The 144,179-nt window shown below is 33.3% G+C and overlaps 11 protein-coding genes, 1 non-coding gene and 4 pseudogenes across 15 annotated transcripts; 9 read left to right on the forward strand and 7 right to left on the reverse strand.

Moving 5' to 3' along the window:
- Window positions 1-10,688: 10,688 nt before the first annotated feature.
- On the reverse strand, window positions 10,689-13,079 carry LOC120132053. The gene is made up of 3 exons (XM_039148900.1): window positions 13,063-13,079; window positions 12,362-12,896; window positions 10,689-12,275 (listed from the first exon to the last, which is right to left on the reverse strand). Exons 1-3 carry the CDS (start codon window positions 13,077-13,079, stop codon window positions 10,689-10,691), a joined length of 2,139 nt encoding a protein of 712 aa, XP_039004831.1.
- Window positions 13,080-13,126: 47 nt separating this feature from the next.
- LOC120131992 (gibberellin 2-beta-dioxygenase 6-like) lies at window positions 13,127-15,096 on the forward strand. The gene is made up of 3 exons (XM_039148847.1): window positions 13,127-13,690; window positions 14,455-14,776; window positions 14,843-15,096. The coding sequence occupies exons 1-3, from the start codon at window positions 13,242-13,244 to the stop codon at window positions 15,071-15,073; spliced, it is 1,002 nt and encodes a 333-aa protein (XP_039004778.1). The 5' UTR covers window positions 13,127-13,241; the 3' UTR covers window positions 15,074-15,096.
- Window positions 15,097-27,901: 12,805 nt separating this feature from the next.
- Window positions 27,902-36,010, reverse strand: LOC120131946 (50S ribosomal protein L9, chloroplastic-like). Its single transcript, XM_039148804.1, has 7 exons — window positions 35,754-36,010; window positions 35,548-35,675; window positions 35,348-35,393; window positions 34,804-34,901; window positions 34,667-34,714; window positions 33,994-34,148; window positions 27,902-27,913 (listed from the first exon to the last, which is right to left on the reverse strand). Exons 1-6 carry the CDS (start codon window positions 35,895-35,897, stop codon window positions 34,028-34,030), a joined length of 585 nt encoding a protein of 194 aa, XP_039004735.1. The 5' UTR covers window positions 35,898-36,010; the 3' UTR covers window positions 27,902-27,913; window positions 33,994-34,027.
- LOC120131947 (zinc finger protein ZAT5-like) lies at window positions 28,590-29,623 on the forward strand. Its single transcript, XM_039148806.1, has one exon. It carries the CDS (start codon window positions 28,741-28,743, stop codon window positions 29,587-29,589), a length of 849 nt encoding a protein of 282 aa, XP_039004737.1. The 5' UTR covers window positions 28,590-28,740; the 3' UTR covers window positions 29,590-29,623.
- TRNAV-UAC lies at window positions 33,230-33,302 on the forward strand. The gene has a single exon. It is a non-coding gene; the product is annotated as a tRNA-Val (tRNA).
- An 805-nt stretch (window positions 36,011-36,815) lies between the features above and the next one.
- LOC120132015 lies at window positions 36,816-38,924 on the reverse strand. The gene is made up of 5 exons (XM_039148866.1): window positions 38,469-38,924; window positions 38,243-38,392; window positions 37,877-38,137; window positions 37,588-37,782; window positions 36,816-37,477 (listed from the first exon to the last, which is right to left on the reverse strand). Exons 2-5 carry the CDS (start codon window positions 38,366-38,368, stop codon window positions 36,848-36,850), a joined length of 1,212 nt encoding a protein of 403 aa, XP_039004797.1. The 5' UTR covers window positions 38,369-38,392; window positions 38,469-38,924; the 3' UTR covers window positions 36,816-36,847.
- Window positions 38,925-40,671: 1,747 nt separating this feature from the next.
- On the forward strand, window positions 40,672-66,642 carry LOC120132160. Its single transcript, XM_039148978.1, has 9 exons — window positions 40,672-40,688; window positions 49,902-49,907; window positions 60,929-61,799; window positions 62,776-62,894; window positions 64,086-64,931; window positions 65,019-65,331; window positions 65,875-66,040; window positions 66,286-66,391; window positions 66,481-66,642. Exons 3-9 carry the CDS (start codon window positions 60,990-60,992, stop codon window positions 66,596-66,598), a joined length of 2,478 nt encoding a protein of 825 aa, XP_039004909.1. The 5' UTR covers window positions 40,672-40,688; window positions 49,902-49,907; window positions 60,929-60,989; the 3' UTR covers window positions 66,599-66,642.
- On the reverse strand, window positions 48,399-49,804 carry LOC120132163 (annotated as a pseudogene).
- LOC120132162 (uncharacterized protein At1g08160-like) lies at window positions 53,212-53,858 on the forward strand. Its single transcript, XM_039148980.1, has one exon. The coding sequence runs from the start codon at window positions 53,216-53,218 to the stop codon at window positions 53,828-53,830; it is 615 nt and encodes a 204-aa protein (XP_039004911.1). The 5' UTR covers window positions 53,212-53,215; the 3' UTR covers window positions 53,831-53,858.
- A 254-nt stretch (window positions 66,643-66,896) lies between the features above and the next one.
- Window positions 66,897-68,000, reverse strand: LOC120132161 (RING-H2 finger protein ATL57-like). The gene has a single exon (XM_039148979.1). It carries the CDS (start codon window positions 67,911-67,913, stop codon window positions 67,155-67,157), a length of 759 nt encoding a protein of 252 aa, XP_039004910.1. The 5' UTR covers window positions 67,914-68,000; the 3' UTR covers window positions 66,897-67,154.
- A 12,737-nt stretch (window positions 68,001-80,737) lies between these two features.
- Window positions 80,738-100,802, reverse strand: LOC120132167 (syndetin-like). Of its 3 annotated transcripts, XM_039148982.1 has the most exons (26): window positions 100,410-100,800; window positions 99,121-99,288; window positions 98,536-98,610; window positions 97,526-97,604; window positions 90,102-90,166; window positions 89,832-89,921; window positions 89,620-89,709; window positions 89,415-89,501; window positions 89,101-89,184; window positions 87,663-87,785; window positions 87,157-87,185; window positions 86,928-87,060; window positions 86,477-86,516; window positions 85,944-86,371; window positions 84,928-85,466; window positions 84,755-84,818; window positions 84,533-84,635; window positions 84,260-84,423; window positions 83,753-83,881; window positions 82,704-82,774; window positions 82,397-82,459; window positions 82,154-82,226; window positions 81,514-81,635; window positions 81,340-81,415; window positions 81,199-81,249; window positions 80,738-81,099 (listed from the first exon to the last, which is right to left on the reverse strand). In XM_039148982.1, exons 1-26 carry the CDS (start codon window positions 100,653-100,655, stop codon window positions 80,998-81,000), a joined length of 3,294 nt encoding a protein of 1,097 aa, XP_039004913.1. In that variant the 5' UTR covers window positions 100,656-100,800; the 3' UTR covers window positions 80,738-80,997. The 3 variants fall into 3 exon arrangements, 1 of the variants encoding a protein (XP_039004913.1); XR_005516978.1 differs by lacking the exons at window positions 80,738-81,099; window positions 81,199-81,249; window positions 81,340-81,415; window positions 81,514-81,635 and having other exon boundaries at window positions 82,159-82,226; window positions 83,757-83,881; window positions 100,410-100,802; XR_005516977.1 differs by lacking the exons at window positions 80,738-81,099; window positions 81,199-81,249; window positions 81,340-81,415; window positions 81,514-81,635 and having other exon boundaries at window positions 82,159-82,226; window positions 83,757-83,881; window positions 85,944-86,380; window positions 100,410-100,802.
- A 7,235-nt stretch (window positions 100,803-108,037) lies between these two features.
- Window positions 108,038-110,392, forward strand: LOC120132054 (uncharacterized protein At2g29880-like). Its single transcript, XM_039148901.1, has 3 exons — window positions 108,038-108,223; window positions 108,320-108,829; window positions 110,366-110,392. Exons 1-3 carry the CDS (start codon window positions 108,038-108,040, stop codon window positions 110,390-110,392), a joined length of 723 nt encoding a protein of 240 aa, XP_039004832.1.
- Window positions 110,393-121,386: 10,994 nt separating this feature from the next.
- On the forward strand, window positions 121,387-123,631 carry LOC120131941 (histone deacetylase HDT1-like). Of its 2 annotated transcripts, none has more exons than XM_039148799.1 (9): window positions 121,387-121,478; window positions 121,954-122,024; window positions 122,103-122,314; window positions 122,446-122,456; window positions 122,542-122,607; window positions 122,703-122,860; window positions 123,009-123,059; window positions 123,133-123,232; window positions 123,352-123,631. In XM_039148799.1, exons 1-9 carry the CDS (start codon window positions 121,466-121,468, stop codon window positions 123,477-123,479), a joined length of 810 nt encoding a protein of 269 aa, XP_039004730.1. In that variant the 5' UTR covers window positions 121,387-121,465; the 3' UTR covers window positions 123,480-123,631. The 2 variants fall into 2 exon arrangements, with proteins under 2 accessions (XP_039004730.1, XP_039004731.1); XM_039148800.1 differs by having other exon boundaries at window positions 121,388-121,478; window positions 123,133-123,217; window positions 123,355-123,631.
- A 4,585-nt stretch (window positions 123,632-128,216) lies between these two features.
- On the forward strand, window positions 128,217-129,378 carry LOC120132055 (annotated as a pseudogene).
- A 5,505-nt stretch (window positions 129,379-134,883) lies between these two features.
- On the reverse strand, window positions 134,884-135,658 carry LOC120131980 (annotated as a pseudogene).
- A 5,591-nt stretch (window positions 135,659-141,249) lies between these two features.
- The window catches only part of LOC120131943, a 3,102-nt pseudogene continuing 172 nt past the window's right edge, over window positions 141,250-144,179 (forward strand).

Genomic DNA, 144,179 nt, shown 5'->3' on the forward strand with positions numbered 1-144,179 from the left:
GTCATCCTCGTCATCATCAGAATGTACGTTAAACTGTGGTGAGTCAGGTTCAACGAATAATCCCGTTTTAGCACCATCTGCACCTGGCTCCCGAAGAGGTTCTTCTGGTGAAGATGAGAGTTCCTCCGATAATCCAATGTTGAGGTCAAATAAGTTCCCGCTTGCGTGTCCTCCCCTTGAACTTGAGGCCATTGTATCATATGGGATGTGAATAGACTGTCGTCTCGTTGGCATTTCCACATGTAAGTCGAAAACATTGGCAGATGAATGTCTGCCCCTTAAAGTAGAAGAGATGTTGCCATATGGATTATTGGTGAAGCCACGTGGGTTGAGATCATAAGCATTGCAGATGAATGCCTTCCTATTGAACTTGATGGCATGGTATATGGCGTTGGATCCGCCATTAATGATGTGAAATCATTACAGATCAGTTGTGTCGGGCTATCAACTTGATCAGTTTGATATGCAATGCCAAAGTGAGAGGAATATGAGAGACCACGAGTTGCACGAACCTCAATAAAAGTGGCATACATTTCAATAAGAGATTGTGAACTCCCCATATGAGCATCAACCATCATAGAAACATCATCATCGTTTGAAAGCTGAAATGATGTATACGTGAGCGGAAAAAGTTCAGTAGGAAATCTGTACTGAAGTGAAGATAGTCTTCTCTGGTCTGCTACATGAATCTTTAACGAAATTTTTGTGATTAACTCCTCAATTGTGATGTTTCTCTTCAAGGTTAAGGGGATATAATGATCTGACTCAAAACAACCCCTCTTCAGCTTCCTTAATTTCTCCATCATACAAAACAACAGCAGAAAGATGACTCATTTTCAGAGAATTTGAGAATTTAGAGTTTGGGAATTTGAGAATTTGAAAGATTGTGAACTGAAGTTTGTTTGAAAGTTTATGATACGTTGCATATAATAGTGTCTATAATCGGAGTACTATTCACATGAAGGCGCGTTCCTGGGGGCGCGCCTTCCATTATTTCATCAGAGAATATGTTATCATTGCCCTATTATGTCACTCATGTCCCTTGGGGACACTAGATATATTAGTACCTATTATTTCACTATTCACATGAAGGCGCATTCCCAGGGGTGCGCCTTCCATTATTTCATCAGAGAATATGTTATCATTGCCCTATTATGTCACTCATGTCCCTCGGGGACACTAGATATATCAGTACCTATTATTTCACTATTCACATGAAGGCGCGTTCCCGGGGGGCCTTCCATATTTCGTCAGAGAATATGTTATCGTTGCCCTATTATGTCACTCATGTCCCTCGGGGACACTAGATATATCAGTACCTATTATTTCACTATTCACATGAAGGCGCGTTCCCGGGGGCGCGCCTTCCATTATTTCGTCAGAGAATATGTTATCATTGCCCTATTATGTCACTCATGTCCCTTGGTGACACTAGATATATCAGTACCTATTATTGCACTATTCACATGAAGGTGCGTTCCGGGGGGCGCCTTCCATTATTTCATCAGAGAATATGTTATCATTGCCCTATTATGTCACTCATGTCCCTCGGGGACACTAGATATATCAGTAAATCAGGTAAATTATAACCAAATTTAACTTCTTTTGAAAGTTCAGCAAGTTAAGAATACTTAAATTAAAACGTTATGTGAAGTTTTAATAAATTAGATAAAATGTTATGGATAAATTGAATAAATGTGAAGTGATAAGTTGATTGTGACATTGAAATTGTATGGAATGAGCATTGAAATGTGACATTGAATAAATTGCCAATTCACCCCCCTCTTGGCTGATTCCGTCGATCGATGAACTCAACATAAGTTGATTTTAATGTATACGTTTTAATATATATGTTAATGATAAAATCATGTATGGATAAATTTAATTTCAATTTAAGTATTGTGTACTATAATTGGAATATAACTTTTAATTTCGAATACAATTGGAATATTAAGTTGAAATTTAATGTTAAATTTTGAATACTATAATTTATTTTAAATTTAAATTTGAATAATATTATTTTTATTTTAAATTTCGAATAATATAATTTGTATTTTAAAAACATTTATCAAACATTTAATGTTAAATGTGATAAAAAATAACATTAAAAAATATGTATGTAACAACCATGAAACATTTAAAAACATAACCAAATTACATAAAATTCTGAAATATAATTATTTAAATAACTTAAATATAACTGGATCACCGATGTCGTCTTCTCGAATGAGTTCCACATGGCGGTGGTTGTCTATTTCGTGGAGGATTTTCGTGGAACTTGTTCTTCAGTCTCCTCATCTTCACTATCATCATCAGCATCATTTTCTTCATTTGGTGTAGATGACGCTGAAGGGGCTGAAGGGCCTGTATAAAATAACGACCCTGGAGGAGTGCTAGTAACAATCCCACCGCTCCCCGGGAACTGTGAAAACTGTGGAACATTGGCATCGATGTATGTGATCCAGATGGAGATTGAGGTGTCTGCGGATAAGCACCACCAACCAAATAAGATGCATATGAACCATATGTTGGATCATTAAACATAGTCGTATATGCACCTCCATATGGTATAAAACCCTGCGGGCTAGGCATGTAACCTGGCGGGCTAGGCATGTAACCTGGCGGGCTAGGAATGTAACCCTGCGGGCTCGGAATGTAACCCTGCGGAGATGGCATATAAACTGGTGGGCTTGGCATATGAAGTGGAGGGCTGGGCATGTACCCTGCGGCATCGACGAATAAGGATGTTGTGGTGGGACTGATGCAGAACCGGTAGCGCCTTCTCTCCGTCCACGCGTCGGGGGACGATGATATTGAGACGGTTGACGTCTTTCTCGGTGCCTAGGAATGTTAACCCCTTGTGCTTCCGCCGAAAGTAGAAACGACTTCCCATTTTCATTAAACCAGTCCATATAGTTATCCGTAACCATATGACCAGTTTCAGCGTAATATTGTCGAGGGGCCAACAGTGTATATCGGTTCTCCCAAAGTGCAATCCAATCTCTGTGTCTCACCACCCAGTTAACATCTTTCTTTCCTCGTCTATCTATGTTATGCACGTCGTCTAAATTCCTAGGAGCTCCAGGAATATATTGCGTACAACCATACTGACGGAGCACGCGATCAACTGGATGCCACTCAATAATAGCATAACATATAAGAGGTATAACCGATATCCATACCTCTAATGACCCACTAAGGTGGGGTGGGATGCAAGCTTTCACTTCATCGCTCGCATAAGGTATCCACTGAAACTGAAATATAAATATACAATTCAAATAAATAAAATATTCTAATTTTATCTAACATTTTAAATTAAAATATTAATAATTAAACAAATTTAAAAACATACCTCGGACCCAGCTTTCGTATCAATAAGTAAACGAATTTCCTCTAACCCAGTAAGTATACTTTTATGGTCCTTTCTTTTCATCGACCACCTATGAAATATAATATAAACTAAATATCACCCTATTTAATTGAAAATATTTAAATCAAAATTTAGTTCAAAAATTACCTCAACAATAAGGGGAATACGTATGGTTCATTCACGATCGGGCATAAGAAAGGCATGCGGAACCACGCCCATGATTGTAGAAGTAGAAGACATCCACCGATAGCAGTTTTCTTATAATTCGTCGCCCGACACATTTCTCTAAAGAGAAATGCCAAAACTGCAGCACCCCAACTATATCTTCCAGCTTCATCAAAATCGATCAGATGCCGCAACCACATACAATGCACCTGGTTGCGAGATTTGTCGGGCATCAATATTCCTCCAATTATTCGTAGAATATATGCCCGAGCACATGCCTTTGCTTGATCCTCTGAAGCATTTTCATTTAAAACCTCAAAATTAGCTTTCAACCAAGATAAAGCTATTCTACCTCCATTAAACTCTTGCGGAGCAGCTCCAAGATAATCAATGCACATTGATTGCCAATCACCATCCGCCATACCACACATCATATTTCCGTCGACGGGAAGCCCTAGATGCATAGAGACATCCTCCAATGTAATTGTCGCCTCTCCACATGGAAGGTGAAAAGTGTGTGTCTCGGGCCTCCACCTCTCAATCAGTGCAGAAATTAGGACATGTTCGAGTTTGCAACCGCCTATAATTGTTGCAATATACCCGAACCCGGCAGAAGCCAAATATGGCAAAATACGTTCCGGTGTCGGTATACGTGGATTTTTAATAAAAGTCTCTAAAATACGATCAGCATCCTAAATAATATACATTATAAAAAATAAAAATTAATATAAATTCATAATAACTTTAAAATAAAAATAAATTTAAATATTAACATTAATTAAAAAATATTACCATATCGCTAAAATGTCTGGAGATATGATCAATATCCAATCGCAACAGCATTTCGTTTTCCATTATAACTGTAGACAAAACAATATATTAGCAAAAAAAATTAATAATTCTAATAAGTAATAATTATATAAATATTATTTTAATAAAAAAAATATTTACATAAATATATTAATATAAAAAATAATAATTATTTAAAAAAATACTAACATAAAAATAAATTTCTTACCACTAATAACAAATTTAAAACTCAAATAGTTGGAGAATTTGAGTTATATAAGAGAGGAGAATATGATTTTGGTGTGAAGAATGAGGGAGGGTTGAGGGGGTTTATATAGGGGAGGAGGAGGGGTAATTAGGAAAAATGAATGGGGCATTTATGACATTTAATGGAAGGCGCGTCCCGGGGATGCGCTTTCCACACGTGTCTGCTGATATGGCAAAGGCGCGTCCCCGGGGACGTGCCTTCCACACGTAGCATCCAACTCAGCGAAAACACGGGTAAAGCGCGTCCCCGAGGATGCGCCTTTGCCAACTCAACAGAAAGGGTGCTACTTCTGAAAATATTGGTCAAACGGTGTTAGAAAAGAAAAATAAAAAAAAAATGGTGTTTTAGCCGCGTTTTCCCCCGGGATGGAGAAACAGGTCAGCCACTACCATTTCTTTTTTATCGCGATTGATGCCCACATTTTGCCCCACGTGATATATATGCGGTTTATTTTATTTAAGAATTAAATTATCTGTTTTCATAGAATGTAATTAATTTTCTTAAAAATAATTTAAGTAAAATGAATTACTTGAAAGTTATTTTTAGTAACATGAAAATTGTTTTATGTCAAAATTACTTAAAACTGTTTTACGTAAAATAAATTAAATTTTCTGAAAATAGTTTTCAGAAAATTTTATAGTGTTTTGATGATTTGTGTAAACCATTTTCACTAATTGATTAATACATTATAATTAATTTTATAGAAATAATTTACACAAAATGAATAAAGTTTGATTCGGTTAATATTTAGAAAAAATCGATTTGATTAACTATTAAAGAAAAGGTTCAGTTAATTTAATTGATAATTCAATTCAATATGTGACCGAATTAACTGTTTGGATACTCTTAATTTTAGTTATTAGTATTTTATTATATAATACTAATTATTAACATTATATATTATTATAATATATTTGAGTACATATTAATTTAATATTAAAAATATAATATTATTAAAATTATAATAATATAAATATTTTAATAATTAATATTTTATTATTAAAATTATAATAAGATATTAAATTAATATTTAATAAATAAATAACATATTTTTAGTGTTTATATTCTGAAGTAAAAAGTCAAGAAAATGTTTTATAGAAATCATATGGTAAAATATTTTACAGAAAATACAAAGAAACTAGAAAAATGAATTACATTAGAAAAATCAATTACAATTATCAAATATTGAAAAATATTTTCCGTAAAACAAATTACGAATATCAACACCGAAAATATTTCCGAAAAATATTTTTTAAGTATCAAACACAAAAAATGAGGAAAAAAATTTCGAAAAATGTTTTCCAGATATCAAACACACCTTCTAAATAAAATTTATTTTATTTAAGAATTAAATTACTTAAAATAGATAATTTAATTCCTTGAAATAAAAGTTGGAAGATTAAGTTCCAAATAAAAATTAGAGACATCATTTTTATTTGTGTTTTGTTTATGGTTTTAAGTAGGTCATGACAATTTCAAATATTTTTGAAGAATTGGAAGAGAAGACGATCAATTATGACATATGAAAGAAAATTCTGTTTAGCTTATAAACAATCCCGAAAGTGGATCAATTTTGTTCATAAAAATTATTTGCAAACATTAATTATAATTTTTTTAAAAAATTTAAAAATAATTTATGTTATCATTAGAACTCGAGTCTAGTTTAGGATTTTTTTTAGGATCATATCATTAAAAACCTTTATTCGATATAGTCGAGTCGAGTCAAAAATTTTAAGTTATTCGTGTTGACAAGTCGTATTTTACAACTTGAACTTAACTTGAAACTTTTTCGAGTCGAGTTATTCGAGTTTTTATACTAATTTATTATAATTATTTATAATATTATGACAATAATTTGTTTCAATTTTTTTATTTTATCTAACCATAATATATATATATATATATCATAATTTTAGATTGTATTTGATATATTAAATAACCATTATAATATATATATATATATATATATATATATATAATATATATATATATATATATATATTATATATATATATTATGATGTTATTTAATATATCAAATACAATCTAAAATTATTAAATATAATCATAATATTATATTTAAAAAAATATTTTGAGATAAAATATTGATGAGAGTATAAATGAGATAAGGAATTGGTGAGAAGAAAGAATTTGCAAACAGTTGTAGTCAAAAGACCAAATCGAGTAAAATGCAAAGTTAAGGGACTAAATAAAAAAGAGAGTGCATCTTTAGTTAAAAAAATAACATTTGAAGCTACATAGGTATTCTATTGTGGTATATGAGTATGAGGTTCAAATTTGATAAAAAATGTACTTAAAATAAATCACAAATTGAAGGAATAAAAGATTATGAAAAATTGAAAGACTGAATTGAAAAATAAAAATTTGTTATCAAAAAGAGGAATTGAAAGTACACTTGTATTCTACTATGGTTTATGAGCATGTGACTCAAACTCGACTCAAACTCGAAAATCGAATTTATAATTCCAGTTGACTCGAATAACTCAAAATTGAAAAAAAATGATTATTCGAGTCGAGTCGTGGTTTACTCACCCCTATCTTTAACAACTTAGATAGATTTATAAATTCAAGTTCACCTACCCTAAGTATTTTTAGATTTTCTATGTATTTTTTTTTGAAAATTTATTTTCGCTTCCTAGAATTTTATAAATTCAAGATCGCCCATTAACATAAAATCTTGCATCCAGGGAGGGGCGAACTAGAATCTATAAAATTCTAGGGAGGGGCAAAATTCAATAGAAAATATATAAAAAATCTAAAATTTATGGTAATTTTTAATTTTATGGGAGCGTTTGCCCTCACCCGCTCCTGTCTCATTACAAAGGAAGCTAGAGGAAAACCTCTAACAACACTATTTTATAAATTATTATATATTTTAGATTTTTATATGTATTTTTTATTTAAATATTTTTTCGTTCCTAGAATTTTATAAATTTACGTTCACCCCCTAACATAAAATCCTGTGTCCAGGGAGGGGGCGAACTAAAATTTATAAAATTTAGGGATGGGCGAAATTCAATAAAAAAATACATAAATAATCTAAAATTTATGATAATTTTAATTTTTTTAAGGGAGTGCCCTCACCCACGCCTATCTGAGTACAGAGAACGCTAGAGGAAAAAACTCTAATAATACTATTTTTATTAGTTTAAAAAAATTAAAAGTTTATCTTTTATAAATACTCCAGATTAATAAAATAATAAAAAATTCGGCGTAATTAAAGCATATGCACAGACACATGGAATATTCGATGAGTATTGAGTAGTTTTAAATAAAAATTAAAAACTTATCATAAATTACTTTTTTTTTGATAATTCCATTTCATTACCCAATAAAGCAGGTAAACCCGCTACAAACATAACGTTACATAAACAAAAATAACACAACTAGAAATAGAACAGAACAATGGAAAGAAAGCTAAATCTAAATACCCCAGCTCGTGCAAAGGGCAACATTTCTCGTGTTTGCCCTGCTGTTAGACCATCTTTGGAATCGAACTTGAATGATCTCTTGGATGTCATTCAACAGCTCACCCACACTTCGACCCCTTCCTCCAAACAGTCTGGCGTTTCGCTCCCTCCAAATACAATACACATGACTTGCAAAAGCAAGCTTCATCACTTGAACAATAAGGGACTTCCCTCTAAGAAGCTGAACAGCCCAAGTAAACTCCCTATCCCAGTTGCTCACGTCGCGAACAATGCCACATAGAGAAAGAATTTTGCCCCATAAGCCCTTCGCAAAGCAGCAACCAAAGAACAGGTGACATCTAGTCTCAGTGACCAAGCCACAAAATAAGCAGTTAACATTTTCAAGATTCACTCCCAATCGAGATAATCTAGTACGAGTTGGAAGCCTATCTAAAATGGCCATCCACAAGATGATGCTTTGCTTGGGTATACGACCTGGGAACCAAACAAGCTTGTGCCAGGCGACCTTGGGGCTTGGAATACGCAGCTCCTCCCAAATTTTCCGAGTGTTGAGATCAGCAACAGAACCAGGTAATAGTTGAGACACAGCAGGTCTCATTCTCAAGATTTTCTTAAAGCTCCAACTGGCGTTAACAGGGACACGCATTTGCCAAAAATCCATGTTCTTAATCACATAAGAGAGGACCCAAGGCACCCATAGAGATCCATCATTGGCCAATAATTTCCTGATCAAGAGCCCTGAACATGCCTTATTCCAGTCTTCTAAGCCAACGATACCCAAACCCCCTTCTGATTTCATTAAACAAACATGTTTCCAACTCACTCGAGCACCTCTAGCTGACATATTAGCCCGTTTCCAGAAAAAACGGGAGCATAGCTGTTCAATTTTCTTAATTATAGCTTGGGGAAGAAACACATGCCTACACCAATAATTTGCTATACTGAAAATGACAGACCTAACAAGTTGCAATCTACCAGCAAAACTTAAATGTCTGTTAGCCCATGTGTTAAGCCTGGCTCTTATCTTGTCAATTAAACCTTGGCATTCATTTATTGAAATTTTCTTTGTCACGAGGGGAACTCCAAGATATCTCATGGGGAGGATCCCTTACTTAAATCCCATAATCTCCTGAATAATATCACACTGAACAGGGGAAATTCCAACAGTGAACAACTCACATTTATTAGCATTCAGTTTCAATCCAGATAAATAATAGAACAAATCAAGGACAAACTGCACACCAGCAATGGAATCAATGGTGCCCTTACAGAATATGAGGAGGTCGTCAGTAAAGCACAAGTGAGTAAGTTTTATCTTCCTGCATCTAGGATGAAACTGGAAAATCCCATTCATGGCAGCCAAGTTCAACAAGCTAGATAAGACATTCATAGCTAGGACAAAGAGATAGGGAGAGAGAGGATCTCCCTATCTAACACCTCTAGCCCCCTTAAAGTATCCCACAAGACTTTCATTAAGCACGATTGAGTATGTTAGGATTTTCGGAAGCTCGAATCGACAACCGAAACGGTTTGCAAAGAGGGGTCGGAACGGTTTTGTGTTTAGGGAGTAAGGAGATTGAAAGATAGAGAATTGCACAACGATTTATAGTGGTTCGACTTTCTTAATCAAAGTCTACATCCACTACCTTAGCTCCTCACCAAGGATTTTCCAACAAATTCACTAATTTGTTCTTTCTTTTGATGATAAAGAGTAACCTTACAAACTCCCTAGTTTTTCCGGGATAAACTAGAACCTTTCCCTAGCTTTTACACGAGATTAGCTAGAACCTTTCCCCTTTACAAAAGGATAAGAAATGTAAACAAGAAAACCTCTCTAAGGTAGGTGTTTACAAGATTGAGCTCACAAGAACAAAATATATACAAGAGAAATATGAAATAAGAATGAAAAACTCTTCTCTTGTGTTTGATTGCTTGGATAGTTGTTCTCTTACTTCTTCAAGTGTCCTTAGCTTGTATTTATAGCTTGGAATGTGTTTGAAGTCATATCTAGCCGTTGGGGATGTTTTGGAGCCGTTTGGGAATGATTTTTCTACAAAAATAGGCTGCCCAGAATGGGGGGAATCGGTACCCCTTCATAGGGAATCGATACCCCTTCATAATATTCAAATATTATGACCGTTGGGCTGATGAACAGTGAGGGAATCGGTACCCCTTTGGGGGGAATCGGTTCCCCTTTTACATACTGGAATTTTTGAGCCTCGGGTTACTGTTCAAGCAGTGATTTACTGTTCAAATAGTAAATTGCTATTCATAAAAACATTTTTGTGCTCAATTTTAAATTAAAAGAACTTTGAATTATTTTTGTAAATTTTGAATAAATTCAATTAAGTCCAAATACATTTTGTAAATTCAATTCAAGTCCAAAAACAATTTTGCCTTAAATTGTTATATCGAAACATAGTTCAACAGAGTAGTTGGGGCTAGTGAAGCATGCCCATATCCAATTTATAAATCTCTCTGGAAACCCCAAAACATAAAGAATAATGCCAACAAACTCCCAATTTAAATAATCAAATGCTTTTTGTAAATCGATTTTCAAGGCACATCTTGGGGAATTATTTTTCCTGGCATATCCCCTAACAATCTCCTTAGCTAGAAGGGTGTTATCAACTATATTCCTTCCCTTAATAAAAAGCAGTTTGATTAAATGAAACCATGCCAGAGAAAACAATAGATAACCGATTAACAAGGATTTTAGTCACTGTCTGATAGATAACCGAGCAGAGTGAAATAGGTCTAAAATCTGTGATAGAGCTGGGATTAGGGATCTTAGGCACAAGGACTATAGCAGTAGCATTAAAAGAAGGGAGAATAAAGGATTCATTGAAACAAAACCTAAATGCGTTCTTGAAGTCCTCACCAACAATTGACCATGCAGCCTTGAAGAAAAAAGGGTTGTAACCGTCAGGGCCAGGGGATTTATCATTCCCTTGCCCCCAAATAACATCTTTGATTTTCAAGTCAGAGACCTCACTGCAGAGAAAATCAACAGCCTCCAAAGGGAGTGAATAACCAAGCAGATTTCTAATGGTGCTGACACTTGAACCAATGACACCTGAGTCTGCCATACCCAGCTGATTTTTAAAAAACCTAACCACCTCATTAGCCATGTCCTCGAAAGTATCCAGTCTGGTTCTATTTTGATCATAACGCATTCTAATGGTGGTACTCTTCCTTCTAATAGACACCATGGAATGGAAGAATTTGGTTCCTTGGTCACCCTCCTTGAGCCAATTTACCTTTACTTTCTGTTTGTAAAAGAGCAATTCAGTAATTTCAAGGGCTTTCAATTCTTTTTCAATCTCCAATTCCAAACTAACATCCTGGCCAGAGGCACCAGGATCTAAATTGGCCAACTGAATTTTTTGGAGTTCTTCTCTCTTTTCCTTGATCAAACCATAAATGTCACTGAAATGAGATCTATTAAGGTCTTTGAGACATCGCTTCAATCTCTTGAGCTTCAAAAATAGAACCTGAGCTGGGTTTCCTGAAGAAGGAACCTGCCAAGATTCTTCAACAACATCCATAAACCGAGGGTGGAGAGTCCAAAAATTTAAAAACTTGAAGGGCTTCGGTCTAGAGACTGGTGCAAACTTATATAACCAGGCAAAGGCAGGGCAGTGGTCAGAGTCTCCAGGAGCTAGAAATTCAACCTCCGAGTCAGCAAAAGAACCAAACCAAACCGGATTGATAAGGACACGATCGAGATTCCGGGCTAAAAACGAACCCTGCTGCTTGTTAGACCATGTAAATAAGGGGCCAGAAAAAGGATGGTCAGAGAGGCCTAACACATCCACACAGTTTTGAAAATCGGAGATGTCTCCTCTCGTAGCTACATTAATAGGAATAGAGCTTTCATAGGAATTGAGAGTGACATTAAAGTCACCACCTATCAACCATGGCTCATTTCCAACTATACTTTCCATAAGCCTTAGATGATCCCATAGGTGCTTTCGAAGACTACCTTCATTGAAACCGTAAACTGCAGTAATGCAAAAGGACTTACCCCCAAAGGTTGACCTAATGGAAACACTATGATCATAACATGAAATGACAGAACAACTAATGCTTTTGTGCCATAGAACCCAAATACGACCATTGGTTGCATGGTTGTAGTTACAACAAAAATCCCAGTCTCCAAATTTTTTATTCAAGATGATCCCAGAATTATTCTCTTTAACTCTCGTTTCAAGGAGACACAAAATGCCAATCTGACTTTTAACATCCAAACACAGAATCTTACCTTGTTTTAGGGGATTATTTAAACCCCTAACATTCCAAAAGCAGACTAACATACAACAGGGGGAGAGGAAGAAACACCACCACATTCTTCCAATTTCTTAGCTTTACTCACATTTTCTTTTTTCTTAAGTTTCAGATCATGTAATAACTTCTCAACACCTAAGGATGCTTCTCTTTGCTTCCTACCAGAGTCCACAGAAGCCATTCTAAGCATAACATCAGGATCAATAGAACTAAGCACCTCATATTTGTTCTTTGAGCCACCCACATTGGTTTTACTCCTCTCTTTAGCAGGCCTACCTCTTCCTCTCTTCAGTTGAGGGTTACTACCCTGGCTAGGAGCAACATCAGAAGAAATTTGGGAATACTGCAAGGTCTCCACTTTACCAGCACCAGCTTGGGAAGGCTGGATGGTCTTCACTTTACCACCACCACCACCAATTTCAAACTTACCCCCATCCAGTTCAGTACCTTGAGGTGGCAGAGAATTCACCTGGAGATCCTTATTAACAGAATCAACTATAACAGGACCACTACTAGAACCACCCACTACTGGACAAGAAATATCAACACAAGGTAATTGAGCAGGGCTAATATCAACACCAAAAAAAATATAATTGTTTCTGAAACATTAATTAAAAATATAATTAGGAATTCTAAATATTTTGATCAGAAATGAAAAAAATATTAAATTAATTTTTATTTCAAACAAATTTCATATATATATTTGCTTTTATGCAATTAGTCATGCAGGACAGATAGGCCCGTTTCATTAAGAATCCAATCGGGCCCCTACGAACGTACCCAGAATAAATGAACTTGTTGAAGAAGACAAAATCTCCTCTCGTGTACCGATACAAAATCAGAATCAATTAAGCTGTCTCTCCCCTTCAGCCGCTGTTGAATGGAACAAAGCCAAAAAGAAAAAACTTGAAATGAGCAACCTTGAATCCTACCCTCCACTCTTTCGCCATCTCAGCGGTTCATCTGCTGATCTCACCAACTCCATGGAAGATTCATATTCATCATCATCGTCGTCCTCGTCAGTCCCTATTCCCGTGGTGGATCTTCAGTGCCTTAGCCACAAAAAGCTGGGAGAAGCTTGCAAAGAATGGGGTGTTTTTCGTTTGGTAAACCATGGGATTCCTCCCACCCTTTCGAGCAAGCTGGAGGAGCATGTGAGGATGTTGTTTTCTCTATCCTTCGAATCCAAGCAAGCCCTACTCACTAAACCTCTCTCTTACTTTTGGGGCACCCCTGTCCTAACCCCATCCGGGGCTGCCCTAAGGGGCGCCTTGAATATGAATTGGTTGGAAGGCATAAATGTTCCGCTCACTCAACTCCCACTGTTTCAGACTGAGGATCCCAGGCTTCAAGATTTCAGGTATATATTTGCTTCTTGTTTATTTGGTTTGGTGGGCATTTCTTCTGGGTGGACAATAATAACCCAATGAAGTGACCAACTGATTGGACTGTCCCAGATTTTTTTCTGCAAGGAAAGGAGATTTTAAGGTCAGCATCATTAACTTTTGGATCCCTTCCCTTGCAGTGTCATAAACCAATCCAATAAACTCTTTGATTTTCCATACCCCATTTTTTAGGAAAATTCTACCGCGGTCGCCTTGATATAAGATTAAGGTATGATGTTATTGAATTTGTTATTATTTTTTTAATAAAATTGATAAAAAGTTATTTAAAATATTATTATTTATATTTAAAATATTAATATTTTTTTATTTTCGGTAAAGTGTCTAATAATAATAAAGTCGGTAGAAAAAAATAATAAAATTAGTAGCTTTTTACCGGATATGTTAACAAAACCGGTAAAACGCTCTATATAATAAAATCGGTAGAAATAATAATATTTTAATAATTTTTTACTGATTTTGTTAAAATAATAATAATAATAAAACCGATAATATCTTACCTTAATCTTATATTAAAGTTGTAGTACGTGAGAGTTTCTCATTTTTTTTAATCTCGAAGCTTCATGTTAACAAATGTGGCAGAATATCCTAAAGGATGGGCTCTTTAAATAATTATTGCTCCCCGGTTTTAATTATCTTCTAAATGATGATTAAGTTTTGCTTACTGCTTTATTTGGATAATTGGGAAATATATATTTTTTGTCTAACTTTTTCTTTTCAGGCATTATCTGGAAGAATATGGAAGGCACCTTTGGAGAATTGCTACAACCTTGTTTGAAGCAATGGTGAAGAATCTGAATCTGTGTCCTGAACAGACTGAGTGTAGCTTAGATGAATCGACTGGATTCGTACGTCTTTACCGATACCCATTTAGGTCCTCGGTCGACAAGTCTTGGGGCATGATGGAACATACTGATAGCTCACTGCTCTCCATTGTGAACCAGGACCAAGTAGGGGGACTCGAGATTTTCAAGGACAATAAATGGCTCGTGGTTAACCCAATTTCAGACACTCTTCTAGTCCACATCGGTGACATGATGCAGGTGACCCCTAAACTCAATCTGCAATCTTATTTATTCAGTATTTACAACATAAATGTGTTCGTACAGGCTATAAGCGACGACCAATACATGAGTGTGAAACATAGAGTGAGAGTGAACAAGCAGGAGGAACGACTCTCCGTATGCTACTTTGTGTTCCCAGAAAAAGGCAGCGTCGTCCACAGCTCTAAATACAAACCTTTTACGTACACCGAGTTCCAGCAACAAGTGCAAAACGACACCAACACTTTAGGTTATAAAGTTGGTCTTCAAAGATTCAAGCTTAATGCACCTGTTTAATCACTTTGTTATCAACTAATTATGCCCACTAGCTCTTGGTTTGTTCTACTTGATTCCTTCTACTAATTACTTGCTTCGGGATACACTTGATTAATAGTACCCTATGCATCCTGGAATTTGAGATAGAAAAATAAATTAAAGGTTTTTCGAATTAAGTTACATTAAACCATAAATTCATATATTCCGTAAAAGCAAAATCGCAGGGCGTTTTTACCCAAAAATTATCCAAAGAATCAATAGTTATTTGTCATTGAACAAATTTCACCGAACAACCATTTGCTGATGGACAAAAGGCGCGGATCACCAAACGCGTCTTTCCTTGGTTTTCGCCTGAGCTGGCGTTACGTGGGTAAAACGCGACGTCTTCGCGGGGAAAACTGACATGCGGTGGAAGGCACGTATCACTATATGCTCTTTCTATTATTCACCTTAAATTATTAGGTACTCCATTATTACCCGAGTCTTAAAGTTCAACGACTCACTCATCCTCATCTCTTATAAATACCCCGAATGCAAACATAAAATAACACTAAAATTACTTTCACATTATTCATTCTATCAAGTTAAGTAGATTTTATTATAGTTCTTAGAAACTAAAATTATTTTTATAATTATTTTATATTTAATTATGTGACCAATTTTTTTACTAACTATTTAGTATTATCTTTTACGGTTGTAAAATAGAAGGTTGGATCAAATCTCGAGATATTTTGCCGATACAATAACAATATTAAATTGTGTTATTTAATTTACTGTGATTTTTTAGTATTAATTTATATTTTAATTCGTATATTATTTATTTAATTAAGTGTATTTCAGCTATTGTTTTTGCAGATATAAGACTCGATCTTTCAAACTCTCAAAATAAGACGTATTTCAGCTATTGTTTACTATGATGGAGAAATTCGGGAAGATGAAATCAACGTTTTTTATTCGCATCAAATCATTATGTCAGAATATCCTTCAAGAGAAACATCACTCTTGAGGAGCTGATCATTAAAATTTCAAGGAAGGTTCATGTTGAAAGTACTAGAAAACTGTTCTCACTTCAGTACAAATTTCCAACCGCATTATTTTCGTTAACTTATATTGCGTTCGAACTCTCCAATGATGACGATGTTGCTATGATGTTTGATTTTCAAAATAAAAATTTAGACGCTGATACAGAAATGTATGCGATATTTGTTGAAGTATATGCGGTTCGTGGTATGTCATTATGCTCTCACTATGGGATAGCTCAACAAGCTGATCAAGTTGACATCCCAACTCAAGTAATGTGTAATGATTTTAACTCGTTAATGGGAAGTCCACATCCTAGTATCATCCCATGAAGTTCAATTGGGAGACATTCATCAACAACTTGTTGCGATCTCTATCGAGGTGGCTCTACGATCAATCTGTATGACAACATCGCTTCCAGTTCAAGAGGAAGACATAATAAAATATAATAAAACAATACATTATTTAATAATTATAATATAATAAAAATAATTTTACCTTCTAAAAATAATAACAAGACCCACTTGAAGCTTGTTAGAATGAATGATAAAAGTAAGAAGGAGAGCATTTTTTTTTGTGTGGTTTGAGAGTTGTATGAGGTGGTATTTATTAGGGAGGAGTAGGTAGAGATAGGCATGGGTCGGGTTTTTGGTCGACCCGACCCAACTTGAGAACAAGGAGTCCTCCACCCGAGACCTGATCCGACCAAAACAAGATTTCACCCGACTCGAACCTGACTTGATATATAACTTACGAACCCGATCCGACTCTACCCGAAATAATAAAAAATATTATTTTTATTTAATAAAAACAGTGACTTAATTGAAAAAATAATATATAGAGGGGTATTATTGTAATTATTACTAAATATATAAAATTATATTTTTTTGGTTGGGTCGGGTATTTTTCACCATAAACCCGAACTCGACCCGACTTGAACATCACATTAAAAAAACTCGACTCGAACCCGATTTTTTTTTAAAAACCCGATCGGGTCGGGTCGGGTTCTGGTCCCATGCTCATCCCTAGGAGTAGGTGGTAATTAAGGTGGAGTAATGAACGATTGGAGTATTTATGGAAGGTGTGGATGGTGATCTGCGCCTTCTGCCACGTGTCAATTTTCCTCTCGAAGGCGAGGATGATGATCCGCGCTTTACCCGCATGGCGTCATCTCGAACAAAAATTCAGGGAAAAAACGTTTGATGATCTGCACTTTCCGTCTATGTCAATAAATGTGTGCTAAATCGATAAAGTTTAATCAATAAATACGTGACAAATAATTATTGATTCTTTAGGTGCTAAAAACGCCAAATGGCTTAGCTAATACAATTAGTGGAGGATATGGGTAAGCTGAAATCTAGGCGGCGAAAAACCCTAGGAGAAAATAGACAAAAGAACAGCTATTGATATATATTTTTTTAGTTTCAGGTAAAATACAAAAGATCTAAAACACAGTAGATGTCAAATCGCGAAAGAACAATGGGGGGATTGAACCATTGGATTCAACCCTATCATTCATTAGAGAGATGATGCTATCTATCGCGAGAAAACAATAGATACATTCTAGTAACTTTATTAATAATAAATTTTAAATAATATACTGAAGGTTTAAGGATGTATACAATCCTTCCCACTTTCCTAAAAAAATAATTAAATTATTTATTTTTATATTTAGTTAAATGTTTAAATTAAAATAAATCAATCAAATTAAGAAATTAAATCAATTAATCCGTTTGATTAATTTTGATAACTGAGTTATATCAATCTTTTAAATATTATTATCACATGACACATTGTGATTTTGAAACGTAAAAGTTACAACTTTTTAACAAAATATTCTAAAAAATTATTAAAATTCCAAAATTAATTTTTAAAATAATAAATTTAAAAATATCACTCTATAATAATATGACGTGACATCAAGTTATCCAAAAAAAAAGAATTAAATATAATGTTCAATGTTGGTCAAAGAAAAAACGATGAAGTTTTAAGAACTTAATTGACTTAAAAAAAATTTAATTACTTAATTGATTTGTTTCCAAAAGTGCAAAGGTTTTTGAAACACTTAAGCTTAGGGATGGGTCGAGGGGTCATCCCTTAAAATTTAAAATTATCATATGTTTTAGATTTTTTTTATGTATTTTTCATTGAAAATATGTTTTTGTTCCCTTAAATTTTTGTTCGCCCTCATAACACAAAATCTTACATCCTTCCTTGCTTAAGCCTCTGTTGAATTAAGGTCGGAACAATTTTTGCTAGTGAATAGTATACTAATAGCGACGGATGAAGAAATGAAATGAATAATATAGAATAGAGTTTTAGGAAGGAACATGTCCTTTTCCTCATTTGGATGCTAAACAATAAACTCTTTTTTGCATCGACAATGGTACATATTTTCCATTGTGGGATAGGACGGGGGGGTCCTAAAATGAGGAAATATGACCAACTATTTGTCGCTAAAACAAGTGTCCAAAACTTTGTTGCATTTTTTTAAAATTAATTTTGCAGACATATCGTATCCCAACTAGTTGTAGTGAGATTTGATTTGATAAAGTTTGGAGATGGCAAAAGTTGATTTTGATTTGATAATCCTCCATGTGAAATTTGTCTCTTATTTTTGTTCCATTTATGCCAATGATTTTAAACAAAATCCATTCCACGTGAACATAATATGCATTGTCATGCGGGAAGCCATCCGATACCGGTCGACAAATATGAAACTTGAAATAAACATATGTATTCAGCTTGGACAACTGAAATGTGAACCCTATCCTAAAGTACCAATCGTGAACAAAGAATATATATTGTTGCTTCAATTTCTTATATGTTTGGAGCTAGGTCATAATCATTTGTGGTCTTATCTTCTTGGTTCAAATTTACATATGTGGCCAATTAGAAAGGCCCATTATCTTTATATTCCAACTTCCATGGCTGCTAAGATGATCAATTACCTTGCGGCATGTTTCACGGTGAAATTCTTCCCTATTTGGTGCCTTGTCACTTGATCGGAAAGAACCATATTCACTCCCAGTGGCTTGATCTTCCGTGACATCAGAAACATAAGCGTGCTTGCCCTCGTTGTGGTAACATCAAAGGTTTCGATGTGGTAGATGACATCTTAGATCGCATCTATTCCATCCTGCCACATTAGAACAAAAATCATTGTTAGAGAGACAAAAATAAATTATCAATAAAAATATATTATCAATTCATTTACAAAGAACGAGGAGCTCTATACATTATGTTCCCCTGACTCCTACGATAATAGAGATATGTGTCATTCGAAAGCTATAAAATAAAATTTATTTTATTAAAAATATATAAAATGATAATGAAATTTTATCAAAAAATTGTAATTATTATAACGTCGCAGTTGTCATTTTGTAATAGTTCCATAATGTTAATGATCATTTTATAGTTTTTGAAAGTTAAATAGATAAAAAGGTCATTTGTGTATAGTTCAGTAACCTTGAGTGTACTTTTCCCTTTTTTTGACTTTCACGTTCATATACCACTGAGCATCCCAAATGCAGTTATTGGAAGATGTTGGTCAAGGCAGCCGGCTGCTAGGGGGCTGCTAATAAATTTTTTATTATTTTGTAATAGGTATAATTATAAAATTGAGTCATTAAATTTTAGGGTATTTTCAAAGATTAGTCCCTAAGTTTCAACTATAAATACCCTAGCTCATTTAGCTTCAAAATCATCCCAAAATCTTATAGTTCTCTCTCAAGTGTGTTGTGTAAACACCTGTAAATTTTCTCTTAGTAAAAGATCTGCAGCAGTCCGGAGACGTAAGCACAAATTGGCTGAACTCCGTTATCAAATTTCGGGTATTATTTTTCCGCTTTTATTTCGCATTCTCACTAATCTGGTTATAGGGAAATTACTTGTTACTCGGTTTATTTCCTAACAACTGGTATCATGAGCTTTTGGTTGTGAATTTTGCCAATTTTTCTGCGAGGTTACTATTCACGTGAATAGTGAATTTCGTGAATAATGAAATTTTGTCGGCGATACGAATTTGTCGACGGAGGTGTTCAAATACACGACGGTTCGCAGAAATTGTCAAAAACGATTCAAAGAAGCCAGATTCGAGTGGGAGCGATGGCTGCAGACGAAGGGAAGGTGAAAATTGAAAAGTTCGATGGTGCGGACTTTGGCTTTTGGAAGATGCAGATCGAAGATTTTCTGTGCCAGAAAAATCTATATCAACCCCTCTCAGGAAAGCAACCAGAGGGCATGAAGGATGAAGATTGGGCTCTTCTCGACAGACAAGCCCTCGGAGTTATCCGACTGACGTTATCTCGCAATGTTGCTTTCAACATAGCAACGGAAAAGACCACTGCGGGTCTTATTGCGGCTCTCTCCAAGTATGTATGAGAAGCCATCGGCCTCAAACAAAGTTCATTTGATGAGGCGATTATTCAATTTGCGGATGACGGAAGGGGCATCGGTGGCACAACACCTAAATGAACTCAACAAAATCACAACCCAGTTGAGTTCAGTGGAAATTGAGTTCGATGATGAAGTTCGAGCTTTAATTCTCTTATCATCTCTACCAGACAGTTGGAATGCTACTGTTACAGCAGTCAACAGCTCGTCGGGAAACAGCAAATTGAAATTCGACGATGTTCGGGATCTGGTATTGAGTGAAAAAATTCGACGGAGAGAATCGGGTGAAACATCAACCTCATCAGCCTTGCACACGAAGTCTAGAGGAAGAACTTCAGAAAGATATTCAAATCGTGGCAGATCAAAATCCAGACGGGAAAAATCCAGAACGGGAAAGAAATATTTTACCTGTTATAATTGTGGCAAGAAAGGTCACTTTAAAAGAGATTGTCGAGCACTGAAGAAAGATACCGGTGCACAGGAATCTGCCAACGTGACAGAGGAGACAGGTGATGCCATGATTCTAAGCGTCAACAGTCCGATTGAATCATGGATCTTGGATTCAGGGGGCATCTTTCCACTCCACCCCATGCCAAGAAATCATGGAGAACTATGTTAGTGGTGATTTTGGGAAGGTTCATCTTGCTGATGATGAAACCTTGAAGATCGTCGGAAAATGAGATATCCGACTAAAGCTACCAAATCATACCACCTGGAAGCTGACAGGAGTGAGACATATTCCTGGCCTCAAAAGAAATCTGATTTCTGTTGGACAGCTTGATGGAGAAGGATATAGTACAACCTTTTCAGGTTGTGAATGGAAGATTACCAAAGGAGCACTCGTCATTGCTCGTGGTAAGAAGACTGGTACTCTCTATGTAACCTCAAATTTAGAGAATATCATTGCAGTAGCAGATGTTGATGGAAAATCAAACCTATGACACAAAAGACTTGGCCATATGAGCAAGAAAGGGATGAAGACACTTTTGTCAAAAGGGAAGCTGCCGGATCTAAAGAATGTAGATGTCGGACTATGCGAGGATTGCATCTTTGGCAAACAAAAGAAAGTCAGTTTTGCAAAGATTGGCAAGACACCCAAGGCAGAAAGGTTAGAATTGGTTCATACTGATGTATGGGGATCATCCCCAGTTCCATCTCTTGCAGGCTCACTATATTATGTCACCTTCATCGATGATTCAACAAGGAAGGTGTGGGTTTATTTTCTGAAGAATGAATCAGAAGTCTTTGATACCTTTAGAAAATGGAAGGCCATGGTGGAAAATGAGACTGGTTTGAAAGTCAAGCGATTGAGGTCTGACAATGGATGAGAGTACAGAGACAGTAGATTCAGAGATTTCTGCGCAAACAATGGGATTAAGATGGAGAAAACAGTTCCCATAACACCGCAGCAGAATGGCATAGCAGAGCGCATGAACAGAACTCTGAATGAACGTGCTAGAAGCATGAGGATACATGACGGATTGCCCAAATTTCTATGGGCTGAAGCTATCAACACTGCAGCTTACCTGATCAACCGTGGGCCCTCTGTTCCTTTGGATGGAGGAATACCAGAGGAAGCTTGGAGCAAGAAAGAAATAAACCTTTCACACTTAAGAGTGTTTGGTTGTATTTCTTATGTACACATAGACTCTGCTGAAAGAAGTAAACTTGATGCTAAGTCCAACAAATGTGCCTTTGTTGGTTATGGCGGTGATGAGTTCGGTTACCGATTTTGGGACTACGAAAATCGAAAGATCATCAGAAGAAGAGACGTCATTTTCAATGAAAATGTGATGTACAAAGACAGGTCAACCGCAGAATCAAGTAATACCAAGGCTGAAACAAAGGAATTTGCTAAGTTCGAGGAGATTTCTGGAAATGATGTTCAGATCAGTCCTGAAGCAGTTCAAGAGGAAGAACCAGGCACACCAGAACTGAGACGCTCCTCCAGAATTCCTAAACCAACCCAACGGTATTCGCCTTCTTTGCACTACTTGTTGTTGACTGATAATGGTGAACCAGAGTGCTATGATGAAGCAATGCAAGTTGAGGATTCAGTCAAGTGGGAGTCTTCCATGAAAGATGAGATGGACTCGCTTATGTCAAATCAGACGTGGAAATTAGCTGAATTACCACCAGGCAAGAAAGCGCTCCATAACAAGTGGATTTACAGGATCAAAGAAGAGCACGATGGGAGCAAACACTATAAAGCAAGATTGGTTGTCAAAGGTTTTCAACAAAAAGAATGTATTGATTACAATGAAATTTTCTCTCCAGTCGTGATGCTATATACAATCAGACTGGTGTTGAAAATTGTAGCTGCAGAGAATTTACATCTTGAGCAGTTAGATGTAAAGACAGCTTTCCTTCATGGTGATTTGGAGGAAGAAATCTATATGAGGCAGCCAGAAGGCTTCATAGAGGCAGACAAGAAAAACCTGGTATGCAGGTTGAAGAAGAGCTTGTATGGTTTAAAACAAGCTCCTAGACAGTGGTACAAGAAGTTCGATAGTTTCATTAGTAGCAGTGGTTTTACCAGATGCCAAGCAGATCATTGTTGCTACATCAAGAGGTTCGACAATAGCTTCATTATTTTATTGTTGTACGTTGATGACATGCTCGTTGCAGGCTCAGACATACAAGAGATTATAAACTTGAAGCAAAAATTGTCAAAGCAGTTTGCTATGAAGGATCTGGGCGCTGCAAAGCAGATTCTTGGGATGAGGATCAAGAGAGACACAAAGTCAGGGACTTTGATATTATCACAGGCTGAGTACATCAACAAAGTACTCTCCAGGTTCAACATGCAAGATGCTAAACCAGTAAGTACACCTTTAGGTGTTCATTTCAGACTCTCCAAAGACCAATCACCAAAGACGAAGGAAGAACGTGCACACATGGTGAAGGTGACGTATGCCTCAGTAATTGGAAGTCTGATGTATGCCATGGTTTGTACCAGACCAGATATTGCTCATGCAGTGGGAGTTGTTAGCAGGTACATGAATAATCCGGGCAAGATACACTGGGAAGCAGTCAAATGGATCCTCAGATATCTGCGAGGTACCACAAACAAAGCACTTTGTTTCAAAGGTGGAGATACGATACTAACAGGCTATGTAGATGCTGACTTAGCAGGAAATGTCGACATCAGAAGAAGCACTACAGGGTATGTCTATACTCTAGGAGGAACCGCAGTGAGTTGGGTTTCTCAACTACAAAAGATAGTTGCTCTCTCCACAACTGAAGCAGAATATGTCGCTGTTACGGAAGCTAGCAAGGAGATGGTTTGGCTCCAAAGTTTCTTGGATGAGTTAGGTAAGAAACAAGAAAACAATGTCTTGTATTGCGACAGTCAAAGTGCTATCCATCTAGCGAAGAATCCGTCTTTTCATTCCAGGACGAAGCACATACAATTGCGATATCATTTTATCCGGTCTCTTCTGGAAGATGGGATTTTGAAACTTGAAAAGATCAGTGGAGCTCAAAATCCAGCAGACATGTTAACAAAGACGGTAACTACGGACAAACTGAGTTGTGTTCAGCTTCAGTTGGCATGCTAGAATAAAAGACCAGAAATACTGATGCATCGATCGAGGTGTGAAGACAGATTGAAATAAGTCTTCAAGTGGGAGATTGTTGGTCAAGGTAGCCGGCTGCTAAGGGGGGGCTGCTAATAAATTTTTTATTATTTGTAATAGGTATAATTACAAAATTGAGTCATTGAACTTTAGGGTATTTTCAAAGATTATTCCCTAAGTTTCAACTATAAATACCCTAGCTCATTTAGCTTCAAAATCATCCCAAAATCTTCTAGTTCTCTCTCAAGTGTGTTGTGTAAACACCTGTAAATTTTCTCTTAGTAAAAGATCTGCAGCAGTCCGGAGACGTAAGCACAAATTGGCTGAACTCCGTTATCAAATTTCGGGTATTATTTTTCCGCTTTTATTTCGCATTCTCACTAATCTGGTTATAAGAAAATTACTTGTTACTCGGTTTATTTCCTAACAGAAGAGCTTTTGTCGTTCATGAGCTTGGAGATGACCTTGAAAAGGGTAATTATTTATTTGGCTTACAATTCCCACCTTTGCATTGTGAGGAAACTTCCCCCGTATGTTGTTGATTCTTACTTTAATTTAGTCGGATAAGGGAGACTTATAGCGGCTAGTTATGATTAGGAAGGTGGATTTTGGTCGTACAAATAAATTTCTTTTGTTTTAAGTTCAAACGTGGCATCATAGATGTTGCAATTAGTCATGGACACATTTTGGTTTTGATTCGAAAACTTCGTATTTGCTTCTAACTTCAAGCACTTTATTGATACTTCATGAAAACCGGATGCTCTGAATCATTTGGTTTAAATTAAGGAACAAAGAATACCGGTAGGTAGGCCACTTTTCTTTTTTTTTGCTCAGCAATATTTGATTTTATTGATAATTTACAATAAAACAACATTAGGACTGTGGTCACCGCTCAACTCCTATGAAAGAAAAAACATAAAGACATGCACAACAGATTCTATAGAGCTATGAAACACCCTTAGTCGACAAGATGATGTTTGGTCTCCTGATCAGCAACTCCATGGCAGTCACCAAATCGGTACATGCATTGAGCCATCCTCGCTAAGTCCAATGCAATTTTGTAGATAGGCCATCTAAGCAATACTCGCAAGAACATGCACCGAACAAGCATGGAAAATGCTAATTGCATATTTCTTTTCCCATTTTCTAGATTGTCAATGTACATGTACGATGCTATGTGTATGGCTTTGCCTGTCATATCTTTCGTCCTTTAGAACCGAACAAACATTTTTGAGTTAGCCACAAATCACGAGGCAATTGTGAGACGCAGGCAAGGAAAGTGTAAAAGAGTTGTTGTAGTAGTAGTAGCAGCAGTAGCAGCGGCGTGAAGCCTAATCTAAGGGATTGAGCTGGCATGAAGTCATTGTTTTGAATGTAAAGGACTTTGATTTTGATAGCTACCGCTGCCCTTATTATTTTCTTCCGGCTTCACCCATTGGTCATGTCTTGCCCTCAAAAGCATCATATCTGCTACTACAAGTCATCCCTCAAATTACCACTGAGCTACCAAATATCTCAATTTATTTTGTTTTTAGCCTCGAGGAGAACAACATTACAGATTTTGACATTTAAACTCTTAAATTTATTGAACATGAACACTGCATGCAATTGGGGTTGTTTCTAAATATAGAAAAAGAGAAGGCATCGACTCCACCGCCTTCTGCATACGGTTTGGGTTTCTTCAGATAGAGGTATATATACGTAGTAATACTATCATATACCATTTAAGAACTTTGGGTCCAAAGTCGAGCCAAATCCTTACTCATATTCCACGCCTTAATTGGATCTGACTTCATCATATATAAAAGTAATAACACGTAAACTAAAACTCAGGCAACAAATCAATCTGAGAATGCTTTAGAGTCGAGTTTAAACTGAGATCTTAACAACCGGTTTAGACCAGGCTTCCTTTTATTTCCTATAAGCTACCACGAGCCGGATTAGTGCTTTGAGTGCTAAACAAAAAATGAGGTTTCTCTCTTTAACACAACATTAAGTAGAAGGGTTTTTGTTTTGTTACAATTCCTATTTGGTAACTATTAAAATCATTAACTTCATATTATGAAGTATTTAAAAATAATTAACACATTTATATTAAAAATTAACAAAGATATATTTATGAAGTAATATAGATTGATTACTAAATTAATAATAAATCTCTCCGCACACAAAAAACGAATAATAAATCAAGGTTTGGAAAGGATAATCAAAGAATTGCGGCTGTGCCTGTGCCATGCCTACCTTACTTTGCGTGGCTTGCGTTACACAACATCAGAAATCAGCCCGCTTTTGCTACATCATATACACTGAACCTTTCTTTTCTTCTACAAGAGAAACTATATTTTTAAGAATAAAATAAAATACATGTCGTAATTATGTTACGTTAATATATATATATATATATATATATATATATAAAACTCTCTTTTTTTTTATTTACAATGTATGTATGTCACTTTTATTGATCAATACACCAACTTTTTCTTCTTTAATTTTGTTTAACCGATGGTAACACCGGTTTTAATACTAGTTGCCGTCCGCTGATTATTTTTTTATTTTTTTTAATAAAAAGTTAAAAGATTCATAAATCCTATCGATTTAGATGTGTAATGCTTCCTCTAATGTGAATGAATAGAATAAGGGTTGAGAGATAATGAACAAAGCAACCAACTTAAAAAGAATGATATAAGAAATGTGGATATAATACTAAAAGTGAAACACTGTACAATAAAATTTAGATCCGAATGAGTGGCGCTCAGATTAGGGAAGGGGATACAAAAATAAAATTGAAGACAAAATGAGAGCAAATTACTAACGTGGTGCGAGAGCCATTAGAATTAGGCATTCCTCAAACATATGACACGTGATTTTACTAATTTTGCACTTCACACATGTTGTTCTCCTAACGTCGTTACTTAATCACATCAATGTTAGGATTTCCATTTGGTTTTACACCTAACTTACATTCATTTGGGATTAAAATTTTAATTCAATTACTTGAATAAAGATATCTATATGAATAGATTAATCTTATTTAAATAAAGATGTATTTATTTTTTAAAATTGTTTGATTTTTAATTTAGATGTAAATTAAATATCACCGACTTATTTGAGTGCAAATTGAACATTAAACCCAAATTAATTAAAAGATTATCACTCTCTATTAATAGATCGTGGTATCTTAAATCTATAACTTTAAATGTAAGCAAACCCCATTAGGAGTAAAGCTGGTATTTTAATTGTATATAGCTTGTGGATGTAATGGGGGCGAAAGTATTTTAATTGAAAATTAGTGAATATTTTTGAAAATTTGAATATATTTTTAAATTTAATATTTACAAATATTAACCTTGTGAGATTGAGACATACTATTAATCTTATATAAAATATCAACACTACATTTTTTTCTACTTTAATGTTTTGTTATATTTTCTTAACTAAAATATATTCAAGAATCTACAACTTAAAAATAGAATAATAAAATAAAATTTCTTTAAAATATATTAGGATGGAGGCTATTTCATTATATTAGTTTTTATGGCAGAAATGTAATTATATAAATTATAAGGTCAAATATATCATTTAATACCTTATTTTGCAATAAGCTCTCCTAAACCGATGAATTTTTTGGACGTTTTCATTTTTCAGCTTACTTGATACAATAAGTTTTTTAAAAAATGTGTTTATCAAACACTAAAAACAGAGTGTTTGACTATTAGTAAATTATTTATACTCAAATAAACTAATTTTTTTAAAAAAAAAAAGTGTTTACCAAACACTCGGCGTCAAACACCCCCACTGTCTTCGCTTATAATGGTTTTTATTTATTTATTTAAATTAATTTGGGATATGTAACATGGCTGCCAAACTGTGTGCCAGAAAGTTAACATCACCTGAATTCCTAACTCACGCCCTTTTTTCAGCACTGGCCCCCTATTTCTAAACTCCTCCCAAGCTTAAGATAATCTTAATTTTGATATGTGATTTAATCCTTATTATTTACTTCAATTTGACATCTGACTTTGATTCTAAACCACAAATTGATCTTGATTTTGGCATTGAAGTGCAATTTGACTATTGGCTGTTCTAGATACAATTTGACACTTAACTTTACTTTGAGATGTAGTTTGACCCTTGAATATACTTTTTATAATTTTAAAATTTAATGGTCAAATCATATATCAAAATCATTTTTATTTTTTTATATATAATTTGTGGGTTATATAATGATTTTTACTGTTTTTAATATCAGATTCCGTAACAACTTCAAATAATTTTTTTTATAATTGATAAAATAATCATTAAATCAAGGAATAAAAGAAGAATTAGTGGTGAAATTACTCAATTTGGTATGATTGGTCTATTAGTGATGAGGACTTTTAGAAAATTAAAAAAAGTGAAAATAAACTTCTTCTTCCTACTAGTAATAACACATTCGGAAGTTTGAAAGCTAAACAAATGGCGATGGTAACTATTCACGGGGGCGGCGTTCTTAATACTACAAAGATTTTCAATATATAAACCAAAATTTACCAACAACCCTTATCGCTATATATAAAAATCTCACTACTCTCTCCATCTTTGCTTCATTCATTTGTTTCCCGTAGCTCCTACTCTGTTACTTTGTTAGGTCACCTGGCTCATTTTGATTGCCTTCACCACAATTTTTCTTTGTTTTTTGAGGGTAGGGTGGATATGGAAGCTCAAGAGGAATTTGATCATCAAGCCTTGATCATCAAAGGCAAGCGTACGAAGCGTCAAAGATCATTGTCCTCGTTCGGTGTCACTGTCACCGTGACTTCTAGCTCGTCGAGTGCTTGCGGCGGTGGACCGGCGGAGGAGTACAATTCAATATCATCACCGGTTACTTCCGGTGAGAGAACAGAGGAGGAGGAAGACATGGCTAATTGCTTGATCATGTTAGCACAAAGTGATGGACCGAGGCGGAGCAATATTGGAGAGAGATTCCAGATGGTTACCGCGACTTCGAACAAGGGTGTAGCTTATGCGTACGAGTGTAAAACTTGTAACCGATCATTCCCATCGTTCCAAGCACTAGGAGGGCATAGGGCAAGCCACAAGAAGCCCAAGGGAGCCATGGCGGATGACAAAAAACCGCCTGTTCCGGCAGTCAAAGATCATGTTATCCAAGACGCTGATCAATTCAACGGAGAAAATCAAGCTGTTGTTGCTTTACAAGTAGGTAACAACAACAGCAAGGGTAATTGCCATGGGAACAAGGGTTATAAGATTCACGAGTGTTCAATCTGTGGCTCCGAATTCTCGTCCGGTCAAGCCCTCGGAGGCCACATGAGACGGCACAGGGCGGCGGCGGCAAGCAACCAAGCTGCCGTGAGTGTTGAAACTACTAGCAGTCCAATGGAGTCCAGAAATGGCGATGGAATCAAGCCTAGAAATATTCTACCACTGGATCTTAATCTTCCTGCACCAGAAGATGATCCACGTGATTCCAAGTTCCAATTTGGAGCAGCCCAACAAGCTATTGTTTTCTCCACACCAGCTTTGGTAGATTGCCATTACTAAATTACAAAAAAAAAAAACAATGAATCAATGTGAATCATATATAATTAAATCATTCCAATACAATATTATTTACAATTTTCAATTGTATTCTTTGGTTTTTACTTTTTGATGATCTACTCTGAATACTTTGAGCTAGTAAGTGGTTAGTATTCAAGGTTGCCCTCCATTCACGAAAAGTGAGTGATGGAACCATATTTTATTTTATGGGCCTTTCTTCCTTTAAAATTTTATCTGAAAATAAAAGATAAATTAATATTCGGATTATTTCATTTTTTAAAGTGAAAGAGAGAGTGATGTATCACACTAAAAAAGAGAATAAATACACACAAGAATTATGGGGGAATGGCTATCTAGGGTTTGCCACCACCACAAACTAAACTCGTGGATTAGGTTATCTTTACTTTGTGAGTCTCCTTTTTTTTCCCTTTTGGATTTTCATTAATAAAGCTAAAAATACTCTCATATATATATATATATATATATATATTCCTTCACACACACTCTCTCTCTCAGAGTACATGCCACAGTCTGTTTCATTAAATGGCAAGGAATAAATGGATAGCAAAGCTGAGTTGTTAACTGCCCAACTTATAGATCACTCCATTGTTTTCTAATTTTTTAATGGTCCACCCTGCTTTAAGCTCCCACCACATCTCTTCCTCCTTCACCCCGTTTATCATTACTGTTGAAATACGTAACATATTCATTAATTAACAGTAATAATCATAATTAGAGTAAAGTACCTTTCACCTAATTAACTAAGATATCCCTTAGTTTGCACGTCACTTAAATGACATTATCACCCATAGTCAATTTTATGATATGAAATTGAAAAGGCATGGCCTTATGACGAAATAAAGAAATGAGAGGGGTGAGTTGATAATTTACCCACTTCACTGTTATGCATAAATGGAGTTTGTTAACTGTAAGTTTGGGTGAGTGCTTGTAAGCAAATCGTGTGGACACGTTGCGTGAGACCATGTCCTAATTAGCTTTATTTTGTGTAGACGATTACATCAATAATGCTTTTCCTATAGGTTTATCATTTATACTTATTTATCATCCAAAACATTTCAGCCAAGTATAATTGTGCACGTGTCATTTTTAAAGACCACTCGAAATTTGAAACCTAAACTACTAAAAAAGGGTTCTAAATCTCATGCGAACAGACCGCATGGCCGATGTCAATAGTCTGTATGCATTACATAAAAGGGTATTTCTTTAAAGGGTATCGTCCAACAGAGTGACATGTGGTGCCTATGTATATCTTAAACTAGTGTGGCGTTCGACTTCACAGCTGGATGGCTATCCAAATCTCTTGGCTTTCAGCTTTTGTGCTTCTCTCTTGTCCTTGTGGGTCAAGTCATGAAAGTGACCAAAGTTTCAAGGCTTTTGCTACCTCTGACAACTACATAAGCAATAATATTATACAGTTACTATGGTCTGCTCTCTTGTCCTTTTGGGTCAAGTGTTAATTTTTTTTTTCTTTTACAATCGAGGGTTTCATTTGTATTTCATTATTAAGTAATGGGTAAATTACACGGAAAATCACTAAACTATGGTCATTAATTAATCTTGTCATCGAACTATTTTTTATCTCAATTAAACCACCAAACATTTTAATTGATTCAATCAGACCACTCTCCATTAAAAAAATAACGGCATGTCCGACGTGGCTGTTATAAACTAACGACGATGTTTTTATATTATTATTAATGCCAGCTGAGAAGACATAGGGTTTTTTTCACACAAAACCGATTAGGTTCCTTCCACCATCCTCGCCACCACCTTTGTTCCTTCCACCGCTTTCTCGGTGGCATAATGTGCCGCAATCTTCGTTTGTCCACCCATCTACGCTACATGCTGAGCAACTCGATGAACAGTATCCCTCGCTTGTCCACCCTTCTCCGCCGCATACTGAGCGCTTTGACGAGCTGTTTCCCTTGATTGTTGACCCTTATCTTTGGTGTATTCGGCTGCGGTGTTAAGCGCTTGGGCGACCGATTCCTTGGCCTTGTTATACCGTTCTTCGGCAGCGCGTAAAGTCTCCATTGAATTCTGTTGAGTTGTTTCTCTTAGCTTAGATATCTCTTCTAGAGATAGTTGCTATCGTTTCTCGCCACCCTCTTCTTTATCGATGTTCCTCAGTTCGTCGGTCGTTTCCATGCTATGCCTTGTCTCTTTATCGCTCTTGTGTTTGCCCATAGACTCCATTAAAGCACCTGCACTCTGCTCACGTTTGGCATTGAACTCCATTGAAGCACATCTCTCTTGTTTATTTCCACCGATCTTCTCGTGTTTGAAGCCCTGAGACTCCATTGAAGCACCTCTGATTTGTTGTCCAGGCCCACCGCTCACTTCAAATTTCCCTATGGCGTAATTAGGCTCTCTCGCCCTCTCTTCACCGTGTTTTCCTCTTCCGATTCCTTCGTCATCTCCCTTTCGGTGGTAGTACACGTTGCTGTCTAAACTTAGAGCCATTATCTCCCTTTCTTGGTTTCCATATTGATGTGCATCCATTGTTGCACTACCCAAAAAGTCCTCCAGTTTTGGGGAAGAAGTGGGCACAATCCCTTCAACAGAAAAAAATATGAGAGTATAAGTTTAACATAAGGAAAAAGCAAATAAGAGAAGCATGTGAAAAATGAAAACATAGAGAGTCATCTGATTTAAGAGGCATAACAAACAATGGAGCGTGAAAGCTTTCAGTTTCTCCAACTCCATAGCAGATTCCAGACCCGTTTAAGTAAGAAGGCAAGTAGAAGCTTGTAGGAACAACATTAGCAGTAGCTGGTGAAGCTTGACTATACTGATGGTAGTGATGATGACGGTGTTGGGGATCAGTAGGTACCTCCATTTTCATGTGGGGTGAAAGAGAGAAACCCAACCAGTTATTATTGTTGCCATTGTTACTACCGTCATTCACATTCTTCTTCTCTCTCTTGCTTTTCTTTTTAAGAAGTTTATATACCCAGATTGAAGGCAAACTCAATCATTGAAGCCAAAATAAACTAATCATATCGAATATGTTGCATGTTTCCCCATCTGAAAAATGTTGGATTTGTGTTGTGAGGTTGAAACGCCGATTGGAGCTTGAAATATAAGGAGAAAAGGTTGTGGAGAATATGGAGATACGTGCTTGAAATTATCTCTTCTTCTTCCTTCACTCTTTGAGTGCCATTTATTTATTTTTCTTATATTTTAATTGACGTGGCGTGGTGCATGTCCATGACGTGGCGTGGTGCATGTCCAACCTGGAAACAATACGCTTATTGAGTAGCCACATTATTTTTTTAACGGATAGTGGTCTGATTGAATCAATTAAAAAGTTTGATGGTTGAATTGAGATAAAAAATAGTTCGGTGGCAAGATTGATTAATGGCCATAGTTTGGTGGCCTCCCGTGTAGTTTACCCTTAAGTAATTTTGTATCAATATCATCTCCTTGTAAGTTTGACATGCATGTAATTAAATTATCTGTAATTTAAATTTTACTTTATTAAACAAGAATTCTCTAGAATCTCTACACATTGCATGAGAAACTTAAATTTTGTGATTCGTCTGGTCAACCCCCCCCCCCAAATTAACTTCTCTCCGAGCTATATAATTATTAATAAACAACATTGTTTAGAAGACAAGTAGTTGCTGTGGTGTAGTGGTTATCACGTTAGTCTTACACACTAAAGGTCCCCAGTTCGATCCTGGGCAGCAACATCTTTTTATTATTTTTCCACTGGATATTTTCCTATGCAGTTCAAATCAGGATCGTAAAATGAACCAGATAAAAAAATCCGTACAAATACCCCCCCACCCACCTAAATAGAGCGATGGAGAATAGCTGTTTCAGATAAAATTTAAACAATCTATAAGAACACTTTTCAATGTCTCAATACATTCTAAAAGAGAATAATGAACTGGAAATACAAATAAAATGTTCTACAAACACCCTTTTGAAGTTGCCCCGGATCTTGTACCTCCTGCAATCACAAAAATTCAAGAACTGGAAATACATTATCATATGATTGCTCAACCGTTTAAAGTATAATTAACAAGGTGTCGAGAGGAGGTGCCTTCTCTTTCTATGTTCCACTACTTTACAGATATACACTCGACACAGGTATGTTTAATTCTTTTCGAGTTTTATTTTCTTTTTCATGTATTCGTAGAATCTTCGAAAGAATCGGAGTAACGTAGCTGTCAACTTTTGATTAGAAAAAGTTCATATTCCTTGACGTCTCAGTCTAAATTCCTCGTCTGATAAAGGTAACAACTGGCAACTACTGACAGCAAAATTTCGTAAGAAACCAAAACCAACATGAGGAACGGTTTTCACTGACGAGATGCAAGAAAAAGGGACTCCTACTTTTACAGTCAATGTTATTATCAGTTTCAGATGCTTGCATACCCTGGCTTCCCCATTTCCAGAGAGGAACTTGTCTTCAGTTAGCAAAAACATTAACTCTGACTCGAGCAGTAACTTCAGGGTGGAGCTTCAGCTCTGCAATATATTCTCCTGTTTCCCTTATCTCTGGAAGAGAAACAATTCTCTTGTCTACATCCCTACAGATCAACACAAGAGTAGTTGAAAAATTAAGCAACCATAGCTAAGGATGAAGGTGGATCGGACATCTATAAATCTCGAATATCCATTGGATATTCGAACAACTAAACTGAATCCACTAAGGATGGTAAATAAAATATCCCAATCTGAAAAAAGTGGATATGGGAAACCATAATTGGAAGGCAGTTCATCCAGCTAAAATACATGTAGAAATCAAACTTAATATCATTACTAAAGGTGTGACACTGAAACTTTTATAATATCACAATTCACTAACAAAATGCAAATGATTCGTGTTTTTGTAACTATTGGCTGAACCAAACTAAATATATGTATCGGTCTGTCAGTTTCAATTGTTCTCTGTAACTGCAGATGCAATCAAGAACGGTAGTGGGTCATATTCATAAGCTAAGGCAAAAAGCTTGAATTCTTAGTTAATGCAAATTAATTTTGTGAACAAATTGCAGAGTTATGATGCTTATTAACAACTAAACCCCACAGATTTTAAGATCGATACCTTTGAAGCTGTGCCTTGATAATGTTTACAAGATCTTGAGCAGTAACACTGACAAAAACAAGTGAATATTAGGGTCAAATATAATAAGTGAAAACCTAAAATATGAACTGCTTAGTATGGATTCGGATCCTACTCACCTTCCAAAAATTTGCTTTCCTTTTCCACCTTTTCGCTTCACCTTAAAAGCTCCAATAGTTTCGAATATTACAGCAAGTTGTTGTGCCTCTTCTTTTACCTGGAGTAAAAACCAAGATCATCTAACAAGATTCAAGAGTCCACGGGCATGAATATAACATAATTACCCTGGTAAAGCCACAAACAACAAGCTAGGAAACAGCCATAAAACACCAGGTGGAAATGACATTAACATAATTTTTTCATTTTATACCGGCTTGGAGCAAACAAAATTAGTTTTCAATTAAACTGAACAATGAACACCTCAACACCATAAAGAAGCACTGTCCAATATTACTCCATACCATCGAAGCAAACACATTCAGAAAAACGAGCACGCTTTGACAAGTTTCACTCCAATCAGGGAAGACCCAATTTTGACGAAGCAAGCTTTCTTTCATTCTCAAATCATTAAGATCTTCAGTGGACCAATGGGGAATAGATGACCACAATGATATTTACAAATTGTTAACATAAAAAATTCAAAACATGTGTCACTGAACTTACCCTTTGCTTCTCTGCTTCAATTCTTTCCTCCTCCACTTTCATTTCCCTGAGGGGTAAACCCATTAATTATCCCAAATCAAATGTACATTAATACTTCAATTTCTTAATTGAATAGTGAATACTATTGTAAAAGCAAAGGCAATACAAATTTAAAATAAAATTAAAAATACAAAAGAACAGAGGTTCGGGTTAAAAATTACTTAAGCAAAGCAGGAGTGATAATCTGGGCTTTTCCCATAGGCAAAAGATAATTCCTGAAATACCCAGATTTCACGTCCAAAAGCTGCCCTTTTTTCCCAAGGTATTCTACATCCTCCTTCAACATTATCTGAAACCCATCATTATCAACAACCACTCAATCAAATTACTAAAAAAAATCAACTAGATAGGAAACAATTTGCTTAACCTTTCGAGTTTTTTTAGCTTTCTTCTGGGCAAAAACCACGAAGACCCTGTTTCTGTCTGCTGCTTTTGTGGCCTCGTTTTGGGCTCCTCCAAAGCTGTGAAGCCATGAGAGTGTGGATGCTGCTGTAACTGTAGCGGTTGCCATTGCCACTCCCCAGGAAAAAGCTCAGTCTGTTTTATCTTCGTTCTGTCCCTCCCTTTGTAATCTTATCTGCTATGCATTTGATTGTCACTCTTAGCGACCGTTTTATGTTTTGCAATCGGTCGTTTTGAAGCAATATGGTAAATGGTGGTTATATATATTTGGGTAAACTACAGTATAAGTGACCGACCAATTATATTTTAGTAATTATTTTTTTAGAAAAATATGATTAATGATATGCTTTTTTTCCTATTTAAGGACAATAAAACCTTTTTTATTTAAAAACCAATAAAAAAATTCTTTAAAATTAAAATGTATTTCTTTATTTTAAAACTAATAATTACATAAGATCATAATTTAATATTTAAATGTCAAAATTAAATCCAATTCAAATAGAATTTATGCAATTATGTACTATAACATATCATAAATCAAAACGGCTGGAAAACTGCTTGATTTAAAAATCATTTCGATCATAAATAATTATGATTTAATAAATTATTATCCATAATTAATAATGTCCTTTTTAAAACTAACCATTCGTAACTTAAACAAAAAAATATCTTAAACAGATTCGAATCAGAGCAAGCTAGAAACTTTTTTTAATATACATGTCACTACCGACGATTACGTCTCGGGATATTGAGACGGCTGTGAGGTTGGTTCTTCCCGGAGAGTTGGCTAAGCACGCTGTGTCTGAGGCCACTAAGGCTGTTACCAAGTTTACTAGTTCTTAGGTTTCGCTGTAAATTGTTTGCTTTTAAGGTTGTTTTGTCTATGGGTATTTATTGTATTGATCTTAAATTGGAATGCAAATATCTGCCTAATTAGTTATTCTATCCCCTTTTTTGCATTCTACTGTTCAAAATTTATGGGGGATTTTTTCAAGCACGTTTACAGACTCAGGATATAGATACAAGATGATAAATTTTGGGTTCTCTCCACACAATTATTTAGAAAATGCTAATAGTTTTACACATGATCTTATTAGCGTATTCTCGGCAAATCCTACACTTCTCCGACGCCAAACACCTCTGTTTTGTTTCCTTTTCCTTTATCTCTTGTGACTTCTTCTCAAGCTCCTGTATCAAAGCTTCTTCTTCGGCCCTTAAACATGCAACCGCCTGCTTCAGGTTATCGCAATCGCTGCGTGCTTTGAGACCGAAATAGCCTTGAGCGATTGTTTTCAAATATTCCATGGCAAATTCGACGTCAAATTCACTGCGTTTTGCATCCATGATGGGGTCTCTCAACTTCCATATAATCTCTTCCGTAACTAGTTCAAGCGACCGATCACTCATCTCCTTTATGGCAGCACAAAACAAAACGAATATGTTCTGAACAGCGTGGACACTGAATTTGCTTTTTCTGGTAATATCACCATACACGTTGAAGATATTTTGAGCAGTAGAGACCAGAGGCGTTGGGATTTTATACTTGCCAACGATTTCCCTGTCTCCATCCAACAAGTTATCAAAACTGTCAAGGTCGTCCGATTTGCTTGGAACATTGTCATCTGCAAGGCTTTGGATTAGTTGATCCACAACCACATCAGAATACTGCAACTCAATCATTGTCCCAATCTGAGAAATAATATATGTTAGTGAAAACAGAAAATCCAAACCATCTACTACGACACTGAAAAAGCCAAGTAGTGTAACGCAATGGGACAATTGGGGGAAGGGGGGGATACCTGGAGACTACCAGGTCCAGGAGATTCCTTTTGCAATTGCAATTGCTCCTCTCTTTGCTTACGGCTGCTTAGCTCGATCTCCATTTCAGGGAATTTATCCAACATGTACTCCATTTTGTCAATGCCACCAAACTTAGACATCAATTCCTCGAATCGTTTGAAATCTTCCACTTGTCCTTCATACATATCCTTTTGCTGTAACAAAACGTTGTTTTAGTACACCCAGAATGTTCCCTAAAAAGGCACTAACGCTCGGATGGGCATAGCTTGTAGGGGACGAGAAGTATACCTGTCGACTACCAGGAGATAGCGGAAAGGGAAAGGATTCCAGTTCCTTTTGATTATGTAATTTTTGCTTGAGGCCCTGTAACTCGACCTCCATTTCCTTGTATTTCTCCACTATGGATTCTGTTTCCTGAATTCCCAACTTTGATTTCATTTCATTTACTTTTCGAGATTCTGCCACCATATTCTTCAATTTAACCAACACTATGGAACCCATGTTCTCCATTCCTCCGTGCTTGTGGGACATGGCCTCCAATTCCTTGTCCTTTACATCATTTAAACTAGCATGAGGCGAGTGAATAATTCCATGGTTTATTTGATAGAATCAGATAAAATTGCAGCATATTGAATTTGAGGAATCCTAGTTTACCTGCTTTGGCTGCAGTCTAAGTAACTCAGAGTTGATGCGTATACTGTGGTTAATAAATGACTCCATTTGGACAATTCCCCCAAATCTGGACACTATTACCATCAGTTTATCATACTGCAGCTTCATCTTCCTCAGCTGACTTAACTCTATCTTTATTTGCCAGAAGAAAACAAATAAGTAACTCGTGTAGAAATTGGAGGTACATAATACAGAGATCTTAATTTACCTTAAGCTCTGCCCGATACTTTTTATCAGCTTCTCTCTTCTCTTCATTCTTTCAGTTTCAGCTTGTTTCCCTTGAGTGAGGATTATGGGTTCTCGAGACTTGCGCTTCTTTCCATTCCAGCCTTTGGATAATGTTTTCCCTGCTTTCCCCACCGACTCATTTAAAGCTTGACCAGCATGATCCATGTGGCTTGGGCCTGGTTCAAAGTACCACACTCCATCTTCAATGCCTAATAGCGAGTTTTCATGAGAATTGAACTCAGTGGCTCCATCTCCTAGTGTTGGATATGGTTCCCAATTCGGATCAGTCAACGCCATGGAAAACATGTCCTGGGGCATATCATTGGCATCCGGCGGCGTGACTAAAACATCAAACATCCAATTACAATCCGAAGCTTGACCGTTTGCCAGGGAACCGGTAATAGAGTTGAACTGTTGATCGGCAATTGAAAACTCTTCGGTGATTGAACTTACTGGCTGTGTGAACTCGTTCAGATTTTCTTGGCCCGGTAGAGTTGACATGGCTATTTCCAACTCAAAAATTATGGCTATCTCCCATAATATAAATTTTTTTGTTTGAATTGTAAATTTTGGGTTCGAGTCAGGTCGGGTTGAGTTTTTTAGAGAATATGTTCAGGTTGGGTCCGGTTCGGGTTTAGTGTAAACAATATTCGACCCGACCCGACTCGGGAAAAAAATATAATTTTACTTTATATATTTAGGGATAATTACAATAATACCATCGCATATTTTTTTCCACTTAAATCTCTATTTTTATCGAATAAAAATAATGTTTTTAATAAATATATTATTTCGGGTTGGATTAGGATTTTATCTAAAAAATCGAGTCGAGTGGAGAGTGTATACTTTTTGATTGGATGGAAGATTCATAATTCTCAAATCGAGTCAAATTGATTGAAATCCAACCTAAACCTGTCTCGTGACCATCCCTAATTAAATCTATAAGTATTTTAAAAAGAATATCGTTACTTTCTATTACTGAGTTCGCTAAATATAACAAAATATAATATTATTGTATATTTAAATGTTTCCATATATGTTCTTAAAGTTCTTTAAATAGAAAAAAAACTTTTTTAATATGTGCATAAATAAAAATCGTAGGTATTAATATATTTTATAAAGGTGTAAACTCATAATTTTTGGTTAAAAAATACGATCGTTCAAGTTGGATATTAACATGCTGACTGGACATAATAAAATTAGATCATAAAATCTCAAACGATTATATAATTTAAACGGTTTTAGGGTCATATTTTATCATATGTCAATTAATAAGGTAGTGTTTATTTTCGCAGAGGTAAAAGGTCTGCAGTTTGCAGACCACATCTGCAGGCATATGCAGCAGAATAGGTGGACCAAAAGTCTACAGTCTGCAAGAAGAAGACTGTTTGTTTTTAAACGTCTGCAGACTGCTAAAATAAATTGAAATATAAATAAACTGATCTTTTAATAAATTTAATAAGTATTTTATAATTTTTTAAACTTTATTGACGAAAATGATCATTTGTATATAACTCAACGATATCTAATATACTTTATTTAAAAAAATATATTAAATAAATATTATAGGAATTTTATTATTATAAAGTATTACATCTACGGACTATTAGATTTTGGTTTTAATATTATATATCATTTTAAAAATTATTATTAAATCAATCGATAATGAAATCAATTTGATTTTAATTCAATATGTTTGTTTCGGTTTAAGTAATTGTTAAAAAAATTATATTTTAATTCTCAATTAATATCGATTCAAAAATATATCAATACTCGATTTTATAATATCATTTAAATCATCTTAATTTATTCGAGTGGTACAATCCGATTCTAGTAACATCAAAAAATATATATAATATATACTCCATATAATATACATCAATTAGTATTTTTCTATTTAGAAAAAATATATTATTTGTTTTTATTTATTTATTATGTATAAAGAGACTTTCGTACTTTACCAGAATTAAATGATAAGAATCATATTTTTCAATAGTGTGAATATTTTTCTATTAAAACATTTATTTTATCTTTTAATGTTAATAATTGTATGTCACCGTTATTTTCCAAGTTTTTATATAAAAAAAAGTTTACTAAGTTTAATTGTATAATATTTTTTACTAAGTTTAATATATTTTTTCAAATAAAGTATATTAAATATCGTTGAGTTATATACAAATGATCATTTTTTGTCAATAAAGTTTAAAAAATTATAAAATACTTATTAAATTTATTAAAAGATTATAAAATTATTAATAAATTTATCCAAATACAATAAAATAATTATTATATTATCGAACTTCTATAATTTATTACAACATTATAGTGACTATTTTGTAATAATTCATTAAATTTAATGACATTTTATAATTTTTATAAAATTAATAGCAAAAATGGTTATTTGAAGAGGTTAGAAGACGTCTGCAGACATAAGGTCACGTCTACGCCGCGCAGACATTAGAATAGTTTTTGTCTTCTAAAAGATAAACGGTCTGCGCGGCGCAAACGTAAGAGCTTTGAAGACCTTAAACAGTGAAAACAAACACCAACTAAGTTAACTTTTAGCTCAGAAGATCGTCAGTTTTAAACAAAAAAATGACGTATTTGAAACATATGTTACCATTTTGTAACTTTTCATAGTTTAGAGATTATTTTGTAAATTTTAATAGTTGATGTACTTACAAAAGTAGCAACTTATAGTTGAGGGACCATTTATGTATCTTGCCCTAAATAAACTAATTTTTAATGTTAAGATTCCGCTTGGGTTGCCCAATGTTACTGTTACTGCTTGCGTTTATTTGCCGCGCGATGTTAAGAAGATTACTTTAGTAATGATTAATGGTTTAATTTCACTCAACGATATTCCGCGCGAAAAGGAAAAAGTAACGGCCGTGGATGAACAAAACAGATGTCTATATGTTTCAGTTTGAAGTACTCGCCAACACAAAAGCCTATAGTTCTAACAATTAAGGATATATAAAATTTCAATTAAAATTCATTTTCAAATTTATAGTTTAAATATTTATTTTCTTTTGATCAATGCTTTAAACTTTTATATTTTTTCTGTACTGATATAGTGCACTTATTCTATTATTTTTTTATCAGTAAAAGTTCTTAGTAATTTCAATTAATTTTTAAATCATTTGAAATTTCATGTCGATGTAAAGATTGACATTAATTTCCCCTTAATATATTAATCTTTCTTTTCATTATTTTTCTTTTTTTTACTTTTTATATGATCTAGTTCAGATATTTTTATCAGCATTTTTAAGTTTTCTTATTAAGATGATATATATATATTGTACAAATGGTCATATTAGACTCGTAATTGCACAAATTTTATTTAAAAAGGAATTTGTTTTCTTATGAAATGTTCGAGGTTGCATTACGTAAAAGTATCTTTAGTTGTCATACTGATATGATTTTGATCAAGTTTAAGAAATGTCTTTAACAACTCAAAATCATAAATTTTTTGTCATAGTATTCTCAAATCTCACATTATCTTATGCATGAGATTTTTTTAAAGTGTTTAAATATAGTTTTTTGAACATACAGTCACTGAATGATTGAAAATAATATCTATACATGTGCATTGCAATTATCATTCGACTCATGCTCATACAATTATTTGTCTTTGACACGTACAACACGTGTTATTTCTTTTTAATAAAATTCATGTAATTTTTAATTTAAATTTTTTATTTTAATTCTAGATAATATCAATGTTAGAACAATTGTTCAGATGACCTATCATGTAGACAAGACAAATGCTCTCTCTCCAAAATAATTTTTTCAAAAGAACACTTGTACATAGGTGTACCTTTATTAAAAGGATGATATTTTAATAAAACTGTTATTTAAGTTTCATTGTTTAAAAAAATGGAAAATATTATTTCGATAAATTTCCCTCCAATTCAACTAAAAAGTTGATTTTCGGCCTAAAAGATTGGAAAAAAAGGATTGGTCCGCGCGATTTTTGGTAAAAGGAAAAATGGAATCTCGCCATTTTTTGCCTACCTTGCTGGCTTGCTGCCTTGCTCCCGCTCCCGTAGATCTTTTAAAGGATAAATTGTAAACTGTCATTCAATTTTATTTTTATTCTTATTTTTGTCACTAAAATATTTTTAAAATTTAATCATTTCATTTCTAAATTATTTATATTTTAATCATTCTTCAATTAAGTAAAAATGGTATGATGATGTATTAAAATAATATAATTTTTATAGAGCTCGTTAGTTTTATTATAAGATTTGATACCTAGAATTACAATAAATATTTTTTTATTAAATTAAGGTGATTACAGAGTAATATCTAGGGATGGCAAATGGGCGGGCGGATGTAGATATCCCTTCCTCCGTCCCCATATTCACCTAATATTTTTGTATCCGCCACCTACCCACCACCCATGATGGGTGAAATTTTTAAATCCAAACCCGCCCACGCAGATGCATTCTCAAATTCATCCCCACACCCACTACCTAACTAGATACTCACCACCCATCACATACCCATCTGTATTCACCCATACCCGTCAATTTGAGATAGAAGGAATGACGATATTCAATTCTAAAATTTTTTATACCATATATTTGGTTAAATTACAAGTCATATCCAATAAAAATTTTAAGATTTATATAATAGTCTCTAAAATTACACCTAAATTCATAATGGTCCAAAATTTATATGGTGGGTAGTTGGTGGGTAGTTAGTGGGAAGGCGAATGTGGGGCGGGTGGATGCGGCATGGGCGAATGTGAGGTGGGTAAGATCTCAAACCCATCACCTACCTAATACCCACGGCAGGTATGACTTTTTTCATATATATCCGCCCACTACCCACTACCTATATCAATCCCCACCCCCATTGGAGAGGGTAAGGTACATAATCCACAAAATTGTACCCGTCTGCCATCCTTAGCAATATCTATTCTAAATACTCTTAACCATCTAATAATGAACGCTCGATCACGATGCTGCAGCAAATGGTGCTCAAACCCGTGTTCTCTGTTGGTTCATGCAAAATTACAATAAATGTTTATGTAACACCCGAATCACACAGATTCGAATGTCACACGGAATTTTAAAAGTGAAGACCTAAAACTTTTCCTCATAAATAATATTTTCTTCAAAGTATTTGTATAAAGTACAAATCGTAACAATTTATAAAAATATGACCTCAATTTAGAAACTAGATAAATAAAATAAATAACCCATGTATATACTATCTGACTATTTTCAAACCATGACCTCTATATTCCCATTAAGCCGACATCATCGCAATCTGGTACTCTGGTGAGACTCCTTCGATAATCTCGTTATCCCATCGCGATTTACGAAACCGTAAACCTGCGAACAGAAACACATTCAGAACGCTGAGCTCGCAAACCCCGCGTCACATAATACATCTACCATACTCAATGCATTCATCAAATGATCATGTTGACGAACGAAAATATGTGCATACAAATACACTCAAACATGCTGAGGTAAGTCTAGTGGTATGGTAGGAGGAATTTACGTGCATCTCAGGACGACAACCCTAGCTTACCTAACATCTCATGATTATGCAGAAACATATTAACAAACATGAGATAGGTCTAACAATGTGGTCAAAGGAATTTACGTGCATTTCAGACAACATACTAGCCTATCTAAAATGCAATAGCTTCGGGGTAAGAACCAGAATTTACGTGCATCGGAACTTGTAGCCCTTAGTCTACCACAGATCCTCGAGAGGTCGGAGTGAGGTTTGAAATTTACGTCCATCAGAACCTCACACATCTCGATCCCACATATACGGGCTTTCGAGCATAAGGTACGATTCCAGAATTTACGTGCAAATGAACTTTTACCGATACGACCCTTAATTTATGTGCATCATATACGTACCATCAAATAAAAGATATTCAAATATCAACATAAAATAACAGACAAACGTCATAATGCTAGAGTAACTCGGGTGTCCTAGCCGTTTTTTGATGATCAGACAAAGGCTAGTTTTATATCATTTTATTTCGTAGCATTATTAGTCGAGTTGATCATTATCGATGATATCCAGATTAAGGGTTTAAGTATTTAAGCAAATCAATTAATATAACAAATTGAACTTATTCAAACATGCTGAGGTCAAGACAATATTTCTCAATACTTCAGACCCCTAAAGAAGGTAATTTCACCATTTCCATCGAGCAACCCAGTGAAGAGATCGATTATTTCTTTCGAGGGATCGATCCTTTTGCTTGAGGGATCAATCATTTTGAAAAGTGATCGATCATATGCACAACAGAAAGTTTGGGATCGATAATTTTGCTCGAGGGATCGATTCTTTTGGTCAATGGATCAATCTTTTTTCTAAGAAGGAAACACCAAAAAATCACCCCCACAATTCCACTAAGTCTAGTAAACATGCTTAACGTCTTATTTAGTGTCTTAGAGGTCAAAAGGTACTATTTTTCATACTTGCAACACACAAATACGATTTTTTCCATGGAAATTACTCTAGCATGCCTCATGGACTGAACAAACCCCCACATGCTTTTCTTACCCTATACATGCAACCATATTAATTTAGATGACATTACTAGTGGTAAAGAAAATTTATAGTGTGTTACCTCATCTCTTAGCAACTCAAAATCGTCTATAGCTTACCCAAGGAGACACTTTTACTTGATCTAGCTCAAGGAGGTTCTTGCACCAATTTCTACCAACCTAAGCCACAAACCGATTGTAATATGAAAATGAAGAAGGCTAGAAGCTAGATGTCAAACAACGACTATAACAAATAAAAATCAAATGGAAACGTTGGAGGAAGCTCTTGGAGCTTAAATCCTCCATAGAACCTTCATGAAGATCAAAACCATCATTGGAGAAGATGATGAACTTTTCATGAAGCCTGAGGGCCCTAGGTTAAGAATCTTACCTCCAGATTTAGTATTGAAGAATGAGATGAAGAAAGGTACAAGCTTTCCCATTTATCTAGCTTGAAAGAATAAGAAAGAATGAGTAGAAAATAGGGAATGAAGAATGAGAAGTTTTGGGGAAGAGAAAGAGAAAAATGGTAAAATTAGCCATGTTTTTCTTCTATGGTAAAATTACACTCTAAGCCATTCCATCTTCTTCCTGAGCTTAAAAATCCCCTTTTTATCTTATACAAGGTTAATTTCTCACCCGATTAAACTCAATTTCGAACCAAAAGAACCTCATAATACAAATGATCTATTAAATAAATTATTGGGTCGACACAAAACTACTAGACCGATATTCGAGGCATTATAGTTTATAACCATAAACATAAATTAAACATATAATTATGATATTTTTCTACATAAAGCAATAAATTAGTAACCTAAGATCACATAAGGATCGTACAAGAAAAATGTTAAAAATCTAATTAAAAAAACTCTAACAAAATATGGATACAGATTTATCTGATCGCATCAACAAATGACCCACAAAAAAGGATAAAGTTATTGAAAGACCAATGACAAATCAAAAATCAGAGTCGAATGATGTGAAAAACTACCAATGGACTGAAATCACAAATTCAAATCCAATTCAAATGTCCAAAGTAGGTAATGCCAACATGATAACAAATAAGTGTCATCTTGATCAGCCATGACAATATCAAATTCAACCATGAGAAAAAATGATAAACTAAAACAATGACTAAATAACTTCGATGACCAGTCAAATTACGCCACATCACCTCTTAGTTTTAATTTTTTATTAGAATAAATAAAAATCAATTTAAAACATATAATATGTCAAAAATAACCCTCTTTTCCCCATCTCCACCGTCAACACCACCCTCCCTTTCACCACCCTCTTTTCCCCACCTTGCACCATAACTCAACGTTTCATCGGGAGTTCAAGCTGGAGTCCATGAGAGTGCACGGTGAGGAATTTTCGAACACCCCTCTCCTTCCTTCATCACCAATATATGTACGTCACAAAATTTTAGTTTTCCAGACCTTTTTTAACAAGTAATAATCTCAGATTTAAGTTCAATACTATCTTCCCATGATTCATTACTAGATCACAAATTCATCTTTGCTTTAATTCACGTGAAAGATTATATTTTTCAAAGAGATTCAAATTTCTAAGATCACACAATCTTTTTCAATTTAATCCTAAACTCCAAGCCTATTTCCTGGATTCACCCTTTTATCGACTCTAAAATCCTTACCCAAAACCCTTTTCATTCCACCAAACCCTACAACATTACAAAAAGCATCTTAGGACCCACGGTTCAATCAAGTTTTGCCTCAATCGACACTGGATGAACACCGTTCAACAGTTCAGAAAAAACTCATTGGCTCGGAGAGATTGATCTTATGTTTGGAATGATGGGTAGTGACTTTGTAGCCATAATATTCAAGGATTCGCCACTATCTTTTACATTCATAATCATTGATCTCATCTCAAAAACTTAGCTATGAAATTAAAGAAAACATAGGGATGAACGAGGTATACGACATTAATAGAGTTGGAAGGAAGGTGGATAGAGATTGAGGTACAAAATGGAGAAAGGGAAAACAGAAGTGTTGGGGTTAGAGGAAGGGAGGGTGATTTTACGGTGGAGGTTAAGGGCGGGGAAGAGAGGCGTTTTTGACATATTATCTATTTTATTTTTTAAAATTGATTTTCATTTTTTCAAATAAAAAGATTAAAATTAAGAGATGATGCAGAGTATATTGATTAGTCATCGAAGTTTTTTTAAAACGGAATTAATATTTTGAGGTAAACAATCTCATTTTTCATTTTCTTTCTTCCTCTCTAACTCAAATTTCAGTCACTGCATACTGTAATTAGCCTTCATTTCGGCCATCACCAATAATTGATGAGACACAACACTTTTTCATCATATTTTTAATATTTTTAAACACGAATTTAATGTGCATTTGACTTCAAATGTTTAAGTTTTACGAATTTAGAGTTGAATGTTTCAATTTTTTTTAATCTCTATCATATGCCATTAAATAAAACTCAAATGAAAATATATTGCTCTCTACTCCAACAATGGTATTTCCATCATTGGGATCTTCAAAAGGAGATTATCGCTGCCGGACTTCTTTCCTAAAATTCTGTTCAGATGTTCTGTTCTTATTGCAAAGGGGGATTATTTTCATAAGTTGTTATGATATTTATTGCAGAAAGATTAACAATAATATTTAAACTGGTCTGCCAATCACTTGTTTTTATCGGTAACTATTAACAATAAAAAAATTATAATTTACCTTTTTATAAAGTTTTCAGTTTCACTACAAATATTTTCAAATATGAATATTTAGATCACTCCATTCATGGAAAAATGACGTGATGCTTTTTCCGTTGGTTAGAGTAAAAAAAATCGAATCCTTGATTTTTACTATTTTTTTTAATAAATTTAATGACATCAATTAAGAAGACACCGAATCTTTCATACGATAGCCAAAAACTACAAACACAAAACACACACACCGAATTTTCATACGATAGACAACAAAACTTACTTCAAATACAAAACACATGCACACAAACTTTATTAGGATGCAAATTATCCACTCAGCAAAATTTATATCAACATATACTCTCTGTCCCACAATTTATGATGTATATGATCATACATATAGTTTAAGAGATATATTTGATAAAGGGAAATGACAAAATTATCCCTAAAAGGTGATGATAAATTTTACAGATTTGTTTTGATAGATATAAAAAATAAAACATATCAGGGTAAAAAGAAAAATATAAGGACTGTTGTTTGTTGATTTTTCTAATAAGAAATTTTGAATAAGACAATTTTAAAAATCGAAAGAGACATTTAGTGAGACAGAGGGAGTAATACTTAAGATTCACGATTCGGGTGGAAAAACCATCCATGCTAAAGAAAGTAAGAAGCAGGGTACCAATAACATTAGATAGCCAGATAAAGATGGCAACTAGCAGCAAGCATGACCTGGAATTCTCCAAAGTAGAGAACTAAAATACAAAACAATCCACGGATTCCACAACATACAAACTGTTTAATAAGAGAATAAACACTAACAAAGTCCCATCTTTGGATACTAAACACTTTTATAATTACTTGGCAAGCATGCTTGCTGGGACTGATTCTCCTGTTGCTGCTGATAGTTAGAGGCCTCCTAAAGAGCATGATGTGGTTCAGGGCGATGAATTGCGTAATGAACCCAACCACGACTCTGCTGTACTCCAATAGCACGCCATTCGTTCTACAAAAGGGCAGCGATATGAACCAAAATCAGAATCACTACAAATCTTGATAAACCCAAAAACACTAATGGACACGACATAACATCAATGATACTTTTAGCCACCAAAACAAAGGAAATAGGGAGTCCTAAGAATCAGATACAAACATATAATGTTTTGAAACCTTAGTTATTCGGTGAAATCATACTCCGGTACCAAGGCAATTTATACAAATCTATGTAGTCCACTCATCCAATTCATACTTCAAAAACCAATTGGTAAAAATCTACCATGTCCTATAGAACAAGAATCGTGAAAACAAGAACTCTGAAGTTACGCATTTTGACAAGAGCGGAAAGAAGTAAAAATTTAGTGACTTTACCACTGAAAAATTACAATTCAATATCGCTCCCCTAAAAAAAGGAATTCTGGCTTTGCCGCTGCCTACAAGGCAACGGTTTACATTCATAAAACAATTCGTATTCTTACTCAGGTACTTGGAAGATGGAAAATTGGTACAAAATACACGAGTAGTGAAGGCAATGAGTTGCTCAATTGCGAGACAGTTATTCACATTTGCACAAGTAATGTAATGAACACTGAAACTCAGAGATAACGGTTATAGATAATCAATTGCCTAAATGGATAGCCAACTACGCAAACTATTTCAGATAAGAATTTAAGGAATTATTAAACTAGAAAGACACTGGAATGATTTTTATAAGATAAAAAAATGTTTTAAAAAGTCGTGTAAAACCCTAAGAAAACATACTTCAGAGAGGAGGCGATCTTGGGGAGAAGTTTGGCCACTTCAGGAGGAAGAACAACATGCCTGTACAGCAAACACCACAAAAGGAGGAAGAAAAAAACAAAACAAAAACTTGACATTTTGAAATTTCGAGCAGAACGATGAAAAGGTTAAACCTAGCAAAAAATAAAGACGAATTTAAGCTCGACCTGTACTCATAAGAATCATCGAAGTATTTCTCAGAGTATTGAATCTGCCCCATTTTAAGGTTTTGCTGCAAAGGAAACAATAAAATAAATCACTTTATCTATTGACATTTTTTTTGAAATTCAGTGTCAAGCTCGGATCTGGAAAAACGAAACAACATGAGCAAATAAATAAATAAATAAATCAGGCGGCAAAGATCATACAATCTTTCATGACACTAAAACAGAAATGAAATTTATTTACTAAAAATAAAAGAAAAGGGAAGTGCAGCGTACCTTGGATGGAGGGAGAGCGAAAGGATGATTTCGAAGGAGAGAATTATTTGGGATTACAATTATGGTAAAGAGAGTGACAAAGGCGTAATATAGATATATTTATCAGAGGAAAGGGCAAAGGGTGCACCGTCCACCGAATTTTTCTATAATTATGCGAGTGTTTTAATTAGGGGTATTAAAAAATTCCCAACTGGAGTGATCCGGATATCTTGACATGCAGATAGGGCTGTAAATGAGACGAGACAGATCGTGAGTTATTCGAGATCGACTCGGTCAAGGCTCGATAAATACTCGGATCGAATGGACTCGATTCGAACTCGATCTCGACTCGAATTCTTAACGAGCCGAAACGAGCTACTTGATACTCGACTCGAAAAGCTCGTGAGTAGCTCGAAAATATAATATATTAAGATTTATTTTTAAAAAAATAAATTATTAATAATATTAACATTTAAAATTGATTTTTTTTTAAAAAAATACAATAAGACTTTTATATATTTAAGGTTCAGGTTCGAGTTTGAGGATTCAATCTTATTAAGTTTAAGATTTTTTTTCATTTCGAGCCTTTTCGAGCTGCTCACGAGCTTCAGTTCAGGATTTCGAGTTCGAGTCGAGCTCCATTTCAGAGTTTTCGAGTCAAGTCGAGCTCAACAATACTCGAGCTCGACTCGGCTCGTTTACACCCCTACCTGCAGACCCGATAAAAAAAAATTGGGTATTTTTTTAATAAAAAAATCAAGTTTTTGATTGGGTATCCGGCCCGGTATTTTCTGGGTTGGACCCGAGTCACAGAATTAATTTTTTTTTCAAATACAAGGTTACCCGAGTACTCGATTATATTTATTTTTTATATATAATAATATTACACATTTAATTATTAATAATTTTATATATTAAATTAAACTAATAAAATTTTAAAAAATCTCACGAAAAAAAACACTTTTAAATTCTATATTTGGATGTTGGAGTATGCAATTCAAACATTTAAATTTATTTTTTTTAAATTAATAATTTGAAAATAATATCAAACTTCTCACCTTGCATATTTATAGTCTGCCACCTCCCACCAACTTTTTTGGGTGAGGGTGGCACCTTGACTAGGTGAAACCGTTGGAGATATTCAAATAGCTAATCATGAGCATATTCTTCAATGGCTTCTATCTACCTTCGCTTACGATGATATATATAGATATATGCGCGTGAGAATAAACTGCTCGAATCTGAATCCAACATTCCCTTTATATACTACTATTTGAAATTTGGTTTTTACAAAAAGAAGAAGAAGAAGGAGGAAATGGAAGCATCTTCCAAGGGATATGCGGCGACCAACTCCATTGCCCCACATTTGGTCACCACAACCTTAGCCCATTTACGCCTTAATTCTTTTCCAACTTTTCCTTGCCTTGCCAATAAAATAGTACTACATGTGCTTCAGCTTCGACCCCCCAACACACACACCACGCGATGAAAGGCGTTGCTGGATCAAATTCATCTTGCAGCTGGGCGCGTCAGGCGCGTGTGGAGCGTGGGTTTTAGCAACACTTTGCCTGGAATTGGATTTTACTTTGTCTCCATTAGTTCTTTAGCTAAAGCATTCATGCATTGTTATTGGAAGAGAAGGGGAAAGGGAAGGTTGTTATTGGAAGAGAAGGGGAAAGGGAAGGTGATAAGTAGAAGTTCCATCTAATTAATGGCGCGATGCATTATTTTGAACTAAAATTAATTAGATTCTGACATGTAATGTGTGGATCACTATATAAATGAATGAACAAGAACATTGAGGTCCGATGAGATAGATCATGATACATAGCTACAATTTTATATTACAAATTAAACTACAAAAACTCTCCTGTCTCTTAAACTTAAACCCTAGTTTTGTAATCTTAAATGATCTTTAAATCTCTATAATTACAATCATTTCATCTATCTCAATTTGCCGCTTTCATTGGAAAAAATGTCTTTTGTTTGAATTGAACGTGGCATTTATAGTATGGAGTGTGTAAAAAGTTTTCATGCTTCATGAAACGAAAATTGTCCTCCTCTTCTATCCATACTCCATAATAAAGTTGCAGTGAAGATGGCTTAGGAATTACTTAGAGGTCAAGCAAGAATCATAGTGTAAAGTAAAAGTCTTAAATTTCCCTGAAAAACCATTTCAGATAAGGAAGAAAGTAAGCCAGCTTGACATGTTTTAAGATATGGGTACAAGTATAATTATTCAAGCGTTAGGTTATTGATCTATATTCAATATTTCATCTGAAATTTAGATTTTTTTTATAAAATCATACGTTTTTAATACCAGACACGTTTAAATATGGACCAGGCTCGAATATTAATATTTAAAGACTTGACCAATCAATTTATTTTTAAATTTTACTTAAAAGTCAAATTATAATAACATATATGTATACATTGAAAATTGTATTACATTGTACATGTTTGAAAGAGTAAAAATCAGGGTAGGAGAAAAAAAAGAATCCTCGAAATGAGTCTAGAACTCATAACCTAAGAGAATATGACGAAATAAAGATGAATTGTTTGACCAAACGACAAAATGTGCTCGCTCTACTTTAATAAAATTTAAAACATACATTTTATGTTTGTTTTTTTAATGTAAAAATATAATTGATTTAAGTAATTCATACAAGGATTAAGGAAACATTGACATGAACCTCGTTAAAACCCCTCCCTAGACGTAATTGGAAGAAAAAGAGTGTCCATGACAATGTCAATGAGTGTTAAAGTACTATGAAATTAAATATTAAAGATATTAATATCATATATAAATTTAGTAGGAATCCATTTTGATACATGAACATTTCTTGCATAAATTATATCCTCTTATTATTGGTCCAAAAATAGTAATCACGAGAAGTAAATATAGATTAGAGATGTTTATTGATCGAATCATATTGAAATTGAATAATTAAAGTCGAATCATTATGAAATACTCTTTGATTCTTACTTCCAACAGGATAAAAATCAGCCGACCTAAGTCCTACCTAGAAGTTGCAGGTTTGCAGCAATGAATCTTGCAACATTTGAAGCAGAAGAAAAGAACATGCCATGAATCTTTTAGATATCTTGAGTTTCGTCCAAGAAACCTTATAGTCCCTCAGAGAGATTTGAAAAAGGAAAAAGGAAAAATTGAAGAACAAAACACAAAAGCAATTCAACATTCTTTTGTTAGATATATATTTAAGTTCTTTAGCAAAGTATTCTCCAAACTTTTTACCCTGTATAAAACAGCAGTCGGCATTTCCCTGAGTTCAAAGTTCATATCCAGCTACTGTCCGCAAAAACAATGCAGGCAAGTAATACGGCTGTTCCGGCACCAGCTACACAACAACAGTCAAGAACACCTTTTAGCCTTGTACGATGTGTTGCCGCTTGCTTGCTAGCCCTTATTGTCATTCTTGGTCTAGCCGTGTTGATCACTTGGCTAGTCATTAACCCCAAAAAGTTGGTCTACACACTTGAAAACGGTTCAGTCCAGAATTTCAACCTAACCAACAACCATCTCAATGCCACATTCGATTTTGTTCTCAGGGCGCATAACCCTAACAGAAGACTCTCTGTCTACTACGACTACATCGAGTCTACGGTGAAATACGAAGATCAAACCATCGCGTTCAATACAATCGATCCCTTCTTCCAGCCTCACAGGAACGTCAGCCGAGTCAAATCGAGACTGGTGGCTCTAAATTTGGCGATATCGCCGCCAACATCTAAAGATCTCATGGTTGAAACAGCATCAAGGGAGATTCAAGTTGATGTTCGTTTTAAGGCAAGGACTCGGGTTAAGGTAGGCATATGGAAGTCTAATCATCGTACTCTACGGATTGTTTGTTACTCGGCGACGTTTCATTTATCTTGGTATAAACATTTTGACAAGATTCCATGTGAAACGGAACTTTAGTGTATGATTTTTTTGGAACAATCACCCTTTGTCTCCCCTGGTTTTGTTTGCGTGTTTCCAATTTGCTTTTACATGTTCTCAACCGGTGTCCTTGGTTTGCTTTCCATCTTATATCTTCCATGCTATTGTCTTTGTTTTCTTCTTTGATTAAATATGGTGTGAAAATTGTTCTTTTTCTCCGGCTACTGATATCACAAGAATTCCAGTATGTATCAAAATTATAATAATATTAATCCATGTCAACTTTGTCATGCTACCTGCAGAAACAGTCCCGGGTCTAGTTTGTCGGCTTAGCCCATGGCTGAAATGGCCTATCCTATCACTGACTTATGAGTTATGACTTCAACTGGGGCAGGAACAATTATTCTCGTTTTAAAAGTAATCTTATTATTTGTTAAGGGTAAATTTTGTATTTAGTCGTCCACTTAACTATTTTTCAAAATATATCTAATGTTAAGGTTTGATTTTGTATTAGTCACCCTCCGTTAAAAATAAACAGATTTGGGTATGATGATGTGACATTATCCTGTGGTGACACATCGATATCACTATTACTTTTAAACGATGGATAATTAAAATGGAACTAAAACGTAACATTAAGTATGATTTAAAAAAAATTGAATGATCAGAATGAAACCATATAAATAAGTAGCGACTAAATATGTAGTTTACCATTCATTCAAAAGAAAGAAAGAGAGTAGGTTATGTCAATGTTAAGCTGGTGAAAGGAAAAGATAATGACATAAGAAACGATTCATTTGTTGAAAACAACCCGACCTTTGTTATTAGTTTTAAGATTAACTTTGACGCCAAGTGAGGAAAGTTTACTTGCAAAAATTGCGCACACACACACACTTTAAAGAGCTTACACCTACAGATCCCCCCGTGGATTTATGGCATTGAAAGCTTCATTCAATTTGATGTGTTGCTCCACCTAATCTCACCAGCCCTTCACTAAATGATCACTCGATTATGAAAAACCTTCATCTACATGGAGTAGGTAAAACAGTACCCAATTGCATGAGAAGGAATCAAAAACCAGAAGTGGATTTACTGCTCGTAAGTGGTCAAATTGTAAGACTTTGAGCTACATTTTACTGACAAGCAATCAAAAGCCAGAAGTGGAACACAAGGTATACCTCCTTTTCTGACAAAAGCGTTGCCCTGAGGAAAAGGGTATGGACTGTGGTTCAGTCTTTGTGGGGGTATTGGCTGATTGGCCCCTCAAAAGAGCATGGGGGGCTGGTTGGTTATTTTGCTCGATTGTGTATAGGCAAACGGTGTCCTACCATTATAGAACTCGATATGTGTGATATCGAGTAAGGGCGTGTCCCATATGATAGAAAAATTATTTTATAGACCCCCTCACCACATAGGAGATGGTCCAAACTAATAAAATTAAGATACATTATTTTTTTAAAAATCAACATTAAATTCTCATCTCTAACCTCTTAACCCCTACCGACATTAATCACTTTTCTTCAATCCTTCCCCTGCTTGCAACCTCTATTCCATTATTGTGAAAAATGAAAATATTCCCCCACGATACACCCAAAATATGCGACCAGAAATTGCAGAGGAATAGGATCTGAAGCAAGAACGGGATATTCTAAAGCATTTACCTCTGAAAGAATTTGAACTAATTGTGCCACAATTAAGCGCTTCTGTCCAAAGTAGTGGCACCTGAGTTCATTTGCATTTGGTTTAATATGGAATCGATAGCAATGATTGTTTTTTCAGTTTGCCGGTCCCCGATTATAAAACACACAAAAATAAAATTTATGAAGATTGTGGTTAATGACAGTGACTAATTATTTAAACTTCTACGTGTAAATAAAGAATTAGTAGTTATTTTAAAATTAATCGATATAATTTATTAGGATTATAGATGACGTGATGAGCTGAGACCGTGAAATAATTTTTATTTCTTCTATTTGTGACCCCTTTCATCTCCTTTGTCCATTCATGCCTTCTCTCGATGTTTGTTTTTAACTTAGGATATATAGGATGATGATTTTATAATTATAGATTGATAGAATCGAAGTTTAAAAATTTAAATTTACTCTCAACATCATGTCAAATGATAAATCTTTACCAACGTTTCTTCTATCCGGATATTCTGATAAACTTAAAAAACAACCCAACATATTCATAGTCAACTAATTCTAACTTTACAAGCACTTTTCGATACATCAAAATGAAAATTATCAAAATTGTGTCGTACCAATATAATTATGTATACATTTATAATAACATTTAACTTTACATTAAACAGTTGACATGATTTTTAAAAAATTAATTATTAATTTAAACCTTCAAATTTATTAAGTACTTTTTTTAGATGTTAAAATTAAATAGTTATGTCGACAAAGCATTTGTTATTTCAATGACTAAATTTCTTTTAAAACAAATATCACCTTAGAGTCACGACTGATCAATACGGTGTTTATATGATATATTGTCAATCTTCCATGATTTGGATCATCAGATACCTTATTTGTGTTCGTGAATAGCTTTTCACTTCACTCAAGTCTGATTTGCAGTTTGCCAATGGTCTTTCAATAGCTTAATCTCATTTTGTGGTTCGTTTGTTGATGCGATCAAATATGTTTATATCTATATTTGTTCGAGTTTCTTGATTAGATTTAATTTTTCATTGTATGGTCCTTATGTGATCTTTAAGTTGCTAGTTTTGTTTCAATGATTATATGAAATTTTCCTAATTACGTACTTAATTTACGATTGTGATTGTAAATCTTTATTGTAATTTGGGAATAAAATTAGTTACTTTTATAAAGATAAAAATAAATTTAAGCATCGAGGGTGAATCCGATTTTTTAATTTAAATTAACTTATAATTATTTATAGAAGTTAAAATACAATTTTACTCCTTATTAATTTATAGCTTTAAGTTTTTAAGACTAAATCACAATTCTATCATTTTAGATGGGTCATAATCTTATTAATTAATATATAATTCAATACTGCCGAAGATTTCGCCAAATGCCGGTAAAGTTGGAGTCAGCCCATTTTCTTCAAACTTCTTTTATTGAATAATTGACTGCCCAATTCCCGTGCATGAACGGCGTGTATTTTATAATAATATTTGAATAATTTTTATTTATTATTTTGGATAAACTACCTCAAACATCATGAATTTTTGGATTTATATCAATTTGACCACTTGACTTTATATAGATTGTATGCATCACTTTAATTTAATTATATTGTTCATTTACCGATTTAGTCATTACTAAAATTTCAGATTTTATAAAATATAAAGACTAACACTGATCAAACTAAAGTATAGAGGATAAATTTATAATTTAAATACAATACATGGGCAAATGGAAAATTTTGACAAAAAAAACCCTAAGCGGAGTTGAAGAAAAGATAATAAATAGTTTAATTGATATTAATTAAGAATAAAAGAAAAATAAAATTATATTCAATTTTAAAGCAAGAACTTCCTCAAAATAACAATTAGTTTTTTAATATTATATTTTATAATCGGTTATGGTAATGTAAGGTTACTCAACCCTCTAATCTGTTAGACATATTATATTGTATTGTTTGATTACTTTAGTTAGAATTTAGAATTTTATTATTTGGTTGACGGAATATATATATTATTTTTATTGAAATTTATTAGAATAAGAATAATTTATTCTAACAGTGATTGGAAGATTAATATGAACTTTATTAAAATAATAAATATGTTTTAAGCTAAACAATGACTTTACACTAATTAACTTGCAACCAACTTTTAATTAGACACAACCAATCATACTAATAATGATAGAAAGATTAGTTTAGTTAATAGGCATAGTTGGAGAGTTATAGTCATAGGAAATTAAGTAATAATCACTTGGCCTTTCGGTAAGCCTTCTTCACAAATTTGAATTAGCTTTTTAACTTTATGTTTTTTCCCCTTAAAAAAATTCACCATTTCGTTTAACGTACCAGATTCTGTCAATTTACTTCTAGAAATTTATAGCTCAATGGTAACACCTCATCTCCCTATATTACCCAACCTAATGTTTGATGCCAACATCCTTAAAAAAATGTGTGACGCCGATACCTAATTCTCGGTAATTTCCCCATACTGAAGCCAAAAGTTTCTTTTGATTTTTTAATTTATCTTTTTCTTTACAGTCGCAAAGCTTTTTTTTTTATTTAATCGACTGCAATATCAATTTTGATATTAATTGTCGATTGTTGGTATTTATTTTTATATTATGCTCTAGTTTGCTATTTTTATTTAATTCTTTCCTAAATTTTAATAAAATTATCTTTTGTTTGATTTTTTACTTTTCACATATTTTTCGCATGTTTGTTGTTTTTTTCTCGTTTTAACTCTGCTATTGTAGCATATTTTCTCTACTTTATAGTATGTTGTTCACCTACCTCTGTGGTAGATTTGTGATTGTATAGATATTCTCACATCGTTTGTATCTGATTTGCGATTATCTGTGATTTTTCAATGGTTAAATTTCCTTTTGTTTGGTTTGCCGTTGTAGTCAGTTCTAATTTGCGAAGTAGATTGTAAGTTTACTTTTATATGCTTCATCATCTTTGGAGTTTCTAGTTGGATAGATACAAATGAGTATTACTGACTATTTCTTGGTTACTATGGATGATAGTAGGGATCGACATGAGATTTGAACTCGACGGGTTTTAATTCAACCAGACCCGATCAGGTCAATTTTTTTTTAAAAAAAATTGGGTTCGGGTCAAGTTTTTTGAAGGTGAAGTTCGGGTCGATCTGATTCGGGTTTAGGGTGAAAAATATCTGACCCGACCCTAGAAAAAAATAATTTTACCTTATATATTTAGGAATAATTACAATAATACTCCTCTATATATTATTTTTTTCAATTAAATCATTGTTTTTATTGAATAAAAATAATATTTTTATTATTATTTTGGTTGGCTTGGGTCGGGTTCAGATTTTATCTCAAAAAGTCAGGTCAAGTGAAGAGTATATATTTTTTGGGTCAAATCGGATTGGGTGAAGGATGTAAAATTTTCGGGTCGGGTTGGCCGAAACCCGACCCATGCCCATCCGTATATGATAGACATTAGATTCAAAAGACGATTTTGATTAATATTGCGCTTTTGAGTTTTTTTTTTTGATTTTATGTTTGAATTATTTAGTGGACTTAGTCTCTAAATTTTTTCTTTGATTGAGTGCATTGTTATGATTGTATCTTCTTTTGTTTTAGTAAAATTCAGTATCGTTTCAAGTTAAAAAAAGATGATTTTATTCGATCAAACATTAATTATTAAGATGATGTATCATGTTATTTAAAATTTAATTTTGTTAATTAAGTAAATTAGATTAAGAATATTACTTATATAATGATTTTTTTATTAATATTCGATTTGAATTAATCTATCAATAAATCGAATATCAATAATTATTATTTTATAAAAAATATTATATTTAGTATGGTAGTTAATTCAATTACTTCATGTCTGTCATATTGAAAATGGATATTCAATATATTTAGATTTGATTTATTTTCGTTTGAAGTTTTGTTTTTGAATTTAAATTTTTAAATTTGTAACTTATTTTCCGGTCAAAAAAAAGTGCTAAATTTAAATTAATATTAAATAATTTAGTACCTCATATAATAATAATAACCTGAACCTTTGCGGATTATGAGATAATGACACGTTTACTAAATTTCCTCAATAAGAGATTTCTTAAGATCCCACTTTGTACGACTTTATTTTATTGTTACTTTTTTTCAAAAAGAGGTGCTCTATTTCGAGTTGCCGTTAACGCAACCATATTCCGGCCATCCCCCATTCTCCCTCGCTAGTTGAAATCCCTTAATTACCCTTCTTAGACCTTTATTTTGAAATTTCATGAAACCAACCAAAACCACTCCATGTTCACGAAGAAAACCCCGCGTCGTTTTCTGTTCAACACTTCCGAATCTTGGGAACCTTTTCATAATTTACCCCACGAGAAAAAGGTTTCGATACACGTGTCGATCTCCTATTCGTTTTTACCTTTGATTCTTAGACGTTAGTGTTGCGGCGGGTTTATTTAATCGGCATCCGGATTCCATCATCGACCTGAATAGTTTTTATTTTAAATGACATAAAATAAAAATAACGAACGTGTCCCAGTCCTTTATTTTAAAAAATATTTTTATCATTCATTCTAAATTCTCATCTCCCTTGTCTCGCATTTCTCTCTCTGTGTTCTTTCTCTTCACATTCTCAGTTTCTCCCTCTTGAGGTTTCTTTTCCCCTTTGCTTCAAAATAAAAGAAACCAAAGCTTCTACGGTACGATTCTCTATCTGTTTTCGTTTCTGATTCTTCCCTCTTTAAATGATGCCTCCTTGTCGGGTTGTGGTTGTTTCCATCTACGTTTTCATTTGAATATGTATTTGGTAATGTTTATTCGTTTGTCTTGTTTGGGTGTTCAGAATTGTGATGAAAAGAATAGACAGTTAAATTTTGAATTTCTCAGAAATTGTAAACGGTTAACTTTTTCCTTTTTCTTTTATTTTTTTGCGAGAGACTCTAAAACTTGAGATTCGGAATTTTCCTTGTCTTTCTACATGTTATTAGCCGGAAAACTAGGTAATAACCGAATAAATTAATTTAGCTTACTGCTTTTGGGCGTGTTTGCTGGAGGTTTTTGTGAATGATACCCAGATTTCTTTGAGAAAATATCAACCAGTGACTAATGGCAGTTGTTAGGATTATATACTATAATTTTTGTTCAACCATTAAAATGAATGTGTCTAATGCATTTTTTTCTTCGAAATGATACATAAATAATCCTGGTGATAGGTAGTTGTTATTTAAGCAGATCCTTTGTTTAATTATATTTTTCTTCCTCATTTTGGTGAAACATGGCATTGAGGAAATTGGATATCAAGATTCAGGAGTGTTACAATTTATTTGTGAAAATAAGTTAGAGAAAGCTAAGATTTTTTGTTGTTGTTGCAGAGTTTTTAGAGATTGTATGAAGGTGATGGCAATGAAAACGCTGATAAATGATGAAAATATGAAAACTAACTAGTTTTAGGCGTTTATTGATATTTTGAAACGGGATTTATCCTACTCAAATGCAGTTTTTCAGGCATTTGAAGCAGATGAGTTGAAAGGGTTTGATAATATAGATTTTGGAGCAATATGGCTATTGCTGGTCTACACAATATTTCTGTGCTTGAAAATTCCTTCCTAAGGGAGTCTCAGTCTCAAACATCAGGAAATTGGGAAAATGGTAGCACCCGGGCATCCTTACTTCTGCAGATGTGGCGGGAGCTTGAAGATGAGCATGTGGTGAGTCATGCTCAAGAGAGGGCTAGTGAAAGAATGCTCCAACTAAGGAGTGATGACCTCTCAGTGACTGATCTTTCCGATAGCCGAAATAGTGAAGATAGTGGTGTTTCAGATGATGTGAGCATGAGTGAGAATGAGTTTGGACGATGGTTGCCAGATCGATTTGGGCTGCAGAATGGGAATGGAGATTCGAATAATCTTAACTGTGAACATTCGTCTGATTTGGGGAAAGTTGAAAGGGAAAGGGTAAGGCAAAATTTTCGGGAGTGGATGAACAGTGGTGGCAGGGACCATACATCTAATTTTTCCCGTAGAAACAACAATTCAAGAGCCCAGTGGCTTGGAGAAACTGAGCAAGAGAGGGTCAGGATTATAAGGGAGTGGGTGCAAATGAACAGCCAGCAGAGAGGTGCTTGTGTTGATAGTATAGAAGAGCAAACTGCTACTGTTGGTGGTCAAATTGAACGAGTTCTTGATGGATTGGTGGTTAACCGGAATGCAGGGCGGACTGAGCTTGTGCGTAGGGGAATTCGTAAATTATGTGGCCGACATGCCCTGCTAGATATGCTTAAAAAGGCTGAGAGAGAGAGGCAAACTGAGCTCCAGGGGTTGTTGGAGCATCGAGCTGTATCAAATTTTGCCCATCGCAACCGCATTCAGGTAGATGCATATCAAGTCTAACCATTTTTAGGTGGCTGTTGTCTTTAGTTGTTCACATGTTGTCCTTGTTCTTTCAAATTTGCAAATAAAGACCTCCCTTAGGACACCTACCACCCATATACCCATATTTAAGGTAGAGGCTAGTTTGGTAGTTTCGGTGTTATAGATTCACATAATGGAGAAGCTTCTTACATGTTTTTGAGAGCTATAAGGATTGTTCTCTTCTCTAGCACAAAAGTAGACTATACATGCAATGAGGTCGTTAATTGCCTTAAGTTTTCCCATGTAGCTTAAAGTCATATTCTTTTAAGCATAATATTTTCTCTAACAACAGTTTTTTTTATAAGAACTCTAACAACAGTTTTTTTATAAGAACTCTAACAACAGTTTTAGATGTCTAATTATTGATTCATACTTCCCTGTTAAAATTCTTGAAAATGACTTTATTGCAACTATGACATTCGTACAAAAAGAGAAAGTCCCAATATCACGCTATCCAGTGTAGATATTAAATGCTAGAAAGAATACTATTTTTGAACAAAGAGCACAATTATGGTCATATGTCAAGTAGGGATTGCTAGCATATCTGTCTCAACAAGTTGCCTTGTTTTAGTCTTCCTATTTGACTGTTGTTTACCATTTTAGAATGCAGCTTGTCCTGGTAATTAAATGCTCTGCAGATAATAGTTTTATAACTCTCAAAAGCAATTAGGCTACCTATTACATTAATTATTGTCTGCTAAAATACTGTCATAAATCCTAACAATGTTTATGGATCTTCTATAATGTTGTTGTTTGAGGGCAACTGTAATGTATCTTAGCTAGCGATGGTTGCTTAAATCACGTGACTTAATGCGTCCTACTGCCAATTGTTAACCTTTTGAGTGTAGCACTTTCTTGCTTTTGGCATTAAAAAAAACATATATTGCTTTTACTGACATTCATTTATTTCCATATACCTTGTTCTTTTTTGCAGTCCTTGCTGAGGGGTAGATTCCTGAGAAATGGAAGAATGCGTGAAGGTAACAGATCTACCTCTATTGCAGCCAGCGAATTAGGCTTATTGAGACAAAAGCAGACTGTATCTGGTCTAAGGTACTTTTTTCTTTATTTCATATAAACAACAGAGTTCATCTGCTGCTGTGTTACAATTCCACTTTTTGGCATTCTGTAAAATCTTTTATAGACTTTATTTTAGCAGAACTTCAATTAATGAAATTTCTACTGTTTAGTACATTTAGCTCAGTTTGTCTAACAAAGCAGTATCTGGACTTTCTCTCTGATGCTATTTCTCCTCAATTTTCATAAAGTCACAACTGCATTCAGAAGAATGAATTTAAAACAAGGGATTTAGATCTCAAATTTAGACTTGCGTTTTCACTAAAGCTTAAAGTAATATGTGTTCTGTCAGATTGAAATAATTCGTCAAGATTCTTGCAATAAAGAACTTCTTGGTAACATTGAAGTTGCGTAAATAAGTAATAATATCAGTTATGTATTGAGCAATGTGATAACAAGGTTGAGACTGTAAATGCTAGTACTTTGCACATATAGTTAGTTATTTATTCAAGTTCTCACATAAAGATGTGATAAATATAGCATGTTAAGATATGATACATTGGTGTGGCTTCTTGATTGTGACACGGAGTTCTAGTTTTCAACTTTCAGTTCATAAAAACAACTTTTTGTGGAGCAGGGTTAAGCCTCCTGCATCTCCCCTCCCCTCCCCTTGCATGTTATTGAGCAATGTGATAACAAGGTTGAGACTGTAAATGCTAGTACTTTGCACATATAGTTATTTTTATTCAAGTTCTCACATAAAGATGTGATAAATATAGCATGTTAAGATATGATACATTGGTGTGGCTTCTTGATCGTGACACGGAGTTCTAGTTTTCAACTTTCAGTTCATAAAAACAACTTTTTGTGGAGCAGGGTTAAGCCTCTTGCATCTCCCCTCCCCTCCCCTTGCATGTTATTGAGCTTTGTGTACTAGGCTTCCCTTTTCAAACGCGAATTTTGTATAGTGAAACAGCTAGATGAAGCTGCAATAATTTGGTAGTGCATATACATTTCAACGATCATGTCTAAATTTGCAGTACTAGCTTGTGGTCATATGTTTTTAGCTGTGATTTCTCAAATACTTGCTTTGTAAAACCTTTTGGGTGCTTTATCAGTGGCAGTTACAATGTTGAATTAAAATGTCATAACCTTTATCCATTTTGTTTATGTGATACCTTTTTGACCATTCAGTTGTAATATTTTGCAACCTTGCCTTTGTTTCAGGGAAGGTTTTTTCTCCAGACTGGATAATTCTGGTTCTGGTCCTGCAAGTAATAATCGGTCTGATACATCATCTAATGATGATTCCAATGCTAATAGAAATGAGCAAAGCCAATTAAATAGCTCACATGAAACCACAGATGGAATAAATGAAAACCCTGAACATGAGAACGGGCAAAAAGATAACCAAAGGTTGTTGGATGATAGAACTGATTTAGAGGATGACATTGTTGATAATGTAAATTGGCAGGAAACCTCTTCTCGGGTAGAAGAGTGGCGGGAACGAGTTTCTGAGAGTGTTGCTACAAACTGGCAGTGGTATTTGAGTGACGTGTCCAATGAGAGCAGAGATGCTAGTGGAGAAACCTTGGATGTGGGCTGGCAAGGAAATCTTGCTAACGAGTCATCCCTTGAAACTTTTCCTAATGAAGTTGCAGAGAATACTAATCTACAAGATGCTGGTGCAGCAGCTTACGAACATTCTTCCCAAGATGGTGGAGTAAGCGGGACCTATGGGTTAATGAATGATGAAGAAAATTTGCAAAGGAATCCAGTAGCACGGATTGACGGGCTAGAGTTTGCTTCTCAAGTTGAACAATGGCCGGAGGGGGACCAGGAGACTTTGGAAGCTGACTGGCAGCAAGCTAGTGTTGAGTATAATGAATTCATGGATGGTAATGAAGAAGCCTCTGACATGCACCTTGAGGATGGAGGCCTGCACGGTACTACACGGGATTGGTTGGAGGGTTCTTACAATCTAGAACCTGCTAACATCGAAAGAACAGATACATTTTATTTTCCTGATGATGATAACGTACGCAGTATGGAACTGAGGGAACTGTTAAGCAGGTATGAATTTTATTAACTGTTGGGTTTATGTGATTAGATTTTTCTAATTCTGTGTTTTTCTAACCCATGTTACTTTTAATGCTGTAGGAGAAGTGTTTCTACTCTTCTTCGTAGTGGCTTCCGTGAGAGTCTTGACCGTTTGGTACAATCATATGTGGAAAGGCAAAATCATGCTGCTGCTTCTGTTGACTGGGAGGTAAATGGAACATCTCCTACTCCTATGTCTCTTGAGCAAGATATGGAACAACAAAGCTGGGATCAGAATGATAGCCATGTGGATGCTGAGACAACTCCACTCGCTCTTCCTTCACCCAGGATGCCACCTATGCAATCACTCTGGGACCAGGATTCACGCCATTATAATTGGGCACCACATGATGCGCATCAACGCTTTGGCATTGTATGTCATTTCTTCTTATTTGCAATTTGATTATGTTCTTGATTTTCTTCTGAAAAGTTGATTAATCTAATATCTTAGTTTTTCCCGAAACTATTGTTCCTTTGTATGTTACAGTTTTTCAATTTTAATATAAAACTGTAATTTGATATGTCAGAGATAATGATCAAATTAAGTCCTGATGAAACCTAATATCTTCTCGAAGTTAGCAGATTTGTGAATTCAGTTATACACACTCCTGGAAAGTTAAACTACGCTACACTGCCTCTTTCTTTTGGAAAGCTAAAGTGCAAAATTCTTCCTGCTATCTTTGAATGGTGTAACATTTGTGGTTCTTAGTGCTTTATCTGCAGTTAACTACATGCCAGTAGCATCCCACTAGAAATAGGAGTGGGGATTATTTAATGAGCCTTATCAGCAGTTAACTGCATGCCAGTATCTCGCTGATAATTGGGGGAGCAGGGATAATTTATGAGCTTAAATCTGTTCTGACTAGTATTATTTTGGTCTCCATTTTCATTTAATTGTGTTGCTAATTTGGTGCAGGAGTGGGAGATCATTAATGATTTGAGGATCGACATGTCTAGGCTGCAGCAAAGGATGAATAATATGCAGGCGATGCTGGAGGCCTGCATGGATATGCAACTTGAGTTACAGCGGTCGATAAGACAAGAAGTTTCTGTTGCCCTTAACCGTTCTGCTGGTTCACAAGGTTTTCCTTTTCCTTGCTTAGCATCTCACTTGGGTGGTGTTTCCTTCTGGGTTACTCCGGGAAAATTCATAATCCTAAAGTGTCTCTACTTGTGATCATCCCCATTTATCATTTAAGAAATTGAACTGCAGTTTTTTCTCAGTAACGAGATATAAGTTTCTTGTTATGTAATAAATGCTGAAATTTTTCTCGTGCTGGTTTGTTTCATGTTCTTGCTTGTTAATTACTGTGATGTTCTCTGACAGGGATGATCGATGACAACTTGCCGAAGGATGCGTCTGAATGGGAAAATGTGAGGAAAGGAATTTGTTGTATATGTTGTGAAGGCAATATTGATTCATTGCTGTACAGGTCAATCTTCCAAACTGATCCTCAAGTTCCATATAAGTTGGCCTTCAATTTTTTTGTTTTCATCATTCCTGTATGATATATTGTTACAGATGCGGGCACATGTGCACATGCTCAAAATGTGCCAATGAGCTGGTCCATGCTGGAGGAAAATGCCCAATGTGTCGGACTCCGGTAATCGAGGTCATCCGTGCCTACTCAATCCTTTAAAACCAAAAATATATATGTATTTAATAAAAATAAACTAAAGAAAAGTAGAAAAACCATAGTCAACTTACATCAGTTTTCATTTTAATCACTGTATCACTCCAGATATCTTACCGTCATTGCTTTATTTTCTCCTTTCTTGGGCCGTGATTAGATGAGTACATATATTGAGTGTACGGTTGAAACACCAATTTCATCTTGTTGAATTCGGATGTAAAATCATTAATTGAAATTGATGCAATGAATGTTGGACTGTGATTTTACTTATTTTGGAGGTTTAGTCTTATTCGAATGTTACATATACAATAAAAAAATATCAAGAATAATAGAAGTGGATAAGTACAAGGATTTTGCTTTCCTTAATGGGATTCTCTAAATGCCACGTCGCTTTCTCCACTTTATTCTTCTTGTATTATGTGGCTAAAGAAAGCAACTTAACAACAAATTAAAAATGAATCCCCTAGATTTACCTAGAAACTAGTGTAATTGCATATTAATTATGTACTAATTTTTTTTATTAACATATGTTGCTTGTCAGTCGCATCGGAACTTGTAAGCATCAAAAGCTCAACGTTCGTCGCAACATGGGCCGTTGATGTAAATTTGAACAGCTGCTCGCTCTCCTCATCATCGGTATCGTTTCCATCACCGTACACGTGTCACTGATATCAACCGAAGATGACTGACTGACACACTGATCAATCCTCTCCTGCGTTACACCCAATTCACCGCTACCGTCGCCGTTCATGCTCTCGAACAACCTGGTCCCTCTACATACGGGACAGGAGACGTGGGAAGAAAGCCACGTGTCAATACATTCGACGTGGAAAACATGTTTGCAAAGCGGTATCGTTTTAAGACGCTGCTTCTCTTCAAACTCGCTCAGACAAATGGGGCAATCTATCTGGTACTTGGCATTCCCACGGTAAGAATATACCGGCAACGATCGAATGGTTATTGGGTCAAGTCCTTTGATTGAAGCCGAGACACGGTGAAGATCAGAGGGGAACGGAAACGAGTTAAGTGGGCCACCACGGTAACGCCGTCTACGAGAGAGATGAACTGTTGGGTCTTCAGAGAAACGACGAATATAAATTGAGAAAAATCCCATGAAGAAGAGAGCTGTGAGGAGAACGACTACAGTGAGAACCATGGAGAAGTCAAAATGAGAGTTGTACAGAGGTGGCTTTTTGGATGAAGACGGCGGAGATGAGGTGGAGTTTAAGGTGGCGGGGAGCTGGATCGGCGGTAACGAGTTGGTGGTGGTAGGGTAAGGAGAGTCATAGTAGAGGAAGAGTTTCCGGTTGTAGGGTTTCATTTGAAGTAGAGATAATTGAGTTGAGGTCAGTAGCTTGCTCAGCTCTGCTCCGATTTTGTTTTTGTTGATTTTCTTTTTCTTTGAGTGAGAGGGAGGGAAGCTTATATGTTAAATAAATTATCCTATGAGTAATAATAGATGATGAGGATAAGGTGGACGGTTGGATTCCTCAATGACGTGACAATAATAGAAATAAGAAAAGGGTAAACTTACCATTTAAAACTTGGTATCAAAATTATTATTGGGATTTTAGATTAATTTAATTATAATATCAAATCTCAGTTTAAATACGATATTTTAGTTATAACATAAAAACGTTAATTCGTTCAGATGATGTAACATTCTAGTATTGATACAAAAGAAGAAGAAAAAACATTATTACTTTTTATTTTATTCTATTTTCATTTATTAGAATTAGATTTTTTTTAATTATCATCATAAAAATGATAGTTTTTATTTATCTTTTATAATTATTTTAGATATCGATAAACTCTTTTATTATCTTTTATTATCCTCTCAATTTACATAACTTTAAATCTTTTTAACTCACATAATCAAACGTAAATTATTTAGTATTTAAACTATCATTTTTTATTCGTTTTAGTATTTAAACTTTTAAATTTTTTAAAATCATATCTATAATTTAGTTTTTATTTTATTTTAATAAATTCGTTTAAAATTTAACGTTAAATTTTAATTTTTTTTAATTTAGGAACTAAAACAAACAAAAAAATTGATAATTTAGGTATTAAACGCGTTAAGCTTTTAATAACGGGTATTAAAATGGAATAAAAATTAAACGTTTGATATGGTTTTGAAAAAAAAATAAAAATTTAAATACTAAAACGAACTAAAACTAATTATTTAACTACTAAATGCGTAATTTACAATAAAATATATTATTTATTGATTTAAGGATTTTCTTTTTAAAATCCCAATATTTTTCAATGAAAAGAAGGCTAAGCCTTTACATCATAGGATTACGGTTCCAACTATTATTTCAAAAGACAAGTAATACACTGTTTTAAATTAATCTTATTAAATTATCTTTGATATATATTAGAATGCTCGATAGAATTTTATCAATTTTTAGTAGATTTTGTAAAAGATTAATTTAAAAAAAATAAAAGTAAAATATAAATGTTTTAATATTATATTTAAGTGTGATTAATGACACACAATGATTTCTGATAACGACAATTAAATTATTTATGGATTGATGATTGTCTCGTAATAACAATTATATTATTTAGTATGGAATAACTTCAGTGGTTAAATGAAATATTATTCTTTCTTGAGATTTTGGATTTAAATATTTATGCCTATAGGGTTCGGGACACGTTGTTTATGATTAAAAAAATTATAAATAGATATTATCTTATAATTATCTCAGTATTAAAAAAACTATAGCAAAAATTCTATTAATTACTCAATTTAATTAATGATTCCAAACTTGAGGATGGAAAAGGGTTGGTGGTAAGTTGTTCAGGAGAAGAAAGGAAAGGAGTCTGATGAGAGCTGAATTGTTAGTATGTTCGGGTGGGTCAGGTATCGGGGTAAATTGGGGATTTTCGGGTTCGGGTTCGGGGCAAGGTATCCCGCCCTGATTATATATATGTATAAATATATTTATATTTTATATTAATTATATATATAATATTTATATATTTTATATTAATTATATATATATATATATAATATTTTATATTTTTATATTAATTATACAATACAAACCCTAAACATTTAAACCCTAAATCCTAGCTTTTATAATTATTAAAGTGAAATTTGATTGATTTATTGATAAATTTCTTAATGTAGGGAGCTACCAAAGAAAGTGACAAAATTGACACGATGATTTTGGATGACTTTATTTGACTTAATATTACGTATGCATCTTCGTTGTATGATTTGAATATCGGAACAAGTTTGTATTTAATTATGTATGTGTTTTATTTTGGAGTTTAGACAATTATTTAGAATTTTGTTTGAATTTGTGATTGTAGTTTAAATTATAAATCATGTAGACTAATTTTTTATTTTTTTGTGATTGTTTTTTCTATTTTTTATGAAAACTACGGTTACTCGGTTTTTGACGGGATAGCCCGATAAAAAACCCAACAGGAACAGGACAAGGACAGGGATATGAATTCATTTCGGGGACGAGGACGGAACAGAGGAGCAAAACCCGTCCCGTTACCATTCTTAGCTCTTATTAAGGAACAAGAATCCTCTGCCCTTACTATATGCTCATTTTTATGTCCACTAATAGTTTTACGACATATGTCCTTTTCATTTTATGGCCATATTAATGTACATTTCAAAAAATTGTTAATTTCCTATCGGTAAAAAGGGACCCCAAGTCCCTGCACTTAATTTTTTTAATGTGGTATCGTGTTATTTTTTATCTTAATATGACCCTTCAACTTATAAAATAAACTCAATGTGACATTTTGATTAACGTTTTTTGGCATTTACTGTTACAATGTTAGCGTGGTAGTCCAATATGTTGGCGTGGTAGTCCAATATATTGACGTGGTTGTCCACTGCGACTGATGATGTGGCAAATGACATGGCAGGTGGGCTAAATTTTTTTATGGGCCAAATTGATTTTTTTAATTCAAGGGCTTCTTTATTTAAAAAAATAAAATAAAATAAAATTATAAATATAAATTATTCAAATATTAAAAAAAATAAAAAATACTAAAAAAAATAAATTATTTAAAAATTAAATATTTATTAAAAATACTAAAATTATTATTAAAAAATTTGAATATATATATATATATCATATGTTATAAAATGATAATTATAAATTATCAAAAAAATAATTTTTTAAAAAAAATATTATACATAACAAATACATGTAACATACATATTATCAACACTTATACAAAGTATTCTTAATGGATTAATTGAGAATTATAAAATTTAAATTAGTCGAGACTTAAAATTTTTGGATTAATCGAAACTTTTATGTTTTCTAATTATTTTTTGTAAGTCTCGACTAATTTAAAAGATAATTATATAAATTTTGACGTAAAAATAATTAGAATATAGTAAATTTCCACTAATCTAAAATATTAAGTCTAGACTAATTTAATTTTTTTAATTTAGAAGTTATCATTTTATAAACTATGATATATATTCAAAAAATTTAAGTTTTTATAACAGTTTTAGTATTTTTATATGAATATTCATTTTTAATAATTTATTTTAATTATAATTTTTGTATTTAATTTTTTGAAGATTTAAATAATTTTATTTATAATTAGAAATATTTATTTTTTTAAAATTAAATAAGTCTTTGAACTTTTTAGAAAATCAATTTGGCCCTCGAACAAAAATAAAATTTAATCCATATGCCATGTCATCAGCTACAGTAGACTACACGTCAGCACTGTAACGGTTAACAACGAAAACGTTGGTCAAAAAACCACATGAATTTATTTTTGAGTTGAAAAAATAATACGAAGCTACATTTTTTGATGAAGTCTAAAAGGATTAGGGTGCCTTTTTGCCTTTCGTATTTTACTTCATCTTCTACAATCTCTTCTATTTACAAAGTCCAAAAGCAAACCCAAAATTTCCAGTTTGAGTGCAACTTGACATCTAGTATTGCGCAATCCATGGTGTTTTTTGTAATGGATCTAGCTTATGTCTCTCCGATGAATTTTACTGTTTATTATCATATTTAAATCCCACTCAGTTAGTTGATAGTGTACTAACTCCGTGGGGAGTTTCTTTCTGCTCTAACGAACCATGTCTCAATTGTTTTACTCTGAAACAAATACCATCATCACCATAAAATCATCTGCACAAATATCTTGATAAAGAGGAGCACATAGTCGAGGCAGAGGATTTCTATTCCTTATCTAGGGCACCTAATCTCCAAAGCAAACTTATAAAGCAAAATGTAAATAAGGCTTAGTAGAAATCATGCATCAACAGTCCCCATCAAGCTTAAGATGAGATTAATGATGTGTACAAAAACTAAAGTTTTAACGACATATATTAAAATGAAATAGAAATAGAAATTAAACTTTGGGTATGATTTTGAAAAAATTAGAAGTTTAGATATTAAAATATATCAAAACTAATAGTTTATATACTAAACATATAATTTACCTTTATTTATATTACTCACACGATCCACCGTTACAATGCTTCATTTCAAAGAGTGAATTTTCATGCAATACCTCGACATTGTTGGATGAAATTTAACCGTAGTAACGAAGAGAAGTAGTTGAAAGGATGTAAAAAGTTGACCCGATATATTTGAAATTACTCGAGTCAAAATTGTTTTTGACCTGAGCAATGATGATATGAAATCGACTCGAGTCGGAACTGGTGTTAACCTGAACCTGAGTTGAACCTGAAAATTGTGTATCTAAACCCGACCTGCACCCGATTTGAGAACGACCTGAACCCGAATTGAACAAAAAAAATGATAATCGAACCCGACTTGCTTCTGATTGATATGAACCCGAATCCGAACCCGAGATTAACCTGGTAAATAACTGATATTACCCGACATGTTTTCAATCTGACCTGTTATGAAACCTTACCTATAATTGACTCAACCTCTAAATGATCCGACTTGTTATTGAACTGATACAATACTTATCTGACTTGATATTTACCTAACTTATATATTATCATTGGTGAAATTATGAGATTTTAATGAAGTTGTGAGATTTTGAGTTTATAATAAATCACTCATTAATATGATTAATTTTTAAATGTTAAAATAAAACATTAATTATGATAATTAAATTATTTAATGTACATCATGTATTAATTATGAATTTTTATTATAAATCTTAATTACAATAATTAATTTTATTTTATTAAGTAATTTATTTATTGAACATGATTAATTAAATTAATTATAATAATTACAAGTTAAAATAATTTATTGGCATTGAACATGATTAATAAAATTAATTATAATCATTAAAAGTTAAAATAAGTTATTTATTGAACATGATTAATTGAAAAATAATTTAAATGTATATAAGATTAATTTATGTTTTATGTAATAATTCATTAATGTAAAGAGAATCTAAATTTTTTGATATATATATATATATATAAAAGATAATATAAAAGATGAATTTAATCGATATTGAAAATTTGAATAACATAAAATTTATGGCAATTCAATACAATAAAATTATAATAAAATGAACAAAACAAATGTGTTAAAATTTAAGCTCTCAGATCTTATAACAAAAGTTTTATAAGACTAAAAGTCTTACTTCACTACCAAAAATTTCTTCATCGAACTTTTATCTCAAAATATTTAAATGTTGCCAACATTATTAAATTATAGGCAACTTTTCAGCTTTAAAAGCCGAAATGTCACTAATAATTTAACATGAGTAACTATTAGAAAGAATTTACAAGTTACAACAATTATCTAAGTCAGATCAACAATAATTTACACAGGCAACAGCAGGCAACAACAGTCAGTAGGAAGCAACATCAAGCAACATTGCATCAATTCAACAAGTATGCAGTCAATGGTAAAGCCAAAAGGAATACGATGATGAACAGTTCCAAACATTTTCGACTTTATCAAACCTTACAAAATCAAGCATTCAACAAACATTTCTAAATCAAGCAAATATACATAATCATTCAAGAAGCTTTAGCATGTGTTGCAGCTTGTAAGGCACCATACAAAAACAAGAGCATTAATAAACTTTTGAATTTAAACATAATAATTATAAAAAAATGAAGTTACCTCTAAAAGAAGAAACAAGAAAGAATCATTCACAAACCAATTCCAATGTTTGACTACTGTTAACACCCTACAAAATTAAAATTAAAATTATTAATAAGCAATTCGAAATATTAATAAAATTAAAATTTAAAATAAAATGAATAATTTATTTACCTTTAGAGCAAACCTATTAACCACAATAAGATATTCTTCATCCTTTTCCTCCAACTCAAAACCATACAACCAATTACGTGTTACAAAAATCTCAACATTTTAAGTAAGATTAGCTCTCAACTTGTTCAAATTTAACCCCCCACACTAAAGGACAATTCAGATGCAACAAAAATTGGAATAACTAATATATCTCACGTATGCGAGAAAGTATAAGATGAGAAATACTTTAATTTTTCCAACACTAAAATCTCAAAGTCAGATTCCCCAGTTCGAGGAACAAAGGGCAAACTGATGTAAGAGTCAACATCTGATCGTCCACTCCTTGAATTAGCTAAATTAATATGATCTCGAACTAAATCTGATATCAAATCAACCTGAAAATGACTTGAACTGATTTGACTTGGACCCGACCTGATCCTAGTCGAATCATCAAATTGACATGACACAATATGTATTCGATTTTAACTGACTTGAATATCCGAATGAAATCTGAACGATTACTTGATTTTATACGTCCACAGGCAATCATGTACAAGGCGACGGGAATACATCAATGGAGGCTTCCTGGAAATTCCGCAGTGTACTTGCAAATTGCTAATGGCCACACCATCCACACTGCTATTACTAATCACTCTCTTAATTAGTTCACATTAAATAAATTACACAAATTAGGTGAATCAACTGCCCCTTCATTTCTTCTCTTTCTTGTGGGTCGTCTTCTACTTCCAAAACTTTGTCAGCCCTTATTGCATCCTTCTTCCACACAAATATCAGTCGTCGTCTTTTGCATGTGCCATACAGTCAAAAACATTGTAAAAGGAATAACAAAAGCAATATGTCCGACAGGCATCGTGCACGTTTTCTTGTCAATTAGTAGAGAATAAAAAAGTACAAAAAAGAAAAACACAGGGTACTCGGCATTTTGAAAGATTTGTCATAACCCTATCCTCCTCTCGCGTCAATACAAATAAAAAAACGATAAAAGAATTCCCTATATCCATCAGAATCCTAGGCGTTGAGGATCTATGTTCCAATGCCTCGTATCATCAATAGAATGGCAAAATTTGGGATCTTTTATTTAGAGGAAAAAGGGGGAGTGTTGAAATGGCAGAGAGACGACATACTCCATATCTTTCTAAACTACAGCATTGGCCCCATAAAATCCAAGTTAGGGTAAGTTGATTACTTTAGCGTCGAAAATCAAATTTTACGGTAAGAATGGGTGAAAAGAAAATCTGGGTTTACCATCTAATTCGTATGTATTATTTATGGGAAAAGTTTGACGATGGCATACCACATGCTGATCTGCTCCCAATTTGCTTTCAAAAAGAGAAAAAAAAAATGGAGTTTGTTGAGATGTTCGGTGGAAACATATAAATTACTTATTTAACGTTAATTTTTTTTTTTTTTTTATCAATTTATAATAATTTAATTTCTATCATTATTGAACCTTTTATTGAATCATTGTATGACATCTCAACATCAAGAAATAAGTCACATTTAATGTTATATGTTTTACACCATCTTCAGACGAGACTTCTCTTTTGAAGTGTATCTTAAAAGTCAAAAGTAAAAAGATAAAATTTGAATATTCATGATAATTCCGATCGGTCATGTAATTAAAAAAATACTTACAAAACTCAATTCATTGGATTTTAAATATGTCACACTAATATACCGTCTTATAATGGCCTCAAAAGAGCATAAAAATGTTACATGTGATGTATTATTGCCCTATGATTGTGAAACTCTTGGCAACAGAAAAAAAAAATAAGAGCTTGATAACATGACCAAATCATATAAATAGAAATGGCAAAACAGTTTGTCTAGGGATCGGTTGGGTCGGATTTTGATTAACCTGATTCGATTTACCTGAGTTTAGGAATGATTTTATCCAACTCGAATCTAATCCTGATTTTTTTAGAAAAATTTAAATCCGACTCGAAATATATATATATATATATATATATTTATTTTTATCAATAAAAATATGGGTCTAAATGAAAAATAATATATTTAAACTTATTACTAATTATTCATAAATATATAAGATAAATTTATATTATTTTTTGAGTCGAGTCAAATCGAATATTTTCACTCTAAACTCAAACATGACATGAACATATTTTCTAAAAAATCGACCCGAAATCGAGTTTTTTTAAATAGACTCAATCAAATCATATCAAAACCTATTAAATTCGGGTCGTGAATATCTCTAAACTTTCCTCGTTGGGTTTGTGCTAAGCTATAGCTATTTCCTATATGTAATATTGGCAAAACATATTATATAGATAACGTATAGTACGACTAAATTTATATTATTCTTGGTATGCCGTGCTTTATATAGAATATAGATTCGTATAACAATTTGAAATTATTAGACTCTAAAACTGTCGTACATTTTAAATCTACCGGTAAAGTTAAAAATGTGTGCCGTCAATATATATATATATATAAAATGAATTATACGTATTCGATATATAGATAAAGTTGATCTAGCTAATTGATTAATATAGGGTTAAAAAAGTGTTATCGTTTTGTTATTATTTAAATAATAAAATTGGTAAAAAATGATTGAAAATATTATTATTTCTACCGATTTTATTATTATTGGACGTTTTACCAGATTTGGTAAAACGCTACATGTTTTTGTTATTTTCTCTATCGATTTTATTATTATTAGATATTTTTACAGAAAATATTAAAAAAATTAATATTTTAGATAAAAAATACTAATATTTTAGATAATTTTTTATTAATTTTATTATTTAAATAATAATAAAACTAATAACATTTTATTTTAACTTTATATTAAAGTGTCACTATAGAATATATATTAAATATTAATATAATGTCACATCACATTTCTCTGAACCTCCTCGTTAGGGAAAGACTTGACCAGGGTTTGGCAACTGAGGCTTGGAAATCCCACTTTCCTCATTATTCTTTAAAGCATTTGGGCCATTCGTTTTCTGATCATTGCTCGCTGCTATTGGACACGGTTTCTTGTAGTTCAAATGTTCGGCGGTGGCACTTCAGATTTGAAGCTTCATGGTTATTGGAGAGTTCTTGTGAAGAGGAGGTTCAGAAATTGTGGAACGCTTCCACAGGTCTTGTGCCTAACAAGCTTAAATAGTCATGGTTTGGACGAGTGGTTTAAAGAAATCTGTAAGACAAAGTGCCTTTCAGTCACAGAGCTAAAAAAGAGACTGGCTGCTTTAGTTGAATTGCAACCATCCGATGAGGTGCTAGGTGGAATTATCGAAACAAAGCCGCATTTGAATATGGAGATGGATAAAGTGGAGTTGTATTGGGAACAACGAGCGAGGGCAAACTGGTTGAAGTATGGGGACAATGATACTGCTTTTTTTTTTCATCGTTTCGCTTCCACAAGGAGACGAAAAAAATCAATTTCGGCATTGGAATCGGAGGACGGATTGTTGGTGGATACGGACGTGGGTCTTGAGGAAGTTGTTAGAAGTTATTTTCAGAATTTATTTACTTCAAACGCCCACTCTTTGGATGAAAGGATCAGTGATGGGTTGGTCCTTACTATTGATGAAGCTATGAATGCTGATCTTCTAAGGCCTTTCACTTTTGGACATGTTACAACAGCGGTTAAACCGATGAGCCCTTTGAAAGCTTCAGGAGAGGATGGGTTAGGAGCTCTCTTTTACCAGAGATTCTGGCACTTGATTGGTAAAGAGGTAGCTGATTACTGCATCGGTCTTCTCCAGGGTCGGTACTGATGACTTGTTCTAGATCGAAGAAGCTCCCTGTAGTGTGGAAGCTCAAGCATCGGAAGATCGTCGCTGGCTGGACCCTCCGTAGTTGCTGTTGCGAGGTGGGTCTGCGTTTTGAAGGCTCGAAGTTTTTCTTTCTTTTGGTCCCTGGTTGCTCATTTCACCGTTTCATCTGGTCTGTTCAAGGGACTTTGAAACGCCATTTTTTTCCTGCTTCGTTGTGTTTAATTGCTTTACAATCATTTAAGAACGGATGGTTTGTTTTTGTTACACGTTTCCGTTTTCAATAAATGATTGACAGTTTCTATGGTTAAAAAAAGTACTATTAAAAAAAGCTATCCAAGTAAACTCAACAAAACATAGTAAGGGAGATGAAAAATAGTTTATTTTTATATATTATTAGTGTATACATTTATATATTAATATATCGTTAAAAGCTCTTAAACATTGTATAAAATTATTTTTAAGAATAACATCATATGATTCATCTGTAAGATGTATGTTATAAAGTTATATCTGTTATAAATACTCTCAATCATTTGATAATGAAAATTCAATCGTTTTAATGTAATCGTTGATACTCGAATTTACGATCTCTAAAAATAATAACGATTCATTCGTCATTTTACATCCATTCTCACCCATATATAGAAATTATGTATAGGATATTAAATAATTATGTAAGATAATTGAAGGTTGCCTTCGATCTTCTTCATGCGCAAATTTTGAGGAACAAATGAAGGGTCATTAGATGATATTTGTATGAAACAATAAAGTGGAAATCGAATTGCTTTACACAGTGAGATATATTACCTGATGGATTTATTCAAAACTAAGTAGTAAATATTTCATCAAGCACTTCTGCATCTCCTTTTGAAACCGCCAGAGCCACCGAGACTAAATGGCTCGGAGTTTGATCGGAAAAACGACTCCACCTCTTCGCTTCTCGTGGCCTCGAAGAACTGTAGCTCCGATAGCTTCCTCTTGAGGACAGAATCCGGTCTCACTTTCTTCTTCGGCGTCGGCGGGCAGCTTTGAATGGTGGGTATTTTGTGATCACTCGACGTCGGCGTTTTGCACTCTTTTTCCTTTGCTTCTTCTTCATCAGCTTCCCTCGCCCCAAACCTCTTTCTTCTTCTTTTACTCCCCTTCTTCTTCTTCTCTCTCCTCCTCCTCCTCCTCCTTGTTGCTGTTCTTCGAGTTTTTGCAGAGCTTCTTGAAGAATACTTTCATGGTGATCTTTGGACATGGAGCTGACGAAGCTAACTCTATAGCAAAAGATTCGTAATCGGGTGGAGAGGATTTTTTTAATGTGCGGTCCCTTGTTTCTTTCTTATCATTTTGAAACGAAACATTTGTATATATACATATATATATATATATATATATGCATAGGTGTATATATGTAGTAGTAGTAGTGTAATGTCTACTCAAATTCGGCACCTTCATTTGTTTGTATTTGAATTTTCAGGCTTTGTATACCCTTTCTTCCACGTTATTTCTACCTTTGGAATTTAACCATTGAAGCTTCTTTCTAATCACGACAAGGCTGTGATCTGTTTGTAATGAATGTTCCACTAAGAGTAACTGCAAACAAAGGACGACTTAAGAGTACAACATTATACTCGCATCTCACAACCCAAAACGAATGGTTATAAATTGACATTTATTAGGATCACCCTTTGATCCTTTCCCTCCTATTCTTTTTTTATTATTAATTTGAGATAATTATAAAACAATATCTATTCAAAAAATTCTCAATTATTTAATAATAAACATCCATATATACGTAATTTTCGAAGTTCTTTCCCTCATACTCTAAATTCACTACAACATCACGTGTAAGAAAAATTATCATTAATACTTGATCAACATAGTTTTAATATTACTTCTTCTCCTATTAAATGTTTTTTTGTGTTTTAAAATTATTCCATTTAAATCTCTTTTAAAAATCAACAATTTATTAGGTCATTTTCCTTTCTATTTTTTTAGTTTCACAATAAAATAAATTTTATTTTTTTAGGAATAAACTATTATTTTAATTTTTCACAACACACCTCTTATATTAATTTTTCCCCTAAAACTATATAAAAGTAAAAAGTGAACCATATAAATAGGACAGAAGGAATAATTATTTAAGAATTATGATTAAGTATTGGAAGGATTATTTGTTTAAATATATAAGAGTACAATATTAAAATAATATGTCTCTGCACCTGTCATGTCAATGTATCTCTCTCGCGCTTGTCTGCATTTACAACTACGGACATTGGATACCGTTTCGGGATTGGAAAATAATTCCACCCTCGACAAAGACATATATACACTTCCTCGTCACGTTATAAATCACAACCTAAATAAATCTCACTCAATTTCTACATATATTCAATTATATCTCACCGCCTCATCTCATTAATGGGAAATTACATACGTAGTTTTTTTGGGTACTGAAACTATAAAATTTGCTCTCTTTTTCTCCATTGCTGACCGTAAAAACTAAAGTAAGAAACAGTTTAGACGAGTAGAAAACTGGGAAGGAGTATAGGGCAAAGGGTACATAACAAGCAGTTTCCTTCACTCATCTTCTTCTGTTTTTTTTTTTAAGGGTACAATAAAATACTGTTGAATTTAATTACCTGTACTGTGGTGTATGGGATGCAGCCAAGTCGGGAAGTTGAGGCATTTGGTGCCAAAAAGGAAGGCCCCTCGCTAAATTCTAAATCCTCTATTTATCCTTGCTTCCTTATACGACTTTTAGTGTAGTTATTTGGTTAGCTTATTATTTTTATTAAACTATGATAATTATAAAGTAGAATCTATTTTTAATGTTTTCAACCATTTGACAATAAATGTTCAATCATTAGTACAGTCGTTGGTGCTCGAATATGATATCCTTATTTTTACTGAAAACTTCCTTTATATTCACTTAAATACCTGTATGATTTTTTATTTCAAATTAATATATAAATTTAACATTTTTTTACAATCTTAATAAAAATGTCAGGTTCATGACTTAATTTGTACCAATACTTTAGATGTCAAATTTAAATATATTAAATAAACTTCAAATACCAAATTGAAGCTTAAAAACAAATTCAACTGTAAAACGAACTGTTTAATAGGATGATATTAGAAGCAACATATATCTATCTACATAGCAGCACTTCAAGCCAATGAGTCTCAACACAAAAATGGTTCATTATTACATAACATCACGTGTTAATTCAAGATTGCATTAGATATTAAGAGACACACAAGTATTACAAACAGAGACACCCGAACATATACAACCTTAATTTCACTCATTGTAGTGAAAAGGGAATCAAGGAACACCATTTGGATATACATAATTTTGTTACAAATAACAAAAAAGGACATATTTCTTTTTATCAGTGTGTGAACTTTACATTTTAATTTCAAGGTTGATTGACTACATACCAGCTCACTCAATCTTTTCCAGAACTTCCAACCTGGTTTTTCTTTTCCAACCTTTCATTGTACCAACAAGGTTTATCAACCCCACAATCTGAGTCTTGCTGTATTCCTGCATTCCAAAATTATTTTCAGGTTTATGGCTACCAAGTGACTAATAACAACAATAAAAAAAGCAATTACTATTTTCTGTAGCGAGAACATTTCTTACAGGATGAGCTCGTGCCCAGTGTACGTATTCGGTTTCAGGAAGATAATAAGCCTGTTAAGAGAATGACGGAACTTAATCAAATGAGAGAGGAATCAATTTTCGCAACAATTTCTGCATCGACCATGTTAGCTATGGAGTTACCTTGATGAAAGTTTCAACAATCTGTAACTTTTGCTTCACGTTCAAGGGGACGAAGTGTTGTAGGCCATTGATTAAACCTGAATGGGAAAGTAACAAAAAGTTGGTTCCCACAGATAGATAAGCAAGGCATTCACAATGAACACGTTGAATTTTCTTGTCAAAATTTAAATCAACACCTGAAGGTCTAATGACATGAGAGCTCGTCCTTCATCAGTGCATCGCTTCACTCGGGATAGACCTTCAATAAGAGTTTCCGCAACAATTTCGAGTCCATAGTCCAAGAGGAGGTCTTGAACCTAAGTCATCGGAAAACATAAGAGTAAATCATTCCACAATTTTAATGGTGACTATTTATCCTAGGTCAAAGCAGACATCGTGATAGTGAACTCATGAACACATTAAACATCAGTCATATTCTTTAAACAAAAGATACGACTGTTTTATTAATGGAAACCTCATCTGAAATTAATTTTCTATTATAGATTTCAAGTAATATCCATTATCCAATCTGGTTATATTATTTACTTCTCTTCGTTTTTAAGACATTTACTTTAACCATTCTTCATTAGCAAATCAATCTGGCTTAACAATAACCCAGCTATCTTTATTAACTAGCCCACACACCAACTTGCTCCGAACATGTACAACTACTCCAAGGCAGTTCATCTAGGGATGGCAAAATCAGAATTGCTGGATGGATTTAGAATCAATCAGTTCCGAATAAAACCGTCGAATGAAAAGCAATTTGCAAACCATATCACATTGATTAATTCTGATATCTAGCTAAATTTAAAAGGGTGTAGGTTCATCTTACGTCTTTCTGAATTCCCCCATGAGCAAGCCTTGTTTTGTAGTGCTTAAATTCTCCCAACAGCAGATCCACATACCTATTCATTAAACAAATCACAGCAAGAACTTGTCAAATGGAAGTCATGGATATATTTAAGCAAAGATAATAACAAGACCTACGGCCAAATATGAGATCACAGACCAAAAAAACAAAACAAGACAAAACCAATGACTTGTAAAGAACGAGGACAATAGCAAGGGAACAAACCCATTGTGCTCCATGCCAAGCTCTTTCAATTCCCATTTCGCATTAGCTATTCGATCAACGTACCTGCCAAAGATTCAGATTTTTTTACGAGAATAGCATAGACTAGTAAATTCATGGCACGGTTTTTTTTTGTCCATAAAATTCAAGTTTATTTTATTTTATAATCCTTCAAAAAAATCCTTAAAACGACTTTTTTGCTTTTATGCTGACATGCACTCCTGTTTATTTTTCGCTCCTAAAAGAAAAACACAAGGTAACATGACCAACATAACATTTTTGAAAGAGGAACTCAATATAATGATCTTACCCGTTAATGTGGAGCAGTATTCTTGCAGTTGTCCTGTGTATGTGCTCTATAAGATCTGGCACAGCATCCACCTGGCAGTAACCAAGATAGTTAATATCATATTATTAGAAGTAAAAATCAAATATACATAAAATAAAATTCACTTGATAAGACAAAAACATACTAAATTGAAAAACAATAATGTATTTTATAAATCAAAATATAAATAGCATGTTCCGCATAAAGCGGGCAAAAGTAATATGTGTATGTGTGTCCGAAGGAGGGAGACAACTTGCAGCTTTTCCTTGTGCAAGAGCAGTTTCGCTTAGGCCAAGTGGGCTATTACACAGGCAATAAACATGGTGGATTCGCAAGAGCAAGGACTTGACAGGTATAAGTGCTTATACAGATAGTAGAACTGATAATTTCGTCCACCTATTTTTATTAGCTTTTATGAGGAAAGAAATAGGAGGGCCCTGGACAGGGAAGGGCTACCCCCATGGAAGCTACAATAATTATTGGGAGTAACTGATGTTTTGAATTTTGTTTTTTCTGTTTGATGAAGAAAATATAAGCTTTCTTCACCCATTGCTGCAGTTTGTTGTCATTTTATACCGATTAAAGAAACTACTTGAACCACAAATCATAAGTTAGAGAAACTTGATAGTGCCAACACATTAATCTAACACAGGATGGTGTGAAAGGTGTTCAAAAAATATAAAGCTACTGCTTGAAATACTATGATGGGTTCTATATATTGGAAAAAGTTCAACGTATCAAATTGATAAAGCAACAAAATGGGAATTTATTTAATTTACCCTTACATACAAAAGGTGGAACTAAAATCTAGACCACATGCTACTTCAACCATTTATTAATAATATTCATTTACTTTCAAATAACACAAAGCAGAAATCAGGATATCCTTTGTGAAAGAAGAGAGGACAAAGTGTTTCTTGTTATAAATAACTATTCCGGTTTTATTCAGAGATTGCATTAAACCATGTCACAAAAGGTTGATATTTTGCATTTTCTTAACCCACTTCATAAGAAATGAATAAATGAGAAACATACCAGGTGCACAAAAAATCTTCAACTACAGTTGTATTACTCTTCAGAAGCAAGGATTGGAGATTAGTTCTAGATCTATGCAATATCCGAGCTACAAGGGCTATAGTATCAGCACCTGCACATCTTTCCTGCAACGCAAGTGTTATGTTATTGTGGAAGATAAATTACCAAACGCTTCATTCCTGTTCTATAAACAAAATCCACATAAATCACAATACATTGAAGAAATCAAGAAACCAATAAGCATTTAACATAAAGATTCTCTTTGATGATCTGGTTTGGGGCATTTTTATGAATAATGCCACATTAACAAACAAAATTCTTTATTCCTTATTTAATATCACAATGAGACATACAACTATGAAAATATTAAGTGGCTGACAAGAGAACAAGAAATTATGGGAGATTTTCCCCATCAAATCTAGAAGAAAAAGAACTTGGGAAAAAAATATTATGGTCATCCTAAAAATCAGTAAATACCTTATCCAAAGATATTTAATACATACCTTTAGACCAACGGAGGTGCTTGCCGGAGAACCAAAATTTGTATTTTGAGGAGCAGTGGGTGTCAAATCTGCATGTTCAGTTGGAGATGAGAAGGATCCCGATGAAGTTTTTATCCACTCTTCACAATCTTGTGTTATTCTTGTTAAGGCATTCTTTAACCGATCTAGGAAAAAAAATTAGGAAAATGCAGAAATGAGAAGTGAACACATAATTTAAAGACAAATCAATTGATATATAAATTTCCATTGTGTATTAAATGAAAACTAACTTACAAGTAAGAGAGTCAGTTGAAGTCTTTGCACTTGAATTCATGTTTTGCAGACCAAATGTTTCAAATATATAATGGAAAAACAACTCAAATAATTGGCATATGCCCTGCAACAATGTACTGAATCAGGAAAATAATTTAGAGGGAAAAGGAAAAATAGTGTTCAGATTGTATGAGCATCTGAGAACGTAGAGCTTAGGAAAAGAGAGGTTTAACCAGTACACACCTTAAAAAACTCAATATTTATTATTTCAAGTTTCTGCATCAATCTTGCATACTTATCCATCGACCTAATGTGTCAAAGTTAGAAAACCGTTCAATATTCACTTGTAAGAAACTAAACAACATTCAGCTCTTAGTAGAGAAATCCATCTTCTTTTTGAATTGTAAGCATCTAACCTTAGAGCACAAAGAGATGATCCGGTTTGTGCTGTAAAATCATCAATGCCATGAAAAGAGTAACCTCTTGAAAGGATGGGTTTTGAAATTCGACTAGGGAGCTGACTATCCTCATCAATAAAGTCAGCAAGTAAATCCTCATTTTCCTCTTCTGAGATGGAATTGGAGCCATTGATATGATTCTCATCGTCATTGTGTGAAGAGACATCACCATGAATATTATCAGCATTTCCCTCAAATACTGCAGAGGTTGCTCCATTAAGTGGGGAGGAATTGTGAGTCTCTTTGTAACTGCAGCTTACTTTTAGCAAAAATGGGTTTCCGTTTCTAAGCCAAGGAGAAAAACCGCTCTTCTTGACATCTGTGTCAACTTTGTTGGCTGATTTGTCAATGTGAAGGACCCTAGAATTAGAAGATCTTCCACCAGATGCAGCCATTAAGGGTGCTCCATCACCAACCAGCCCAGCAAAACAAATTATTTCGGCAGTCTCTGGAGGCAAATTAAGCCAGGTTTCCCTCTCCAAAACCATTTTAAGTGCCTAGAAATGAAACAAAAAATAAGCAACAGCTCCATTTCAACAGAAATAACAGTAACAATTTATAGGCAGAAGGTACTAGAATTATGCACAGAAATAATAGTAACAATTCTAATATGCTACAATGAGCAAGAAGATGAAAAAGGGAAATATTGATACCCATCCACCAAAAATGCGACACATGTTCCATTTTGATTCAAAGTTCCATGGAAGTTAGCACAAATCAATTAAAATATCAACAGTCATTACAAAATAATAATGATGATGACGATGGTTATGATGCAAGTAAGAAGAAGCCAACAAATCTCACATTATGATTTGCAGAGAAGAAAAGAAACTAAGAAGCACATTACGAGCTATAACTAAATAGCAGCCCCACCCTGTCTCTGCAGAAAGCTTGCAACTTCAAACACTAACTCCCCCAATACCAAAAAGAACAAAAGTAACCATGATGAAGAATAAGTGTGCAGATCAACTTACAGATACATTTTGCCTATGAAATGCAGCAAAATAATTTCCGCAAACACCCTTCAGTTTCTGCCTGAATTCAAAAGCCTCCGCTCCACAGAAAGCTTCCCCAGCCAAGATGAAAGTGTTAAGATCTTCATAATTTTTCAAAAGTTGATGAATGCTTGTAGAAGCAGCAGCTGAAGCAGAAAGCAATACTGATACTCGGCTAGTCATAAGTTGCCAAAGATTCTTGCGTCCCCTCTGAAGGTTTTGTGACACGAAAGTTATGGCTTCTTTCCTTAAATGATACCACGGAGATCCACTGCTTGACGTAGCACCACAATCATTTTTACCCTCAGAAACCAGATCACCAGACCCAGAATCTTTCTTTTCAGATGCATCAGACAAGGACGTGGCTGTTGTAGTCTCCTTCATGGAAGATGAACCTGGTTCCTGGTCTACAGACTCTAAGAGAGAAAACAAATAACCCATTAGGAGTTGCAATGATTTTAGAAACTGAATCAGTCTGCAGAAACCTTAAAAGCATTCTGAAAAGATTTTACCTTCCATCAATTTGGCATTTGTTATTGTGCACTCTAAAACCTGCAACAAGATCAAAATATTTCAAAATAATAAATAAATACGCCAAAAGAGACAGGGCCCTATCCCCTTTCCCCAAAAAACCATACAAAAATCAGGCACACACAAAATGCCATGGCACTACCACAGAATCCAGGATGATTTCATAAAAATATGCATACATCACAAATTCATATATCATATAGATTCAAACTGATGCCTCAGAAGAAAACCTACACAGAAAAGGAAAATCCATGCAATTCAAAGCATAAACTTGCTTAACTCCAACACCAACTTAGCTCTCCCATATAAGTTAATGAACTATATTTCCTGGCCTTGTATAGTTGAGATTTCGCAGCAATGAAAAGTTGGAGAGCACCACTTACAACAAATATTCTACATAAACAAGTGAGAAGCATTAAGATTCAAACTAACCTTATTCTCCAGATGAAATGCCATGATTTCATGATAAGAGCACATTAGTTTGAACAGGACAGCCAGTGTTCTTAAGAAACACTGTCTAAACTTAGATTCAGGTATCTGAAGGCATAGATCACTGTAGGTAAGTCTGAGATCAAATGAAAAATAAGTTAGAAACAAGAGCATTAGATCAAATACTAGCACATCAGTTGATAGAAAGAACAGTTAAGTTTGGAAAGCATACCTGCTATTTTGCATATGTACATCTTGGTCCTGCAAAAGTTTATTAATCATTTAAATGAGTTAGCTTATCATATGAGGTAGAAATTACATACGCATCATGAGGTAAGAGGAAAAGGTAGAAAGGACACAGAAAGGACCAAGGATAAGTTCACAAGGAAACAAAACTCAACAAAAGTTAGATGCAGATGAAAGCTCGAACAAGAAACCTATTATTAATACTCTTTCATATATGGTTGCCTGTAAGTAATGGTCAAACATGTAAATTTATCATCAAACTTAACTAAATTTGAATTAGTATTGATATAATTAACTAGAATAGACACCCTGTGACCTCCACCTCATTTCCTAGCCAGTGGATCTGCGTAAGTACACTGATAAATTGCATAGACTAAAGGCCTCAAATCTAGAATTTGACAGGAAAAAATTATCAATACGCACATTAAAATAATTTCTTTGATTAGGTAAAATAATATATTATGGTTGTTAATAGTATAAAATCAATATTACCTCATGCAGAACAATACTCTTCAACACAGAGTGAGTTTCTGAGATAACTTCTTGCATGAAAAAACTTTGTATCTTTTCAGCAAGACCAGAGACATCTCCTATTAAAGCATAAGAGTCAACCACCTGAAGCATTGCAAATATATTAACCTCACTTTTTGAAAAGTATTTTTTTATAATAATTGGAGGCCTCGTTAAAAACCCCTTCACTTTCTAAAAAGTATAAAAGTGATTTTCGTAAACTCTAACTTGTAGTTTTTCCCTCTAAAGAATAAGACAAAAATCAATGAACTTGACAGAGCCAGGACGTAGACCATGGAATGAAAAGAATCTTCTAATTGCAAGACAGCCCACAAAGCCAACCCAAAGAAGTGCAAGAGATAGTAGGAAATTTTGACAGAGAAAAATAAAATACCAGATAAGAATTTAACATTTTCTAAATTGGACTAAAATTAAACAAACCATGGACAAAAAATGATAAGCTCGGTGAATATAATGAGATCTAGAGCAAAGCAGTTTTTAACACAGAACAAAGAAATTGTAGTAGTAGTCTGCATACTAAGTTAGCTGTTAGAACCGGATGGTTCTGGACCTCCAACATTGAAGGAACTTAAAGCTATCCAAAGGGGTATCTCTTTCTTTACCTCTGTCCTAGGGAGGGTTAAAGATAGGTTGATCATAGAGAGTGATAGCAGAGTTGCAGTAGACTGGATCAATAAGGTTGTCTCATGTCCAGCTGTTTATGGTTTCATTGTTAGAGATATTGTTGAGTGTCTTAAAACTGTCGGGGGGGGGTTGTTAGATGGATTGCAAGGACAGCTAATATGGATGCCGATGCTCTAGCAAAGGCTGGTATAGGTTGATTATTATGTTGTTGACTTCTATAGTTCGGTTTTAAGGCTCAAGAATTGTTGTAAGGGTTCTACTTGGATTTTTCTTTCCAAGGTTGTAATTCTTATTTTCTTCAATAAAATTATAAGGCACTCTTTTCCTCCTTCCGATGATTAAGAAGCTTCTTTACAAGCTCCATTAATCAAGAAGGAGGTTTTTAAAGAGACCTTCAAATCTTATCAAAAAAAAGTTAGCTGTTAGAAACAGAAAACAAGGAAGCACTAAACCAGTTGAAAAAATAAATCCAGCTGATATCCTGGTCAGCCTCCCTAGTGTTCTATTTAGACGAAAAAAATGTAGTCATTTAATGAAAGGTGCAAACAGTGGCACATCATACATTTGATAACCAAACTGACCAAAAATGAACAGGTGAGAAGGCAGCCACAACTTGTTTGTAGAGGCTTGAAACAAATAAAATAATTTAACGATAATACGTTTTGAACTTATCATATATAAAAAAACAATGCATAAATCATCTAGAAAGTTGAAACCAATGACTTCATATATGCACCAGGTATCAAGCACAAGGGGCAGAGAATAAATAACTGACAGTTAAATAGCCTTCTTCTTTAAACTCCTGACAAACTCCTAACAAGAGCGAATCCAGCTTTTGAAGAGTCCTTCCTAGCCAAACCTGCAATAGTATTTAAAATTGTGAAAAGAAAGGTTACTTCCAATTTTAATCCAAAATCAAGTATAATCTAGTGATAAGAACAAGCAAAAGATGTGTCATCGCAAAGTAACATAGAGCTTTCATAAGCTCTTAATAACATTAACAAGAGAAATTAAGAGAGGAAGACATGAAGGGAGAACAATTTTAGTATGAAATACAAAAGAGTTACATAACAGAACTTCAATGCGCACCTCAACCCCACGGCTCATCTCTTGTATTGCTGAGAGCTCCAATAAACTATCTAGTAGTTGTAAATACTCAGATAGTACTTGAAATGCCTGAACAATAACATATACTAAGCGACTCTTTTGAGATATAATCATGATGAAGTAAATTGAGGTTAAAAAAAACTGAAGAATCACATAGGTAAATTAATTTATTTTACAGGGAACTCACCTTGCAGAAATTACCTTCCTCAACAAGAGACTCGAGAGCTACTTGCATGTCCCATGCATGAAGAAGCTCAGCAAGTACTGGAAGCAAGTGCTGCAAAGAGAAACATGAAGATTATGAAAACCCTATCCTTTTATCCCAGAAAGCCAAAAGATATAAAAATATAGCCGCAATCAAAGGTATGCATTGCTTAGGTAAATACAAAGAGAATTTACCATAAGAGCCTGTTTTTTCTTAGAATCAGTATTCACAACAAGGTCCCTTGAAACCTCATTCATTGATGAGTTTAGATGCCTTCTGCCATTCTACAAACAAAAACTCAAATGAGATACAGATTCAGTAGCAACATAACAGTTGTACAGTTAATATCTATTGTAATAAATAGAAACACCACGAACTGGGAAAAGCAGAAACAATATGCCGACATTTTCCATGGGGTTCTTTAGAATATTATACATGAAATCACGTTACCATGCAAATCTTACCCTACATATGACATTTGCAATCTTTAAGTCTTTCTCCAATTCCCTGACCAAATGCATACCCTTCACTGGCCAAAAGCAAATATCAATCAGACAACTACCAGAAAAGTGTTATAAGAAACGTGAAAAAAAAGATGAGTGAGAGAGAGAAAAACGTAGAGAGAGAGAATTTGAAAGGAAAGTCAGTTCCGGTTGAGTGTTGGTCGGCGTTTATCGATAATCTTAGTAAAAGGGTCTCCCATCGTACGCTTAGGGAATTATTCTTAGTTCATGGTCCTGTTACGAGAGTCTTTATTCCCAGCCAAACTAGAAATCCAAAATACAGGTTCTCTACTTTTGCCTTTGTTCATTTTAAGAGGGAGGAGGATCTGAAGAGGGCTGTTGAGGAGTTAAACGGGATTGTGATTGATGGAAGGAAGATCTCAGTTAGTCCTGCCAGATTTAAGGATGAACGTTCAAGGTCAAGGGTGTTGCTTTCTTCTTCAAACAATGATGCTGGTCAGATTAATGCAGAATCTTCAAAATCAAGAGCTAGAGATAATATTAATAGAAGTAGGAGGGATGATAGATCTTATAGGGATGCTCTGTTGTCTAATGGGAATAGAAGGGGGAACAATGATCTAATGTCTGAGGATATCCAGAGGAGGAATGTCAAGGGAAATATATTTGAGATGCATATCCCAACAGACAGCGCCAACTGGGTGAAGAGGTCGTTAACAGGGATTATCAAATACTCCTTTCAAGTGGAGTTCATTCGGACGGCATTATTAAAAGAAGGCCACGATGTTCAAATTGCGAGATGGGGCTATGTCTGGAATTCTTGTGTGATAGTTCTTAAATCTCATGAGGAGATGCTGGAGTTATGGAGTAAGAAGGAAGAAGTTTTAAAACAGTGGTTCGAGCGAGTGGAACCTTTACTGAATGAAGCCGGGGTACCAATGGCCTTCTGCATGGCGGAATTAAAAGGTGTTCCTTTGTTATGCTGGAATGAACCCTTCTTCGAGAAGTTGGCTGGTAGATGGGCAGTGTGGTAGATATCCATGATAGTACAAGGAAAAGAGAAGATCTCACAATGCAAGAATCTTATTGAAGGTGGAAAGTCCTTTTGATGTTCCAGAGGTTATTACTCTTGGATCGTATGGAAGATCATACAAAGTAAGTATCAAGATTGGATCAGCTAGTGAATATTCTAGTTCGTTTTTCAGTAATTTTCCGGTGGAGGATTCCGGTGAGATATTTTTTGAAGAGAGGATGTCTGAGAAGGATGAAGACAGATTGTTGTCAGTTCATGGGGAAGGTGAGACTTGCGCAGCAGGGGAAAATCGTTTGTCAGTGGACAATTGGATTGACCAGGGAGTGTTTCGTGTTTCTAGAGGAGCTAGTAAGGACAGACAGCTAGAAAGACTTTCCTTAGATAGGAAAGATAGTAAATGTGGTCTGTCAGAAAGTCAGACTGTTGGAAAGTTTAAAGTTGGTGAGTATGCAGGTTTGGGGATTAGAAGTCAAAATTATTCGGCTGATGGATCTCAGGCCCATTCTGAAGACTCTGGGCAGTCTGGTTCAAAATACTTTTCGGGGTTTTATTTCTGGGCCAGCATATACAATTAATAAGTTTGGGGAATTGGTTGAAAACATTCACTTATCAGGAAAAAGCAGGGGAGTGTCCAAGGTATTGGAATCGAGTCCAATTGTAGAGAAGCCATTCAGTGTGGAGATAGACCCCGAAGAAGAAAATTTAAGACCATCGGAACAGGTTTCAAATAACAACTCAAGGGGGAGGCAGTTACTTCGCTCTAGAAGGGAGTTTACAACAGAGAGTAATGTGCTGGAAACTAGAAGTCTGAGCAATTGTAAAAGGGTTTACAACAGGTCGAGGGAAAGAAGATACTGGTATGGGGATTTGTTGAACATCTCGTCTGAAACAGGGGGTGCCGTAGTTAAGCAGAGGGAGCTAGATGTTGATTCCAGTACGAATATTCAGCTCTGTTTATCAGCAGAGAACATTGCTGAGGGGAGTCTTGATCCTTATCTTGACAAAGGATCTGGGGGTGGGAGTGTAGGAAGGGAGATTGAAGGTTACTTTTCAGAAGGTGATTGCTTAAAGTCCAAATCTGGTTTGCTGATTAGAAGGAAGAGAAGAACTAAAAGGATCCTGTATCGTGAAGCCCTAGACAAGGTGAGCATTGATACAGCATCCTCCTCAGCTTTTTCGATTCTGTTGAAAGAAGCGGTGGAAACTTGGGAGGTTAGCAAGCTTTGGGTGTGTCTTTTAAGGAAGGGAAAGAAGCCTTTTTGGATAAAATCATAGCTTTAGAGAAAGGCGTAAATGGGTTAATAAAGGATTGGTTGATTGAGGAGTGTGTCTGCACCTATTTCCTTTTTGATGATGACAAAGCTAGTAATATGTTCATGGAATGTTAGGGGTTTGGGGAAAAACGAGAAAAAGAGGGCTGTTCAGAATTTAGTCTCCAACTTTAATCCTACTTTTCTTTGGCTGCAAGAAACTAAGACTGATAAATTTAGGAAGTCTTTTTTTAGGAGAAGTGGAATTAATAAACTAAAAGGAATTTTGGAATCTCCTTCAGTTTGGATCAGCGGGGGGCCTGTTGTGTTGTTGGGATGACAATGTTTTTGAGCTGGAGAATCAGTTTGTTAGCAGGAGATTCATAGCTACTTTCGGTAAATTTCGGAGTACTGATTCCGGGTGTGGTTTCATCAATGTCTACGGTCCAGCAGTGGAGGAGGAGAAATCTGGTTTTTTTGAAGAATTAAGCAGTTTTCTTAGTGGACAGACTTATCCCATTGTGTGGGAGGGGATTTCAATGTATATTTACAAGAAGATGAGAAATTGGGAAGGTGTCAAAGTAGGAGTTCAATGGAGATCTTTAATGAGTTCATTCTTCATACGGCTTGATTGATCTTCCTTTGAACGGGGGTAGGTTCACTTGGTGTAATAACCAAGATAATCCCACTTTTGTTAGATTGGACCGTTTTTTGGTTGATTGTCGTTTCCTAGAGCTGTTTCCGGGCGTTGTGCAGTCGCTTCTACCAAGATCTTTGTCAGATCATAATGCTATAGTTCTGGAGAATAAAGGAGTGGACTGGGGTAGAAAACCCTTTAGATTATTCAATTATTTGATGGATGAGGAGGGTTTTGAGGATCTGGTTGTTTCTTCTTTTCAGAGTGGTAAGGATAGTCAGAATGAGGCAGGCGTTTTTAGTCTGATGAGGAACACCAAACATGCAATTAAGAAGTGGTCTGGGAACAGAGAGAAGTATCCAGGTGCTTTGATTTCTGAGTTAGAGAAGAAAATTTCGTTGATAGAGGAGGATATTCAACAGAAGCAAGGAACTGTTGACAGTGAGGTATTAGTTGAATTGAAAAATCTAAGAGCAGAATTGTGGAAGCTTCACAAGATTCAGGAGCAGATCTGGTTTCAGTACTCGAGAACTAAATGGATTGTTGATGGGGATCGCAATACTAAATACTTCCACACTTGTGCTACGATTAGGAATAAAAGGAATGCTCTACTTGCTTTAAACTTCAAAGGGGAAACAGTGGAAGACCCAACGGCAATTAAGGCCATAGTTAAAGAGTATTTTTTTAAGATCTATAATGAACGAACTACTTTAGAGATTGATGATTTGAATCTGGATTTTCCCAGAATTTTTTTGGAGCAGAAGCAGTTCTTAGAACAAGAGTTTTCTGAGGAGGAAGTGTGGGAAGTGGTGAAATCTTGTGGCAGCAACAAAGCTCCGGGTCCTGATGGCTTTAATTTGGGATTTTTTAAGAGGTTTTGGCAGGTCCTTAAGGTAGAGATTATGAAATTCTTTCATAATTTTTACTTGGGGAAGGAATGGGAACATGGTGTAAATCACACTTTCATCACTCTTATTCCTAAGATTTCTAACATTGGTGGACTGGACGATTTTAGACCTATAAGCCTTGTTGGTGGATTGTATAAGATACTCTCGAAATGTCTGTCAAGAAGACTTAGGAGCTGCATTTCAGATTTGATCAGTCCAAGTCAATTCGCTTTTATCCCGGTCGGCAAATCCTGGACTGTTCTCTTATAGCAAATGAAGGGATTGACTTTTGGAGGAAGAATGGTTTAAAAGGGTGTGTTTTTAAGGCTGATTTCAAGAAGGCATATGATACTCTTGACTGGCCTATTTTGTTCAGAATAATGAAGGAAATGGGCTTTGGTTCTAGATGGATAGGTTGGATTTCGAAATGTGTCACTTCAGCGACTGTTTCAGTTTTGGTGAACGGAGTTCCAACTGAGGAAATTCCTATGGCGAGGGGTCTTCGGCAGGGCTGTTCCTTGTCTCCATTGTTGTTCAATATAGTTGGGGAACTATTGAATCTATTAATAGCGAAGGCTGTTTCACGAGGGCTTTTTTCGGGACTGGTCATTAGAAAAGAGGAGAGGAATTTTAATTTAACCCATTTGCAATTTGCTGACGACCTTATTATGTTCTGTGGGGCGTCGGAAAAACAGATCTTGAATGTAAAGAGGGTTCTTCGGGTGTTTGAGATTATTTCTGGTCTCCAGCTGAATTTAAAGAAGTGTAAATTATTTGGAGTGAACTTAAAGGAAGAGGAAATTAAGGGTTGGGCAGCTATGATTGGATGTTCAGTGGGCTCTTTTCCCTCAGAATATTTGGGACTCCCTCTAGGTCCACATAGGAACTCCAACATTCTATGGGATCCAGTGGTTCAAAGCTTTAATAAGAGGTTAGCGGGCTGGAAAGGCTCCTCTCTGTCACTGGCAGGCAGGCTAGTTCTAATTAAATCAGTTCTATGCTCACTCCCTATTTATTTTTTGTCAATGTTCAAGGTTCCAGCTTCAGTTTACAAGACTCTAAATTCTATCATGTCAAATTTTTTGTGGGGTGGTGGTGATGGGAGAAAGAAGATACATTGGGTAAGCTGGTCCGATGTTTGTAAACCAAAAATTGAAGGAGGCTTGGGGGTTCCTAATTTAAAGGTGGTGAATAGGGCACTTTTGGAAAAGTGGGCTTGGAGGTTTGCTATTGAGAGGGAGGCGGTTTGGAGGGAAATGCTCTGCATCAAATATAAATTGGATCCTTCCTTGATGCAGTTTGACAGTAAAGTCTCTCCTAAACTATCCTGGATGTGGAGAGATATTGTGAGAAATCATTATAATGCTGATTCGTTGGGCTGTAGTATCAGAGGTAAATATAGCTTTAAAATTGGCAATGGGAGGAACATTCGGTTTTGGCAAGACAATTGGACAATGGATCATCCGTTGATGGTATTGTTCCCTAGAATATTTTCTATTGCAGTAAATAAAGTAGGAAGATTATCTCAGTTTGGGGAGTTCAGTTCAGGGGGTTGGATTTGGAACGTTCAGTTGAGGAGAGAGTTGAATGACTGGGAATTTGAGCAATGGGCAAATTTGATGGTTGTTATCTCTGATTTCTCTATTTCTGCTGATGCCACTGATGGACTGTTTTGGAAGGGGAATGGGGAAGGGGTTTTCACTGTGAAATCATGTGTCAACCTATCTTATTCGGGTTCTCCCGATTCAGAGGAAGCTAAATTTTGGAAGTCTAATGTTTGGAGGGGTCTGTTGCCTCCAAGAGTTGAGACTTTTCTTTGGCAAGTTATATTAAAGAAGTTGGCGGTCAAGACAGCTCTGGTTAAGAGAGGTGTTCAGGGCATAAATGATACTTTGTGTTCTTTCTGTAATCTTGAAGAAGAGTCTTCATCGCATTTATTTTTTTTCCTGTTCGTTTGTTTGGCCAATTTGGATGAAATTCTTGGGATATTGGAATTTTCAGTCGGTTTTTCATGCAGATGCTAAAAGATTCCTATTGGCTTGGAATGACTTGAAGACCAACTCTCTTATCTGGCCATTTATTCCTGGAGCTGTTCTATGGACAATTTGGAAGACCAGGAATTTTATTGTGTTTGAAGGTGGGAAGCTTGATCGAGCAGAGATTTTCTTTCTTGCTAGGTGCAGGCTTGCTTCATGGTTTCTAGCTAAGGAAACTCATGTTACTATTTCCAAGGATGATATTATTGCTGACCCGTCCATAGTGGATTCCTACTCATCCCATTCTTATCGGGTTTCAACCGTGTTTCCTTGGTCCCCTCCTCCAAAAGGTTTTGTTAAACTTAATGTGGATGCGGCTACCTCGAGTGATTGGAAGAGGAGTGGCTTAGGTGGTATTTTGAAAGACATGTCTAGTTCGATTCTTGGCTCCTTCAAAGAGCCGGCTGGTCCGGGGCCCCCAACCTTAATGGAATTGAAGGCTATCCTAAAGGGTTTAGATTTTTTTGAATCTTTTCGTCATAGGGTTAAAGATAGATTGATTATTGAGAGTGATAGTCAGGTGGCAGTTGGCTGGATTAAGGATGTGGTCTCTTGTCCTGTTGTTTATGTTCAAATAGTTAAAGACATTATTCAAAAGCTTAGTGTTTTTGAAGGTTTTATTAGGTGGGTTAGTAGGACAGCCAATATAGAGGCGGATGTCCTAGCTAAGGCGGGTATTGGGTGAATTATGCTCTGTTAAGGGCTGTTTCTTTTTGGTTTTATATCTCTTGAGGGAGATGGGTTGTATTACTTTGTTATATTTGAGTTTATTGAATCCTAGGGCACTCCTTTCCTCCTTGTGTGGATTAAGGAACTATTTTTAAGTTCCGTTAACCACCAAGGGGGTTTTATTGAGGCCTTTTATTCCTATCAAAAAAAAAACCTCACTCAAAGAAGAGAAAATGAATTATGAAATTCTTTAAACCTCACCATAGATCATACCAAAAAAAAAACTAAAGAATCATAAACCATAACACAATACATCTTTTAACCATCCACAGAAATGCAAAAATATATTGTGCAGGCACCAATAAAACCAATACAACAAATCAAGTCAATTAATCAACTTGCAACTAATCGGGCTAAAACTCCATCTTTCATGAATAACTAGTGTCAGGGGACCAGCTTTAGTAAATATATACATAAAATCTTGATGTCTAGAGATAAGATAAAGAATTCAGATGATTGATACTCTATATATCATAGTCGAAAACTTCATTCAAAGATGCAAAAAAACACATTTCTCGTTTTAATGATAGATAGAGGAGCACAACTTGTACACCTATACAATAAAATCAGATGATGCATAAATAGAGGTTCTATTTTTTTTATATATAAGAAAGGGAGGTCTCGTTAAAAGCCCCCTTCATAACCGTCGAACTACAAAAAAGTATCTCAACGGACATTGGAAGGAGGAAAAGAGTACCTCAAGATTTTATTACCAACCACAAATAACAACAAGAGTACTAAGAACCTGGCTAGGAAAAACAAAATCTCAACCAAGAAACTACCACCTAAAGACAAGACCAGGATACAACACAACAGTTAACCAATCTATAGCAGCACAAACACTAGAAAACTTACCCATTACTTCATGATGCTCCATGACATTGCGGGATAAATGTTCTGCTACTCTATCCAGTTGAGCTAATCTAAGTGTGGCCTACAAAGAGATGAAAACGCATTTGCTAAATAGATAATCTTAATTAAAATTTCCAGAAAAGGAACAAAGCTTTCTGATGGCAATCCATTGGATACCCAGAAGAAAAAACATCGTCACAAAACAATGGATAACACACACCCTCTCTAGCTTTTTCACTAACTCCTCATTTAAAAACTTATCATGTAATTTCCATTACAGGTGAAATGCATCAAGCATATTTAACATGTGATGTATGATTTTATGGACTTCAAAAGACATTTTTATCAATGGGCTGACATCCATAAAGGTAACCAATAGAATCATAAACATCATCAAAGCCTAGCGAACAGTATACCTCCTCATTGTTATAACTTTTAGAAAATCACACGAATCCACCTCTATAAACTTGAAAAAAAAAACTAAAACAGGGAAGCAAAAGTAACAGTTAAGCATATAATAAAAAGGCGGAATCTTGTACATATTTAGCTCACTTGTACAAAGTAAATCCTAGGATCTTTGCTCCACAATTGCTTAGTCAAGCTTGGGCAATTAAAAAAAAAACAAATATATTTTATTAATATCAGACGTCTTGATTATATCCCCTAATCTTTATCAGTTTATTCACACCAATAATGATAAGCAACGAACACAGGCAGAAAACCAAAATCATATGCAGTGCTTATACCAGGCACTTACTAACAAGGATACCAGAAAAAATTATAAAAAGTTTCCTCACAATTAGAACAAAAGGCTTGCGAAATCTAAATATTGTAGTTGATTGTAGTTAGACGATATTGGAGGGATCAAAGTCACCAAGAGAGAAAAAGATAACCCATTAAAGTCTAATATTCTACAACATAGATAATCGAGGTGCTCAAATGGAAGAAAAAAAATAACAGAATAAAAAAATCTACTTAAAAACTAAAATAAGAAAACTAAACCAAAATAATACCTGTTTCTCAAAATATTCTAGTTCATTTTCTTCAGAAGGGATATGCTCCAGGATGTGTTTTATTGGATCAAACTCCTGCCACAGATTGAAAAAATAATAATAAAAACAGGAACATAAATAACACTACTGTAGTTTTTTTTCTATAAAAAAAAAAACTACAGTAGTACTGCCCCTTCCCAATCCCCACCTCTTTTTCCTTCTTTCTTTCTTCAGATTTCAAAATAACATGTTGAAAATAAATAAATAAATAAAAAGCAAGAAACAGCATGAAGACTATAATAGAACAGTCCGTTCTCGTCTCCTTGAAGCATGCCATACACTTTAGAATATGATTACTATAGACAGAAGAAGGAAAATGGTGAAGAAAAACATCAATAAAGAAATATTGACAAGAATAAAGGTTAAAAAAACAAAAATAGCAATCAGAACCACTCCTTTAAGTTCAGCTTAATTATTTAGATGACTAAAAGACGATGAATTTATAAATATAACTCCTCTGATTTTGTATTGCACCATAGACACTAGTTCTCAAATTATAATTTACATGTCTATAATACACCTATGCATAAAAAATCCAAAAAATACCTCCTCATAGAATTCTTCCTCTACTTCTTCTACTATTTGACTCTGAGGTTTGCTTCCATATATTGACATCAATTCTTCAGAACTCGATGGAAGATTATATCTCTGATCGGCTGGCAATCCTGAAAGAGCACGAGCAACAGCAGCAGCTGCTGCAGCTCGAGCTGGAACCTGTAAGATGATAAATAACATACGATCAAAATTTCACAAATCATGACTTTTTTTTTAACACAAATCACGACTCATTTGAGTTTGGAGAAACCAGGAGAATTGATCATACTATACAGAAGTACAGAGATATAGTTCTATGAGTAACATAAAGACCATAAAACCCAGCAAACTGTTGGCTTAAAAACATAAAAAAACTATACGTACTTCCATCTACTGCTATGTTATTGATGGAGACCATTTGTTAATAACTTTTGGTACCTAACTTTTGCCTACCAAAACCAAAAGACATATAAAAAGCAAACAATGCATTCTTAAGATTTAAAAATTAAAATGTAGTTTCATCCAGCACACAACACATTATTTCAATTTTATATTGAACAAATACCAAAGAATCCAGTCACATTCTATGTTCATTATCCATCTACTATTACTTTATAGCAATTTTTTGGGGGAACAAAAAGAAACAACCAAACAAAAGCAATTTAAAATGCAGCTCATTTGAGTTTGGCATGACCAGGAGGATCGATCATGCTATACAAAATAACAGAGATATAGTTCTATGAGTAACATATTAACCACAAAACCAAGCAAAAACATAAAAATCTATACCTAGTCCCAGCTACTACTATGTTTTTTATGGACACCATTTGTTAATAACTTTTGATACCTAAAATTTGCCTCCCAAAACCAAAGGACGGATGTAAAAAGCAAACAATGTTTTCTGAAGATTTAAGAATTAAAATGTAGTTTCGTCCAGCACAGAATACATGATTTCAATTTTATATTGAACAATAATCTAAGAATTGGGTCGCATTTTATGTTCATTGTCCATCTACTTTTACTTTATAGCAATTTTTTAGGGAATCAAAAGTAACAACCAAATAAAGCTTTATGTCATTTAAAACGCAGCATTTCTACCAAGTCCAGTGACAAAACTAATTTCACTTCAGATCAAATCCAACTAAACTTCATCGGAGTAACACTAATTTATAACTAGTATCAAATTTCTCAAAACTACTCAAATGCAGTGGATTAAGCCTCGATAAAGAATTCTGGAAAAAGAAAGAACTCGATAATCATAACATTCAAGGATTAAGTAAGCCTTGAGCCACACTGCTTACATCAGGCCGATCAGAAGAGGAAGCGGAAGGCAAGAGACCAAGTGATCGCGCGGAACGCACGGAGCTGAGGAGTTTTTCCCCAACCTTGGACAAATCCATTCCACCTCCTTGGGATAGCAAAAAAGGAACCAAGAAGAAAACCCTAGAGCTCTCAAATCCACCTTTGCTTATATCGCCAACGCCGCCATTCAATAAAAACGGATTCCCCAAAACGCTTCCGAACGGGAACAGATTCGGCTGCTGCATTTCATTCCAACTCCAGATACATCGCTGTTTTAAAAAGCCTCTTCATTTCCACAGATCTGCTCTCTTTTTCCTGTTCCTTTTACGGGATAGGATGGGAAGTCAAGGAAATTTGAGGGAGTGATTGTTAATTTTTCGTTAAGGGGCAATTTGGTAGAACTTTCGTCGGTAGATAATAAAAATAAGAAATATGACACTTTTGTTGAATTTTGGGCTTTTTTATAGACTTTTGGAGGTTTTAGTGTAGCAGTAACAATTGAAGGACCGGTAATCGAGTTCATACAAGTTTAGGCAATGGGCCAATGATGCAGCCTGTTTATAGAGCCGTGACTTGGGGAGTGAGCGTCGGCTCGTCGCATTTTCCTTAAGCTTTTTAGTTTTCATGCTTAAACTTATGCTTGTAAACGAACGTAACGATAAATTAATTTATGTTAATTTATTTAAATGAATGAACATAAATAAAATTATATGTTTGTTTATTTAAATAAATGGACATGAATAAAATTATATATCTTTTTATTTAAATGAATGAACATTCGATAATTTATTTGTTTACATTTGTTCATTTATATTCATTTATGTTAATTCGTTTATATTCTTCATACTCGTTTGAAATACAAAAATTTGATAAACTTTAACCTTATACTCATTAATATTTTTAAAATCAAGTAATTTTAAATCAAATAAAAACTAATCAAATCAATTAAAGAAAATATAAATCCTAAAATTATTTGAAAAGAAAAAAACTCTTCTCAAATATAAACCCAATTAATTTTATGTTTGTTCGTTTAGGTTAGTTTATGTTCGTTTATTTGTGTTCGTTCATTTGTGTTCATTTATAATTTAAACGAATAAATATGAGCGAACATGAACAAGCTAAATTTCTTAATGAATGAACACGGACAAGAAATTTCGTCTATTTAGTTTTTTGAGTTCGTTTTATTGTTCGGTTAAAGTTAAACAAACAATTATGAACATACATTCGATCATGTTCGTTCGGTTTGTTTACAGGCATGCTTGAACTATAACAACGTGACCAAAAGTATTTTAATAACGTTATTCATTAATAAGTAATATTTGTGAATTTAATATACTTTAACTGATATTATAAAATATTATAATAATATTTTATAATTTATATATAATATATTTTTAAATAAATATAGTTAATTTTAATCATAATTTAATATAAATATTTTTATTAATATAATAAATTATTCTCTCTAAAAGTTTAGAAATTCGAATAATTCTAAATACATTGATAAATTACTATAAAAATGAATTTATTATAAAAAAAAATCGTTGAGCTTTACTCTTTAAGAGAGAAAATTAGAGTTTCACCTTTAATTCCAATTTATCTCAACTTTGATTCTTATATTTTATATTTCCATTTTTTTTCTCATCAAATGAGATGATAACATATTTTATCATCGTATTACAAAATTTAATTTATTTAAAAGCATCACCTGTGTATAGCTATTATTGAATTAATTAATAATCACATTTATTTATAAAAATTTAATTTATATAAATATACAAATATATATTTCAAAGATTAACACATACCAAATTATATTTTGAGTACCTGTGTGATTTAAATTTTATTGTTCGTTAATAATTAATAATTTAAGAAATTCAAATTATTAGGTGACCTCAATAATTACAAAGAGACTTTTGAGACCTTAAGTTTAAATAATTGTGATTATAAGATGAGTGTGTCCCGACTATTAAAAAATAGGGTAAATTATTTAAATGATCAGACTAGTGCCGATAGTCATTTGCAAAAACATCATCAATTTATATAATTACATATGTGATCTTCAATTAATTAGGGTGTGACATGTGTCAGCACTGATTGGAGTTTTTTTATATAAATTTGGAGATAATATGCATTTATGGATGCTTGAACCTGGCCCTCTTGGTTGGAAAGGGGACGTCCAAGTCTCTCGGCCAAATCCTTTATTTAGTTAAGTATTACAACAAACTCTATGCATTTTATACTATTGTTAATGGTACAAAAATAAAGAAATAAAATCATTCAAATGAGGATTCAAACCTAAGTTTTATAACATATAAGCACACCTTAAATAATTAAATCAATATGATTTTTTATAATTAAATAGGGTTTATCTATTATAAAATGTATTTAATATAAGATATAAAATTAAAAATAATTTATTGTTTTTATATTTTAAACTAAATTCAATATTTTTCGTACTTATTTTTATAATTTTATATTTATTTTAGAAATATAAATATAAAAATAATGAATTTAATTTAAAATTATTAAATAATAAATTTAATATGAAAAATAATGAATTTAATTTAAAAATACAAAAAACAATAAATTTATTTTTGCTTTTAAATCTTGTATTAAATACGATTTATAATATACAACCCATGTTTAATTATAAAAAAAAATCATATTTGTTTAATTAATTTAGGTGTTCTTATGTTTTATAATTGACGTAGGTTCGAATCCTCATTTGAATGATTTTATTTATTTGTTTTTCTATTATTAATATTAGTACGAGATAAATAGAGTTTGTTACAATACTTAACCAAATGAAGCGTTTGGCCTCGTGACTTAGGTGTCCCGCCTCTAACCAAAAGTCTCATATATCATTATCATATGTTGACACTTGTCACCTATTGATTGAATGATTAATTTATTAAATTAAATTAAAATTAGGATCAAATTTATTGAATGTATAAGTATAGAGGATCAAATATGTAATTATACCATTTTTGTTAATTGTCACGTAAACACTTATGTTATATGTTAACGACATGTGGCGATATTGAAACCAATTAAATAATTAAGTGATTATATTGACAAAATTTTGAAAATGATAGTCATATCGACATCAACCCCACAGTTAGGTGGTAATTCAAGTAGTTTACCCTAAGGGGGCGTTTGGATTATGGAAATCTTGTTTACCTGTAGTATTTTTCTTTTCCCGGGCTGTTATACCCACGTTTCGATTAGAATGATTCCCACTTGAATGTATTATTTCATTGCCAACATTAATTTTTTTGACCTTTTTACTGGGAATGTCATTCCCACATATTACATAGGTTTTATTTTATTCCCGGGCATTTGGGCTAAAATATCATTTCTTCTCATCTTCTCCCTGACCTCGCTTCTGTCTAATTTCCTTTTCTGAGAATTTTTCCTGGTAAGATTTCTCCTCCACTCATTTTTTTTTAATTTCCCAGTAATGTTACTTTGCTTTTGATTTTGATTATTTTCCTTTGCTTTTAATTTTTCCTTTGATTTTGATTCTTTTCCTTTGCTTTCAATTTTTCCTTTGCTTTTGATTCTTTTCCTAATAGTCTAATTTCAACAACTTCTCCTGAATTCGACCTCCATGTTTTTTATTTGAGCTTACTGGTAGTCTAGGATTCTTTTTCCTTTTCTGCGCAAATAATCCAAGTAATCAATTGTTCAAGTTACGGGACTGTAAATCTTTTACATTGAAGTTGGGTCTAACTTGAACCGTCTATGCAATTGCGAGTAATCCGTTGTTTGTTTCCAGTTTTGTTCGTCTTATGTGCATCCTGGAGTATTCGTTCGTGGTGTTGTTTCTGTCGTCTGTTGCTATGTTTAGATATTTTGGTATACCTGGGTAGCCTGGAGTAGTTTCTATGCTCTAGGTTTTTTGCTTTGGTCCTTTTACGAGTATGTTGGTAGATTGGCCAATGAGGGGGCTGGTTTATTCCGGCCATTCTGCTTACTTTCTATGCTTTTTCATTAATCTGTTGTGCTCTTCAGTTTTTTGAGCTTTTGTCATCTTTTTCGATTAGCTTCAATTAGAGAGTATCTCTTGTCTCAGTTCGTGTCTTTACTCAAGCTTTGGTTGCTGCTGATATTAAGTTAGAGGTGTTGGTTCGCTTTCTTGTTGTTGCTGTTTGTGTTTGAACCACTTTCAGTTTCTATTTCTTTAATGGCGTGTCCAGTTTTGGTTTATTATTGTGTTGCCGGGGGAGTGTTAGGATCGGCGGTGTGTTTATGTATGGTATGTTGTGATGTAAGTTTTTGTGTTTGTTCATCTCTACCACCACAGAAATTTAGTTTATATGCTTCAATGTAATTACTTAACAGAAATAGGTTCTTTTTCTGAACTTCTACGGTAGAATATGATGGAATCTGAAGGTAAAACATGCCATTTTCTAATTCAAATTTGAGGTTGCAAGTTCTTACATATGTTTAGGATGCTAAAGTATTGTTAGCAAACGATTTTGTTGATCTGTCAAGAAGTACTGGCAGACTCTAGACTACATATCCACAAATTCGCTTTGTACATGGATAAGTAAGAGAACCTTAGGAAATCCAGCAGCTCATTTTGCAACGTATAATTCTTTATATAATTCTAAAACCTACTTTTAGACACTACATCGTATAGAGTTGTGCAAATCTGGATTTCTATTTTTTCTTGTCTCCAGTCTAACCATTGGATTAGATTGCAATCATTTACTCATAGGCTCTAGATTTTGGCATCCTTAAAAATACACTGCTCATGTACTTCTATAAGTACGAAGTTAATTTATGTAAAATGAACATGTGATTTTATTAAGATGATATACTAACCTTTGAAGCAAAGATACATATATGGAGAACTAAAATAATTGGTGTGGAAATCACTACTGGTGCTTTTTGCCATGATTAAACAAACTCTTAAAATACATCTTACCACTAACCCAAAATTTCAAAAAGAAAATAATGAAAAGGAATTCTGAAGCTATCCCATCACTACCTCACTTGTTTTATTTATTTTTAAATTGTGATAGGCTCTAAATATAATTTAAATTGACGTATCAAAAAACTTGTAGTTTAGGATGCTTAAGTATTGTTAACAAACGATTTTGTTGATATGTCAAGAAGTACTGGCAGACTCTAGACTATATATCCACAAGTTCGCTTTGTACATGAATAAGTAAGAAGAACCTTAGGAAATCCAACAGCTCATTTTGCAACGTATAATTCTTTATATAATTCTAAAACCTACTTTTAGACACTACATCGTATAGTGTTATGCAAATCTGGATTTCTATGTTTTCTTGTCTCCAGTCTAACCATTGGATTAGATTGCAAGCATTTACTCATAAGCTCTAGATTTTGTATCATTCAATTCAAATAGGGTTGTTCAAATCTGGATTTCTATATTTTCTTGTCTCAGTCTTAAATGTTCAAATATACTATTGCCCAAAAATTTTCTAGATTTTGCCCGAAAATGGTTAATAGGGTTATTTTTAAGGGTGAAACAGGTTGAGGTTTAAAAGCAAACAAATAAATGTGTGGCTACCTACTTGTTTTACAGTAACTTGCTGAACTGTATTGACATAGTTGCTTTTCTATCATCATTTTATTATAGTGCCATTTTTATTGTGTTCAATTATTTTTATTGTGATGACAAACAATTGTTCTTGTTAAATATTATTATTTTCTAATATTAAAATGTTTGTTCATAATAACAGTTATGGCTCGTTTACCAATGCGAAAGAAGACGCATATCGCCACAATTCTTATTTTACAACTACAAATAATGGAGATTGTGTGTCATATGCTTATGATTATTTCAGTTATTCTTAGAAAATATAAAAATCGACCTAAAATAACTTATGCACATGAAAGACTTCATAGACATAATATTAGATCACTTAATTTACATAAGATTGTATTTGAAAGTGATCGACAAAGTGCTGATAATTGTCGAATGGATAGGAGAGCATTTATCAAATTGTGTCACCTATTACAAAGTCAATGTGGGTTAAAAGAGAGTCGATATATGTCTATAGAAGAAATGGTTATTATTTTCCTTCATATTATATCCCACCATATTAAGATTAGAGTTTTAAAACGTCAAACAGTAAGATCTGGTGAAACAATTAGTAGAGTTCTCCATGCAGTGTTAGCTTCAGTCTTGAAACTACATCCGATCCTTTTTAGAAAACCAGAACCGATACAAGATAATTCAACAGACGATAGATGGAAATGGTTTAAGGTATTGTATCATAATTCTGAACTTTCTTTTAAGTTAATTAGTAATGCTACTTAAATGGATAGTAATAATGAAATTTAACTTTATTTGATGAATATAGGGATGTTTGGGTGCTCTAGATGGAACGTATATTAAGGTCAATATAGCTGTAATCGATAAACCTAGATACAGAACAAGAAAAAATGAAATTGCGACAAATGTACTTGGTGTTTGCACACCAAACATGCAATTCATTTATGTTTTACCTGGGTGGGAAGGTTCTGCAGCTGATGGTAGAATACTCAGAGATGCCATTAGTAGAAGAAATGGTTTAAATGTTCCACAAGGTAAATTATTAGGTCATTAATATATATATATATAAGAATGTAAAATTCTTACAAGTTTTGTATATTAATTTATTTTTTAAATTAAAATAATATAGGGTGTTACTACTTATATGATGCTGGATACACGAATGGAGATGGATTTCTTGCACCATATAGAGGTCAAGATACCACTTGAATGATTGGAGAGAATGACACCAACCTACCACCCCTCAAGAATATTTCAACATGAAACATTCTCAAGCTAGAAATTGCATTGAGAGATGCTTTGGCATATTGAAAGCGAGATGGGCAATTTTAGGGAAAAATCATTTTATCTAGTGAAAACACAATGTAGACTCATTTCAGCTTGTTGTCTTCTCCATAATTTCATAAGATCTGAGATGCCAATCGATCCTATTGAATCTGACTGTACTGAAGATAGTAGGCATGTTGAAGAGATTAATGAAGTAGAAATGATTAGACATTGTGAGCCAAGTAGTGCTTGGACTGAGTGGAGAGACAAATTAGCAGAAGATATGTTTACTAGTTGGTTGGCGTCACGTACTTTAGGATAGATGTTATTTTATGTTATGTATGACTTACACCTTCTATTTTATCTAATGTTAGTGGTCATTACTTTCATGTATTTGACATCTTTATATTTTATGGCATAAACTTTATTAAATTTTATGTATTTCTCTTATATAAAATTTGAATTTTATTTGTTATGGACATTCATTACTTATGTCATTCACTACATTTGATTTATATTATGTTACTATTTTAAATTTCTTTTATGATTAGTATTGACAATGATGACATGTTTTATGTTATGTTATACATTTTTTATATACATCTTCTTAGATTGTTTCGAAGAGAAATATGTCGACATCAAATATCTCAAAGGGGGGGAAAACCGCCGACATCTAGAAAGATTAAGTCTTTAGTAACTAAAAGGACATGGACTAAAGAGGAGGATGTTGCACTTGTTGAATGTTTACACATTTTGGCTGAAGACCCACATTGGAAAGCTGATAATTGAACATTTAGATCAGATTATCTATCTAATCTTGAAAAGATGTTAGAAATCAAGCTTCCAACATCACAAATTAGGGCCCATCCACATATTGAATCTAGAGTGAAGCTACTCAAAAGACAATACAATGCTTTATCTGAAATGCTGAATATTGGAAGTGGATTCGGTTGGAATGAAGAAGAAAAATGTTTAACTGCACCAAATGACGTGTTTGATGATTGGGTTAGAGTAAGTATTTTAATTGAATTTATCTTCTTTTTATACTCTTTGTTATCTACTTAGCTTTGTAAGATTTATTAAATTTGCGATTTTATTATATTGTAGAGTCATCCAACTGCTGTTGGATTAAGAAACAAGTCATTTTCATTCTTTGATGACTTTGTTCATATATTTGGAAAAGAAAGAGCTACAGGAATAGCAGCGGAGACAGCAGCTGATGCAGTGGAACATATTGATGTTGAAGACAATGCATTTATAGATGCATTACTTGAAGAAAAGGGAGTAAGAGATTCTGAATCAAGAGAGGATGTTGGTGCTTCAACTTGCCAAACATCTGATGCTACTGCCTCTACCCCTACAATGAAAAAAGTAGCTAGCAAGAAAAGGTCTCGAAGTGATGATGGGTTAACCGAGCTTGTACAAGAGATAAGTAAGTTCGGTGCTGCATACCGAGAAACTGCCAAAGAAATTAAGGATATTACTGCTTTATTGAAAAAGGAGGCAGAAGGAAATGATCAAAGAATGTCGATTTTCACTGAAATCATGAAAATTGAAGGACTTTCCACTGATGAAATGCTTACTGCAGGAGAGTATATGAGCAAAGATGCGCACAAGGTAGATTTCTTATTTTCTTTGCCGAAAGAATTCAAGAAAGATTATGTGATTAAGCAATTGGTTGAATGCCGTCAATTTAGGACTGTCGTCCTTCTACAATTATGTCGATCTCTTTTTGATTATGACTTTAGAATATGGTCCCAACTTTTTTGTGTAGCTTAGCCAAGTATATGTCAATCTTTTGACTTGAAGAATTTTGTGTGTATATAATATAACCAACATATATGATTACGTTTATGTCACATGTATTATCAGTTTATGTCAATATCAAGTTAAATAAATTTATTTTAACAAACCAAGAATCAAGTGAACAAAAACTCATATCTTCATGTGGGATTAGGATTATGAACTTTCATTACACTGTATTTGTCATCTTGTTCAACCGAATAAATTAATGTGAACACTTTTATGGATTACACAGTCATCCAAGAAGATTTTAATGAATTAGCTAGCTATATTTTGTAATGTGGTTCTCGTTATAATAAAATAAAAACTGATAATCATAATTCCTCAAAATAAAGATACAGAGTTTGAATTTTAATTTACATTTGTATTCTTACTCAAGTATTATCTCATTTGTTACATAACAAAAACTCATTTTAATATATTTTTTACATAAATTATGTAAAATTTAATATTAATTAAAATTAAAATAATACCTTATATATTTAAATACTCAAGTAATATATTATCAAAAAAATAAAATTTATATATATATAATTTTTATTTAAATATTTAGAATTTCACTTTAAAAAAACAAATATAGAAGAAGGACAATTTGGTAAAATATACATTCCAATAATCTTTTATTCTTTCAACCAAACACTGTAATCTTACATTCCTGCCAAACTAACCAAACACAGTAATGTAACATTCCCAGTAATCATATTCCCTGGTAATCTTTTATTCCCACTGGTAATCTTACATTCCGTGAACCAAACGTACCCTTGTGTTTGGTTTGTTTGGCAGGAATGTATGATTACAGTGTTTGGTTGAAGGAATATGAGATTACTGGAATGTATATTTTACCAAATTGTCCTTGTGCTATATGTGTTAACAAGTGGAATTCTAAATATTTAAATTAAAATATTCATATAAAAAAGCATAAAAATATATTACTTTATTATTTTAAATTTATATACTTTTTAATAAAATTTATATATAATTTTTTTATAAAATTTAAAAGATAAATGGGTAGAATAAAAGAGTAAATAAATAATGTATTATTTAAATTATAAATAATATTTTTTTACATTAATTATCTAAAAATATATATTAAAATTTTACATCATGATTTAATTAAATAAGCATATGAAAAAATTAATAGATGAACCATTTTACTCCTAAAGATAACAAAAGCTAACTTTTATAATTTAAATATTTTTTAAAATCAGAACAAAAGCTGAAATTTATATTTATTCATTCAATAATTTAAGCATTTTATTTTGAAGTTCTTGATTGAGGTTGTTATCATTATTCTCTCATAGAGTGGTCTTAATTGTTGTTTAAAATTTGCCCTGGTTTGTGGTGTCGTAGAGTGGATTTGGAATTCCCGAAGATTGAAGTTCGATTCGAAAATCTGACTGTTGAGTCTTTTGTCCATGTTTGGAGTAGAGCATTAGCAACCATTCCCAATGTTAAAATCTCAAAGTGGACAAACCTATCTAATAGAAATTATCGTGAACGTAACTTTGGTTACCTTTTTCCTTTTTGCTTATTTATATTACACATTTTGGTATTAAAACCATCATATATTAAATATATAAAAAATGAAATTTTAATATAAGAAATCTTAAAGTCAAAACCTCTATCCTAAACTATTTGTATGTCAAACATTGGTGGTAAAATATGGAAACCAGCAAGTACATAATTTACAAAAGACACTTGAGATATTTTTTATACATTCCATAGTAAAACCATGTTTTTGCTCATATTAAAAGAACAATAGAGGAAAAAATTAAAAATCTAAACCAATGGATCCATGAAAAATATAATACATACTTACATGTAGAAAGTGTTGAAGTCATTATAGCCATCCCTATAACAAATAATCATGTCAACAACCATGCCACATATTACAACTGTAAAAGAATCAATAAAGAGCCAGAAAGTTCTAGAAATCATAAGCTAGACATAATAGGTCAAATTACTGACCAGAAGTCATGACTATAATGTAAAAGACTGAGTACGTCATCAAACATTGCTTACATATAATATTGTCAAAGGAAAATGTGATTTCAGATTATTATAAAGTCAACTAGAAAAATATGCAACACATAATGACTACCTAAAATGAAAAGTAGTACATGCAGTGCGTATGTAACTCTTATATGGCATGCATCACCAGGTATAAAGCATTAAAATGAAGACTGTCAAAGTCAAGATAGAGGGATACTATATCTTCAATTGGTAGAAAAGCTTAAAATCATCTAAGTCTGATTCAGTACAAACTGTATTTGAGAAGTTACGGATGATAAAACAAACAGCATCCGAAAGCAAAATTCAATAAAGGTTGCGTTACCATGATAACTTTTGGAACCACAAGTCTCTGAAATACTGATGAAAATATGTATAAACATTCATCATCACGATTGCAAGGCATAAGAAGAAAATCAGCAACTGTACAAACTAGTTTAATAGGACAAAAACATGTGGTTATGTAAGGGTTTTGATAGAGATTATAATTTGTCAAAAGATCAACGATATTAAATCTATTGGGAAAGTAGATGATTCACAAGAAAACCATTAATAAAGTGCCACATACTTTTTATAATGAGGGGCATCCCTATCCAAATGAGCAAGAGTTCCATCCAATATGGAAACCTACAATTTTTTTATTCAAACCATAACAATAACAGTTAGTTATGGTTTTATGTTCTATAGAAGCATTACATCAAAGCCATTATTTTTCTCAAAAGGCAACTTAAGGACTCCTTTTACTTAAATGATTTTTTACAATCCTAGTAAATGGAATTAAACATAAAACTAAACATCAGTGCATAATGTTAACAAAATAAAAGTGTTAAATTAACAAAAGTATAGCAAAGACTAATAATATGATTCAACTACCTTTTATCCACTATTATTACCAACAACCTTGATTTCTAAGCCAACACAAGAAGCCTATGGGGCAAGTGGAATCTCCTCATAGTCTAAAAATTGAATTGCATCAGGATCGTAACGAAAGAAGCCAAAATCATGAACCTAATAAAAAACACAGTGTGTAACACCCTCAACCTGTATCCGACCCGGATACAAGTATGAGGTGTCACATTGACTTTTCAAACTTTTAACTTTTAACGAAAACCAATGAAATTTAAAACTTTGATTAAAATAACATTGTCATTGTACACGAGTTAACCAAAACAAGACAAAACTAATCAGAGCATTTGTAACTAACACTTTTCTTACATGCCAACACACTACATACAACAAAATACCTACTATGACTTTCCTTCTGATCTGATCGCTGAGTGGAGATATATTGATCTGCAAATTCCTATTCTTGATTCTCATGCTCTTCCAAACCTACGTGTAAAAACACTTACACTCTAAGTCATAGACTTAGTGAGGCATAATTACATAATAAAGAAATACTAAAAATATAAACATGTCGTCTACTATCCAAACGCAATTATACTATCATACTATCATTTATTATACCACATATGAGACAATATAAATCATAATAATACCATATTAAGATATAATTATATACATCCTCGTTATATCCTATTTAAGCCCATATACACTATTGAGAACCCAAGGTATACGAGTATTATGAGGTTGTGCACACGTATGTTGTCACCACAGCTCAATGAATGTTTCGAATGACCTATCCAGAGGTCATAAAGATCCTCGGTAACTATCCAGAGGTCATAAAGATCCTCGGTAACTATTCAGAGGTCATAAAGATCCTTGGTAACTATCCAGAGGTCATAAAGATCCTCGGTAACTGTCCATAGGTCCCGAAAAACCTAGGTAAACTATCCATATGTTCCTTAGAACATAGGTATACTATCCATATATCTTGAAAGACATAGGTAATTCTTTGACTCTTGGCATGCTAACTATACCTACAGTTCTCATAACTCATATCATGGGCATTGTCTTTTACCTTATTACATATTCACACATCATATCACATTTTTCTTTTCCTATAGCTCTTTATCACATGTTCATATGATCATCTTATCACCTATACCTTTTCATATAACCATTACATACATACATACATACATGTCATCATTTATGTTTTTATCATACTCATATAGTATTATCCTTCATCTCTTTTATCTCTTGTTCATTTTTCATCCAATAACTTATATAAATGTATATATATCACGTATAATAGTTCCTAGGTCCCATCACACTAGCATATTTTCATATATTTGTAATCACGTAGTTTATTTTTCATATAATTCATGTCACCCCTCATATGATTTCATATTCATATGCTATATATTTCATATTCTTTCTTATGTCCTTTCCATACTTCTTATTTCATATTCTTATGAAATCATATTGATCATTTTAACTATTTCACATATTTAACACATATATCTACCTATTTACACAACTCATATGATATATATATATATATATATATTGTAACATGTCAATACATATGCTCATTCATACATATAAACCATAAAAAACATCACACACACTTCATATACCTAATATAGATATCTCGTAACTCATTCAATCCCATATGACACATATATTCGTACATAAGCTCTAATCTGAAAAATAGACTTACCACAATCTGCATAGTATATCCCATAAAGCATATGGTATGAATTCATATCATCTTTAATAATATTGAATGAATCATGTATCAAGATATTAAATATAGACTTATCGCAAGTCTAGAACTGAATATACTAACATAATCATGTTATGCATATGCACTCACCTTAGCCTTGTTTGAATTGAATCAATTCTAACCATTCGATTACTTTGAAGCAAAGTCACGTTCAATATCTACATAATAATACATTAATACATATCAATATCCAATTAATATACTCTAATCTATCATTTCTTAGACCAAAAGAAAGGTTTATTTCTATCTCTCTTGAAGCGCATCGATGCATTCAACAGTGCATCGATGCATTCTTTAGCATGTGCATCGATGCAGTACCCGTGCATCGATGCACAAATCACCTTCGATGTTTTCATTTTAAGGGGATGCATCGATGCACTCCTTATGCAGCGATGCACCAATTACATTCGATGTTTCCATTTTAATAGGTGTATCGATGCACATAGCTCAGAATTCATTTTAAATCCCGAAAATCTACTCAAAACAACTCAAATGCTTCATATTTCATCCCCTTTCATGTTCTTAACTCTCATACACTTATTTAAACTAATTAATACCCATTCAATATCTCTTACACTTCAAAATCCATTCCTCCACATAGAATTTAAGAATTTCACTCAAATTCCCATATGATATAATTCTGATTCTAACCCTTCATATCCTTTAATCAAGTTCGGGACAAGTCAAATTCAACTTCCAATTCTCAATATAAACTTTATTTCGATATTTCATTCAAAAACTCCAAATCTTTAAATCCTCATAAACTCTTCATCTTGTTGTTTTAAAGCAAATTAATCTTTCCTTAATCTTACTTAGCATCTAATAATCAAAACTAAACTTAAATTTCAGCACATAATCAGCTCAAGAGAAAACTCACCTTTGTTTGGCTTCACACATGAAGAAGAAAAATAAAAAAGAAGAGAACTCTGGAAACCTCTAAACTTTGTTTCCTTCCTTCCACGTGTATCTATATATACCATATATTATTATTATATTTTTCTTTTCTTTGCAAATGACAATACTATCCTTTTATTCCTCATTCTTTTCAATTTGATCTTACACCTCATTTCTCATATAAGTCTTTAAACCACTTAATTATTCTAATTTAAATCACCAAATTTTGAAACCTTACAATTTAGTCACTAACCCGGTATTTAGGATGTTACAAATCTCCACTCCTTTTAAGAAAATTCGTCCTCGAATTTTCATTACACATACCGATAAGAACATATCTTTCAATGTTCTCATGCTCCTTTCTCTACTTTATCCCATTGCAATTTGTAATCAATGATTTGCTTTCACTTCCCAAAGAACCCAATCCATTTCTAATTACCTTATAACCATACCCAATCTCTTATTCCATTATTCTATAACTCAGAACACAACCCTAAACCTCTTCAAATGTTATTAAACGTATACTTTACGAAATCAATCAATCTTTTCATAATAATATCTACCATTTCTATACCCCATATCAACTTCTAATTCACACTTTACACCCCTTTTTCATTTAATTCCCTATATATATTCCTTTATAAATCACTATCTCCTTACTTATCCCTTGAAGAATATCTCCATTAGATTAACAGAGAATTAAATTCACTGAATTCGAATGTAACACTTCTAACATATCTTGTTTACTTTAGCACTGTACCTTAATGAAATTGTCACTACACTATTTCTAAAAAATGACTTCTAACTAAATTCTCAGTTCTCTTACCCATTCTCTACTCATATATGGTTATACAAGCTCATATCAACTAATATCATAAAGCATTTACTGTACAATAGAAGATACCTGCTATTATCTTTGGATCCTCATTGTCTTAACTGATATTGAGATTATATACTCTAGCCATAGAGTGTATTTCCTGTTGAGTAGAAAATTCTGTCTGACTTCTTCCTCTACCTCTACCCCGTTTTCTCTGGGATATCGAAGCAGATCGCTCCGACTGCACAGGCTTTCTTGTCCCCAATGGACAATCTCTCATGAAATGTCCTATTTCCCCACATCGAAAAAAGGCTCCAGATTCAACTCTACATGCCCCACCATGATATCTCTCACAAATCTGACAGTGTCTCTGTTGTGCTCTTTCATCACCAGACTTTCCTAATTGAGTCTGTCTAGCTCTCATCTGATTTGATCCTCTAGCAGAGGATACCACTGATTCAGACCTTACTTGATATTGGAACCCAAAATCTCTACCTTTCTTGTGTGGTACAGAGCTCGATGAAGCCCTCGTTCTTTTGGAATATTAAGCTTTCTAATCCCCAAACTGCTCATTCTAAGCTCTTTCTAGAGATTTAGCATGATATACTACTTCCTAAAACGAGGACAAGTTCAAAACAATCAACATCTCTTTTAGCCTTGGTCGTAGTCCTTCAACAAACCACTCACATGCTTCTTTCTCTGTCCGAATCAATTCGGCCGTGAATCGACTTAACTTGTTGAATTCACACTCATATTCATACACAGTGCGATTCAGCTGTTTCAAAATCAAGAATTCTTGCTTCATTTCCCTGATGAAATGATCTCCTATATACTTGTGCTTAAACTATTCTAAAAACAAATACCATGTTTTCTGATCATTTGGCATCCTATGAATAACATTCGTCCACTAGATTCTCGCTTGCCCACGGAGCAAATAGACCATCCCATCTAGTTTCTCCATATCAGAGCAGTGGAGTCCCTCTAACATGATCTTTACATCATTAAGCCAAAGGTCCGCAACAACAAGACCTTCTTCGACTTCACCTTTGAACTCTGGAGCTCCTAATCCCTTTAACTCTTTGGCTATATTAATCCTCTGCGCTGAGGATGCATGAGTTTAGAAACGTGTCAAAATAGTGCCCAACGTCCTGAAGAATACATTTTGATATTGTACAGGCACTCCAAAGGGTGACTGTCCTTCACCTTGCCTGGCCAGGGCAGGTGAATTACTACTTTCAGCTAATCTATCATCTCTTGCTTCACCCCGAGAGCTATCTTGTCCGGACATCTAATAAGAGATAACCAAATATTTCTATCAGCTAAACAACATACTCATTACTCGTATCAGATCAGAAGTTCTTACTACTGTATTGGCATGAACACTTTTTAAGACACTATGGACTCAGGTTTATGCCGAGAATCGACTAAACCGTAGCTCTGATACCATTAAATGTAACACCCTCAACCCGTATCCGACCTGGATACAAGTCTGAGGTGTCACATTGACTTTTCAAACTTTAAACTTTTAACGAAAACCAATGAAATTTAAAACTTTTATTAAAATAACATTGTCATTGTACACGAGTTAACCAAAACAAGACAAAACTAATCAGAGCATTTGTAACTAACACTTTTCTTACATGCCAACACACTACATACAACAAAATACATACTATGACTTTCCTTCTGATCTGATCGTTGAGTAGAGATATGTTGATCTGCAAATTCCTATTCTTGATTCTCCTGCTATTCGAAACCTACGTGTAAAAACACTTACACGCTAAGTCATACACTTAGTGAGGCATAATTACATAATAAAGAAATACTAAAAATATAAACATGTCGTCTACTATCCAAACGCAAATATACTATCATACTATCATTTATTATACCACATATGAGACAAAATAAATCATAATAATACCATATTAAGATACAATTATATACATCCTCGTTATGTCCTATTTAAGCCCATATACACTATTGAGAACCCAAGGTATACGAGTATTATGAGGTTGTGCACACGTATGCTGTCACCACAGCTCAATGAATGTTCTGAATGACCTATCCAGAGGTCATAAAGATCCTCGGTAACTATCCAGAGGTCATAAAGATCCTCAGTAACTATCCAGAGGTCATAAAGATCCTCGGTAACTATCCAGAGGTCATAAAGATCCTCGGTAACTATCTAGAGGTCCCGAATAACCTAGGTAAAATATCAATATGTTCCTTAGAACATAGGTATATTGTCCATATGTCTCGAAAGACATAGGTAATTCTTTGACTCTTGGCATGCTAACTATACCTACAGTTCTCATAACTCATATCATAGGCATTGTCTTTTACCTTATTACATATTCACACATCATATCACATTTTTCTTTTCCTATAGCTCTTTATCACATGTTCATATGATCATCTTATCACCTATACCTTTTCATATAACCATTACATATATACATACATACATACATACATGCATACATGCATACATGCATACATGCATACATGCATACATGCATACATGCATATATACATACATACATACATACATGTCATCATTTATGTTTTTATCATACTCCTATAGTATTATCCTTCATATCTTTTATCTCTTGTTCATTTTTCATCCAATAACTTATATAAATGTATATATATCACGTATACTAGTTTCTAGGTCCCATCACACTAGCATATTTTCATATATTTTTAATCACGTAGTTTATTTTTCATATAATTCATGTCACCCCTCATATGATTTCATATTCATATGCTATATATTTCATATTCTTTCTTATGTCCTTTCCATACTTCTTATTTCATATTCTTATGAAATCATATTGATCATTTTAACTATTTCACATATTTAACACATTTATCTACCTATTTACACAACTCATATAATATATATATACTGTAACATGTCAATACATATGCTCATTCATACATATAAACCATAAAAAACACATCACACACACTTCATATACCTAATATAGATATCTCGTAACTCATTCAATCCCATATGACACATATATTCATATATAAGCTCTAATCTGTAAAATAGACTTACCACAATCTGGATAGTATATCCCATTATGCATATGGTATGAATTCATATCATCTTTAATAATATTGAATGAATCATGTATCAAGATATTAAATCTAGACTTATCGCAAGTCTAGAACTGAATATACTAACATAATCATGTTATGCATATGCACTCACCTTAGCCTTGTTTGAATTGAATCAATTCTAACCCTTCGATTACTTTGAAGCAAAGTCACGTTCAATATCTACATAATAATACATTGATACATATCAATATCCAATTAATATACTCTAATCTATCATTTCTTAGACCAAAAGAAATGTTTATTTCTATTTCTCTTGAAGTGCATCGATGCATTCAACAGTGCATCGATGCATTCTTTAGCATGTGCATCGATGCAATACCCGTGCATCGATGCACAAATCACCTTCGATGTTTTCATTTTAAGGGGATGCATCGATGCACTCCTTATGCATCGATGCACCAATTGCATTCGATGTTTCCATTTTAATAGGTGAATCGATGCATTTCCTGTGCATCGATACACACTGAACAATTTCTAGAGATTTACCCTTGATGCATCGGTGATGCACATAGCTCATAATTCATTTTAAATCCCGAAAATCTACTCAAAACAACTCAAATGCTTCATATTTCATCCCCTTTCATGTTCTTAACTCTTATACACTTATTTAAACTAATTAATACTCATTCAATATCTCTTACACTTCAAAATCCATTCTTCCACATAGAATTTAAGAATTTCACTCAAATTCCCATATGATATAATTCTGATTCTAACCCTTCATATCCTTTAATCAAGTTCGGGACAAGTCAAATTCAACTTCCAATTCTCAATATAAACTTTATTTCGATATTTCATTCAAAAACTCCAAATCTTTAAATCCTCATAAACTCTTCATCTTGTTGTTTTAAAGCAAATTAATCTTTCCTTAATCTTACTTAGCATTTAATAATCAAAACTAAACTTAAATTTCAGCACATAATCAGCTCAAGAGAAAACTCACCTTTACTTGGCTTCACACGTGAAGAAGAAGAAGAAAAAAGAAGAGAACTCTGGAAACCTCTAAACTTTGTTTCCTTCCTTCCACGTGTATCTATATATACCATATATTATTATTATATTTTTCTTTTCTTTACAAATGACCATACTATCCTTTCATTCCTTATTCTTTTCAATTTGATCTTACACCTCATTTCTCATATAAGTCTTTAAACCACTCAATTATTCTAATTTAAATCACCAAATTTTGAAACCTTACAATTTAGTCACTAACCCGGTATTGAGGATGTTACATAGTATTTTTCAGTTAGCAGGATGAACAAATAATAGTTGTTGTTGAAAGAACACAGAAGAACATATTAACTTCTATGCAAGGCATATGAAGCAGCAGACAATCTAAATACAACCAAATCAAGTAATTTCAATCAATATAGGCTCACAAATCAAGCCTTCCACGGAAAACAACAAAAAATATACATATATGCAATAACAATACATTCCAGAAGTCACGTCAAGAAATCCTAGTGCATAAAAATGAACTAAATAATACCAAAACAAGATAAATGCTATGTAGCAGAGTTTACTCACCAGATCTCTATATATAGGATGCATAATTATTTCTTCTCGATTTTGCTTCGGCACCAACAAGTCCTAAAAACAGACAAAACAGAGTCATTTTTCCCAATTTACAAATATTGTTTCCAACATTTTAAAGACACAGACAACATCATTCAACTATTGTCTTTTTATATATTATTTGCTTCATTCTTCTTCAAAAAGTTGCTCAAAAGTAAAAACTATAATCGTAAAAATAAAATCATACTCAAGAATAAATATGAGCATATAGCTAAAAAATTAAAGACACAATCAAAGTATCAAACATAAGTGATCCATTGATCCGTGCAACAACAAAATCATTCATTTAATTACTCAAAACAATTAAATTTATATATTTTTTCAATTACTAATAAGTAACGAACTTTTTCACTTCTATCTGGAGAAGCAAAAGAGGAAATAGCAGAAGTATCAAGCAAAGCCAACACAAAGAACAATTAAATAAAGAAATTAAGTGTTGACGGAAGTCGACCTGGTTTGATCACAAGGCGATTAGTGAGAATAATCCCCCTTCGCTTATCAACGACAAAACCAATAGCATAACTAGTACCAGCAGGCTCCGTATCAAAAGCACGACAAGCAGTAGTACGGAGGACGAGGACGACCGAAATAACTTTATTAAGAGCATTCCGCCAATCATCGACAGTAGCGAGGTTCTCTATGAGTGGAGGATCGATGTCCATGGAAAGCTTTCCCTTGATCGTTTTTAAGTTTTGAGAAAAAGGGACATGGTGTTTCCTCCAAACTACGCTCGACATTCTCCTCATAACAATTTTCTTTCAACCATAACCAAGCGGAGAGAAGGGTACTTTAGACAAGAGGGCCGGGAATAAGTAAATACCTAAGAGAGATGGGGGTATGACATTCCCGGGAAAGTATGAAAAAAATCATTGTTGGTAATTATTCTTCTCCTGCACTTGGGAATGTAGTCCATCCAAACATGAGTATGTTTACCCTGAAAAAAAGATTACCAGCAGGAATTAAATATAACCTGAACTAAACGGCGCCTAAAAATAAATCAATAAACTATAAAATATAAATATATTTTTTGTAAGAATAAAAGAATTTGAGTAGGTTAATTACTTAACAGTAGTTTAAATGATGGGCTTTTTCAGTTTTACAAAGCATTATTATTAATTAAAACATTGGGCTTAATTAAAAATATAGCCCAAAGCCCGTGTCATTTAAAATCACGATTGGGTCCGATTAATTTTTTGAGGTCCAAAGTTAGAAAATTAAAGCATCCAAAATCAAACAATCCATAAAAAGAAACCCTAGAAATTGAATAATCGCAAACGGGCGGCAATTTGCTTATAAATGAATCTCAGCGACACAGTATTGGCCGCCTCTTCGGAAGGAGTTTTACTCTATCGCTTGATTTTCTCCTTCCAAAACCCTAAGCCTATTCTCTATGGAGTTCTGGGGTAAGCTTCTTTCTCTTTTCGTTATTTTTTGGTTTGGGCCTTTGCCTTCGTCTCTCTTTTTCTTCTTCTGTGTTGCTTAGTGTTGTTTTATTTGAACATTCTTGCCATTTCTTATTTTTTTGCTGTTTACATTTCTTTTTGTTTTTAGAAGTTAATAGTTATTTTCTGGAAGCTTTGATCCTTTTTATTGGATCTTTTTCTCCTTTTCACTGTCAATACATGATAGTAACATTACTTTAAGAAGTTTTTTAGTATTTTCTCGTATAGCTAGTTATGTTTATTAGTATCATTTCACAAATGCAAGTTAAAGTATTCCAGGTTCACTTCATCTCGTTATCATTGAATGGAAGCTTGAATAGAATGGTCATTCACATCTGATTTTTTTGCATAGAATGTTTTAAGACCTATTCATTTTCTGATATTTTGTTTTTTAGTTTGAACAAATGTATTTGATACCCTTTTGTGTTACTATTAGGTATTGAAGTTAAGGCTGGACAGCCTATCAAAGCAGACCCTGGTGCTGAATACGTCATACATCTTTCCCAGGTTTGAGGTTATTTAGTTAATGAAGTTTATATTAATAAATATGGATTTTTCTTGTTCTTAATGTAACTTGTGTTTTAGGCATCACTTGGTGAATCGAAGAACAAGTCAGAATCTGTTCCACTTTATGTGAATGCTAATGGGAAGAAACTTGTTCTTGGAACACTTTCCCGCCAGAATTGCCCCCAGTTGTCTTTTGATCTTGTATTTGACCAAGAGTTTGAGCTTTCTCACAACTGGAAAAATGGGAGTGTCTATTTCCTCGGTTACAAGACTCATATTCCAGAGGAAGGATATCCTTTTATTAATAGGAATGAATTTACTTATTTTCTTTATTATAGTGCTTTTGTTTTTAAATAAATATGAAGTGTTCTTGTTCAGTCTTGTGCTTCCTTGACTTTTTTTTAATCTCTTTTGTCGCCACTAATGATTTTGGTGAGGCCTCAAATAAAATTTGTCCTACTTGCAATTTTGTCTATTTTGTTAAATTATTTATCATGTTTGTTATTCTTATTTACAGATATATCTAGTGATGAAGAAAGTAGTGATGAGGAGGAGAAGATTCCTCTGGTTGCTGCAGAAAATGGTAATTTCTCTTTCTGTGCTGTGTGATTTATATCAATGGTTGAAGATTTGATTATTTCATATTTCAATTGTTTAACGTTTTCTTACTTGCTCCAGGAAAAGCCAAGACAGATGTGAAAACAGCCAAAGCCGATGCTGGGAAACCAGTAGCTGTCAAGATAGCAGAACCTACCAAGAAAACCGAGGATGATGACGATGATGATTCAGAGGATGAAAGTGGTTCTGATGACTCAGATGATTCTGAGGATGATGAGGTTTCTTATCATAACTTGGCCAAAATTTTTAATTCATTTGTTTTACTGATTCTGATATCTGGTCTGATTGGTCTCTGAGTTGTTTGCTACCTGTTTCTTTTTTGTATTATCTTTGTTGTTACTTGATTTTTTTTATTTGTATGAACAGATGTCTATGGATGAAAGTTCAGATGAAGAGGATGAAGAGACACCTAAGAAGGTATCTTTGATAGAAGATATTGTTGAATCTGACCTGATTCCATAGTTGTAATTCATGTTTTCCTCTTTTCAAGGTTGAGTCGAGCAAGAAGAGACCTGTGGAAACTGCAACCCCTGCTTCAAAAAAGGCTAAATCTGCAGTTTCACCCCAGAAGTCAGGTCATTATCGTTGTAGGCTTGAAAATCAGCAGTATCAAGCGTCATTTATGCCACTGACTACTTTACTTTTTCACCAGTATTGGACTGTTCATTTATTTTTATCTTCTGATCATAATTGCTTGCAATTGTAGCAGCAGATGGTAAGAAGGGCGGTCATACAGCAACACCGCATCCCACTAAGATGGCTGGGAAAAATTCAGCGAAAACTCCAAAGTCTGGCGGTCCAGGATCTCACAAGAAGGCAAAACATGGTGGCAAATGAGGTTGGGTTTACATGCTCTAATGTGCATGTCTAATTTTGGGGCAGAGAGACATGTCTTGTGTTTTTGGTAGACGATGGTAGTCAGATTTAAGGTTTAAACAAACTTTTGCGGCGGTGTTTCCCTTTAATGAATTTAAGAATATTATGTTTTATGTAGTGTTTGCCTCAGTTTTTGTCTGATTTTACATGTGTGGTCTTCAAGATAAAATGTTTATGTTTTTATTCAAGGGGAATTTTGAACTTCATTGAAGTTTAGCTTATTTGTGTTCCCCCCACAAAATATTATTCGATGTCATTCAAACTATATAGATTGAACATGGTTTAATATTAGTTCTATCAATCTTATGTTATTTTGTCCGTAGGGTTCACTAAATTGCAGAGATTCTCATCAGATTAAAAGCCAGAATTGACTTTATTCGTCATGCAATAGAGTTTGACAATACAATATGAAGATATTTTTTTTTGCCTTGGGTGCTCTAGATTTTGCAGCAATGAAAAGCACAGAGAGCACCACTTACAACAAATATTCTACATAAACAAGTGAGAAGCGGTAAGATTCAAATTGACCTTATTCTTCTGCTGAAAGACCATGATTTCATGATAAGAGCACATTAGCATGAATGAACATGACAGCCAGTGTTCTTAAGAAACACTGTCCAAACTTTGAAGTCATAGATCACTGTAAATAAGTCACAAAGATCAAATTAAAATAACAACAACAACAACAAAATTCTATTCTCATGTGTAATGGGGTAAGGGGGAGGTAGGGTAGTAGGTTGCCTCTAACGCTACCCTACCTCCAGAGTTGAGAGCAACTTTCGTGGAAGATCTCCGACAGCCAAAAAATTAAAGATAAAGATAAAATGCAATGTATGTATAAATAAACAAGTAAATATATAGTTGAACAATCTTCATATGCAGTCTTCATATGCATGACTTTAATGAGAAGTAATTTCTGTAAATAAATCATTGCATTAAAATCTCTGTATGTAGACAAAGAGATCAAATTAAAAGAATGCTAGAAACCGTAGCATCAAATCAAATACTAACACGTCAGTTGATAGAAAGAACAGTTAAGGATGGAAGGCATACGTGCAATTTTGCATATGTACATCTTGGTCCTGCATTGACATAATCCACCTCCTTTCCTAGTCAGTCAATCTACATAATTACACTGATAATTGTATAGTCGAAAGGCCTCAAATCTAGAATTTGACAAGACAAAATTATCAATACCCACATTAAAATAATTTCCTTTTGTATGTAAAATAATAAATTATAGTTAAATAGCCTTATTTAAACTCCTGACAATAGTGAACCCAGCTTTTGAAAGAGTCCTTCCTAGTCAAAACTGTAATATTATTTTCAAATTTTCGGCATCACAACTTGATGTATAACTTTAATAAGCTCTTAATATAATTAAGAACAGAAATTTAGAAGGGAAGACGGAAGGGGAACATTTTTTTTATGAAACAAAAAAGAATTACATAATAGAACTTTGGGTTAACTACATGAATGGTCGATTATGTTTGTGTTTTTCAACTTTTCCTAGATGATTTCGAAAAACATAATATATTATCACTCTCGGTTATCTAATTAAGATATGATCATTTTCGTTTTTATTTAGTTAGGATGTGGTCACCACAAATTAACTGTCGTTAACAGATTAGGTGACATGGTGTTTGGTAGAATAACACATTTGGTACTTGTTATTTATATATTCTCTTGATTTAGTTCTATTTTTAATAAATTAAAATAAATTTAATCCTCCAATCGATTGATGTCACGTGTCGTGCCATATGTCACCATTCGGTTGGAGGATTAATTTTATTTTAATTTAATATATTTATTTTCCCACCAATTAGAAGGTGACACATGCCATCCTATTGTTGAAAGAAAATAAAACAAAGCAACTTGGGGCTAAAGGATTCACTCCTAGTCTATTGGGAAACCAAATATGTACCTAACCATTGAACCAAGATCAGTGCTTGGCCTAAAATACATAACAATTCAACATGATATAAATGTTTTGTATCTTAGTGCATAAATACTAAACTTAAATTTATAATATTTTATATGTATTGATTTTAAGAAATATATTTTTTATATTAACTTATTAAATATATTTTAAAAATATTTTATTTTTGTTTAAATTTAAAAGTATATTTTATTCTTATCTAAACTATATTTAATTATTATTTTAACTTTTTTTAAAAATGTATTTTTATCTTAATTTACTAAATATATTATGTTATTGCTTTAAATTATTAAATATATTTATTCTTATCTTAATTTTAAAATATTTTATCATAATATAAATGTTTTAAAATAAAAATAAAATAATTTTAAATTAAATTAATAATAAAATAGATTTTATAAGTTAATATAAAAATATTTTTTAAGTTAATATATATAAAACATTATGAATTTAAGTTAAATATTTATACGTTAAGATACAAAATATGTACATCTAGGGATGGGCATGAGACTGAACCCAAACTTTGGTCAAGGGTTCAGGTAAAAATACCCAACCTGAAAAAAATAATTATAATTTTACCTTACATATTTAGGAATAATTATAATAATACCCCTATATATATTATTGTTCCCAATTAAATCTGTATTTTTATTTAATAAAAATAATATTTTTTAATAAATATATTATTTCGAGTCGGGTCGAGTTTAAATTTTATCTCAAAAAGTCAGATTGGGTTTGACTCAGGTGGAGGGTGTAAAATTTTCGGGTCAGGTGGAGGATGTAAAATTTTCAAGTAACTCGACCTGCCTATCCAAATCATGTTGTTTATTTTAAATCAAGTATTGGTCTTAGTTCAATGGTTGGGTAGATGCTTGGTTTCTCAAATTATTTAGGTCCAAATTCCTTCGGCCTTAATTTGCTTTGTTTTGTTTCTTTTAACTCGAGAGTGACAAGTGTCATGACACATGATACTAGTGACACATGTCATCATTCGATTGGATGATTATGTTTATTTTAATTTATTAAAATAATTATAAATTGATAGAATATGTAAATAACATGGACTAAATATATAATTATATCAAAATATTTGACAATTAACTTTTAATGACTTCATCTTAATTAAATAAAAACGAAAGTAATCATATATTATGTTATTTTGAAATTAACAAGGAAAAGGGAAACAAATACAAATTAAAATTAGGGTAAAGTATAGTAATGGTCACTGAATCTAATGATGCTGCTTACATCATTTCACTGGTTTGAACTCAGCTTTTCAGTTGATTAGTTGCTGAATGTGCTTATTTACCCACCTTTTACTTGTTAGGCAGCTTTAACTGACTCGTGTAATTCTTCTCCCTAGTTTGTGATGGTTTTAACTTCATCCACTGGATGTTTCCTTGCTAAAAGTTTGTACTGATTTCATCAGAATAGTTAGAGAAATAAATCCATCATTGCATCCAGCTTTGAATATTGTTACAGTTATGCTGATGAATAGTGATAACACTTCTGAATTCTGATAGGTCCTTAAAAATGAAATAAGTGTTGCTGTTGCCGCAGTTTATGTCTATTATTTGCATCCTTGCATCTTAAAACTAATTATGAGGATAGTTCTAGAAGATTTCAACCATACTTTAAGAAATTTGAATTTGATTGCCTTAAAATTGGCTAACGCTGCATTCTAGATGTTTGTCTATGTGAAATGAGGACGATGTACTTGTTTTTAAAGCTTGGTGGTCTATTTGGAAGCTTGAGTGGATCATAGTGACATAAATGATAAAGAGGCACTAAAAAAACTTATATTTTGGCTTATTTGTATAATTAGCATCATTTAAAATATAATCCTTTGTGCGGGGTTTAAAAAATTATGATAGATATTGCAATATTTAGTCTTTTCATTCTGTAAGTTTTTGAAGCTTGGACTATAGAGTTCTCCTTGGTTTGTAAACCATGGCTTCACTATACCAGTGTAATAGAGATTGTTTCCATATCCCCCATGACTTGAATTTGCATTTGGCAATGTAGTCTTTTGGCTTTGTAAGTTGCTCTGCTTATTTTCCCTCATTTAAAAGCACAGGATATCCTTGAGTCATTTTATATCAACCAAGGTGGTTGAACTCGAGAATATAGTGAAATTGTTAGTAGTATTGAGACTAACGGCAGCCTTGTTTTGAGAGTCAAGTGATAACCTTTTAATGTTTCTCAGCCTTTAAGGTTTACTAGGCTGGTCTTGCAAGGTAGTTGTTACGGATCATTTTCCACACATAGATGATGGACTAGTTGATTAGTTAGAAACACGATGGCATTAGGCTTAGCTTATGTGTCTACAAGTAATGTCAATTTTGTCGGTGTCATTTTTGTTATTTCTGGTATTTTCTGTTCTTTATGTAAATATCACATAAACCGTATGTTGTTTTCTGGGGGAATGTGGAAAATGAAAATACACATTGAACTTCTCTCTTTCTCTAATTTCTGCATTTCACCCCTATAATTTCAACTTCTATAGTTCTACTTTATTCTCTTCATTCCACATTTCCCTGGTTATTTGGGTTTTGGCTTGCATCAGTAGTGTCTAGGGAAATACACGATTGTTAAAATTATCACTCAATATTTTCAAGAAAATTGTGTTTTGATAATCACTCAATATTATTTCTCAAATAACTTTTTCGTCCCATCATGAGCTAGTTAATTTTCTATATTATATTTGTCTCATATAATTGTGTTATACATTCATATTTAATATATTTGTTAGATAACCTGCATTCTTTGCTGTGGCCTGTCTTCCAGTTATTTGCATGACATAAATTTCTTCTTTAGAAATATCGAAAGCAGGGGAGAAACAGTTCAGAAGCACCAACCTTGTCCAGTTTTCCACCATATTCATTTATATATGCTCACGAGAAGCCAAAAGAGAGACTCATCCCTCTAAATCTTCATCATCTTCCTTTCTCTCTCATGAATCCCTCAAAGAAACCAACTTCTGATTTAATAAAACCACCATTAATATTTTTGTTATTTAGCTGCAATATGAGAGACATCGTTTCTTGTTTTAGTGAAAACGCAGTGAATGTTTCTCAATCCCCACGTTCTAGCTATTCAAGCAAAGCTTGTATCTCTCCGACTCTGAGCCTACTCCCTTCAGTCCAGAACTCAGTCGACGCCGTTTACAAGGTCATTCTTTCAACCCACAAGCAGGTCTTCATCAAGCTCACTTGGTGCAAGAATCAAACCCTAAGCATAAACTTCAACGATGACTCTTCACCGTGTTTCATTCTCAACACCAATTTGAGGTTCTTCAGGAAGATGAAAGGCAACAAAGTTGTCCAATCCGAGAATTCAAAGATTGAAATCTTTTGCTGAAAGATTTTGGGATCTCTCAGCTGCAAAGTATAAGGCAGGACTTGAACCGGTTAACGGATTCTATGTCATAGTCACGGTTGATTCAGAGATAAGCCTTTCGCTAGGTGATATGGCACAAGAAGAAATCAACAAGTTCAAAACGACAGTCCCGGTCGCTATAACCTCCCTCATTTCTTGACAAGAACATTGTTCAGGCAATACCCTTTATTCCACCAAGGCTCAATTCAACGAAATCGGCATTCCACATGATATTTTGATAAGATGTAGCGGAGAACATGAAGGCCTAAAGCATCCGGTCTTATTGGTCTGCACGATGACAAGACAGTGATTCGGGTCAAGAGGCTGCAATGGAATTTCAGAAGAAACTAGACAATATTCGTTGATGGAATGTCAGTTGATTTGATGTGGGATGTGCACGACTGGCTCTTTAACCCGGCTGCCGGTTCAGCCTTTTTCATGTTTAGGACAAGAAGTGAAGTGGATAGCCAGCTTTGGGTGGTGCAGGAAGATGAAGATAGATTTGAATTCTCGTTGTTGATTGCTGCCTGTAAGAACATATAAGAAACTAACTTTTGTTCATGATTTGCTTTATTTAAATGGAGTGTTCTGATCAAGCTTGAATTTGGCATCCTTGAAAGTGATTGTCATCAAAAGGATAGCAGCCCACTATATGTCCAAGGAACCCCTTAGTCCCTCTTTAGCAGTAACCATGGTCCTCTAGCTCCTAGGTACTTTGGAATTAATATGTGCTCCACAAACATTAGAAACAAAACCTTTCCCAAGAACCCTTGGGGTTCAGAACTAGAAACGAGACTAAAATTTTAGGCATTTAAGTACCTTATTCAAGCCCTTCATTGGACCACTGAAGCTAAGGAAATAAATGACAACCTTCGGCTTCGGCCGGCTCCAACCAAGGATATATATATATTCTGTGGTCTGGTTTCCACTCTATACTAACACTAATGCTGGGCATTAACTGATAATTAGACAGATAAAAGTAAAACTGGGTACCTTGTCTGTTGTATGTAGAGGTAGCAATTTGAGTCGAATTTTGATGAATTTTAATTTGATCAAGTTTGATAAGGTCAGGTTTCACAAAGAGTAAAGTTGAGTTGAGTTTATGATGAAAATTTCCGACCCGGCCCAAAATAATACTATGATTTTCTTATATACATTTAGGGATAATTAGTATAATATCCATCCATCTATAATTTTATTTAATTAGATCTATATTTTATCAAATAAAAGTAAGAAAAAAATTATATTGTCAAGTCGCACACGTATTTTTATCTTAAAATTTGGATAAAATCAAATTCGAATAAAAAAGATTTACTTCTCAAATCTAGTCACATTAGTTAATAACTCAACCTGACATATTTTCATCCCTAATTATATGAACATTCTTTTATGACCCTTTAACAAGTAAAAAGGCAGGTGTTGTCAAAAAACCAGACAAACATATATTGAGGTGGTCAGCTCAATGTGCAAAATTAGAAGACAAACTTGATGTCGTCTAATGAAATTATTTGTATAAATCAAAGGTTTACGAATACTTGAAAAATCTTGAGATCAAAGATAATACGATAGGCACACTTTGCATAAAATGGAGGAGAAAGAAAATGTTTTATGAAAAGACACGTCAAGTGATAGATAAATTTATTAATACGACGACTAGTGCGAATAAATATAAAGACGGTTTATTAACTAGGCCGAAATTGTTGTTTCGGAGGGCGGTGATGATCGGCATCTAAGAGCCTTTTCGCAGCCTCTGGAGGGAGGATTTGACGGAGGTGGTAAGCAATTGCCTCCTTTGCATTTGGGTGGCTGATCTCCTCTTTCGATTGGTGGATATTTGATTGGTACTCCGCCTCCTCCTTCTGCACTCTCAATCAACCATTGCACATATCCAAACAACCATCATTTTCTTTATCATTGTCATTTCTTTGAAAACAATGAAATTAATTTCACAAAATTATACGAGATGTAGTAAACAGGGGCGGATCCAGGGATAGCCCGGGCAACCCCTCAAATTGTAAGGAATATTGATGTTGTCAGCTTCTACAAGGCATTTGAAACCGACCCCAAGGATTACTTCTTTGCTGAGTTCCAAGGGTACGAAATGAGTCACTCTCTCTTGGACCATATTCTCCAATCTGAGGGGTTGAGCATATTTCAGTTAAGTTCTTATAGAAAAAAATTTTATGCAACAAAATTGTCTATTTAGTGTTATTTTTTTTTATTTTTTTAATTAATACAAGTGTCACCCTTAATATTGTAAAAAAATTTATAAGAATTTTTGTGTGCAACTCCTGAATTTTTGTCTTGGGTCCGTCCATGGTAGTAAACAAAACAAAAATTGTACTTCCAATGCATGTACCATACTATCTTATATATATATACAAGTTTTCCATATCCTTTTATGTAAAAAAATCGTAATCATAATAATATTTTGTGATATATAATATTATCATAATTATAATTATAATCGTACTTTTCAGTTTTACCTTACGTAAACTTTGAATTTTTTTTTATCTTTGTATAATTAAGTTTCCTTGCAATCCAATTTTACATAAGGTAAAGTTTATTTATACAAGATAAAATTAGATTGAATAAGATTATATTATATTAGATTGGATAACTTAATCTAATCATTATCTTTGATAATATGTATCATAATAGATACATTTCGGAAGTTTATTTCATGGTTAAATCAAATCAACATATTATCCTTAAAAAAATACATTTAATTCTTCAAAGAAAATCTATTATGAGTTGCTTAATGAGTTGAGCAGCTCGTGAGCAGCTTGAACTCGACTCGGTCAAAGTTCAGTAAAAGCTCGACTCGAGTTGACACGACCCGAGACCTTAAAAGTTGAGTCAAGAAAATCTAACTTGACTCGATAAGTTCGCGAGCATCTCGTTAATTTTTTTAATATAAATTTTTATTAGTTATCTTAAAAAATTATTTCATACACTCAAAAATTAAACCTTATTTATTATTTTAATGTATTTGTGGATTGTTATTTTTGAGTTTAGACTTTAAAATTACTTCGTACACTCTTTTGATAATTTTTTTGGGTTAAATTTATTAATTTATATTTAAATTAAGTTCTATATAGTATTAGTAGATTTTACCTATAGTTAAGAAAATAAGGTAAAAATTTCGGTAAGCTTAACAAACAACGAGGCGAGCAATGAGCATTGAGCTTAACGAGTAATGAGCTTAATAAGCAATGAGCTTAACGAGCAACAAGTTTTCTTAACGAACATGAGTCGAGCAAAATTTCAACGAACTTAACGAATAATGAGTAGAGTCGAGGAACAAAATTTTTTTACGAGCACAAGTCGAGCACTGCCCAACTCGCGATCGACTCGCTCGATAAACACCCCTACTTTATCCTAATTTAAACCCATCAACGACTAAACTGAGTGTTATTCTCTCTTGAGGTTATGAGTTAAAGTAAGAACGCCTACAAAATGTATATTATCAATAGTTAAGAAAAATTATGAACATATATTATCTTTATAGTCCTCTAGATTATTAAAAAAAAACTTTTATCCTAACTGAATTTACTGTTTAAGCAACAATTTATAAAAAATTCTTACTCATTTTTTGTTTTAACGAGTTTTCATCTACACAACTACCCCTAATTATTGTCCAAAAGTGGTTAGTGAAATGACCCATCAACTTGAACCATGATCCTATCATATAATGGGGTATTGGTGAAAGGAAACATGAAGAATCTTAGAAAACGTACTTAAAGAAATCGATATTCCACTCGAAAAAGAATAATGGTAGTCCATGTTGGTATATATATATATATATATTGTAAATTTATTTTTAAAAGTTAAAGCCATAATATTTTATATGATTTAATATGTTGTACACGTCACAATCACAATATATATATGTATGATTACACATAGTGTAAAATTTTTTAGTTTAAGTTTTATACCCTTTTAAGATCGTTAAATAAAGAAAAATCAAAGACTGACATTATCTCTCTTTTTTTCTAATAAATATCTTCTCATTTGCTATTGTTACTTTTTAGATTTACACTATGTATGAGTTAGGATCCACTTACACCTATAGGGGGAAAAATTACACCATTTTAGGATCACTGGTGAGGGAAAATCAAAAAATGAGATTAACTTCTTCTTTTTTCTAGTCAATACAGTCTCGTTTTCTATTGTTAATCTCAATCTTTGCTCTTCTCTCATTCAACGATCCTAACAAAGTATAAAACTTTTTCAGTTTTACACTATATAATTTGGATACTAACCTTATATATATAGTGTTAGGATCCTTTTACACGTCAGTGTAAAACTCTTTAGGATCATTAGATTAAGGGGAAGTCAACTGCTCAGTTTTTTTTCCGGTGAATATCTTCTTATTTTTTAGTGTTAACCTCATCTTTTGATTACTCTTATCAAACGATCCTAAAAATATATAAAACTAAAAAGTTTTACCCTATGTAGTTGAATCTTATCCTCTCTCTCTCTATTTATATATATTTGTTTATACGGTGACTGACATGTAATATTTTAGTGTTAGATCGACTAATATTTAGAAAACGGTGATTGAAATGTAATATTTTATTTATACGGGATTTTTTTGTTTAAAAAGCCAATTTATTTTCTTGCCTTGTATATTCTAGGATATGAAATACGTGGAGATATAAAGAGTTTTGTTGGAATTAGTGCAGTGGGTCATCGTATCAATATATTAATACGTGGTGGGGTGGGGCAAATTCTCAACTTGGAAATTCTACGCTGAGCACACTGTATATTTATCCTTAATACATAGGAGATAAGTAATGAATTTAGGATGATTATCATGGATTATAATGGCGCTAAAATTCTTTATTTATATATAATAGTTTTATATAAACTTTTTTTATTAAATGTATATAAACTTTTTAAAATTTATGCACAAGACACATCTTATATAAACTTCTTTTACTAAATATATATATAAACTTTTTTTAAATTTATGCACAAGACACCTCTTATAGATGTGATTATGTGAATGTTCAAATCTAAATCCTCTAAAAAATAATAATAATTTTACCACTAAAATCGTTGATTAAATTCATACAATAAAATATTTAATTTTTAGAAAGAAAATTTGAAGTTATTTGAAAGATTCTCACCGGTGGCGAATCCAGAAAAGTTTTATAAGTAGGGTCAATATAAATATAATAAAATTTTATCTAAAAAATATATATATATATATATATATATATATATATATATATATATACGGATTAAATCTAAAAAATATATTAATCATACAATATAATTTTCTTAACATAATTCATACATATTTTTATGTTTTGGTCACCTTCCTATTACTTAATTTATGTTTTGGTCATCAACTATTAGTTTTCAAAATCATAGCTAGTTTTACGATTTAGTTATATTTTAGATCAACTACCCGTTAAAAATAGCAATTATTTTAACATGACATTTTTTAATTATTTTTCATGACATGACATTATCTTATGATGATACATCAATATTACCGTTAAGTTTTTAAAGAACCAAAACATAACCAAAATATAACATTAACTGTGATTTAAAATAAATAATAGTTGAGTGACCAAAATAAAAACTAAATAATAAATGGCTGACTTAATAAGTAACTTACCTTTTTGGGCATGGGACCATGGCCTGGTTCCTAGATACGCCCCTGATTCACACTCACTTGTAAGTATAAAAGTACTGAAATAGAGAGCAAGAGAGTTCAGGAATCTACAATTTCTATAAATAGAGAAGCTAATCTTTTAGCAGACAACATTGAATTCAACGAGGAGAGACTAGGAGAATGTTGAATATGGCAATATACAATTCAATATAAAAAAACAACCAATAAGCCAAATTTTATTAAAAGTCAAATAAAGACTAAAATATCCTATAATATGGACTTCCTTAAAGAATAAACTTAATTTTATTAATATATGAATTTAAATTTATAAAAAAAAATTAGTGATTTAAAACAATTATTTATCTCAATGACTCGAATTCGAGAAGAGAGCGAAAGAAAACCTAGTAGGAGTATTTTTTTTACAAGTAATGTCCCCATAAATCAATGTTAACGGTGGGAGTTATATCGCCCTCGTAATCGTAAACTTGTGTTTGAAGAGCTGGTGAGGTGAGGAGCAAACCCTCCGCCATGCTATGGAGTAACCCTGGCATGTTAAACACGCCTCTTCGTCCATGAACTCATAATCATCATTATCGTTCGTAATTTTCAAGCTCCACCTATGGTCTAAACCCTTCTCTTCATCATCATTCTCATTGGGATCTGGAATTGGCGACGAGCATCCCGCCGGTTGATGATCAATATTCTTCCAACTTATTTTGGTTTAAAAGCCTCGGCGGCGGCAAAAGCAGCGTTTTGTATATCTTTAGGCGAGCAAGACTTGGCCATTTGAAGGGCCGAAGCCGAGTCAGGGAAGTTCAAAGCGGCGGATTTTCCCCTGAGGGTTAAAACGGCTGCGTCGTAAGCCCTAGCTGCCATTTCGGGGCTCAGGAAAGTGCCCAACCAAATCCTTGATTTCTTGCATGGTTCACGAATTTCAGACACCCATTTATTCCCTCTCCTTTGACGTACACCTCTATATACAGGATGACGAGTCTCTTTGAACTTCTTTCTACCAGCTTTTCGCTTATGAGAATTCGAAACAGCCTTTAACGGCTGACCAGATGATGATGAGAAAGTGGAGGAGGACAATTCTGAGCCTGGGCTGAATGGTTTGCATGAAGAAGACGAAGAAGAAACAATCTCCAAATAGTCCATTCTTTTAGCTTTGAATATTCTGAATACCCAAAACGATTTTTTTTTTAAGTAAATTTGAAAAATGTTAGTAGTAGACCAGTGAAGTGGAGTGTAGTGAAGACTGAATATGCATGATAAAACGTGACAAGTATATAAGTAGAGATAAATAGTATCAGAAAGGAAATCAAAACCGCGAATTGAACAGGGTTAAAGACACGGGGCGGCACGTTTTGAATTCGGACACGTTAAAAAAGAGTCAAACGGGTTGGTGAATGTGAAATAGTTTCCCCAAAACGTTATATCCGATCATTTGAACACGGGTCCAAGCGTACAGCTTTTGGAGGCGGCAGGCGTTTGGACACGTCTGCGTTTTCCCTTGTATAGTAATATGAAACCAGTTCATTGGATCTACACTACAATCCAAATACTCGTCCGATCAAATCAATTTGATTCGTATCAAATTCCATGATTTTAATTGGAATTTAGATTAAATTTTACATCGCATCTACTGTATATGGAAAATTTTTAGGTTATAGTTTAATTATAAAGATTTTTAACAAATAATTGTGACCTGTAGGTAGTATAATAAATTATATATATGTGAGTTGTTAGATTTGTATTTGAATATTTAAAGAAGTGTAAATGATTATAAAATAATATATGTTTAGAATTTTTTTAATTACTGATAATATATATCCTACATACATAGTTATTTGAACTTGATATTTCTAAAGAAAACAATATTATTCTTAATTACATAGGCTACTTGATGGATTCATTCTTTCGGCTGTTTCTTAATTTACTGCGAACCAATAATCTAAAACAAGAACAGGTTGGAAAATTTTCAGTCTTCTACTACTATGTTACTTTGACAAGGTTTTGATTAGAGAAAAAATCCACCTCTCATGGACATTTAAATAACGTCATTAATCAATATTTAGAAATCGCTTAGGCATTATTAGCTATAAATTTATTGATAAGGAATTAAGGACATTAGGCTATACATTTATGGAACATTAGGTTATATATATAAATATATACTGGAAAGCATTATGCTCCTTTTTATTTTAACATTGGGCTATATATATTGACTAATAACATTAGGTAATATATATAAATGTATAATGGAAAGCATTAGGTTTTTTTTATGTGAACAATGGCCTATATATTGACTAATAACATTAGGTTACATATATAAATGTATAATGAACGTAGTAGGTTTTTTTATGTTTACATAAGGTTATATATATAAGGGGAAAATTCCTATTTGGTAATAATTTATTATTGTATTTTTGTTTTGATCACTTAATTAAGTTTAAAAAAATATTTAATGTTATTTTTTATTTATATTTTGGTACTTCACTATTAAGTTTGACCATTGATTAATTGAAAATGGTGATATGGTGTGGTATAATAATAGTTTTAAATATCTCTAAAACTTACTTAATATTCTATCTGATCCTAATTCAAAATAATTTAATAAAATATCAATATTAAAAAATCTAATCAAATTGGTGTTCATTTTAATTTAAAATAATTTAATAGTAATATATTATATAGTTCAATTATATTTTTTAAATATTTAAGATTTACCAAATTATGATCAATTTAATAGTCCTTAAATTTTAACATTGATCTCAGTGTTCAACTCTCTCAAGCAGGGCCGGCTCCAAAGGAGAGCACCTTGAGCATTCGTTCGGGAGACTCCAATTTTTTTTGTATTTAGAATTAGCCCCCTTAATTTTTTATTTATAATTAAAGTCCCTAATTTTTATAATGTCATGAAATTTTTAGTTTTTTATTCATTTATTCATTTCTTTTATTAATTTATTCAATTTTGAATTAAATTTAACCATTTTTATATTTATAATTTGGGCCCCTTATTTTTATAATTTCATAAAATGTTTAGTTTTTACCCTCTTTTTCCATTTCTCTTATTTATTCATTCAATTTGAATTAAATCTAATCATTTTTTCTCTTTTTTTTCAAATCTTACTCTTCAATTTATCAATTAGTCTTTAATTTTTAGTCTTCTTCGATCTCAATCTAACAATAAAATAATATACAATTATTTTTATTTATTTATTATTCAAAATCAAGCTACGTATCATACATGCATTCAATCTTTTTTATATTTATTCTCTTTCAGTTGTATTTAAGGTGTTTTATTAATAAAATAATAATAATATATTTCACAAAATTTAATTATTTTTCTATGATTGATTTATGTAATATTAAATTAATTATTTGAAGTATTGAAATATACTTTCATTTTATAAGGACATTTTTGAGTTTTCGTTGAGGATCCCGGAAATGTCTTAGACGACGCTATTCTCAAGCACTAGTCCCTTGTTCTTACCGGAGCACATATCAACGGAAACTCTTCCAGCACAAATTTTATAGAACCGTGTTTGTACTTATATTAACTTACGGTATTGGTTCCTGCATGATAATGCTAAAAGGGCAGCAATTTGATTTGAACATTTTTTAATGTTAGTTGGAGTAACAATCCAAGATAAATTTTGAAATTTGAGAAAAATAAAAAGAAAGAAATTAATTTCTTTAAAAATAAAAGAGAACAAATGAAAGATAAAATACTCTTTGATTTTGATCTTCAGATCGGAAACAGTTGAGGTCTGTCGTTACACAATTTTTTATTTATCTTAGTGCTCCTTCAAAATTTTACGTTAAGTTTTGAAAAAATTGAAAGTTTAAGTACTAAAACGGACTAGAGCTGATAATTTAGGTACCAAACGCGTTAAGTTTTGAACGACGAGGTATTAAAATGGAATGAAAATTAAACATTATGTATGATTTTGAGGAAAAATAAAAGTTAGGTAGTAAAACGAACTAAAATTGATAATTCATGTACTAAATGCGTAATTTATCTTTAAATATTTGAGTGACCTCGATAATAAAGGAAATTATTATTCTTTTTAGAGGACTCGAGTTCGAACAGAATGTATATACATTCATTATCAATTTGTTAATAAATTTCTAGATAAACATTATCGTGTCTTCACTTTATACTAATATTTCAATTCATCACATATCAACAGTAAAAAGGTTCTAATTAATTTTTACTATTTTTCTTTGGTAGTTTCTTTCTGGAGAAACTGCTATCGGTGGAGAGAAAACTTTCTCTTCATTTTTATTAATATTCCCTAATCCCTAAGATGGATTTGCCTCGTTGGGCGGTCAGGGGAGAAATTAAAAAGCAGATGATAGTTTATTTGGTATGGTTTCTAACAGGGCCGTGGCAGGGTTTTCGGGGTTTATACAAATTCGTATAAAGGGGTTCTTATTTTCTAGATATATTCGATTTCGGGATAATAATAGTGGCGTTTTCTTGACAAACGCCGCAATAAATCCATCTATAATGACGTTTTATCAATAAAACCGTAATAATAGTGGCATTTTTTGAAAAAAAACGTCACAACAGGTTCATCTATAATAGCGTTTATTGGTAAAACGCCACTATATATATTTTTTTGGGGCCCATTTTTTGGGGGCTCTGCGCGGTCACGCAGTTTGCGCCCCCCCCCCAGCCACGACCATGGTTTCTAATATAGATACCTAAAAGCTTTCCTGGGATTGAAAATATTCATGAGGATCCAAGTGAGTCAAATAATTTGGTTGCTGAGCATTTATGGTTTTCATACTCGTCTTTCATTTATACACCACGATCATCGAATGTATTTATTTGGTTCACTAAAAAGATTATTACCAAAAAGAATATATTTTTCGGAATTGTATTCCCATATTTGGTTCACGAAAACTATCGTTACCACTTACCAAATAATAATTTATTACTAAGCAGTATTTTTTGGATACAAATACCCCTGCAATAATAATTTTTTCATATAAATCATTCTCAATTCTTATTCTTCATGCTTTACTCAAAATTATAATCTCAATAATAGTAATAATATATAAAGAGTTTAATTTGTTAAAATATTAATAAATTTGAGTAGTTAGAATTATTTTTTAATACTTAGTATATTAATTATTTGATAATTTTATGAGGTGAAAATATAATTATTGTAAAAATAAAATAATTTAAAATAATTTTATGAGGATAAAATTATTTTGTATTTTCATGTTATATTATATTTTATATAAACAAATATAATACTTATGAAAATTATTTAAAAATATAAGTTTAGTATACTAATTATATATAAAATGTATTTTTTTTCTAAAAAGTTAGTTAGTATAACGACTAAAATAATTCTATGAATTTTAATTCAAATATTTATAATTTAATATTAAAGTTTATTTTTTAATATATATATATATATCACAAGGATAATTTGGTAAAATATGTATTCAAGTAATCTTATATTCCTCTAACTAAACATTATAATTTTACATTCCTATTAAACAAACCAAACAATGTAATACAACATTCACATAATAATTTTGCATTCCAATAATATTATTTCCAAAAGTAATCTTACGTTTTGTGAACCAAACGTTCATCTTACATTCCGTGAACCAAACGCTTACAGAGATGTGACTGAGGGCATGTGTGGACCTTTAGTAATCTGGAATTTTTTTTAAAAGAAACTGAATTTTAAAATTACATAGGTAAAATAAAAATAATAATATGTTTTATTAATATGTTTGTCACGAATATAATGAAGATTAATCTTCAAGGATTAAAATGTTATAATCCGAAAACATAAATAACTAAAATTATTTTTTTAAACTAGTGATTAAAATAAAATAGACTGAAAATGAAACTGCTCATCTGTATAATTTATTTTTATTTATTTTAATTAAAATAATTACATTATTTTATGAGATTAAGTGTCAGATCTTTTATTTATTTTGAGATTAAATAAAAAAATGTTTGTCTTGAGATTTGAACAAAAAAATAGACTACAAAACATTATCCAGTCAATAAAAAATATATTACATTAATGAAAGAAAACATATTTAATTACACATGCTTAAAAATAGAGTGAGTAGTAAGGAAAAAGGACAAATACAAGTTTACCTCTTGTAACCATTTCATATTGCTAACAGTATGAGATAATGTTGGATTTTTTTTTGGGGGGGGGGAACGATGTTCTCTGGAGTTTAATTTGAGGTTCACAAGACTTTTGGGGTGCTTGGTTTTCAATGGGAAAGAGTGTATTTTAAGTTGAACCCACTTTTGTTCGTAGAAATACTCAACAATACTTGAACTACTGTAGAGTAGAGTTGAGATTTCCCCTTGAGGTATTCTGTTTTACCCTGTTAAGGCCTATGAAATCAAAATGTTATTTTATTTTGTGTCCGGTGCAAACTTTCATTGATTATCATGTGCTAACCGTCATCGGATATGCAGTGAGAGTACTTATTCTCTTCCTCATCATGCTATCCTTGCTATGCTGTTAGACAGTAGTATATAAGTATACTAATGGTTCTACGATGGCCCCAAACTGATTTTGTCTGTAGCACCTGATGAAATCAATGTTATTAGATACGCGTTGTCTCTGGTGCAAGATTGCATTCTTGACAGACTTACCCTACTTCATATCACTTTCTCGGAAGACAGTTTCTCTAGCCTTTTTACAGTAGATGGTTAGACATTTAGATAGAGAAATGCTTCAGGAAATTTTGGATGCGTATAATTATCTATAGCTTTGCCTTCTTATGTTCTAAGGTATTTTTTTTATTTTGAGGTCCTTCAGTGCAGGTATGTCTTCAGCGGTGGAAAGGAACAATGTGGACAACAACAAACCCGTCACTCGGGTTCTCTTTTGTGGACCACATTTTCCAGCTTCACAAAATTATACTAGAGAATACTTTGAGAAGTATCCTTTTATCCAAGTACTTCGCTCAAATTGTCCTGCTTATGTACTTTTTAGCTATAGAATATGCTCTTAAATAAATGTTAAAGCACGACCAAAAACCAAACATGCACTGATGTCCAAAACAATCAAACATATTTCTTGTTTTTTCCTTTTCTAATGGAGTTGAACCTTTTTCATATTGAGCTTCTCTAAATTGAACTTCTTGTAGGTTGATGACTTGCCCCTCAAGCAAGTTCCTGATCATATTGGGAATTATGATCTTTGTGTTGCAAAAAACATGCGGTTCGATTCAAATGTCTTGTCTCGTGCAAAACAGATGAAGCTTATAATGCAGTTTGGTGTTGGCCTAGAATTCTTTTATTACGATGATATTTCTACATTAAATCTTTTTCCATATTACATTTTCTGCATTAATTTTTCATTTTCATACTTTGGCATGAAGGTGTTGATGTTGATGCTGCTACAAAGCATGGGATAAAAGTTGCCAGAATTCCTGGTGGTGCTACTGGAAATGCTGCATCTTGTGCCGAAATGGTTATATATCTTATGTTGGGCCTTCTTAGGAAACAGGTTTATTTAATTTATTAACTTAAAAATTACATTGCTTCTCTAATATTTTCATATGATAGTAGTTAAACACGAAAAATAGTTTACTTTATGTTAATTGTGAGGTTAGTTCACTATGTTCTCTTATTTGTCTGATTTGTGCATACAATTGAAAGCTGTGTCTGGATTAAAAAACATGAAAGAGACTTTGCAATGGAACTTGATTATCATTTTAATAAACCATGGTCAAAATGCAGTAGATTAAGCAACTTTTGGAAGAGAACAATAGCCTTATGAACCATTATGAGATCGATGGCCATTAACTGCTAGACTAGTTGTGTCTTTGTTCCTATTCCCAGAAAATTTTCATCAAGCCTCGAAATTAAGGTCGTTCGATAATATTGTAATATGAATAATTCGATAAAGCAGTCATACCTTGCATTTCAGCTAGACAGCAACTCATGTTTGTAGTTTTTTGTTTAATTAGATAGTATTTTGTTCAATGCATTTAGTTGTATGGTGACTTGTCACTGATAATATACTCGATGAGTGATCGTTTGAACTTCATAATTTGGTTGTATCAGGCCAACTGAATTGAATACAAAAAAAAAAGCTTTACCATACCATGGCATAACGGTTAGTGTAAATTAGTTTTCTTTCTGTCATGCCAAAGGAGGACAGAAACAGAGGCAATAATTTGACTTGGATTCAGGCATGAAACTAAATATTTTCTGTGATAGGAAATTTGACATTTAGTACTGGGCATAATCAATACACTGTTGATGTATCTGGTTTGCATTTTTTACTTGGAACTGGCAATGTCTTAAGGAGACGTCAGTTAAAATTGATCTTATCCGTGCATGGTAAAGGACTAAGAGAATCAATCTGTTTCAATTTGTTTATTCGAATATAGTAAAGGACTATGACAAATTGAGAATTAATCTGTTTCAACTTGTTTCTTCAAACATTTGTATTTACGACCTTAATCCTTATTTAGACTCCTCAAATTTTGTTTTCTTTTTCCTTTTTCCCGGCAATGAAATTGTGGTTTGATGATCTCGTTTTTCAATAATTGTAGGCAATGAGATCTTAATATGATGCTCTCGTGTTTCAAATCATCGTTTCCAATGATTTTTTAGTTTAATTTTCACTAATCAGCCTGCTTGTCCAGATCTTTATACTGGGCTTTGGAAATATTGGAATTCAGTTGGCCTAGCGCCTAAAAACATTTGGTGTTAAAGTTATTGCTACAAAAAGGAGCAGGCCCTCAACTTTGGAAGTTACCCCAAAAGGTATAGAAGATTTATTAAGTAAATAGTGAAACTAAGTTGCAATGGCATCTCATTCATTATGGTCTCGAATATTCAGCTTTTCCAAGTCAAAATGAGGTCATTGGTGATTTGATTGACAAGAAAAGCATTCATTGAGGTATTTATGAGTTTGCAAGCAATGCCGATATAGTTGTCTGTTGCTTGAGTTTGAATAAAGATACAGTAAGGCTTCTCCTTTCCTTCTTTACTTGAAATATCCGCTTTCAAAGAAACGTTAAGGCTACAAAGCTTACTCTCCAAGCAAATTTCATACAATTAGGATGTTTCAAATTTTCAGGTTGGCATTGTGAACAAGTCCTTATGTTTGTTTCAAATGCACACCGTAATTCAGGAGAGAACTGTCATTGTTTTTCTTTAAAATGCAGTCATAGCCATGAAAACATGAAACTGAACGGCACAAGTTTTTTTTCAAAACGCATGTTTTCGTAGCATATATTTAGATACTACCTCTCTTCTGTAACCTTTCGATGTTTAATTGGATGTTTGTGCTAATAATAGTGTGATATTCAGGGAGCCCTTTTGGTGAATGTTGCTCGAGGAACTCTTCTAGACTATGAGGTAGTTGTGCATCATCTCGAGTCAGGACACTTGGGAGTTGGGAGGCTTAGGAACTGATGTTGCATGGAGAGCCCATTTTGAAATTCAAGAATGTAATACTGACACCTCATGTTGCCGGGGTTACCGAACATTCTTATCGAACCATGGCTAAGGTATGCATCTTAGTTATGCTTTTAGATTTTTAAAAGTAACATGAATTTTATTTTTCACTGCAAAGGCATTAAAGCCGAGAAAAAGAAGAAACTCGGTATATGAATTGTCAAATTTATCCAACTAAAGTAGGGTTTCAGGTATTTGTTTCACTCGCATCTTCATCTTCATCATTGTGACTGCTTGTTTTGT

Source organism: Hibiscus syriacus, unplaced genomic scaffold (genome assembly GCF_006381635.1).
Source record: "Hibiscus syriacus cultivar Baekdansim isolate YM2019G1 unplaced genomic scaffold, ASM638163v2 tig00110557_pilon, whole genome shotgun sequence".
Taxonomy (NCBI): domain Eukaryota; kingdom Viridiplantae; phylum Streptophyta; class Magnoliopsida; order Malvales; family Malvaceae; genus Hibiscus; species Hibiscus syriacus.

Bases quoted from the DNA above. Each gene is read 5' to 3' on its own strand.
- LOC120131947 (XM_039148806.1), top strand. From the start codon at position 28,741: ATGGAAGCTCAAGAGGAATTTGATCATCAAGCCTTGATCATCAAAGGC.
- LOC120132053 (XM_039148900.1), bottom strand. The intron at 12,276-12,361 runs GTATGTTAGTCT...GTTAAAAGTCAG, and splicing joins TTTCTTCCTCTCCCCCTGTT to ATTGGCATTTTGTGTCTCCT.
- LOC120131946 (XM_039148804.1), bottom strand. From the start codon at position 35,897: ATGGCAACCGCTACAGTTACAGCAGCATCCACACTCTCATGGCTTCAC. The intron at 34,902-35,347 runs GTAAGTTCAGTG...TTTTTACTCCAG, and splicing joins TTGAAGCAGAGAAGCAAAGG to GTAAAAGAAGAGGCACAACA. The intron at 34,715-34,803 runs GTGAGTAGGATC...TGTTTTTGTCAG, and splicing joins GGAAAGCAAATTTTTGGAAG to TGTTACTGCTCAAGATCTTG.
- LOC120132161 (XM_039148979.1), bottom strand. From the start codon at position 67,913: ATGAAACCCTACAACCGGAAACTCTTCCTCTACTATGACTCTCCTTAC.
- LOC120132167 (XM_039148982.1), bottom strand. From the start codon at position 100,655: ATGCAGCAGCCGAATCTGTTCCCGTTCGGAAGCGTTTTGGGGAATCCG. The intron at 82,227-82,396 runs GTTTGTTCCCTT...TTTAATGAATAG, and splicing joins CTTGGCATGGAGCACAATGG to GTATGTGGATCTGCTGTTGG. The intron at 81,416-81,513 runs GTTGATTTAAAT...TTCCCATTCAGG, and splicing joins ATGTCATTAGACCTTCAGGT to TTTAATCAATGGCCTACAAC.
- LOC120131992 (XM_039148847.1), top strand. From the start codon at position 13,242: ATGAGCAACCTTGAATCCTACCCTCCACTCTTTCGCCATCTCAGCGGT. The intron at 13,691-14,454 runs GTATATATTTGC...TTTTCTTTTCAG, and splicing joins CCCAGGCTTCAAGATTTCAG to GCATTATCTGGAAGAATATG. The intron at 14,777-14,842 runs GTGACCCCTAAA...GTGTTCGTACAG, and splicing joins ACATCGGTGACATGATGCAG to GCTATAAGCGACGACCAATA.
- LOC120132015 (XM_039148866.1), bottom strand. From the start codon at position 38,368: ATGAAGCTGCAGTATGATAAACTGATGGTAATAGTGTCCAGATTTGGG. The intron at 38,138-38,242 runs GTAAACTAGGAT...AATGATGTAAAG, and splicing joins TTAGACTGCAGCCAAAGCAG to GACAAGGAATTGGAGGCCAT. The intron at 37,783-37,876 runs GTATACTTCTCG...GTTTTGTTACAG, and splicing joins TATCTCCTGGTAGTCGACAG to CAAAAGGATATGTATGAAGG.
- LOC120132054 (XM_039148901.1), top strand. From the start codon at position 108,038: ATGTTAGAAATCAAGCTTCCAACATCACAAATTAGGGCCCATCCACAT. The intron at 108,224-108,319 runs GTAAGTATTTTA...ATTATATTGTAG, and splicing joins TGTTTGATGATTGGGTTAGA to AGTCATCCAACTGCTGTTGG. The intron at 108,830-110,365 runs GTAGATTTCTTA...GTGGTGTCGTAG, and splicing joins TGAGCAAAGATGCGCACAAG to AGTGGATTTGGAATTCCCGA.
- LOC120132160 (XM_039148978.1), top strand. From the start codon at position 60,990: ATGGCTATTGCTGGTCTACACAATATTTCTGTGCTTGAAAATTCCTTC. The intron at 62,895-64,085 runs GTACTTTTTTCT...CCTTTGTTTCAG, and splicing joins CAGACTGTATCTGGTCTAAG to GGAAGGTTTTTTCTCCAGAC. The intron at 66,041-66,285 runs GTTTTCCTTTTC...GTTCTCTGACAG, and splicing joins CCGTTCTGCTGGTTCACAAG to GGATGATCGATGACAACTTG.
- LOC120132162 (XM_039148980.1), top strand. From the start codon at position 53,216: ATGCAGGCAAGTAATACGGCTGTTCCGGCACCAGCTACACAACAACAG.
- LOC120131941 (XM_039148799.1), top strand. The intron at 122,608-122,702 runs GTAATTTCTCTT...TACTTGCTCCAG, and splicing joins TCTGGTTGCTGCAGAAAATG to GAAAAGCCAAGACAGATGTG. The intron at 122,861-123,008 runs GTTTCTTATCAT...TTGTATGAACAG, and splicing joins ATGATTCTGAGGATGATGAG to ATGTCTATGGATGAAAGTTC.